Source organism: Centrocercus urophasianus, unplaced genomic scaffold, assembly GCF_019232065.1.
Source record: "Centrocercus urophasianus isolate 14NV4802_14NV808 unplaced genomic scaffold, USGS_Curo_1.0 seq_18, whole genome shotgun sequence".
NCBI classification, from domain to species: domain Eukaryota; kingdom Metazoa; phylum Chordata; class Aves; order Galliformes; family Phasianidae; genus Centrocercus; species Centrocercus urophasianus.
Window position 1 is genome coordinate 18,716,401 of NW_024884733.1, and position 144,179 is coordinate 18,860,579.

General features: G+C 38.2%; 1 protein-coding gene across 1 annotated transcript; it reads right to left on the minus strand.

Moving 5' to 3' along the window:
* Positions 1-4,420: 4,420 nt before the first annotated feature.
* On the minus strand, positions 4,421-120,215 carry ST6GALNAC3 (ST6 N-acetylgalactosaminide alpha-2,6-sialyltransferase 3; the record flags this gene model as incomplete). Its single annotated transcript, XM_042820106.1, has 4 exons — positions 4,421-11,855; positions 13,413-13,520; positions 76,667-77,076; positions 120,009-120,215. Coding segments are annotated over 4 exons (912 nt in total), but the record flags the coding sequence as incomplete, so codon positions are not given.
* Between the last annotated feature and the right edge of the window lie 23,964 nt (positions 120,216-144,179).

The window sequence follows — 144,179 nt, forward strand, 5'->3', positions numbered from 1 at the left end:
AAGGCAAAGTTGGTCACAGAATGCATGGCAATGTTTTATCACATCTATTAAACAGATAAGTCATCAAACCCCACAGCCAAGCATCTGCAGCCCAAACACTGTTGATACTGAGTTTACAAGGCATTTGTGATGAATGCTTTTGTTGTAATTAAAAAGCTGTGTAAGTCTACCCAGATGTGTTGTAACCAGTACCTTATCTGCTCTGCCAAGATGAGGACAGACCTCACCTGTCAAAGCCAATTACTTTGAGATAGCTCTTCCCTGGACAGGAGAAGAGTTAATCAGCAATTGCCTGGTAGAATGTTTTGCTTTTTCCAGTGAAAAATGCTAGTTGGTTGTCATTTAAATCTCCCATAGAAAGGCACAGAACTTGATCAATCTTCTGACAAAACAAGTTCGTTCTTAATGTTTCATTTTTTGACAGTTCCTCTGCTCACTTTATACACTAGCTGAGAGCTTAGACTCTATAGTTCACAAATTCTGCCAGAGGAGAGATGGAAGCTGCTAGCTCTGAGACTGGCATGGCCGTGGAACTCTGACTTTTCCATGCAGCAGTAAAAAGAAGTAACCAGGCAGGTATGTTAAAACAGCCTACATTTTCATCTGAATACAGGATAGCTGTCCCCTATTTCCCATTCTCCACCCCAAATTTTGGAATCATCCAAAGATGGAAGCTGCTTTTCATAAAAGGGTAGTTAATGATAACATGTAGCCAAACCAATTTGGGGAAAGACTGCTTTGTGAAGGAAAAATAGATGAAAGTACAGCATTCTTGCAGCCTGGATTCAAGGGAACCCTGCATGTTGTTAAAGAAGAAGAATGTCTGCAAAATCCTCTAGGATATTATCGTTGCCTGGCAAATAAAGGAAGACAGGATACAATGAAATAATTCTGAACATGGCACATCTGTCTTTTGTGGCAGGAGAAAGGATGGCGTAGTTTGGGTTGCCTCCTGTTCGGTGAAAAGGCAAACAGCCTGTGAGGGAAGAGGCTGAAAATGAGTGCTCACAGGAGAATTGAAGCAAAACAAAAAATCCTCATTCAGCATGAAACCAAGATAAAAGTAAAATTATTCAAGGATGAGTAGATCTTCTATAAAGCAATACTGAAGAGTCTGGGTAAAAAAAGGGAAAGGAATCAGAATTACCTAATTTTTAATTAAGTGTAGCTGGTATTATTGGAAACAGATGGGAAGAACTGCATAAGTGGAACTTAAGAATCAATGGTTGGTTATAACTTGTTTTGTTCAAGAAGGGAAAAGGGAAAGAAGTGCTGAACTCTACAGTAAAAAGATATAGTCTGTTTTCAGGACACTGACAGCTCAGAAGCAAATGATTTTGCATGCAATGGATCAGTATTCTTAACACATAAAAACCAAAATGGAATTGTAGCTGCTGTCTGCAAATCACCAAATCATAGAAGAGAGTAGGATGACTGGGTGCCTTAGCACCTTCTCTAATGTGTAGGAGCAAAAAGCTGTGCTATCATCTAAGATTTCAGTCTTCCTGACATATGCTTAAAGTTTCATGATGTTGGTACTTCTCTGTAGAATTTTTGAACATTATATATGAACATTTCTTAAACCAAAAGTGAAAATCTCCAAAAAGGTGGACTTATTGTGAGACCAGAGAGCTTGATAAAAGAACTATTAGCTGTCTCAATGATAGCTTCATTGCTCTTTACAAACAGGCACAGAGAATGAAACCCAACAGTAATATGGATGGTGTAGTCATTCTACCGAACTGAAAGTGATTATAAAGGAGAATAAGCTGGGAGAGAGAACTGGTCAATAATTGGAAAATACAAATATTTTATTAAGTATCTGAAAAAATTAGGAAAGAAAGCTGTATGCATTAAAAAAAAAAAAAGGTCTATCGCAAAAGGTTAATGAAAGTCTCTATGTAATTGTAAATCAATGCAATGAAGAAAGAAAGTTGTTAACACTGAACACAGAATAGAACTAGGGAACTGCATAAATAATTCCTCTGATAAGGATAGACAAGTTGTTAGAAGAAATTTATGGTCAGAGGATTAAGGACAATATTTTTCAAATACCTTAGGAATCCTGACAACAGTACCAGATCTTTATCAGATTAACTTGGAAGATTTGTTAAGAATAATGAAGGCAAGAAAATAGAGTTCAATAAGTATTTGTGTTTGGTATTTAAGGAAAAGACAGACAATTTGTAATGCTCTATGAGGATGATGATGAATTACCATGCAAAAAAATACATGGAAAAGCAAGGATGGAAGCTACTAAAATGAGATTTGCATAGGAAACTTCAGATTACTTTTAGCCAAGTGATTTTAAAGAGCTGACTGAAGAATCTGTGCTGTTATTACTGTCTTGGAGTAATTGGGAAAGTTCCAGAAAGGTGGAGAGAACTTATGTTGCATTAAAGTTTAAGGAGGATAAACTTACTGACGTAGATAATTACAGGCCTGTCGGGCTGAAATTGATCTGGAGTAAAGTAATAGCATGGCTGACAGGGGGCCGAATAACTAACTAATTAAAGAAGAGAAATATGTTAAGTGCCACTCTAGGTACAATATGGAAAATAGGTTCTGTCAGACACATTTGTTGTCTTTTGTTTTTTTTTTTTCCAGTTGTGACTACAAGCAAAACACAACACTATTGAGATATTTTGATTCTATATGACGTTTGATGTAGAATTCATTACAGTTGAGTTAAGAAACCATGATTATACAAAACACAGTAAGTGAGCTAAAAATAGGTTAACTGACATTTCAAAATGTATATTTAGAAGGGGAATGGTCACAGAATTGGTATCCAGTTGGAACAGCTTTCTGGGCATACTCTAGTTAGTATTTTTATCAACAATTAGGAAGAAAAATGAAATATTTGCAGAAGACTCAGTCATCAAGGGGATTGGTAAGGAATAGAAAAGAACACATCACTGACTCTGGTTGACAAAAGATTAGTGGGACATCTGGCATGAACAAATGAAGTAAGGTCCATGTGTGAATCCACAGGAACAAAAACTTCAGGCATACAGGCTGGCTGTTCCATAAGGATTTGAAAATATCTAATAGGAATAATTCAATTATTACACAATTCTTTACCTTAGTATCTGGTTTAGTGACAAACAATTCAATAAATTATTATTCTCATTCTATGCCACTACTGTTAGTTATGAATGCACTTCAAGAGCAACACACAAAACCATAACAGAACCATTTCGCAGTGAGCTGCGGATGCGCAGCTTATACTCATACTATTAGCGCACATCCGCAGCTCACTGCGAAATGGTTCTGTTATTTTCCAGATATACTGGAACATACGTATGTGTACATATGGATGTGCACTAACAGTATGAGGGATCCATTTCAACCTTTCCCTATGCAGGACAGTTGGTTTTGTGTATATATAATTCAATTATTTTCAAGATACATAGATACGTATATTCAGAATATACTGTAACAGTCCCTTCAGAAAATAACACACAAGTTCTTAATCAGCCCCGTGGCAGCGTATCAAATTTGAAGGACCCTCAAAGCTGAGCATGTGGATGGCATTTCTTCCCTTTATTTAATTTTAATCTTGCCACAAAAATTCTCTTTCCTTCCCCTCATTGTGGTGGCTTATGAAATAGCACAATTTCTAAAAGAAACAAATTTTTATGCCATATCTTCTATGTTAGGATGGAAATTGAGTACCAGAATCAAGCCTCAGATTAGATGGTCACAATTGCTGCATCAGATATGCCAGTGCTAGTAGAAGTGTGTTGAGCGCGTAGTGATTGTCCATCAAGGGTTTGAATGACTTGACTTCTCAAAGTGCTTCAGTCTGAGGAAGTGCTCGGAGGATATACTCTCTAGGAATGCACTTCTACACACAGAAGCAAAAACATAAGTTCTTACATTTCTAGGTTGTGTTTCCCAGAATTACTAGATTTTTTGGGGACAGATGTCAAAGGCATAATTCATGTTCGCATGCAGCAGATTATTTGGGAACTTCTCTAGAAGTATTGTGGATGTCAGCACAGCGAGGCAGTGAGTGTTGCATGTCAGCAGTGACAGAAGGCCACTTCCATAAGGATTTTTACAAGCACAGCATGCAGGCTCTTGCCCATCTCAGACAAAAATGCACAGCTAATGATGGTGACTAAGTTGAAGAGTAGTGTTTTGTACTGAGAATTTGCTCTATCAAATAATTATTCTCTCTTGTAGCTGTTGCAGTTTCCAAGGAAATAAATATGATGCAATACTTTTGGACCAAGCTACACAATACTTTCCAGAACAAAGATTTTGGCTTCTCTGAGTTCAGCGAACTGTCAGGTATGATTGCAATGGCACACAAATCAGTGAGAATAAAAGTGCTTAGCACAAAACTGTACAGACATTATGTCAGATAAAACATCAAAATATCCACCAGGAGGGATTGGAAAACTGTGTACATTTATTTGTATTTTAGAATATCCCAGGCACAATTTTCAAGTACATAGAAGCACATTCTCCAAATGGGAGCAAAAAACTAAGTGTCACATAGCAAAACAATTAGCAAAATATTTACAATGAGTATAAACAGTATGAAATCTTTCTAAGTTTACAGCGCTACCTACTATGAATGCTCTTGTTGGCACTACAAAAAGGCAACCAAAAACCACATGTGATAAGTAGCATAAAAAGAACCTCCTAGTCAGTTTGTTAGGAACTATAGTAGCAACTGTGTAACAACAGAAGAATGCTTGTATCCTGTATGTACATGCACACATACACACATATACTTACGTAACTGCAAGGCCACAAGAAAAAAAAAATCTGGGAAAATTTACGAAGGGAATTTGAGGGGATTGTAGTATATTAAAAAATAGAAAAGGATACTTACTAATGCATGGTAAAACCACATCAACAAGTGGAATCAGGACTGACTCTTCATCAAACTTTCCCTGTTGCATCCATACTGGGATACATAGTCCTATACTACGTTCCTGGCTTGGATGCTTTCTTGGGAGGAGTCAGGATCTCTCATCTCACATGATCTCATATATCAAAGGAAAATGCATATGAGTAGAGGTAATCCATGGAAAGCCTAAGGGGGCTGGAGGAGGTGGGAAGGGCTTTTAATTAGCTGAAAGATGGAATCATAGGACCTTCACTTTCCTGTGGGGCAGCACACTGCAGTGGCACCACTTTGTAAGGTTTGCTTTACGTCATGGAGTGGTCATCAGAATGTGGGTTTGATTTCCATTAAACTACAAGATGTGCTCCAGTCAAGTTGCATTCAGCCCATAGGCAAAACTGTATGATGTGGGCATCAAGTACTTAGCACTAGCAGTTTCAGGCTACAGAACTTATCCAGCTGAGCTCATTTCTCGCTAACGTAGACACAGGCTTTGAAAATAGACAAAGTAACATGAAACAACAAGTACTATAGCTTATATTTGCCATGTAAGAGATTAGTCTTCTTTGTTCTGTCTCACCACTGTCTGGAAAAAAGGCTTTCCCTGTAGACACTCTTCATGTTTGCAGATCTATGAGTGTCTGAGTGAGGAGGGAATAGATGAACAGTCAGAAGAACTGTGAGCACAACATTTTTCTCTCTGTGTGTCTCCTGAACTACTATTTTCAGCAGCGTTATGAAAGAACTACAGGTTTCTTAGTTACTCTTGTGCATGTAGAGTTACTTTAGAGAGATGCCGTAGATTCCCAAAACTTGTAATTGCTGCCCTGCCAACGCCTCAGTGCAAGCCATGTAAATAAAGTCATTTGGTTACACTTAGACATGAGGTTTTTCTTATAGCAGATCACAAAATTGTGGCAGTGAGCAGTGTAGTACATTCACAAAAGCAAGTTTAACTATTTCTGATATTTTAATAGTAAATATTTCCTGACTGGCTTCAGCAATTTGTATACTGCCAGCTGCTAATGGCACTCACAGAGCTCCAGCAAAGTGCTCTGGATGACACATGATGTGGAAAAAAAAAAAAACCCACAAAAAAAACCCAAAAAGAAACAAACAAAAAAAAAAACAACAAAAAAACCTACTTCTGCTGCTTAAACTAAGTCTACACACAACTTACATTATTTATTATAGTGCTGGAATAAAATACATAACATGCTGTCATGCATAATACATGGTAAGAACATGCATTAGTTCAACTTTACAGTACAGGGCCAGTAAATCAGGACAGCAGTGGCAGGTGCTGACAGCTGCATATCTGCCTGAATTCCCAGAAACAGCAGCAAGAAAGAAAAAAAAAAGTAAAATCAGCTGTTTAAAACACTCATGAAATGGTGACTCCTTTTGAGTTAACCTTGCAAAAAACTAACAATACCCAGTGATCTCTTTCCCACCTAGTTTAAAGAAACTGAGTTCAGCACCTGAGTTGAGACCGTGCCCCAAGCAAGGTGACACTGCTAACTTGACAGAGCCCGCTGCTCCTCAGACCTGGGTCAGCACCAGCACTCTGCCATTCCCACAGAAGGTGAGAACAGAGCAAACTTCATGCTGTGCAAATCAACTGGAGAGTGCACGTCATGCAGTGGGACTGGATGAGCCTACAAAAGCTGGGGGAGAGAAGCCAGGGATGCCACACAGATTATTATGTTTTCCACAGAAGCCTTATCTTTCGCTGGGGAAAAATGGTGTCTTTCTCCTTCACTTTGTTTCTGGAGGGTTTGCCTAGAGGCTCTAGCGCAGAACAAACACAAGAGACTTCTGTGGATTATGCAATACAAAACTTACAAAAAGCTTGTTTTTCTCTGTGTCATTAGCTATACACCGAAAATACGCAGAGTAATGTACATGAACCCGGTGGCTGACTATTCACCATATCATTATTCACTCCCCCATGGTTAAGTCACATTCCTCTGTACCCTCTTAGGAACGAAGGAACAGAATGAGACACATCTGCTGAAAATGAAACACTTTCTGCTCGAAAGAGCTAACTATGCCTAGTCAGGAAAAACAGTTCTTTTTTAGTAAATTCACCATTTCCTGATGCACGCTGCACATGGCAATGACCGCAGAGACTTCTCTGTAGTCCTTTGGCACTGACACCAGGGTTTCACTCTGTAGGGTACCCTCAGGTTCATCATAAACAAATCTCAGACTTGCTCAAGCCTAAACACAGAGCCTCTAAACACGTATGCTCTTTCTGAACCACATACTGAAAAAAAATTGTCAGCAACATTTAAGCATCAATATGCAAAGTGGTAAGGGCACCATCCAGTTATAACTCATGAGTGATGACTTCATAAATTTTACCTACCTGGACATTTCTTCTGTTTGAGAACTTGTGATCTGCTGGCTGGCTGCCTTTGTGTACGACCACACTTCTGTCTAAACCTCCAAGTGTTGGATGGTCTCCTCCTTAACATCACTATCTTCACAGAAAAACTGCTTACCAGAGTACTCAGAAGTGCAAAAATTGTACTGGGATTGGTGCACTACTCACTATCTGAACTTGCCAAAATGATTTCTGTTAGTTTTGAAGTCAGCCCTCAGAAATGCTTAAATCAGTGAGTCTTTAACTCACAATTCAAATAGTAACAGGCTGACTTCTTCATCTGTGGTGTTGCTCATACAGAAATTTTGACAACACACAACGTTCCTCTGCCTTTTCCTGCAAGGGCATTTTCTCCTTGGTGGTAATTACCATCAGAGAGAATGGAGCAAATCTAGAGCTAAAGGCATTCAGAGAAACAGAACATCTGGAAAAATACTTGCAGGAGAGATCAAGGGATACTCCTCTCTTGAAGAATTTTGGGGGCATTTTTTAGAAGTTGGAACATCATCTGCTCCTCAGTAGGACTTTTCCTCAATCCTTCCTGCTTACTGATGTACCTGATACAAGGACTCTGCAGATGGAGTTTCCCAGCCCAGATGGGAAGGGAATTTGGCTGGAAACTGCCATTTTCTTTCTGCTAAGAGGCCTTGATAGAAGCAGAGGGAAGTGATCTGGACATCTTCTGGGGATGAAAAGGTTGACGTTATTTTTGCTACATCGTTTTGGAAAAGAAATTCCAGATTTATTTTTTTTTTTCTTTATTCAGTTAATTAACTGTGAATTGGTAATCAGCTGATCAAAAAGATAGAAGAAAATTTCTGCTCCTATTCAAAACTTCTTTTTCTGAAAAATAAAATCAGAAGGTAATGCAACATGAAATGTATTAAAATCTAAACTTTTAGTAAGATGAAGGCTATGGCAAGCTGAGAAAAAATATTTTTTAAAAAGTATTTTGAACAGTCAACTAAATTATGGAAGAAACATCTGGTGACGACTTAGCTGACTAATGGAAAAAAAAATAAACACCAAATTATTTGTAAGTATTCCTCTAATAGCAACAAAGTGAAGATCTATTTTGAAAACTTAAGGTAAACTCCCTGCTTGTTCCATACTCATAACTAGTTCATTAAAACAGGACTGCTTGAATGAATAAGCAATTAGGAACTGATTACATTCAGGTAAATTGTAGTAGGCTTTACTTTAAAGAATTAATAAATGATTCTCAGCTGATGTCGTAACTGCTCTCAGAAGGTGAATCAAGATCTCTTATCATACAGCCACGCAGTGAAATTTTTTCTTCAGTACCACAGTGCTGATTTGTAACAAATTTCTACAAAGTCATTTCTTTGTAGAATCATCTTCAACACAGTGGTCACAGTTCCTTAATCATACAATAAAAATCATGCAAATACGTGTTTAGTTTATGCTAAAGACAGGCTCATTAAAATAATGGAACCGATGTTCATTTACTGTACTGTTAATGAAGTCTGACGCAGTGGTTCTAAAAGCAGATCTCTCACCACAAATCCAAGCCCCTCTACAAACAGGGAGCAACACTTTTACTTTTGGTCTGTGACAACCACACTCTAATGGTCTTCTCAATTTTGCTGTATGTTTTACTGTTCCTAGAGCTATAGTTTTCTTAGATACTCGTAGCACAAGATGTTACTTCATACTGCATGCAAGCATTCTACAAAGAGCTGCAGCACGAAACTCAGTTTACAATGCACTGACAAGCTGTAACTGCCTTAAAAATTTTCTCAGGCTTAAAAACTGCCTTGCATGTGAATGTAACTCAGGCAGAATTCTTACACTGTGTTTCCTGAAGAGAAAGTCTACACTTTGTGAGAATGCTTCCCATGTAAGTCTGTTCAGCCCAACTGCACTCCCTGTGCAGCACTTTCTTTGTATCATTCATTTTGCCCAAACACTTTCTAAACCCAAGTCCAGATCGACTTTTGAGCGCCTCTTCCCACAGGGGGGTTTAGATTGCTCCATGTTTCCCTGTACAAAATGTGGGACATTGTTCCTAATTCCACGTGCCCTGCTTTTTTCAAATCCTGCATTACAATTTCTTTATTAGATTTCTGTCTATCCAGCCATCCATCTGAACTGGAAAAATGAATATGTATATAACAATAAATCTAGCTCGCTGTCTTTTACTACTACAACCCTTCATGCATCCATGACCCTTTCACCACCGGATTTTATCCTGTGGTATATTAGACTATGATTGGTATAAAACTCCAGGGACAAGAAGCAGCCACTTTAAAAGTACTATTTTTATATTAGAGCATTGCCTGTAACCTTCAGATACGTTAGGCATCTCTTCTACAAGGCAGTATACAAATGCAATACATTGCAAATCTCAGTATCTGTCTCAAGAGCTTACAAGAAAGTCAGTCAGTCAGGGAGTAGGAAAACATCATTGTTCTCCTCTTCCAGGCAGGCAGATGAGACATCAAGTCACAGAGGTCTGGGACAGAGTCTGTATTTCGATATAGATATTTATCTGCTATTGTAACAATGGCCCCAGCCTTTGGCATCCAGCACGAACACTTACGGCACTAAACAGTGAAAGATAAGCTATATTAAAAATAAAATCAGTAAGTTACATTTACAAGAGAAAACACAAAGGGCAAGAGGCTTTATAGCTTAGCATCACCTGTCAACAGGAAGAAGAAACCAATGGTCAGAAGGAGGAAAACTGGTAAAGAGACTTTGTTCCCATCCTCAAAGAGTTGCAGCTGATGATGAGAATATACACATGTCATGAACATATAAAATATAGATTTATATGTACAAATATACAATAGGAAATAGTATACAAATACTTACATGTAAAAATATCTTTTTTGCTTTCCCCTTCTCATGATTTACAAAAGCATACAAAGTTTCCTATTGGTTAATGTTAAAGTAGTGAGTAAACCCTGTGTGTTGTGTTCCACACGTAATTCTTTCAAGTGTTCACAGTATTGGCTATTACAGTGTTGAATCTCACATTCCAGATGTTAAAATACTCTTAGGACACATTCTAAACTTAAAGCATTCATTTAAATACCATTTAAATAAAACTCATGGTCATATTACAAATGAATCTGCTGCAGTTGAAAACTTTCTGTGAGAGTAAGCTTGGAAATGCATGTTTCAACTAGAGATGAGTATATTTTAAAATTCTTGAACTGCTTCTCGATGTGTAGATAATACAAAGTGGAGAGTTCTTTCAACTCCATCTGAAGCAATGCAGCTAGGGGAGCTTAGTATTACAAATTATCCTCAGTAGGAAGAAGGACACACAGAGCAATCTGCCATCCAGACATGCCATCACTTTCTTCAAATACCCAACGGACAAGAATAAATGACAGGTACCATTGTTTTTGTGGTAAGAATGAATGCACCATAGCAATCTTTATCAGCAGTGTGCTTTATGGATTCGTATTAATCCTCACAACTCCCTTGTGAGGTAGATGGTATCATCCCCATTTTTTAAGATGGAGAAGCTCGAAACATAAATTATGGTGGCTAGAAGGGAAATACTGTCAATACTGCCTTTGGATGTTGGAGCAACTCAGAGGCATAACTGGAGAAAATGGAGATGCTCATGTGACAGCCTTACTCTAACCAGCTTGGATACTAACAGCAGGTTAGTTAAACCAACAAAAGGTTCAGTGTGGGCTATAAAAGAGAGCCCAGGTCCACACTGCTGGAGCAAAACTATTGGATAGCACTTTCAAAAAACATAAAACACATCATCCAAGATGGTACAGACTGATCAGGATGGAATGAAGCTGCATTTTAGAAGGTATGAATTAATCAAGAACCTTGAGCAAGTAATATTTTCTGATGAGAGAGCTGTGTGCAGTTCAAGAACCACGTTTAGCTCATCTCTAATTTTATCATACACCCAAGTGCTAGCACGTGAAAGTATTGAGATGTTTTTTAACATTTGCTCACTCACAGAAAAGACAACTAGACTTTGGAAGTCCGTATATTTCTTCATATTTCCTTTGTGGAAAATTCCAGCTAATACCACAGGTGAAACTATTTCTGCAGTACTTTTGGAACTGCGATTGAGCCGCAAATATTAATTTTGATTAACTAAGGTGATGGACAAGTTTTAAAGGACAATCAAGTCCCCTGTGTACATCTGCAAATACAGGAAATCTCATCTCTTTTTAACTACTGAAGAAAAATCCAGTTAAAGCATAAAGTGCATTGGATGCAGTAAAACCCTTAGAAATAACAAGCAATGTGTCTGCCTTCCACAGTTTGGTTAACTTTGCTTAACAGCTGAACCTGGTTTTAATTTACTGTTATCCAGGCTGAAAAAAGCCTGCCAGATGTAAGCAAAATTATTGTAAACGGATACAATTTTGTAATATTATGCTATTCAGGGGGAGTTAAGAAAACCAGTATCAAGATACCGTCCAGTTGGGGTGTGTAAATATTATTGTGTGTTTCTTGGCCCATTTAGCAAATACTTTCTTTTCTGTGATAAACCTATGGCCTCCATATGGAGCATTTTCATGCAGAAAGTATTCTTCACACTCATCTCTTCCTGGCTCATAATAATGGTAGGGAACTTTGCGAAAGCCTTCTGACCTAGGAAAAGAAAAGAGAGACTTAAGAATCATTTCCAAGAACATCATTAATATATACTGCACCTGAATTAACTGAAATCCTTTCCATTTATTGGCACTTCAGCTCCTTCTCTAAGGGCTTCAATTACGGCACAGTTTGTATGAATTGTACGTTAGAAACAGAAGCTAAGTGTACCTCTCAGCATACTGCTGGTGTTATCAGTCTGCAAGAAGCTGAGGGGACAGCTCTTCTGGGTGTTACATATTTAGTTCGGCCATGAGGAACTATAAGTCCACAAAGCTCCATTCCTGAAGTGTATTCATTGAGTAGTTCAAAATATTGAAACTAGTCCTTGGACTGGATGAATAAGGTAGTTAGAATCAACTACACTCCAAGTAGGTGATGCAGGCAGAACTGAAGCTTTGAGGAAACCCAACCTTATCTGCTGTCAATAGACTTAAGTGTTATCCACAGCATTAAGTGGTTTTACATCCTGGCAGTGGCAGCTCAGCTGAACTCAGCGAGGACAACTTCAGTTCTGTCACTCCTCATCTCAGGGCACCTAGTGTGTTTTCATAAACAAAGAGCAACATATGTTCATTCCATCTGGATGACTCAGTCAGTAGGATCTGCAAATTCTAAAAAGTCTCTCTCTGCACTTATGATATCCTAATTAAACAGCTGTGACTCAAATGCCTTTTCTGGGAGCTGGTCTACTGGAATGACTGCCACACTGGAGTGATGCAGAATACGAAGTGAGGGTCTGCATGACCTTACTCTAGGAGCTGGGGACCCTCTGCACTGATTATATGCAGGACACGAACCAGCCTGGGTACAGAAAAATAGGCTTAGATTAACATCGTTTATTGTTTATGACATTTCCTGCTTTTGAGAATGAGAAATTGTTTCATTTTATATTTGCTGCCATATACTGTAGGTTCAAGCATTTAACTTGGACTTTTAAAAATAGTGTTTATAGTTATACTTCTGACAATAGAATTAATCCATTGTCACTGTAAGGTCACTAACAGTAGTTGGTTGGAATTTATGTCAGTTTACTGTGATAAAGCCTGCAGGACTTGTTTTATTATCTAATTAGAAACCCCCTACTACTCCAAACAAGCCATATATAAACTAGAAAGTTCAAGTAGGTTGCTCAATGGTGTTAAAATGTAATTTCAGGTAACTATCCAGGGTAATCAGTATCTTTCATTTTCAGGTGCAGTTGGCATACTGAGAACTAGCACATTAGTATTTCTTCTTTAGCAGTAAAGTACATTTTATCAAAATAGCAAGATACTTTATTTCCAGCTAATTCAGAAACTGCAGAAGATCTTCGATTAAAAATAGTTCCTTACGACATCTGATATCGGGTTTTGTAAGTGTTTTTATTTTAATCAACAGCAAATGCCATATCAGTACTAAGTATGCTGACAATATAGCCTCACATCAATGCAAAACACTGGGAAATGGCTGCCTGATCCATTTTTGGGGGATTTATGATATTAAGATCAATTGTGAAATTTTGACAAGACATCAGCATTGTAGATGCATGAAAATAATTTCCTGTGATCTTACTTGCAGTAGGTGTCATTTATCATCCCATAGACGTGAATTCCATAGCAGGCATCCATAGCCAAAATTAAGGTAAACCAACCCGTACTGAGATATGAACCTGACTGGACTCTGTAAAAATACAACGTACAGAAAATAAATTGCAATGAGAAATTACCAACACTTTATCAAAGAAATGTAATCTATTACTTGGGACAAAAGACATTAAGCAACTTGACAGTCTGTCAAAACTACACAATTACTTTGAATTATTTATAGATACACTCTCATTCTTGCCAGCTTGAGGCCTCCAGCTATTGTCCACAGAATAAAAAAAAAAAACCTTCAAAGTTAAAATCTGAAGTCAAACAACGCATCTCCCATTAGACAGAAAATTATTTATTTGTACATCCAAAAGATAACAATTACTAGAGCTTGTAAAATAAGATTATGTTCATCAGAAAGCAAACTACTGGCAGAGCTTGAGTTGCATGTATGTGGGTATTCACCATTCTCTTCCACAAGCAGAGCTTTACATCCCCTGCCTGAAAATTTGCACAGAGATTAAAGCTTTAAAGCCATTTTGGTGGAAAGCCAAATGAATATATGGATAATATAATTAAGAAATATACAAGAAAGTTAGGCTAAACAGGTTATCATGCTAAAGCAGAATGGATGAAAAGCTCAACCTTGCCCTAGGCTTGCTGAGAAGACTCCAAGAGGAGCATCTCCAAAATAGATCCTTCCCCCCTGGCAATCAGCTCTTAAATGGGGTCTAGGAGAGGTGGAGCCAGGCTCCATCCCTTCCAATAGCACAGGTGAATTGCTTTCACCTGTGCCCCCAGGGCTGACTCATTTCTCGCTCAGGTGGTCAATCAGATGCTCAGGCCATGATTCAGCAGTTCCCATACAGCTTTACACAAGCTTGTGCTATCATTATGACAACAAAGCAAAGAGAAAGCACAAGACAGCAGTGCCCAAATTGATAACCTTTGCTGAAATAACCAGTTCCATTAAATCAGGCCAAAAGTATTACCTGCATGAGTGAGAACAAATGACACTCACGGAGTTGACTCACATATTGGCCATGTAAGCAAATGTGTCAAACAAAACATTGTTAATTACAGACCAAATCTTGTTCACTTTACTCACACAAATGTTACTAATGGTGGACAGGGAGTCAGCAAAACTACACATATAAATATATGTGTACATACAAATCTGAGCAAGCAATACATACTGCTTTACCTTGTAAATAAGAACTCAGCACTCAATGTTTACAAGCAGGTTGAAATTCTGCTTTGCACATGTATGGCTTTCAGTTTGTTTGAAATCAATGAAAATCATTATTTTGAAATTATAAATAACTTGTCCAATTTCCAAGAAGTCATAGCCCTAGCTTGAGTTAATAAGTGTGAGAGAACTTGCTATGAGTCAGAGGAGGGGATAATTTAACTTTATGCCATATCTTCCAGCTTTTAGCTCTGGGTACAGCGGGGAGCAGTCTGTTCTCCATCATAAGTTAAAGTAACCTAAGGTTTGCACTCAATTAAGTTTGGCTACAGAAGAACTCCCATGTAGGCCTACGTGCAAATCAGGTTTTCCCAGCAACAATATCTTCTGAAAACATTTTCACCCTGGTGTAGGAATAAAGCCTTCATTTGGAAAAAAAAACTAGATAGATAGATAGATAACATAAAGCAACACTTCCAGCCTATAAATTCTAGCTTTTCTGTGAGACAGATGAAACATCTTTGGGGGTTTCTTCCCAATTCAGAGCATGGATGTGCCTTGGTAACCTGCAGGTAAATCTGCCAGTCAGTAGCTTTTAGCTCAGATTCTCTGTTACTTCCTTGCAGTTTGACAAAATACTAAGAACATGGGTAAAAGTCTACATGTACAACCTTTATAATGACATTTACCTGACGCATATGAGACTGAGATTCAAAGTCCTGCCCTGGTGAATGCTTACTATTATGGAAATTAGACCCCAAGAACTTCACATTCCTAAAGAAACTCTAGCTCTTCAAACAGATATTGTTTCAGTAAAAAACAACTATCTTAACCCCCAGAGAGTTCTTCTTACACAGGAACACTCACACAACTCAAGGCTACATCTTCCATTCCTTGCACATGTCAAGCATTCCTCACAGCTTAGACAGAGTGAACTTCTATTCTTACTCTTTCCAAAAAGTCTTTTCCTTGGGGAAGCTCCTCTGTGGAACTGACTTTATTGAGTAAAGGGCCATTCTGGAAGCAAGAAATAAAGGGTTAACAGTGCTGAAAATGGCCAATGGGAATAGAAGGCAGGGTGTTAAATATTCATTTTTCCTTAGATGGAGACCAATTGTAATTACATTTTTTTAACTTGACATAGTATAGCCTCAAAACTGTACATTTGTTTGTCTGTTCCTTTAGGATCTCCATTTCTTCAAACAGAACGTTTCTCAAAGAGAATTCCCAACCCATTTCATGTTACTTCAGAGTAGCATCCTGCCATGATAAAAAGCTTCATTGCTTCTAACTTGCTTCCTGCTCTTGCACCAGAACACTACCCTTGAACTTTTAAAGCCATTTAAAATCATAATAATCATTTATAAAACACTATGAAGATCAGGATCCTTCCAATAATGGATATTTATTGGAGAATATTATATGACAATAACATCTAAAATTTGCTATACTCAGGAGAAAAACAGAATTTTAAAAAAGAATTAATCAATATTTCATGTCCTGCTTTAACATCATTGAACCTTAGTCCTCTCATCTATATACTACAGTGGCAGAATAAACAAAAACAGGAGAGTGAGTTTCTAGATACCTTCCCTGGGAGATGAAATACATGACAGAATATAGATTATGTGTTTTAAAACAAAGCACTTATATTCCTCTCTTTTTTTTTTTTTCCTCTGAAGACACACAGGAATATGAGGGAATACTCTTAAGCAGTGGGGACTCTGATGATTTGGTAACACCTTAGAATTCAATCTGATACTGTAAACGTACTTTCAAAATTCCAGTGAAAGCAATATTAGAAGTGTGAAAACAATTTTAGCTGTCCTTAAAAAGTCATAAATCTTGGAATACCTTTTAAAATATCATCCCATAAAACTGTACTGCAAAGCAATGTCTCAGCCCTTGCTATTATGCTAACACCATGCATGCAATTTCTTTCTCTACAGGAGAGGTTTTTTTGGCCAGGGCTTTTTGAGTACTATGTGAGAGTTCCTCTTGTTACTGTAATTGCTCTGAAATTTCAAATTTTACTTTTACATTAGAAGTAAAAGAATAGCATACATAGCATCTATGTTACTGCACAAATCTGAAGGTGAAAGAACATTCATCTCCAAATAGGGGAAATAAGAGTTCGCCAAGTGTCATCTGTAGAAGTACAAAAAAAAAAAAAAAAAAAAAAAAAAGCATAGGCAAATCTACTGTGATATATGTGCATGCAGCAAATCCAGAGTTGTTCCCTATGGCTCCGAGTGACTTTTTCTTATACGGTAAAATTAATGGGGCACCAGATCTAGGCAAGAAATTGTCTCAACAGCTGAAGAGAAACCAACGCACTATTTTTCAAGAAACGCATTTAAAAAAGGATGATTTTGCTTTCAAGAAGTGATTTACAGCTGGGTGCAGTAAGAAAAAAGCAATGCTCACAACAAGTTACTTTGTCGGTTTTTGTTGAAAAGGAAAGTTTACTTTGCATAACTCCTACATTACAAGGATTCTTAAAGAAATGTGTTATTGGGATGTAATTTGTTCTGCTAAATATCATCCAGCATATGCTTAACATTAAACAATTGAAAAGACCAATTAAATCAATTTAATTAAGATGCGTAAAACAAAGTATATGCTTGTCTATCTTGCTCTTAGTGAAAGTTTAACTGTTAAACATGTCATTATCTTATCTCATAATATAGAAGTGCCAAGATTACTTGTTATTTGCAAATGGCAAAACATATAGTTTGCACGTTATCTCTGGTTTCTCACAACATGCTAAGACTTTTCTTCTGTATTTTAGAAGAAAATGGTAAAAATATATCCACAATTATTAGATTTGTCATATGTGATACAAAAAATTTTAATTAAAAACAATTTTAAGTGCAGGCAATTAGACAAAGTTCTTTTGCCTCAGCTTTCTGATATTCTACAAAAAGCATATGAAATGGATATAAAGAAGATGGAGTACAGAATGCCTCATAAAAATACTGCAGACTGAAATTCATCTTGACACCTATAACCATGCTTTGATGTCGGATAAACGAAGGAAAATCTGGTTCTTTCTTTCATCAGAGGAAAATGAAGGTATATTTTTTTAATGCTCAAGTGCATGTGAGTTCAAATTGGGTAAAATTTTTGCTGTCACTTGAGTTCTGATTTTACCATAAGATTCCAGGAGGCTATTTTCTTTATTCGGTTGTCCCAGGCCTTTTATGCGGACAATCAATTCTAGCTCTATGGTTCAGTGGATTGTAATTTCCAGTGAGGAGTTTTGTGTTAAAATTTAAAATTGAAAAAAAAAAAAAAAGTTTGTTAAGGTGGAGACAATCAGTAGAAAATTTCATGTCAATCTGATTCCAGAAAATTATTTAGGAGCTTATTTTTTATTCTTTCCTCGGAGAAACCAAAGAGCACAGAAGGTCAGTAGAGAGTGTTAATTAAGGGGAAAATCTAAGAGATTTCGGACTTCAAGAAGCTATTAAGCAGCAGCCAAAAGTATCAACTAGACAAGTTTTTTCCTCGTTTCAAAATACTGCAGTAAAATGGAATTCAACAATGACAGATTGAAATGACAAGATTCTTCAGGCCAATTAGTTGACGAAAACACATCTTTTCATAAGTGCTGTTTAGAGACTCGGATCCTCAGTTGACCCGCCTACCAAAACTACTGAATCATCAGCAGTTTTACTTATAGCAGCTCGTCAGGCCCTGGATTAGTAAATAAATAAAGGTATTAGTTTAAGCAAAGAGACGTGTAATGCAATCAGTAGAGGCTTAATAGCTTGAGAGATCCTTCAACACTATAAAAGATTTGGAGAAAATGGTTTAAAACAAATAGAAATATTTTCAGTAATGGAGTCGATGTTTGTTTGAAAGCTGTTCAGGTAGATACGGCCACGGCACTTCTGGATTTCTTCCTGCAGGGCATCAAGATCCCGTTAAATTTCTGGGAGCAGTGCGTGTGCTCTGGCTTTGACTGGCACTGCCACTCAGGGTGAGTGACCCTCAGGAGTGAGGGGCAGAGTGCTTATCCTTCTGTCCTCCCCTGTTGAAGACTTCCAGCTCTCTTTCTCCTAAGTTAACAGTAGGTTTCTGAATAACAGTATTTCCTTACAACTCAAGACAACGGAAAATAATTATCTACTAGGACAAACTGATGATCCATTACTCAATCCTATGCTAACCAAATTAACGCTGCCATTGTACTTATCTTGATTGAGATTTCTGTTATTTTTGTTTGTTTGTTTTGTTGGTTTTGTTTGTTTGTTTTCTGAAGGAGCTCTGAATGAAACTGCTGAACAGCTCTTCTTTGCCAAATTAAACATTTGCACTCCCCATGTCAAAGATTTGGTCTTTGTCTTTGCAAGAGTGGATTTGCATCTATCTGAGGTAACAGACAGAATGCCCCCACCTCGGAGAGAATAGCAATGTTCATTTTCTATGCACCTCTTCTTTGAGAAGAATATATACTTCTCATGCCAGAAAGCTGTTAGAAAGGAAATAAATCTAGGACAGGAGAAGGCTAAGACTCTAAATGCTGAAAAGCATTAGCAATTGCCTAGATTTAATTCTGTTTTCTGTATGACTCGATGCTTTGTTGCTAATAATTTCATTATATACATTCTGCAGAAAAAATAGCACAAGAAGAGCAATGAGCCAGGCACCAGCACAGAGAATTGATTTCACTTGGTAAAAATGGTTGCTGTTTCTGCATTACAAAGATACCTGTTAGGCAGCCGTTTATCATAATTATTCATTCTTCTGCACGTGTGTGTGTGCACGCATGTGTTTGCTTTGCATTCCTAACGATGCAGGACATCTAATAATAAACAGCCATGCCCCTCAAGCAGTGAGCAGGCTGTCTCACACATTCAAAGGCTCACATGGTGCTTCGGGTCATTCTGAAAAGTGAAACATTTGTATGTGGACAGATGTTTTATTATCCATTGTGTATGGTTTCATGCAAAGCTTAAACAAGTGTAATGCATTATGAACAGCACAGACCACATTCCAGATTCAGAGAGTGACTATGCCCAACATGACGTATGTGGGAGTGGAAACGTGATGCCCACCTGCATGCCCAAAGTCTTGGCAGACCATCCTTACATCCTTACAGTGAATCCTGAAAATAAACTGCAGTCAGGTTGCATACTGTCCGACTGATCTACAGAAAATGTAGATCTTCTATCTATATTCATGTTATACTGACAGAACATAGAGGACGAGGGCAAGAGTCCATCTCAGTTGAATTTGCTATGAGTACACATGAAAAGGTGACTCCTGGGTCACAAACCAGCCCAGGAGAATTGAAAAAGAGATGTAAAAATTAATTCCAATGTCAAAATGGCCTTGAAAAAAGACAGAAGGGATGCTGCTGAATTAGAATTAGAATTAGGGAGGAATGTGTTACTGCAACAACTGAAATCCACACAGCATCTGCTTTGGTCAGTGACTTATGCATATAATTCCCATCTTTGTGCTGTGTGTAATATTTTTTTTCTTTCCTCTCTTTCTCTGCTCTACTCAATAAACACATGGAAACCTGGAACAAAGGAGGAAAAGAAAAAATCAGCATAAAGAAATTGACTTCTGCTGCTCAGGTTTCTGTATTTTCCTTATTTTTGATTTCTTGACCTGACTTTGATGCATCTCAGCTCAGCTGTGAACTCAAGCAGCAAAAGAAGGAAGTTATTTCACCCAGGCAGAAAGGACTCCTTCAGACACCTGTGCTGCTGAGCTGAAAGGAGAAAAGGACAATTCCTGTTTATCAGTAATAACTATGGAGGTCTAACTTGCTGCAAAGTGCACAGGGAAGGACCTAGACTAATGAACTAGTCTAGAAGCTAGATTAATGTCTTCCTTTCAATATATATGTACTATTTTCAAGCTGATTCTCTTACTGCAAAGCCTGTGCTAGTCTTTTCACGTTGAGTGGCACTCCCTGAAGAGAACAAGAATTGCTAACTAAATTTCTTACAGCTGTTGAGCTTCTGCAGCCCATACTTACTCTTCAGATACAAATTGCGATGTCGGTGCAGAGCACTTACAAAACAGTAAGCCATACTCTTAGAGCCAACAAGATACTATTTTTCTGTACAAACAGACCTCAAATTTCTTTTCTTCTCCACTCTCATCCCTCATCCCACCATTTCCAGAAAAACATATTACCTTGATTTCTTTTGAACACTTGTCTTCATTTCCATTTCATAAGTGGAACATAAGAAACTGTGGTCTGAGGCACAGCTGATGCCATTGCATGTGCTCAAGCTATTAGTAAAAGATGTCTTTTGAAAGTGCCCTGCTTGCAGCTGCCACCTGGGATCAGAAGTCAAGCTGTTCATGCATGATTACCAGTAACCTAAGCCCACAGGAGGTGTATGGTGCAGAAAGAGAACTTGAATTGCATGGCTCTGCATATCTCCATTAGCACTTGGATTTACTTGACAAGAAAGTAGATGATTAAATAGGAAGAGATCCATGTGTTTGATGTCACTGAAAAATTGATCAGTAATTTTTTCTTTAAGTTTTTTTTTTTTTTTTTAAATTATTATACTAATAAGTATCACAACTATACAACTATATTTATAAAGACAGGAAGCTGACAGGAAGCTAAATTCACATCAGCATATTTGAGAGCCAAGCTGTTGGCATCCTTATATGGTCATTTTTCTCTTTGGAAATCACCTGAGTAAAATTCACTCCACTCTGAACTCATCAGGAAAAGTAGCTATTCTGTTCTATGCCAGTTTACAGCTTGCTCTACAGTACAATTAGTTATGCTTGCAGGGACTGAAGCAAATGGGATGTAGTGCCAAATTCCCTTGACAATACTCAATCATGCAAGTTAGTTGTGGTACCAGAGTATCCTCCTGTCCCACTACTCTTCACTTTCCATTCATTTGGTCAAAGCCTTCATTCAAAACAGCTCATCTCTGATAACTGGTGACCTGGGAATTGATGGCTGCAGCCTTGGCACTGATTTCATGACTTCTGTAGGGCAGCTTTAGTCGTTCTTCTCTTCATCAGAAACCCGCAGCCAGTTTGGTGTGCGCTGGTTTAGCATTTTCCCATCACACTGAAGGGAGTGGAGAAGGATTTAAATTTTCATTCTTTGTAACTAAAAATGAATCAAACTCAGAAGTATGTCAAGTGGAAATAAAACAACCAGCCCACAACACTGGCTTTTTCCTGTATCGACATTTAAATCAACACTTGCTATCTTGAGTCTGCACATTATTCTCCAGGGAGGATGTAAACTAAACAGAGCTGCAGTTAATCCAGAATCCCCGAAGAGAATTAATTAGGCAGGCTTTCCCACCCTTTTCTTTTGGTAATAAGGGACACTTACTACTCCTAGCTGCATATTTTAGTGAAATCTGTTGTAGGTGAACACAGAAGAAATTTCTCAATAGCTCTTATCTTGTCAAGACAAGAAACCGAAGGGAGTTCCTCTAACCTTGGCTGAAAGCAGCATGCATTTTTCATAAAAACAACTTCTATTAGGTTCTCTATATTGAAAACAAAAAGTTAGAGACAACTTTCTAAAGGTGCACCTTGTAAGTCTGTGATATTGGAATGGGAACACAGGCTATTATGATGGTATTTTGTTTTATTCCTACAGTGAAAATAAAAGCTAGCACAAGACCGTACCCTAATTCTGTTCATCCAAGTGGGGAAGACACTGCACCCAGTGGTACCTAAGTATTAATTTAACATTCATGCTAAAGTCTCCCCACCAAGTATAGCAGGCAAAATGCAAGACCTTCTACTCCTGTTCCACAGGGACTCCCTACAATAGTGTATTACAAAGCCACATTTAATAAACTCAAATCAGGAACTACAAAGAATGAATTGTGTTCCCTACACTGCCTATTTGTACAAGCCAAAAGATCATTCTAGGTTATGGAACATCAATATTTTTAGCAAAAAATGAAATCTTCAATCCAGACAAATTATTCTGATGTAAAAAAAAGGAGTTAAAAATAGAACCTGTGTGGATCTGACTTATAATTCAAATGCAAGAGGCCATAATGTACCTCATCAGTCAAGCTTTGAAGATGAACTGCTAATTAACACAGATGTTACCTTCCCCTTTACTACTATAACTTTCTCCAGATTAACTTTTTCCTTAACATAGAAAAGGAAAATAGTATTTCTTTTGTCTTTCTTTTTAATGTAAACTTTAATAAAACACACCCATACATAGAAGTATCACACTACTCTTTAGTTATCAATGTTGGGATCTCATTTTATTCTGCTTTCTAACAAACTCACCTCTGTCCAATTACCTAGAAAGAAGCAAACAATCCTAGCCTCTGAGCTACTGAAGCATCTCCTTCCTTCTCCACAGCTCTGTCTGCAAAGCAGCTGATTTTCTGACGGGCACCTCTCCACAGTGCTCATTGTGATGGAAGATGTAGAGGTCTAATTAAAGGTTCATTTGAAATATAAGGTCCCAAACCCTCACAACGTGCAAGATTAGATTTTTGTCTCTTCCATTCTGTTCAAGAACCACTGTGTTTACGCAATAGGGTTGTCTGGAGACCAGATGCCTGCAGCCATTGAGGTGAGTATTTACCTTCAAAGCAGCATCTTGATGGCAGACAAGACAGATTAGGTAGAACAGATAAAGAACCATGCATTTTTTTCCTCAGACATTTATACTGCAGAAAGTATGACACAGCAAACTATTTAGAGAAGTAAAATAACGCCACAGAGAAGCCTATAGGAAAAGGACCTATGGATCAGGGTAGATTCCCATCTAGTCCACTTTGTTGTTCCCCCAATATCGAACAGAATATTTTCCCCCCATACTCACTGAATAGACTACAGGAAGGTAACTGAGCAACTGTACAAATGGAAGCTGGGACAAATGCTCTATAGGATTTTTACTGTTTCCCTGCGATTAACTGAAGTAGCAAACTTCTAGTTAGTTTTCTGAGTCTCACCAAATCTAGCTTTTTCATCATATAGGACTAACCATCTAGCCAGCTCACTGTCAGTAAAAGCTAATGCCAAATTATCAAATATAGTAAAGAGCTTAATTAGCTAGTGACTTGACATTTTCTTGTAAACAAAGTGATGAGGACAGTCACAAAGCCAGATAGTATCCTCTGCTTTATAAATAAATACTCTGATTACTGCACAGCACAATATACTGCTCTAAGTGACGTCCTATCTTTAGTGATTCTTGGTATAAAAAGTTAAGATTCAGATACATTGCCACTGTGCAGGCAAAAAGCTCTTCACAGTGCTGCACACCTGACAGCATACATTATAAGAGACTGATGCTGTTCTCTGGATATCAAAGCTCAGGACATCAAAGTTTACAGAATTCATATCTAGATGGTTTTCATTACAAACATTAGAAGAAGCTAATTCACTACAACTACAGACTACAGCCCAGTTACACATGAATCCAGACCATATTTATTTGGTATCAAATTGCAAAATTCAAAACTGCCAAAAATTGATTATGTAGTTATATTACAGAGAACCTCAGGTAATACTAATAGCTGCATTGCTGGCAGGAATACCAGCTTAAAAATTAACAGTTCAATCACACACAGTATAGAGATAGCATCACAATTAGCTTTACAAAACAACATCATTCTTTATGAGTCTTTTTCTTTTCCTCTTCATGCTATTTGCCTGATAAGCCCTTGCCAACAAAGACATTATACTAATTACAATTAGTTATACAAAGTGTGGGACAACTGAAATGATTTATTGATTTTTCCTCACAAAATAAACCTTATTAGGAATTCCAAGTGTACAGGAAGGAGAAGCCCCAGATGGCATGTTTACTCCAACATGTATGAATGTGAACAGGTGTATATAGAGGCACTCAATCCATTTAAAACTTTCATCTTAAAATAGTTGCCTGGAAAAATCTGTCTATGGTAGATTCTAAGCAATTAAACAGCGTCTATTGCAACTACTAGATACTTTGTCCTCAGTCTTGACAAGGGAAGGTAAGGTAGTTAGGCAAAATATATTTCTTCTTTTTCTTTTTTTTTCTGGTCTGCAAGTCAGCATTATCTGATTAGGTCTACTTCCTACGGCTTGTTCAGTCTCGCTTATCAGACATGCTGGAAAATATTTCCAATAATAAGCCACCAGAAATCTGCCTTCATATCTGGTATCGGGCTACATATAACAGAGATCTTTTCATTTTAGTTTTAAAGTATTGCTCCATTCAACAAGCCGACTGCTGGCTGACACACAATCTAACCTAAAGGCTATGGATCAGCAAGTAAATGCAGAAATTCTATTAGTTTTCAGACCTGAGTTTTACGCCTTTCATTTCAAATGAAATCAAAATCCTACACATGAATAGGTAAAGCACAAAGTAAAGATCCTTTCTTAAAACCATCCATTACTTATTACACGAGAGCGAGGAAGAAAGCAGTTTCTGCATCTTGTAGATACTGTATTTCTTGTGCTCAGTGACTCTAGCAAGGCTGCTAAATAGCAGACATAAAAGAGATCCATTCTGAAGTAAAATTAAAACCATGAAGAACGATATATTATGCAATATGAAATCTTGCAGAGGCACAAAGGCAGGCACATGCTTCCTATTAACAAAACCTCTCTAAGCTTGCACAGATAGGACCTCCTTACCCTACTCCTGAATTTAAAAGTCGTAAGAAAACTTCTCTATGCTTGAGGGGTTTGGGAAATAAGCACCTTCATTTAGACTAAAGAAATAGCCCAGAATGTTCATGAAAAAAAAAAAAAAATTTTAAACCCAAAGAAAAAACAGCAAAAAGGATTTTATTCTTTGGTTCCTTCAGTAAGCACATGTACTTTTGACATGTAGTCAGATTGCCTACTCAGCTTTAAAAATAACTACAAGACAGAGACTGATGAGTGACTGACATCTGCCTCCATTTTACTATTTGCTCTAAATAGATAAGTTCACTAGAAATTCTCCAAGCACAAGCATCAGCACTTTGGCACAGTATACAGCCAAAGATTAACAGCAGAGGGTACAACTCACTTCTGGTATGGTCTTGCAAAACTTCACTGAAGTCACTGGAACAACCTCTTCCAACCCAGCTTTGTGGCTTCTAAATCTCTAGATTTCTTTACTATATACACCATTCCTATGTAATTATGCCATACATTGTTTTCCACCAGAAAGGTCAATGATGATTGTCTTAGTGAATGAAAATCCATGGTGATTACCTTATCACAATTACCATCACACTGGCAGTTGGGTTTTTTGCTGTATGTCTCATTGTGCACATCCAGTTAAATAAATTGCTCCATGGTTTTGCTATTTATTCAAAAAACTCTTAAGAAAAGCATGACTTTTTCTACTTGGAAAAATTAGACGTAATGTCTGTCATTGAAGTATGGCATTAAACAGTAAAGAAATCATCTTGTTAGGCTCCTTCATTCTCATTATAGAAGCCTTTTTACATTTTTTATTTGTATTCTGTGCTTGTATTTCATCTGTTTTCCTTTGACAACAAGTTTGATAGCCTCTCGTTTCATTGTGCATGATGCTATTTTATGGCTTGATGATTACAAGTAAGCTGGTAATTCCTTACCACAGCTCATAGCTATTATGATACTAGTCCAATGTCTGGATTTTCCACCACAGTTCTCAGATTTTCCCCAAGAAAGGGAGAACTGCAGCTGTTACACAGAAAACCCTCTGCAGTATAAGAAAATTTCACTCTATGTGGTCAGTTGAGTCAAGAAATGTTACCCCAACTGGCTTCTGATAAAAGCAGACAGAAGCCTCAAGATGCCACAGCCAGGTCCAGCTCATTTAAGTTCAATATGCTAACTACATAACAGCTTACAAAATAATAATAATAATAATAAGCCATGATTTTCTTTTATCTTACAGAGGGTGATAGTGGAAAGGCTGGTTTTCTAGCCCTTTTGAAAGGTATATGCCAGTTATAATGCAGAAGAACTTTTGACAAGGAAACAGAGCTCTGTTCATCCAAAGGCTTCAAAACAGTGCTTCAAAACTGAGATGTTGGTGTATGTTAAAATCAGGGTTAAAGAACGCTAATACAAATATAAATAGTCTCTATTGCTTATGTAGTTCATTTTGCTCCGAAGGTTCTTGGTAGACAAACACACCCATACACATTCAGCCACTTGGGGTGTGCAGAAGCTGTATAATGGTGAAGCAGTGATTAAGGATGAATTAGGACAGGGATAAAGAACTATGGACCAAGAAAACTCCTCAACAAAATGGAAGATGCTTGTGCAATGCTGGCAAAAGAGGAACACTGATATAGAGCAGTATCCTAATGCACTCTTGAATTACCTTGCAAATCGCTCATCTAAGTATTGAACAAATCTGACTACGTTTAACTTTAGATCTGATGCGATCAGGTTGTATGGCTGTAGGTTTGTGATAAGAAGCCCAGGGTTAGAAAGAAACTGCACACCTCAGAAATGCAAAAAATAGAAAATCCACTACCCTAAACTATTCATATGGAAATTATTCAATATAAATAGCTAATTTCTACTTAAGCTGCTCCTATAATTATCTATAACCATCTATCATTATGAAAACTACATGGATACACAAATTATTACCATATTAAATAATGCAGGCATCTGACATCTTGTAGGTTTACTAGCATTGCTCAGGCCTTTGCTATTTTAGAGTAACATCATTATTCTTTATCCTTATGCTGTAGTATTGTCATTATTCTTCCATATTCAGCACACTTTGTCATGCACTACCTCTGCAGATGTATATGCAATACTCACAGATTAAGCTAACTGATTTACTGATACCATAGACACACATTGCAATGAGATCTGTCACACGTATTCCTTACACTTACAAGAAGCAGCAAATGAGTTATCTTTTATATACTTGAGGATCACACTTTGTAAATGTTGAATGATTTTAGTGGTGACATTATGATTTTGTTTTCCTTCAATTTGTTCCTAACAGGATGGAAGAAATAAAAATTTACTGGTAGGAGTGAGAATATAAATTAAACTGTTTTATGAAAGCCATTCCTTAAAATGATTCAGACAATAAATTTCAACAATCATTCATGTTCAAAAGCTCTTCTACCTGAGAACAATACAGGTGAAGAAAGAAGAGAGAACATCTTCAGCTGAGAAGATGCAAGCTTGCCATTGACTTTTGTAAGCACCACCAGAGGGCTGCTCTTCAAATGGGGAGCTGTCACTTCTCCTATGGGCCCCGAGTGACACTTTGTCTTGTTTTACCTGCACGCAAAGAATTAGAAACCAGGCTCATTTTCAAACACAATGGAATAAGTTGTCCATTTCTGCTTCACAAACTGTGAGGTAAACTAGACAGGCTCTATAACCTTTAAATTGGGTTTATAGAAGCTGTTAGAAGCACCTGGAGTGGAAGAGGTTTGTACAGCATAGTGTTTGAAAAGATGCTAGATATTATCTCACCTCGTCCTGAACTACCACAGAAAATGAACACATAAGGCAAACCTCATTTTCCCTAGGAAGGGGGCTTTTAGCTTTCTAGAGACTTTTGGTGTTTACCTTTAAGAAGAATCTCTGAACAAAGGCATAACAAATGCAAAATTATCTCCTTTCTGTAACTTATATCACTAGTGCATAAATTTCATGAAATGCAATTCTGTATTGCATGAGTGCATGAAAATTAAACATGGGGGAAAATGGATTTTACACTGTTGTCTGGAACTGAAACATACATTGCTTAAATGCTCTTTTTAAGCAGTTTAATAACGAACATAAGTGAGACCTCAGCATAACACAAGGTATTCAAGGGTAAAAACTACCATTTAAGAAGCCAAAGGGCTGAGACTCAGGTGAACAAAGTTAGGTCTATATGGCTCAATTAAATCTATGCTGGGCTTACTTAACATCTTCACTAAAGCTCAGCAGCATGTCACCCACTGCCTGAATGTTGCTATGTGCTGGATGATGTTACCTCTCCAACTGTTTGTCACCACCAAACGAGTGGAAGTTACTGAACCCACAGTTCAGTTCAGAAAAATACACTCAATCCAGGTCCTAATCATCTTCAAGCAAAATAAGTGAACTGGGCTAAGTCATATGTGCTGCAAGCACAACAGCAGGTAGCTACATTCACACCACCACAGGAACCTCCAGTGAACGGGCTGACAGAAGCAGTTAGGAAATGGCTGAGTCTTACAGCAGTCCAGCCAGGAGTCCATGTCTCAGCCCTTTGGGAATGTGCATTCTTGAGATGTGATAGAGCAGCTTCCAAGTATTTTAATAGGAAATTGGGAAAGTAAATGCACCCGAGGATGGAGAGCAAAATATCTGATATTTTGATTTTGGACAAGTAATTGATTTCAAAAATACTTTGTGACCATAAAGACAATTATCAGAATCACATCTTTTTCAAGTATGCATTGAAATATGCCTAGTATCATCATACAAAGATTATCATAGCAATGGTAACTGCTTTGCCACTCCAAAAATCCACTCCAGGAGCCTGAATAGCAGACCAAATATCATTCAGCTCATCTCTTTGTATCTTTTACCTGACAGCACACTGTTATTTACCTGAACAGTGCTCATAACCAACCACAATTCTAGTATTACACAATGTGACAGAATATTGCTAACTTGAGAGAAGACCACTAGGGAACTACTTGTCCTTAAGCAAACAATGGTGAGACCTTTGCAATATTGTGCCTTAGGTGCTTAGCTGTGTTCAAAAATAATCGTGAGGGGAGGCAGCAAATACACTTGACAGAGAGGTGAGGTGAAGGCTTTCATTAACAGCAGCTAGATGAATGCACGTTCTAAGTCATTTATCCTTTGACCTATTTGTTTAAAGAAAAAGATTCAATTTTATTTAGTTAGTTAATTAATTATTTAATTATTTATTTGCTATAAGAACAAAGGTGTGAGATTATTTATGTTCTTTGAGATCTTCCCTTGGGTTTGGTCTGGCATTACACTGTAGTGTGGTCATGTATAAATGATGCTGGCTTCAGCTGCCAATGTACTAAGAGTTGACATTTGCACAAAGAATTATGAAGTTACCTTAAACGTAGTACTATGAAAGGAGTAGAAGCCTTTCAGATTCTGTTCAGTTTACTGGGAGAATGAACACATGTAAATTCAGTATGCATTCTGACTTATTAAATGAAGGACACACAAGTTATCAGAGATACCCAAACAGCTTCCTCTTGCTCCCATTGAAATCAACTGCAGTGCTTATTGTCTTCACATTCATATGATCAGTCCCACAGGACCAGCAGCAAATCAGCTAAAGATAAATCTAACTCTCAATCATTTTAAATATGCACAGTAGACTATAGGACAACAGGAAGGCAATGTATTTGGTAAACACAATTTGCACAAAACAACAGCTAAATACAGCACACTCCACAGGGTGTAGGCAGGTATTTACAATATGACCAGCTGTGTACAATTTTGCCTTGCTTTTCTTGAATGTCACTCTTACAGGTGGGAAAAGTGCCAGTAATCACACGGTTGTGATGGAATAGCAATTGGAGATGCCTGTTTAGATAGAGAAAATCGCTGTCTGCTTCTTCCCTTGAACTTCAAGCAGACATGATGGACCTGATGACTCCCTAGGAGGGAGTGCAAATTTCATAGCTCATCAGAAATAATGAAGGGGATATATGCTCAGTTTTGGTACGAAAAGAAAACCTTCATCCTGGTCTTGGATGAATACAGAAATTTTTGAATTAAAGAATTTCCAATAAAATTAAACTCTGGTAAACCCTCTTTCATTGTGCTTCATTGTACAGACTATTCTTCCACTGAATGCATGCTTGAAATATGGAGGAACTGACTTTTCAGAGTGTGTTCTTCATCAGCTGAAATTCTTTCATGTTTGTTTTCTCAGCCAACCCTGCACATTTCTCTCACTAACGAGTGCACGTCTACTACAGAACAGACATCAGAATGACTACCATGGCACAGAATCCAGGTTTTTACAACCAAGAAATAGAAAAGAGAAGTATATTTTTAAACCCTGTCTTCCAAAATGATGCAGAATTTCCTTCAATGAATTGGCTTAATTTTTGTAGTGCTTTTACATTTCTTTTCCAAAATGTCCTACTCAATAAATTTTGAATAAATCTTCAAAAATGTAAATTACCTGCTCTGGAAAGGGCAAGCAATCAAAGCCAAAGGAAAATGACCTTTTTCATTACAGAATTTATATATCATTTGGAAGCAGTATCTTAATTTTAACCTATATGACACCCACAAATGAGTTTCAGCCTCACCTGCAACATGTAAATCTTGCTGAAAGGAAAAATACACTTGTATCCTATTTCCAAGTTCCAACAGAAGACATGAAATATTCAGGAGGAAAACAACCCCAATACTATAATACTGAAAATTATATTGAGAAACTGTGAAACCTATTTTTTTTCTTCCAAAGAGAAGGAAAAAATTTGTGAGTGTCTATAACTAATGTATTCTACAATAAGTATTAGATATTAGGCACAGAAATAAACTACACGAACAAAACAGTATGAAAAATTCTAGTCAAAACTTTTTAATAATGAATTTTTTTAATAATGATTTTTTTTTCCTGTAATAAAGATAAGTAAGTACATGAGTGATTTGAAGGAAGAAAAACAATGGTTAATTAATTTGCTTCCAAAAGCAAAAGAATAAAATCCTTAAAATCCTAGATGTATTCACTAAGGGTTTGCTCAGCTATTTTACACCTTCTGAGACATCTGCCAAGAAGAGGTCAGCTGAACTAATCCATGCTTACACCTTGGCATCTCCACTGAAACATCATCTCTCCACTGTAGAGAGTGGAGCAGTTATTACTTGCTGCTATGACACTAAGTCTCAGAAACAGCCTAGACTTTATCCTGAACTGATGTGTGACTGATGTGTCTTTTGTAAGCTAAAGAAATCTATACATTGGGTGGCTCAGAAGACCAATAGTTCAACTTCCTTTGGAGTATCTTCCTCCTCTCTCTGGCTTTCAGAGCACTCCTTTTCCTGATGCAGTAACTACAGAAGGAAAAAGGAATCATCGACTGAAATTCAACATCAAACAACTAACTTTGCAGACATAGCTCAGAGAAAAGTCAAATATTTTTGCCTATATTCATTTGCCTGAAAAACAGGACTTAAGTATTCACTGTTAGCTGTAAATTCACCTTCTCTCCCTGCAGAACCACAGCTTGCCTTGTTGGCCTCATAGTCTGTTTCCATACAAAATGCAAAGCCGTCCCTTCTTAAATAGGGAACCCTAAAATCTCATAGCGAATGCCTGGCAGCCAACAAACAAATGAAAAAGCACATCACAGAATAAAAGCATTCACAAAAAGCCCCTCGTGTATAAAAATTAGTTGTCAGATAGCTGACAACTCCATTCTGTCTTCCCACAGCTTGTAACACCTAGGAAACCACCCCTTCACATTTATCACTGTTTACCAGTACTGCTCAGGTCTCGGAGCTTGGACCAGTTACAACTGACACCCACTCCACATTCATGGAATCCATCTCTTTCTCATGACATCTGTTCTTTGTCCCAAACTAATCATGATATATAGGGTGATGTGACTGCTAACTGCTCTGAACACTGCTCCAGGTGTCTTGCCATGGGTTTCAGCAGAATCACAACCGTGAGGCTGCTCATGTAATCTCTAAAGCTGTGGCATAAAACCACTGGAGCAGAGAGGCAAGTTTTAGGACTAGCACTACTTCTTATATTATCATCGTTTCTTCTTCAGTGTCAGAAGAGAGATTCTCTCTGATTTCTTACCACTAGTATCCTTCAAAGCTACGTTTGGTGCAAATAAATCTGGTGATAATGGCCTCTGTTGGGTAACAAAGGGTCATGTTTCAAAATTGGACTTTGAGCGGACTCAAAGATTTACCTCTGAAAATTAGGCTTTGATGGTCTGTTTGGGAGAAAGGCTGGTTATCAATGATAACATGTGTATTTAGGCTCTTAAAGAAATCAGACATATGCCAGACATAAGGAATTGTCATTTTCCTCTGAGTCTGGCTCCATTACACTTGTGTTCCAATACCATTTTTGTTAGCCAAATCTCTGTTTAAAAATCATTTTACAAGTTTTAAGAAGCCCATAGTCTCCCCTTCAGATTTTTTCCTTTTTATTTCAGTCAGATTTTAATAGAACAGCAAAGAAAAATGTCCCGATGGTTTAAAGAACACATTTTTCTCCATATCTGCTTCTGCTTACATGAGAGGGAAAAAAGGCTCTGATTATCTACAGTACAAGCATGGAAGGTGTCAAGGGAAAACTTACTTTTTAAAATGCTTTCCTGCATTATTTCAGGCGAAACAGACAGTTAATATGCTAGAGGCTGTTTTTCTGTGTAGCCCAGAAACTGAAAAGCAGCAGTATGCTAAATACCATCTATAGAGCCCGCATCTAACAGATCAGCTGAGACACTACAGGAAAATCTGTGACAACCTGAGATGGATGTGCAGGGATAAAAGTTTAACCAGTTTTGAAATAAAAAGTTAAATACCAGAGGAAATGTTTCTTACTCTCTGCCCAATATTAACAACACTAAATAATTTTAAAAACTACAGCAATGGTAATATATGCAGCAAATCACACAAGACTTTATCCTTGCAAACAAAGTTTGAAAGCATTTTCACTCACAGGAAAAGCATCTTAGTTTGAATTTGTATGATAAGTAAATATTCCCACTTCTCTGCTGGTTTGGAAGAGAGGTTAATAGAGGTGAAACATTCAATGAACATCTCTAACATGCACATTTTTCAGTGCAAGAAATCATTATTATTCCTGCTTCAACATTTTATCAGCCTGGATATAAGATCTAGCAAAACGAAGGATTTCCAAAAGTGAAGATGACTTTTAGAGAAAAATAGAACTATGCATTTATGATTCTGGTCAGAAGGAAAGTTAGGGTCACCATTTCATCGAATAAACAAATCAAGTCATCACCTCTCTCTTTGCTGTGGTCAGTTCTGGATTTGCAGTTCCCATCCACTGAGACTTGGATGTTCAGACCTATCCAGGCTGGTGGCATTCAATCCAGCCAGTATTAATATTTAGGTGGATTCTATTTTTTGTTCTGCTTGAATTAGCTGTCTGAAAAATTCATTACTTACATAGTTCAAGGCTCTGTACAAATCCGAATTAGCTTCCATGGAGATTTAGTTCATACACAAGTTCAATTGGAACTTCATCAGTGACTTGGGCACAGAACAAAGAAAACATGAAACTTGAGGATGTCAAAATCTGATTTTCTTCACTCACATTAAAACCAAATGTGCATTGTATTGTAGTTTAAAAAATCTTGACGATTACAGCAGAAGTGATAAAATATGGGTCTAATCAAAATGACTCAGTATTGAACACCAAACCCCGCAGTACTCAATTATTCATTTCTGGTTCTGGTAAGGAATGTGATATTTAAAGGTGTAATCTAACCTACAGCCATAAATAACACATATATTAAAAAGAACAGCTTGATGGCAATGCCTCTAAATGCTGTTCTTTTACTGTGTGATATTAGCTTTCAATCCACCAGTAGCAGTAGTAGTAGTAGTACAGTAGTTACATGGTACAGTTTTATTTAAATGCAATCAGGTCCACAGACTCAGCAAAACCATAAAGTGGTGGTGCTCGTCAGGATGCAATGCTAACAAACCTGGGTTTGGTATTGGAATGATGTTCCCTTAGAAAAATGATTCACATGTTTGCTTTTGAACTTGTCATTTTGATTTGGCTGGGAGACTCTTCTTGATTCGCCCTGAAAAACCTTATGAGGGAAAAAGAGGGAACTTTTTGGGATGTCTTGTCACATCTTACTGTCCACCCAGTTTGCTAAATAAGTGACCTGCCATGCTCGTATTGGTTCACTCGGGCCAAGGCTGAAATTCATTTTGAAGCTCATATTTCACCATTTATCTTCTCGACTTTATTGAGTTTGTTTTGTACAAACACAAAGCTGTCTGTCAGAGAAAAGGAAAGCAACTCAAAAAAAAGGAAAAGAGGAAAAGCTCCTGTCATATGCTTTAGGTTGTTTCCCCTGCTCCATTTCAGTTCAAACAAATACCTGTTTTGTGCAGCAGAGATTGGTACAACACCTCATCCATTTCAAAAGAGACTGCTTTATGAACTCATGGAAAACGGTTATTTTATACAGCAACTTGCAGATATGATCCTCTGACAAGCAGCGCTCATTAAAAGAGCATCAGCTTGCTCAAGCAGTACTCTTGGCTGTTATTGAAGTAAGTCAGACCCTTGGGGATTTTAACACCATTTGCTCAACAAACAGTCTCATTCTGTCCAGCTATAAAAAATTTTCCAATTTAAAAATAAATCTTTTGTAATGGGCTCAAGGAAATCTATCGTATGGGAGGATTGTGAAGTTATCTATTACACAGGCATTCTGTTCAGATGAGGATGATTCTGCCTTGATAAACGAACAGTGACACTATTGGCAAACCTGGGATTTGAAGTAATGGTTCATTAATGCAACTGCACACTAAGTAATGTACTTGGGTGTCAGTTTCTGCCGGGTTTTCTACCTCATTGTAATGCTCTTTTTCCTCCTAGATATGCTTAAAAATATCCTGGCACTCCTGTCGATATATTAGTTTGAAAAATGTCACCACGGGCCTGGAACTGTTGTGTGTATATGTAACCATGCATCGACACATGCACAGGCTTGATGCATTCCAATGATGCGAGTTCAGTCTCCTGTAGAGATTCAAATTATGATACGATTGGGCTGAGCTCACAGACTTTTCTCATGCTGGGACTGAGATGGTGTGAGGAACTGAAATCACAAAACAAAGCAACATGCTCATACTGCATGGTTTGAATAGCTCTTACAGCTTCACACGGTGCTTTCTTTAGAGGAAGGAAATAGGGTAAAGCTGAGCTGGGGATGTGAGACATTTGTTTCTTTCCTTCTATTAAAGAGATATCTCTTCTTCTGACCTGAATTTCCACCATCCATTCCTTCCCTCTTCTTCTTTTTTTTTTTCAATCCCATTGAAACAGTTCCTATATCAACTTGCCAGGGACCAAATGTCTAATTCAACAGTTTGCGTAGCCCATGGCTGTGTTCCAACAGGGTGAGTGCTCAGATGCCCTGGCAACAATATTTCAGTGTGTCATTTAGGATTTAAGACTTATTTGAAACGGGCAATTGGAATTGCAACTGCTGGTAAGGTGAAGTTTTAAAGTGCATACACTACAGGAGAGGATCTAACAACAAGGGAATGACATCCAAAAGGGAAGGACTTAGCAATTTATTCCATCTGTCACCTATAGATGACAGAAAGTTGATTAAGCCATCTTTGTGCTATCAGAGGGGAAAAACACATTTTCAGCATAATTATGTAGCACCATGTTGTAACTGTTTTCGTGTTTGTCAGCAAGAATTGCTAGTCATAGGATAGCTCATGTAAATTTATTTCGTGGAGAGCTCTGAAAAGGTGTAATTGTTTCAAATATGTTTCATTAGATTTTAATTTGTACACTGATGTGTCTGGCACAGAATAAAGTGACCTCATGCTTCCCGCCCCAGGAAATTCTTGGAAATTAGGTATTTCCACTCAATGGGACTCACACCGCAATATATTTTAAATTACGAAGAACCAAGTATTTTGCTTGCAGTTGTCCATCTGTGTTATATTCTTTGATTTACTCCAATAAAGAGAATGTATGGATGACTTCTTATTTACATAGCTTAGCGCATCTTACTCAGAAAAATCGGGAAGGAAATCTCAAAGGCAATTACATTGGAATTAAACAGCTGCAAGGAATTGTCAAACGCATTCTAGGCAGAGCCAACAGGAGTGTTTGAAACAGCCTAGGTTCCTGTGGAAACTCACCTCACGTGGACTTTTTGAAGGAGCATACAAGTCCCTGGTTGGGATTTTTTGATATTTTAGAAAATTGCAAAGTTTTTCTAAGCCCTATGAAGACATTACTAGCAGTCAGCAGCTCTCCCTCCTCATGGCTACTGATTGTAATCCCTTTTCCTACCCCCACAGGTAGGGAACCTGAACAAATACCCACTGCAGTTAATGGGATCATCTTAAATCCTTCAGAAGCGACTATCCTATTTGATTAACCCACTGGGGACTGGTGGATTGTAACAGAATCCAGAGTGTGGTTTAATTTCTAACCTGCCTCAATTGCCACAATGTGTCTTTGGGCACCATTTTCCAGTGCATCTTTGCACACAAATGAGGCTGGATGCACTGAAGCAATGAGGATTACCTACTGCTCAAACTGTAAAGCACATCAAGGAGCATGCCTAACTAATTCCACCACTGGGCGAAGATCATGCTGTATTTCTGACAGTAAGCACAGTCTTTCCAGTTTGCCCAGGGGAACTTCCACTCTTCTCGTTCGGCTTTTGATCTGCAGCACCTATGAAATAAAAATACTTAGCAAGCTGCAAACATTAAGGGTGCATTGGAAAACTTGTTCCAAGCCCAGCTATCTAATATTGAATGCACCCATTGGCACACTGCAAGCAAGAGCAATTTAAAAATCTAAAATGAACGTACTATTATTGATCTGACTTTGTCTGCTGTGCAAGGTGCAGGCTGCTCCCCCGAGGTACCTCTGCAGTTCACTTGGTTGGCTGTAGTCCGAAGGCCACTGAATTAGAGAACAAGCTTATTGATTTCCTATTTGTGTCCAGCAGCATTTTGTGGCATTAAATATTATTTAATGGCTCTGATTACATTTTAATGAAATGGACCAAAAAAAAAAAAAAAAAAAAAGAGAGAGAAAAAAAACCCCAACAACTAAGAATAACAGAAACCACCTCTCCCCTATTCTATTTATGAAGCAGGAATGTTGTCCGGTTGCATTGGATGGTCACATCTTGATTAAACTGAGTGTCAAGGGTATTGATAGCATCTTTTCTGTATTCTGGAAAACAGCCATCAATAAAACCTTAACAGAGTACAATGGCTTTTACTTTTTTTTTATTAATCATGAAAATACATTTACAGTTGGAGCAGAAGTGCATTCTACAGAAGCATCAGTTTTCTCAGCTACAGCCACATTACAATTCCCTTGCATTTTATAGGAATTGAAGTCTAAAATGGGAGTCAGTTCTCATGAATCTTCCTGTTGCAAGCAATTATTGTTACTAGAAATCTTCAAGGAAAATCAAAACAAAGCTCACAGGCGAATCAAAATGACAAGTTCAAAACAAAAGCACATTAAAGCTTAAACATAAAAATAGATCCATTTCCTTTACCAATTCTAACTTAATAAAGATCATGACAAGCACAGTACTGTTATAAATATAGCTGCCTGAATACCCATTCCTGATCATTTTATATGAAACTGTGTCAAGAAACCACACTTTAAATGGTACTAAATGTGGAACATCTCAACTATACTGACTCTCAAGATCTAATGTAGGGGAGAACACTAGGTTACTTTCTTTTTTATGGTAAAATTTTCAATTCTGGACTGCAGCTGTCATTTGTTTGCAAATGGTTTGACTGTCCAGGGGAAGGAGAATGTGGGCAGAATCTTGAGATTTCAAGCAGAGCAGAGGGGACAAGCTTTCTCGTGCAGATTTGCAGCATGTGGTATGGGTCAGACAGACAAGTTGGCCTGTTTTTGGTTTGTTTTGTTATGTTTTTGGAAAGAATTTACTTCACCTGCTCGCTGTGGATCTACAGCCTCCAAGTTACTTGCTTTACCAATCCCAAGAGGTGCAAATCTCCTGGGACATGACCTGCTATGGTATGCATCTCCTCATGGGAAACACAGTGTCTCATGCAATTTGGTCTTAACACACAGAGGCAATGAAAGAAAAAGAATTAAACTAAACTAACATACCTGCATGGTTTCTGTGCGTGAAACAAGGAAGCCTTCTGATCACACACTGCAGAGGGTGAGAAGCCATAGAAATGGAGTTCCTAACTAGAAAAAGTTCTGTCTCCTATGTCAATCCCACAGCAAATATTTGCAAGGACAAAGTAAGCATACTTAATTGGCTACTCTTTTTGTAAGCAGAAGTCACAGAAGATGTTCATCTTCAAATCTGATTTCATACCTTAGCTGTCACTGAGGAAATTAAACATTCAGCAAGTCACTATCTCTGTCAAATATGGAGACGGTTGGCAAATGTAGGCCGTAATGGTAGAGATTAATTACCAGCTGCATGAATTGTTGCTGTTTTCCTGTCAGTTACATCATGCTTAATCGAGGAGTGAGCTCCTGAGAGTTTTGTATCTGTCATTCCTGCATTTTTATAAATAAAAAGCAAACATAACTAGAGGTCATTCTGAGCACTCTTTGTCTCTGGGCAGAAAAATTTCTGGGAGGCACAGCAGATCACTCCACCAACACAGATTTAAATGCTTCAATCAGCTTCGCAAGATGATTTAAAACTAGCAGATTAAGCCATGGCATAATTTATTTTATGAAGCTGAGTAATATTTAGATACACATTTCTTCTAGTAAAAGAATTTCTGGCCAGTTTTTTTCAGGTATTTCTTGCTCTTTGGGGCTCAGAATGGTTTAAATTGGGCTCTGTAAAACTTGTCAGTAATGGTACAGAGCAAAGAATGATACCAAAAAGAATGGAAGAAACGTATGGATTGTAGATCTATCTTCTTAGTCATAATTACTGAGCTAAGCCTTTCTCCCTCTGAGGCCAGGCTGTACTGGATTTCTACCAACAGAATCAGTCACAGCAGATAAAGGCTGAGTTTCATAAAAAGTCAGAAATGTGGCTTGTTATTAAACAACAACAATAAATCAACCCATGTAGGGCAGCCAGCAACACATCAATGTTACAAGCATTCCAGTTTGTCCCACAGTTTTAGAAAAAGCATTATTACAGACATCATTCATTAAATAAATGCAGATATCAGTGTTAGCCAATATCTCCAAAGAATTTCCCACGGTAGACAAAATAATACTGCAAAAATGTTGTTAAGGTACTGATAGCTGAGGGAATTAAATCCTCCCAAATACTGATGTAGGACATCAGAGGCCCAGATTTAAATTTGTCTTGAATTGCAAGAATGGTCCAATTTAACTCTTATATGAGTTAAGGAGTCTCCTTCTGTCAACTTTGAAACAGGACATGAGCAGATAGACAAGGAAATTATTCTTATCTGTTAGAATTAACCATCAGTTCTTTCCTTCCTACAGATAGTTACGGTCACATTCTAATTAGCACAGTGTCTATCAATACCCCAGAGAGGACTTTGCAAGAGCAAGCATTATTCTCACTCCTACATTATAGAGCCATAAATACCTTAATGGAATATTTTCTTCTTTTCATCTGACACTAAGGAATAGGAAGTTAAAAAGCCTGCTCTGGATCAAATGACAACTCTTGCTGACAGAACTGAAGAAAGACCTCAAGAATTTTAATTTCAGACATGAAAGAAAATGCTCTTCAATTAAAAAAAAATTAAGACTGCAAAAATTAAGAAAAAACATAGGAATATTTGCATCTAATGACACAATTGAAAGGATCTTTAAATTTTGCAGTTATTTATGTTTCGTACTTAACAGTAGTCAGTGATACAGTATGGGTATAAGAGCTGCCTTCGCTCACTTGTGTCAGAACAAGCCGTTTGTATCGTTTGAATCAACAAAGATAACAACACCTCAGTCTTAAACTAGAAAGATTGGCAACGCGTGAGATAAGCAAGACATGCTGCTGAGATAAAAAAATAAAACCTAGCAATTACTGAGGGTCTGTTGTTTGAATTTGCGAGAGATAAGCATCACCATCTTTCCTTCCTGCATCACGGAAGATGACTGGGGTAAGTTTTCTGTTGATTCTCGCCTATCGATACAAAGCACCGCATTGCCGAGCAGTTGTGGGAATGTAACAGAAGCTGGAAAATACTTTTGCCTTCACCTGGAAAGTGAACGTACTGAAATATGTTAAACAGGTTAAGCTGCTGCAGGGGTTATGGCAGTTTTGTTGTGAGGAAGGAGAGGTTACAGGAAAGAGGGGACTTTCTTTGTCTAAAGCATAAAACCTATGCTCTGGTTCAGCTCTTTATCATCTGGCTAGTGAGCTCTGCTGCCCTGCGAGGGACTCAGCAAGGTTACCATTTTGGCACTTCTTTTCACTGAAGTGTATCTTGATCTGAAATGAACCTCCTTTTCATGGCTATTTTCTTTATGCGATTGCAGTGAGATCTAAACCTCCCTGCAGGTGTTATAGAAGTTCAAACCTTAGCATAAACGTTCAAACCTGATACAAGCTGTAGACTGCAACCCCTGCCTACATACAGACTGATGACCTCAATTTATTAAAAAAACATTCTCAAGAAAATAATGCACTTAATTCTTCACTCAAATTACTGGTAACTAAACAAATACTGAGTGACAGAGAACTTGGAGTAAAGAGCCGCAAGGGCTGTCATGACATCCAGACACTTCTGTGAACCACACAACACCAGTTTGGCATGGCAGGAAGGAGGTGGTATTCAGGCTACAATCAAATGAAAACTGGAGTATTCCCATGTATGCTATTATGACTGTAAAAATAATTAATTGACTTATTAACCAACAATAAGTTTCTGCTAGTTGGGCATGTCCCCTTTGATTTCTTCTTCTGCTTACAGGGAATTAGGGACTATTGCTACCCACTGTATCAGCCATTATGAACACTCGCTGAAAAACACTGAAAATATGGGATATTTTCCCTTTTCCAATCTAATTATTATGGTTACATGGCTTTGCTTTTTTCATTATCTCAATAATACAATCACTATTACTGGTATAAGTATAATCTCTCTTTTTTTTTTTTTTTTTGCCTTGTCTTAACAATTAGGCAGCTTTCAGACTTGGCCATAGGGTTGTCAAAATTAATTGCAATATGACGATAGAGGTCACAGCTGGGATGAAAAGACCTAAAGCACAACACGTTAATATTAGGTAATGAAGATGAATTTTACAGTGGTAAATTTGTATTGTATACAATCTTGAAGTGAGGCATTTCAGCACATACCTGACTAGTTACTTCCCTGACAGGCATATGCATAACAAATTACGTTCAGTCTCCAGTGGAGAGAGGTTCATTGGTTATTTCTAATTCTTTTCTAGTTCTGAAATAGATCCATGCAATTATCTGAAATCTGCATCTGAAATTAGCTGATTGTTTCAGCTCCTACTTCTTATACAGAAAAAAAGTGAGGGGAAGAAAGAGAAAGAAACACCACAGAAGTGACAATTTGATTGGATTGCAAACTTACTCAGCCATCACTGAGATGCCTGAAAGGCCAGGCACTTAACTTTCCTTTGTACAGATTAATTAGCCAGCTGTGACTCCTAGATCTCTATTTTTAAATAACGACTTACATAAATCTCTGAAGACAAGAATCTACCACTGCTGCATTACACGCAACTGTGGCTGCAGTTATTACTGCCAGTGGAAATTCAAGTTTGCTGGAAACTGATGTAAAATTTTTCCACAGAGATTACAAAAATTAACCCTGACACCTATACAATTCCACTTGGTCTACCCCCATTTCTGATATAAGATTACAATAAATTGCATATCATACAACTGTGGCATTGGAAATATTCAAAAAATCTGGTATAGCGCCTGTGTTTTAGCTAGAATTAATACTTATTGAACGCAAAACCTGGGAAATGTTGCAGTAAGCAACGGCAGGTGAGTATGTCCCAAGGCTCATGAAAACTACATTACACACACACATGGATACTTACAACTTCAGTGAAGGTAAGTAGAACTATTTTTGCCATTTTTCAGATTGTTTTTGGATCCTTGTGTTTATTACCATTGAGCTCCCGGCTCTCCCCCATTCTGAGCAGATACGCTGAAGTAGATTTAACTATCTGCAGGTTTCAGATAAGAGTTGTTCCTTTTTCCACCTCAGGTTTGGATTCCTCCAATCCATGTAAAATTTCTGTTTGTAATCATGGTAAGACAAAGTGCAAGATGAAAGGAATAGCTGCCTGCTGAGTGAGCCTCGATAGCGCATACTGCAGGATGCTGTTGCCAGCTGGGATAGCATTCAGGATTCAGGTGTCATTTGTAAGCAGGATTTTTATCAAAATGATAATCAGTGGAATTGTCATAGCATTAAAGGGAGAAGGGGGACAAGATATGAAATGTTCTAGAGCTGAAGTGCTATGCTGCAGTATTAAGGAAATTACCAACATTTTGCAGCAGGTTTGCCTCAAGGAACACACAAATAACCCAGCTTTGAAACATCCTGGTAGTTATTCAGTTGGCACAAAGGATTACAGTGCATTTTGTTAATTACAGTGGATATGATTTATGGTATATTTTAATTACCACAGAGAGCCTAGCATGAAGGATGAATAGTTAAAAGTCAAGACAAATATACGAATAATTAATCCATAAAAATAAATCCATTAAGTAACATGTACTACATTGATATCTGCAAGAAACTGCAAAACTACAGAAGAATAGCCCTTCTCAATTTGTTCTGCAAACTACTGACATTTACAGGATGGTTTCACTATCTGCAGATTCTGTAGCACAGTTATGTTCCCCATCGTGAGCCTATAGCTTTAAGACATCCAAAGGAAAGAAAACACCCAGTGCTTCACTTTAAATAGGTGACATCAAATGCTATTTTCTTAGCATTATTTCAGCCTTATGCAAATGAATTCCAGCACTGTTGTAGGTGAGTCTCTCCTCAATTATGCAAACTTTGGTCTTCAGTATAGAGGTCATTATGTGACACACAAAAATTGTACAGTAATGAGGTTATTCACATTCAGTTACAGTGCATAAGAATTGAAAGCCAGAAGTGAAATTAACTTTCTTCCTGGTCTTTTTTGTCTTCATAGATTTTAAGATTATTGCACAGTGCTATAGCATGCTTGAGATGTGAATATTTTAGAACACAGCATCATACCAATATAACAGAAGCAAACACCATAGTGGGGAGCATTGCATTAACACCCCGATTCTGAGCTCTAGGAGATGAATTTCATATATAATGCAGCGTGATGTTTACCAATTCATTACAATGACCTGCCTTGCTACTTCCTTCCAAAACTGCAAAAATGAAAATGTCACACGTATTTGCATTCAGGGGGTTGCAGTGTATCAGTGCACACTTCTCATGCTGTCTAAACAAAAGTCTTTCTGCTGTCAGTCTAATGGCTCAGCTGCTAACCCCATCTGAACTGCCTTTGGGAGGCATCAAGAAACTGGTAGCTTGAGGCACGAGAAAGATGAAGCACTTTGTTCCCTAAAGAAAGAGAAAAGCTGCTGTCAGGTCAGTGTATATCCCACAGGATCTTCATCTGGAAGTTATTAGAAGAGGCTGGAAGTGCGACTACCAACAAGCAGAGCCATGGGAAGCTGGAACTACTCTGAGCACAGGAAAGGGATTGGCAGATTGGGAAACTGCCTTAGCTCAAGCTGGTTGAGAATGCATCTCCAAGGACAAAAGCTCACATTTGCTATGTGCATGGATAAGGACACCCACATGCTGGTGTCTCAGCTTAAATTCTGTTCCAACTCACTCTTTGTTGAATCCTTCTACACCCAAAACAGCTTTAGAAAAATGTGTATGATATGCGTGGTCCCAGTGTCCTTAAAATAAGTCTCCATATAAGCCACCATAGAAAATATCCCCAAACCATTAAACTAAGAATTTTTTTTCTTTAAATGATCATTATAAATCAGCTGAAAACCATAAAGCAAAGATTGTAACTTTACTTTGGAGTAAAGTACTTTGGACATGCCAGCGTGGACAGGATGAACTGCCCTGCACCTTAATTTTGTGGGACAACAGTGATGTGGAACACACGAGGTGTGTCATCAGACATTTTTTATCTTTAAATTTCCATTTGAAAATGAGTTTTGAATTTTCATTTATTATTTTTCCAGTAAAACAGCAGCAAAAAAAGAGATATCCAATGTTAGCTAAGGAATGAAGCACAATTCCATGTCTCCTCCCTGCACTGTAATAGTGCAAGAAATGCCTGTCCAAGTGGCCTCACCTTCTAAAGTAATGAATACCCAGCAGCTACCATTGAGAGTGCTGTACCACAGAATTCATTTAAACTAGAGCCATTTTTTTAAGGAGAAGATTTTTCACAAGAAAAACATGCAGTTATGGGAATAGAAATACGAGGCATACCCTACAAAATCTGCTCACTATAGAGCCCTGGAGTGAACATTTAACTTTTGGTACCTAAGTGTGTATGCCTTTGTTACATTTTTCCCTGTGTTTTATGAAATAAAACTATTTAAAAGGAATTTTTAATTTCTGGTGACACTTGGTGATTCCTTGAGGCAGCTGAGAAGTTAAAAGTCCTAATTTAGCTTTTATTTGCTTCCCAGCTCTTCCTCTTTTCCTCTTGCAGGAGATCCGTGGCCCTGTCAGCATGTTCGAAAAAAAAAGCATGACAGAATGCTGCTGCATAAAATGCTCTTTAAAATACAGGTCTTCCAAAATATTCTCTTCTGTGACTTTCTGGGGAGTCACATGAGGAAGAATCCCATCACGTCTTCACACACCTTCCTGAATATCTCAGCTTTTGGGAGATAATAGATGTTCTCTGACTCCTTTGTGTGAAACGCCAACATATTTGTGTTGAGATCTAGGGTCTGAGGTTGAAGCATTATTGCAAAAGCAGCAAAGTAGCAAGAAGTTCTAAATGCAATTTTCTGTGAGACAGAAGTACATTCTGTTCCACGTTTACGTTCAACAATCTTTTCGTGCTGAATGCAATACCATTATCACATCTATTTGAATTCTTTCTCTGCTAAAGCACAAAAGAAATAATTCTTAATCACACAGCCAACGTAGACTTGCAAGCCATTAGGAGAGCAAAATTTCTCTCTGTGCTGAAAGAGCTACACCACAAGAGATGCGGAGGTGAAGGAGAGCTATTGTTTAGCTGCAGGACAAATCCTGTGCCCTGCACACTGCATGCTGGCACAGTGCCCGGCGTTCTGTTCAGTACAGCTCCAATCTCAAAGAATTATTCTGTATCTGGAGAAACTTCTTGCTAAGACAGTGCCCATTGTTTAGCATCCTTCCACTGGTGCTCAGTGTTCCGCTACTGAGTTTTTGAGGTCTGGTGCAACAACCTATGGATGAGGGCACAAAATTAGTTAGCTCACTTGCCTGTATTCGGTACCTTTACTTGGCTCAGGCAGGCGAGAGACAGATTCTACCTGTCGTATTTGCAAGAAAAAATCTGATTCCATTAAGAAATTGTCTCTGAGATCAGTCAGCCTGTTTACTCAAGTGCAGACCAGCAGAAATCTGAAAATTAGAGAATGTGTAGCTATTGTATCTGACGAGGAGAGGGGGTCTCTCAGGGAAAAATCTGCCCATGTTCTTCCTGCCAGGGTGGGAAGCAGCAGAGATTATAGTCAGAGATTCTCCTTGCTCTCATCCCTGAGGATTTCTGAACAGCAGTGTGCGAAGGGATAGGGTCTTTGTTTCATAGAGAAGCAATACCTTCATGAAGACAAAATCCTGGTATAAACATGCTCTGCTGTAAAAAGTAACTTGGATCAATGTGGCTTTTTGTACTGTCAAATACCAGGACTACTGCATTGCACCATTTTCTCTGGAAGAAACAGCATAGAGCAGTCACTATTTCAGTACTACCAGAAGTAGAACTAAGGGTAATGTGCTATATTGGTCTGCTGCAGGGCAGTGAAAAAGTGGTGATGGGGAATTCCCATAATGGATGGTTTCAGAGCTTCTGGACTTGAATGAACCTTTCCCTGAATCCCTGGGACTGGGGGATGCCAAATTTATTTATTCAGAAACGAAGGCAATTTTTGTCACAGAGCTGTTTTACATATTATCCATTCTTGATGGTCTTCCATCAAGTAATTCCTGCTCTGTTCTGTGCTTAGTTCTAAAGCTTCAGAGTCATGTTTGCCTTAATATCTGTAAATTATATCCTTGGAGAATGCGATTAATAACCTCTGAGCTTAAAAAGTTCTTAATTCAAACTATGTCCCACACTTTCCTTTGTCATTCACTTTGTCATTCAAATACATAAAAACTTGCAATCTAAAATATTACTTCCGCAAATGACCACGATGACATTTCTAGTCTCTTTGTTACAGCTAAAGAACCTTTAATTCATTCCATCATACAAGAAGGAAAGAACAACACTCCAAACATACACTCTTTTCTCCAAGGTCAGCTTTCTAGGGAGGTGGTTTCCCTACATGATTATAAAACTGCAATCACGAACCTTTCAGGTTAACCCTTTCCTATTGGTTCTAAGTTTAACCCACTACTGGTATTAACATGCAAAAAATCTTCTAGAATGTGCAATTTTTATCATGATTGTTAATAAAATGCAACATCGTAAACAATGAAGTTTAATTAGTAACTAAAGTGTCTATGGCAATTAAATAAGAAGGAAGTGTTCTGGAACGCAGTAGGATGAATTATACTTTCAGTAATTTACATTTCAAATGAATTTTAAAGATGTTATTGATGGCAGTTTGGGGGAAATTGAGATTTTTAGAAAATAAGATATCGACTCTATGACATTCAAGTACGTAACTTGGCTGAACACAGTCTTGGTACTGGAAGTGCAGGTGGAGCTAATGGGAACAGCTAATAATAATAACTGTGCTGAAAAAAAACCCATAAAAATATAAAAGCTGGAGAGAACCTAGCGTAATGACAGGACTCATTAGTGTTAAGCCAAAATAGCACTTCAAATTAAAGAATACATCTTCAGTTATTTAGGAAAGAAAAAATGCTAATGTGTTGCATGCCTGAGTGTTTGAAACTGAACGCAGCTGCTTTCTACAGTCATAACTCTACCTGAAATACGATAATCACTTAAGATTCAGAGCAAAGGTCCTTTTTCAAGACAATCCAGGAATAACTTAAGTGGACAAGTAGTGGAACACTGTCTACTTGTTTCAACTCACAGTTCATTCCACCTGAATTATTCAACCTACAACGGCAAAGCCAGATAATCGTCTGGGTAGGAACAAAAATAGAGGAAAAGAACCAGGCTGCTGTGTCCTGAGGCCAAGATTTCTCTTCTATGACACAAAGGCAAAGAAAGCATTAGTGTTCGCTCTTTTGTGGAAAAAGTCAGTGAAAGATACATGGGGAAAGAGTTACCTGTGGCTGACTCACTTGGAAAGTAGGATTTCAGCTTTGCACAGGATGCTTTGAAAGCCACCAAAACTTGCTGGGTTTGTCTGTGGTGTCACCTCCAAACCAGGCTGGTCCTGGATAATACCGAGGCTGAACCATCTGGCTTGTGTATTATCCACAAAGATATGTTTAAGAAGACGCAAACTCTTTGTCTGTGGGTACAGCATTGCTCCCACTGACATTAGAGATTGCAGATTCATTTTCATGATACTGAGAACTGAAAGATACTGCTTTTGATTCTTGCATTTCACAGGTTTCTGTAAAGTCTTGTACTTTTTGGACCAACCTAATCTTTACAACAGTCTGCACTCCTAAGCTGCCCTCATGTTCAGGGCTTCTTCTTGCTGTTGTTTTCTCCTGTCTTCCCCACTGTCCCACGATTGGCATAGCAATATTAGTGAAATTTAAGACGCAAAATTCTGGGCTTTATTGCTACATTAGAATTTCCCGTGGTTACATACTGATCCTTGGGACTATCTACTTTCTCCTTAGGGGAAGAAGTCGAGTAAACAAACCAAAAGGCATTTGCCAATAGCTTCATAAACAAAAACCCTAAGCACTGCTCCTACTCACATTCCTCTTTGTTTGCATATTTACAAACATCCCAGCATCCAAAGATAGGATTTTCAGAAGCATTCAGATGTTTGTTTGCTTTGCTTCCCAGTATAATGAAAGGTAAAAGCACCCCTGACCTAATGGGACTCCTGATAAGGCTTTGCTTGTAGCAAATCCTATCTCCCAGGCTTTTCTTCCCAAGAATGTTTGCACAATTAACACCTCAAGAAGCTCATATCTCAGCCCAAGGGATGCTTGCTACATGGAGTATGCTCTCCCTGGAATATCCACTGCTAAGCCACAGGCAAGGGTTGTTCCTGCTACCAGGTGACAAACTTCTTTCTCACTGCTCCTCATTATTACAGGGAGACAGTGCCAGCAGCTTTCTTCTGTTCTAAGGTACAGTGGGCAGAGCAAATCGCCTCAGATCCTCACTTCTGAGAAGTGCTTTGTACTCTGCCATTCACATCTGTGCAACATAAAGGCAACATGAAGGCAGAGAAACCGTGAAAGCAAAAATCCAAATGTGTCATATAAAGGCTTGAAGTTTTCTACTTCATGCTCTTCTAATATTTCTGAAATGAAATAACACTAGATCTTTTTAAGTGCACACAGAAAATCTGATCTTGCAAGTGCTGGCTGCTCCCCTCCTGGTGCTGAGTGCCGCTCCCGATGATTTAGAGCTCTGGCACTCAATGCATTTGCTTAGTACCTGCAGGGCCAATCTTATCATTTCTATTTTTATTATCGCAAAGTGGAAGAAAAAAACTGAACTCCCAGAGTTTGTATTGTTAGTATATGAGTGGCCACACAGCTGACTTCTGGAGCAAAGCTTAGCAACTGGAGGGCACACACAAATGCCTGCATACAAAGTGGCTGAGAGCTCATTTTTCCTTGAACTCAAACTTCAGTCAGATGACATGACATATGGAAATGGCTGCTTCCGGACTGGCTCATTACAGCTCTTAAGATCTCTGATTCACCTGCTATTCTGAATGCATAAGATTCCAGAACTTTTGTAAATATTAAACAAAATAATGGTATGTGCACAAATGTTTTCAGACAGCTTGAAAAAAAAAGCACTTTATATCTGTTGCCACAAAAAAGCACGTTTTTTTCTTCTGTGAAGGTCAACACGTGATGGGTGGTGGTGAATTCTGACACGCATAGATCACTCTGCTCACTTAGCCTTGTGCAGATGAGGGATGATAGTGCCTTTCAAGATCAAAACCAGAAAAACATCTAAATTTTGCAAAGCGTTGTGGGTCTTTAAAATGAGCCAAATCTAAATCTCGTCTCTGAAAAACACTTGCCTTTGAGATGTTTTCCTACCAGCTAAGCACAGATCAGAGGTCTGGAGTTTGAATTTTTTGTTCCTTGATACCTGTTTCTTTCCTGTGCATAACAATGCAACAAAATAGGGAAGAAAGGCTGCCTTATAATTAGAGCAAAAGGCACAGCATGAGGAGAGGAGATATTCACACAGCTTAATTGAGACACTTTTCCCCAGGCTTTCTGCAGCCACTGAAGAGAGAGAACTTCAGAAGGCAACTTCTGGGCCACTAAGTAGGGCTCTATTTTTAAACACCTCTCTCTGATGACTCTCAAAAGGTCTTCAACAGCTATGAAGAGGCTTTCTCTCCAATGAATACAGTAGGAGAAAGAAAGCCAACCCTCTAATGCAGGTCTCTAATTAGGAGTTCAATCTTTTGTTGTTTTGGCTTATTCTGGAAGGTTGTGTGCCTGAGAAAAAGCAGGTGCCTCCATCATGTCATCTGCAAATTGGGACAGCTGCTCCCCCATCCATCCAGCTCCAGGGCTGCAAGGGTGGTGGTGAAGTCTGAAGCATTGCAGCTGTGCAGTGGGAATACACACACAGCACATAGGGTGTGGTGCTTGGCATCAAGGCACACTGCGTGCTAGCTTGAGCAGCAGATCTCCACAACCAAACTGGAGGGAAAGCTGCTTTACCAGTCCTTAGCTGCTATGACCAGAAGTTAGAATATGAAGAGAAGTACTGACATAAATGCTGTGCACTGTATGGAGAGGACGTTTTCCCTCCTGTAATGCTACCCTGGATGTAGAATAACTATTTTAAAAAGTTCTATGATTTTAGAGCATCCAAAAGGTCAAAGTTTAATAACTATGGTTTATAATTCCCTCTACCTTCAGCTCTGCCTCTAGAGTTATTAACTTATCTACAGTCTGGACATAATACGCAGCGCACAGTTCGAGCAGCGCTTTGCCGAGCTGACAAGATCCGCTTCTCAGGGGATGTAAGGGTAATTCAGCCTCCAACTTCATTGAATCCTCTTTGGACCAAAACCTGCTACTTGAACAAAAGTTGCCACAATGTGTCATATTCTACAGCACAGAAGAGATGTGAGATTCAGCGAACGTTTGTAATTGAAAACACACAGCTGAGCACAAAAGGAAGCTAGCAATATTTCAGAAAATGAGTGAGACAGTTCTACATGGGTAAATAGCAGTTTTCACTAATGCTAGCCAGAATAGAGAACAACAGGCTTGCTCTTGCTTCCACTGGAAGCAGTCTTGGGCTTTACATTGATTATGCTAGCCACTGTTCGTTTACCAAGTGAATCAAGGCCTGAGTCAATATGTCACTGTGGGGGAATCCACATTCTTCCAGCATCACCACAGTCAAATTCAAAATTCAGCTAAACTAAACAACGTTTTCCATGGAGATGGACCTCCTCAGCTACATCCATGAGGAGACGGATCTAAAACACAAGCCAATGAACGACCACTTTGGGCTTCAATAGCTTCAGTTCAGCACCTCCTTCAATGAATTTGGTCAGCCTTTCCTCTAAAATTGATCACAGATACTTACTAATAAGAATGTAAGCTGTACTGAATTTTTAAGTATTCCTGTAACAGTGGTTGGTGGTTTTTCACGTAGGTCAGAGACTTGCTCCTGGCCCAACACTGGATGAGCATTAGCATGCATATTTGCACATTCAAAAGGAAAGCCCTGATTCTACAAATCTCATATGTGAAATGTCAAAATTTACTTTCTGTAAACATTTCTACCAGATGTGATTGCTTGAATGTTTGCAGAGTTAATGTGAGAATCGAAAGTAAATTAATTTTAAGATTAAAGTGAATATTCATAGAAGTTTTTAACTCAAATTACTCATCCAGCTTTGTTTAATACAGAGGCCAAGGAACAAACATGCATGGAAGCAAGAGCTTAATTCCAGTCTCCTTTTCTGCTCCAATCTTTTATGCTTTCTGGGCATGGCATAGCCTGCGACTCTTCAGTGCTGGCAGTCAGAAAACCTTCATTAGTAATAACATTTATATCAAAAAAAAAAAAAAAAAGAAAATAATTTCATTTTTCTCATCTCAAGAAACAAATCTGGAAAGAAATGTGACATTTCTCAGCTGTAAATACCCTGTACCAGGGATTATCTCCCTTCCTGTGCTTGAGTTTATCTTCAGAATTAGTATTAATGCCATGACACCATGAAACAGACATATGGAAGTGTTACTTGTTTCTCATTTACCAAATAGATAAGAATATGGAAATAGTTTCAGTCCATTTGTTTGATGAGCTTCCTAAGCCAGTAATAAACAAATCAATACAATTAGTTTTAGCTCATCATCATTAGAAACCTTCACTACTGAGATGCAATTTAATTATACCTCTTGTTACACAGCAACAGAAAACCTTTGAAAATGGGCTACTTTGCCAACTATCGAACCAGGAGGGAGGAGCAAGAGGGTATATCAATGCTGGTAGAGTTATTTTCTAAGCAGGGTGTACAACATATAAAGCATATTGTGTGATACAATTTCCCTGATTGCAAATCTAGAATATTCCTTCCATTAAGTGCTTATGAGCAACCAATGTGAAATCCAGCTGTAAAATGACTGTGTGTATGACATGCTTCATGAGAATGTTGCAATTAATGTGGCATGCATCAATCACTCTTGGACTTGATTACAAACTGCACTAATCCTAATTGATTAATTAAGCTTCAAAGTTACATATAGCAACGTAGGTCAAAAATCTTCACCATATGTGCTTTAATGTCCCCAAATTCATTCTCACCGTGGAGACTGGTGCTGTTACTTTGCTCTCAGCTGTGCACATAGATTCTGACAAGTAGTCCTGGACTAAACGTGGATAAACCACAAATGGAAATTCTTTGGTATAGGAGCACAGCTACATCAATGAGAGACACAGGAAATTAGCATCCAAATGAAACCCTTCAGACAGGGTTTTGGGAGGAGAGAAGGAAAAGGCTGAAATCTTAACCCACCTATTCCGCAGAACTCACAAAGCCTACTTCCACTGTGGCCACAGAACAGCCCTCACCTTAAGGGGAGAGAAGAGAACCTCAGGTTTTGTTAACTGCATGCGCTTAGAATGACAGCTCTCCAGTGCTGCCCCTCAATGCTTCAAGACTTTAATTGCTGTTTGTGCAGCAACACTGCACCATAGGTACAGTCACTGCTCTCTAAATTGTATCTGTATTCATTTCTACAAATGAAGATTACTCCAGAGAGGGGCAGCTGAGGCAGAACAGTGCCAGCCTGCATAGGGAGAGGGGACCCGAGAACACATAGCTGGAGGTGACAGAGCCCTGCAGGGGAGGAGAGAAAGCTCCAGAGAGCTCCCCACTGGGGCTCCTTATCAAAGGCTGTGTTTGCCAGGTTTTATTTGCAATGGTTTCAGTCCTCCAGGAGAAATGTGTCAAAGGTGACTTGATACATAAATAACACTATTGGCATCAGTCAAAAGGCATTACATCCACTGCACATCCAGCACAAAGCTCCCTATTGTATTTTTAACAATGCATCTTTGGATGTCACATTTTAGATCGACTTGTAGGAACTTTTTAAAGAATCAATAACTGTTATCTCCAAATTAATTGCTTAGATGTTTAAAAGTGTATTTCTGCTTAGTACCCAGCACCAGACAGTAGTAATCAATGCATTCCATTGTATAATTATTGTCCTAATTATCATCTTATTTTTGAATGGTACCACAAAGAGAGAATAATTTTTAAAATACAGCAACTGCTGCATACGTACTCGGAAAAAACTGGGTTTATTTTAGGTTTCTATATACAGACTTAACATTCTAACCTCAGAGAGGCACGTACCTTGCTGTAACAAAACATAAACATTGCAGTGGGCTGTCCCAGCAGCATCCTGGTTCTGTCCCTCCTGTCCCCTTATGCCCCTCCAGCCCCCTAGTAGGAGTGTTCAAGAAGATGGAAAGCTGAAATGTCCCTGGCTTTGTGCAGTACTTCCAAGCTACAACTGAAACAACAGTGTTGATAACATGCTACTTTTTCCTCCTGAAGCCTAAACATTGCATCATAGCAGACAGCGTGAAGAAAATCAACTCTGTCCAAACTGACACCAGGCAAGCAGAAACTCATGATGTTGGAAGAATGACAACATGGGCACTGTAAGGCACCGAGATGCAGTCCATGAAAAGGCTCTGCTTTCAGAGTCTGTGAAGTTAGTTTTCACTTTCCACTGGACTCTATCATCACCAGAAAGAATAAGATCAAGAAAAACAACAGAAATAGCTATGAAAGGAAAATTACCCTAAGCTTCTCCAATAGTGCCAAAGTGACACTGCCAATGCAGTATCTCAGCCCTACAGTCCCAGAGTGAGCATCTGAAGATATCCAGAAAATAACAGGATTTTTTTTTTTTTTTTAAACAAGCCTCTTATATGGGACTTTACATTTTATTTGGCAAAATCTATGAAAAATAATGTGGTCTGCTTTCATGTTTGTTTATGGTTACTTTTGTCATTGGATTCAGTACAGTCTAAAATGTATTTTTGCCACAGCGTATGCATTTGCTCTTCTTAAGGTTTAACACTTTAGCTTCTCTTTCATCAGGTCTCTGGATCATAATTCAGAAGTAATGGACTAGCATTACTTAAATTGTCATCTGGGTACAAAGCTATCGAGTAAAGCTGAGCTGATAAAAAGAAATAAGCTACCACTGGTGAAATGTAATGATGGCTGAGCCCTGTTACAAATTTATCAGTCTATCCTATAATATTATCACTACTAACTGGTGTTGCAGAGTGAAGAGGGCACCATTTTGTCAGAGTTATTAAAAACACATATTTTTCAAAGGAAGTTTGCACTGTTTAGATTGAAGTGCTCAGGTGTGCTGTACTGTCTTTGCTGCACCTTCTTCAGCCTCACAGGACATGGTGCTGGCTGCAAGCCAATAAAGCAAATCCTACAGGAGGCTGCAGTTAAGATGAAAGGGATATGAGTTTGGAGGAGGAAATGCAAATTTATTAGCACAGCTGTGCTTGAGGAACATGAGAAGCCAGACCTTTGGCATAGGCAAAGTCTCTCTCAATAGACCTATGCCTGCCCCGCATGTTGCCACTGCTGAGTCCAGGGGGAAAAGTCAGCAGTAACCTTAACTCACACCTCCCCACAGTGATAAAGGAAAGCTACTGCTAAATATGTTAAATATGTTAAATATGTTAAATATGTGGCGAGGCCATTTTCTAGGACATCTCACCATCTACAGCACAGTAACCCATCCAAGAAAATGCATGAGATATTTGTCTCATTGAACCCTTGCAGCTCTTCTTGTCTGACAACTTGATGCATATGCCACCATCAATGGCAAGCAAGCCCCTGGGGCTGTCAGGTTTGAGCTTACTGGACAGATGACTAGATGGAAGGTGCCATTTTTGCTAAAGCAAGACAGTTTCTAGCCATCATGATTCCAGAGAACAGCCAGAAGACAAACTCAGAATACAAACGTATGGAATTCCATGCATTTCCTTCTAAAACCCCATATTTAGCTTTCCACACCTGGAAATGATGGCATTAGGAAAACTACTACTTCTGTTCCAAAATCCATACAGGGACTCAGAAAAGCCCCACATTATGTGTTGGTGTGGATGCGATGACAAACACTGGTGCCAATTCCAAAGAGACACCTTCCTGAAGCACCTGCTGTTTTCTTCCAACAGCACTGTTTCTCTGCATCAAATGAGTCAAAGTTCAAAAAGCAAGGAAACCAGCACACACTGGAAAATGAAGGTAAGACAGCTGTCTGACAGTTTGACCTTTTAATGCCAGTGAAAAATACAGGGCTTGTTACGACATGTATGGAAATCCTTTCTGAAGAGAAAATAGGAGCGCTTTTATTTCAGTGAACGTGCACTCAAAAGAGCACACACACTCTGTGCTTTTATCTGAACATCTGGTCATATATATGCAAAACTATTGATTCTTCTGTCATCACCTTGGTAATTCCGTTGTTTTACTGTTTCTTTTAAAACAGTTGATAGCTGCAACTACTGCAATATCGGGCTAAAAGCTTTAAATGTACACAAGCTTACACATGCATTTTCTGTGGTGCCTCACAGTCTGACAGCTCTTCACTGATCAGGTCACTCCAATCCACAGTTATAATGTCCATTAGAATCTTGCAGTGAAATCTGGTGTTTGATTGTTCCAACAGTTTTTCCTAGGAGAATAAAGCAATATGGCCAAATCCTCTATTTCTATAATGTAGTTATAATAATAGGCCTATAATTCCTATAGCAACCATTTAGCCCTATTCACATGCTGTAAAATACAGAAGCTGTGAAATTTAACAGTCATGAGACCCCTCACAATTGCCTCTGCTCTCCAAGATTTAGTTAAGCTTATCTGGGAAATTTATTCCAATGGAGATCATAGAAGTTCATCTGCAGTTGCTGGTTTGAAGGACAATCTTATGATTTTAGAATATAGCCTTCCATTTTAATTGAACCCAGGATGTTGAAATCATGCTGCTAAGCACAGTCCTTTACCACTGTCTTTTTATCCTTCAAAACTGAGTGGTGCGAGTGGATGATTGTTATGGAAATGAATAAAAAATGTCAAGAGATTCTGAATTTCAAGTGTTCTGCTGCTGATATTAGATCAGACAGCATTGTATTATGTAATTAATTGTGTATCTGCCCAGTGTACTCAATTAGAAAGCTTGTTTAAGCCAAAACAAACATTTCTTGAAAGTACACACCCAGATGGCCAACTTACATGTATGCCCTACAACTGTAACTTGTCCACACATGCAGTTAAAATCTCAAGGATCCTATTCCATCACCATACTTTCTAGAATTTCATATGATATAAATTCAGCAAGGCACCTAGAAAGCATTTTAGATGAGATAAAACAAACAGAACGTAAAAATTTCACCTAATCTAAAGATCCCGTAACAAGGGACGGCTCCAGTTTTATAGTATTGCTTCAGAAGAGAAAGTCCTTCACATAATCACTCAAAATTTTAATTTCTCTGCACAGAATGAAATGGTTTTGACAGTGGTAACTCTTATGCAAACCTATTTCATTTTTTCATTTTAGTAGCTGAACATCAATTCATACCGTAATGAAAAGCAAACCTTCAAAGTTATCTCTCACTTCCCTAGCATTTAATATAAATCAATGACACAACGTGACCGCTATCACAACATCTGTCCTTGCAGATTATTTTCTTAGTTAGCTTCACACATTTAATCAACGATGCTAAGATACTAAAATGACTTTGCTGCTTTTTTTTTTTTTTTTTCCCCAATTTATCAAGACTCAGTCTCCTTGTAACTTTCAGTCAGAGTGTGAGTTAAATAAAGCTGGTTGAACGTGGATTGATTTAGCGGTGATACTTATACTAGAAATAGCACATATTGTATTTAAATCTGGTGATCTAATTTAAACGGAGGAAATTTTGAGTGCATGCATCACAGACAGTGTAGTAGTTTATCTTTCAATAGGTCTCCTGTTATACACTGTAAAGTTCAATCAACAAGCTCAGAAAACATCTTATATATATAAACTGACTCCTAATTTTGTGCTGACATTTGTAATAGCACAACAATCCCACAGATCTTTCTATTTTATTTGGCAAAGCGCTCTTTACAATATCATTCCCTCTCTCTCTGGAGATATATAAAGGTTTAACTGGAGCTTTAGGACACACTGCACACGATTAGAGAATTCATCAACAGCCAGCCAACCTCTTTATTACTCCTTCATTCCCAGGTTTATGAAAAGGGCCGTTAATTCAGGAGGCAGCACATTTACCTCTGTCCCAGTGCTGCCAGAGTGATGGCCCGGATTCCTCCCACACTTGCACTGTTCTGTGTTTGCAATAACTCCAGTGAAACCATCAGTAAGACTGATGCAAAGCCCTTTATCTTTGGGAAAACAAGTGTTCTTTCTTACTGTAATGTAAGTGCCTTTTTCCTACATTGGAGCTATTAAAAATGTCAGAGTTCATCTTGCAAGGCAAGAGACATTTTACTTTTATAGCCAAATTCCACTTCGAATAATTATAAGAGCCAGTTAAAAATATGTTTTCAACAAAAATAGGGGCAACATTTTCATGAAAACATTTTCTTTCCATGATGCTTTTTCCGCTCTGTGCCAAACGCATGCTTGTTCTTTCCTTTTGTTCTTAAATGGCTATATGCTATTCAGCAACCATTGCATTTCATCCCAGAGGTAGCTGCATTTCACAGTGGATAAAAGAGACTCTTATAAATAGTAAAGTTAATTATTTCGTCTTATTTCTTCATTTCCACCAAGATTAGCTGTTATAAATAAATACATTTACAGTCATCAAATACTGCTGCCTAATTTCCCATTAGATTCATTCTCCACACTTCTTTCCCATAAACTCAGACTCAGCTTTTTTATACAAAGAGGGTACATGATTTTTAATTCCACCAGGGTTATGTCTTTGGGTCAAAGCATAATTGCCTACAGTAAATAGAAGCATAATAGAGTGACTTGGATATGGTGAGACAATATGCAGGCCTGCTCAAAAGACATCTGGTGCCCCAATTCACAGACAGCAATGCTGAAGGGCATTTGTTTTCCCCTGCTATGTGGAAATTCAATCTCCTTTGAATGAGGGGGAAATCATATTTTTATTGATTAAAGAGAAAGTAAAAGAGCAGACAGATACCCAGTTTTGGGTGTATCACTACTGCTTTAACTAAAGCATTGCTAGTCTTAATTTCTGTAGGTAGTGACCAGATCCAGGGAGCCAAGGATGTGTCTGTGGGAAGACCAGCAGAGAAACAATTCTAAATCTATATTTAGAGCTAGCTTTGGGTTCTACTATTCACTAGAGCAGCATGGCAGGAAGGCATATAATTCTTTGTAAATTAGGAAGAGGTCTCCACTCACCACACTGATGCCAGATGGAAGTGGTGAACTGCAATTAATATTTGTTCCATTCACAGATGAACGGGCAAACTACAAACTGCAAGGGACATAGCTCAGTACTGCTCTGGGAAGGAGATAGGAACAGGCATTTTCAACACCTGGTAGCCAGGAATCCTCAGCATTCTTCCCACCAGTTCAGCATTTTCTTTAGTTGCTGCAGCTACCTGCAGGACCCTAAAAGCCACTTAGATTTTCTCAATGTCATCATCTATGCCATGACTCCAGGACACGTCTTGTACACAATTCACTTCAACAGTTTAGACTTTGACCCCTCGACGTTATTTACTCAAAGGGAGTAAGTGCCGTTTCAATCAGCTTTAAAGAAGTTGTGAACAGCTGAAGCAATAAAAGGCAGCCTTCTAGATCTGGATCCTCTCAATCCAACCATCCTACCTCTACAGGAGCTCCCAAAAATATAAGAAGGTGATGGGCATTCAGCAACCCCAAATACTGGAGCAGCTGCCATCAACAGGGCTGCTACAAGCCAGCACTGGCTCTGCTGTGAGGGCTGTGGTGAGGAGCCATGGAAGCAACATCATCATGATTTACTGCACATGTCTGCTATGGCCCAGCCGGCCCAGTGGACACACTCTTGTTAGCAGCTCTAGTGCTCATGTGAGCAACAGGAAACGTGGAATAGTAACATCCAGTGCTGAATTGGTTCATGACAGATGGTAAACTTAATTCACTCCTGGACAGCAGATGCTGCATAAGGTTAGTCACAGAGACACAGGTCTGAGCAGGTAATGCAAATACAGTCTTGCACTAGCTGAAAGGTACCTGACTCCTCTGTGATGGAAGATTTTTCTCCATCTCACTTCCTCTGTGATTTTCAACTCTATACATGGCCTCACATCTCAAAGGGAACTAGCAGTGATCTTAAGCTTAGGGCAGATTCCCACTACAGCCCTCAGACAAGGCTGGCCCAGCTCTGTGGGTCCCACGGGGTGAGATTACAAGAGCAGGACAGTATGCTACAGGGAAAGGACAGACCTGTGAACACTTTCCTTGCTGAATTAAAGGAGAAATGGATTTCAGAAGAAAAGGCAGTCAACTAAAACCACCAACAGCATTCACATATTTAAGCCCACAGTATTGTTAACTTGAACATCCCAGCTAAGCACAGTCACTGCAGAACTGGAACAAAGCAATTCCTGAACTTTTCTGAACTCAGTTTTTATAATGGAAATATTTCAGGCAACTTTGGGCAGTAGTCTCCCAGCAGTGAGATATGTCAGTGTATTTCTCTATCAAAGTAAACTCTAATACACCTGGCGTGTTTGTGGAACTTCTGGATAACAGCTGAAGTTTAACACTGTTTCTTACAATAAATGTCATGAATACATATAGTTCCTACACTTGGAAAAGGCACTCCAGCTACCTGGCCAAACTTCTACAAATGGATTCTTTTTGTTCCTCCCACTTTTCCATGTCCTTTTTCCCCTGCATTCCAGGATGGAACTCATTTTCAGATCAGTTTTCTGCAGCCAGAAATAAATAGTTCTTCAGCACAACTGGAAGGCTACCAGAGAGAATAGTATGACATAGCAAACTGCCTTTCAGTTATACACCTGTCAGAAGATATAATGCACAGTCAGAAGGCATATAACTACAATTTAGCTCCTCATCTAACAAAGAGCTAAATATGAATATTTTTTTTCAGAAAGAAAAGCTGCCTGAAGGGAGAGGCAAGAGAACTATCCAGACCAAACTCCTTATCCCTACCCTCCACACTGCCAAATGGCCCACTGCAAGTCTACCTTAATTAGTGACTTTATGTCTCAACCTTAAGTCAGTTTCAAGCAAGTTCTCTACAGTTTATATATTAAATGATAAGTATAGAAATGCAGTCAGCTAACTAGGTTCAGTTTAAGCCTTTGGTTTTTACTGGCTTTGGAGCTCTTGCCTGCAGCAGCTCTCTCCTTTAACATTAACATTCTGTGTCAAGAAGCTGCACCCTATGACATTAAGGATCTAAAACTTTTATGACTGCATTCTGTAGCATTAAAATCATAGAAACCAACTCAGTGCTGTAGATCACAGGCTGCATCATTGGGAGTTTCTCACTATTAAAAAAACATTTCTCATCTGCGTTGTAAATACATAATCAATTTTTAAAACATATTTCTCTGAGTGCATAGTGATGGTAATGCGAATGGCAAGAATGTCACTGAGATGCTCTTTCCCAAATCTCTCCCCTGAGCGCAAGAAGTTTTATTGAACTGATCTGTGAAACTATCAAGACAGTCATTATAGACAGACACACAGTTTGTTAGTTATAGCCAGACTCTTTTGTACAACTGAAGGGTGAAGTTATAGCCATTAATAGTGCTAAAAATGGTTTCTGTAAAGCCAGTACTTTTATAGCCCCAGAAAGGGCAGATCTGATGATCAAATCAATTTTCCTTCAATGGATAAGCCAGTAATCCAGGAGAATCCTATTTGCCCCCCCCCAAAAGTATTCAGGTGATGACAAACAGGTTACTGTTTCACCCTTGATATTACATGGATAATTAAAGGTGTTTTATTAGGAATCAGACAAGAAAACTTTAAAACAACCAACCAACCAATGAGGCCAGTTTACAAATAAAAACAGACCACACTGTTCCAAATTGTTCTGCTGCCATGCTTTTGTTTCTTGCATTTCTGTGCATCTGTTAACTACAAGGTGAAAAATGCTGCTGACCGGGCTATTCAGCATCCAAAGAGCATGAAAGAATGAAAAGGGTCTACACTTACTGTGCACATCCACAAAGCACTTGGTCTCCCTGAGCACTAGGCTGGTATGACTTTACACTATAGCACTGTAAGGTACTTTGGAATTCAATTGTACTTTAAATAGTGATGTCTCCCCCAGGAAGTAGAAGAATCAATTACTGCTTATTAGACACAGCAAAGACAACTCTTGTGTGAGCCTCTAAATTGAAACCAATAGACTTGGTCCTCAGTAGAAAAGTATGCATATTGTAACTTAGGTTTTTAAACAGAATTTTCTCAGATGTTTTTCAGCTGAGACTCTGCAAGTTCTATTGTCTTTCTTCCCACTCCTTTCAACTCATTGCTTTTACACATCAGAGACTGAGTTACACTTTGGAGTGTTTCATCGTTAAAGCACTGAGTAAACTGCATGCAGTGGTACCACAGATCTGCCAAAAGAGTTTAAAAGTATTGCTAAGTAACAAATATCTACAATGGTTTCTGATATCCATTCTTTACTCCACATATTTAAGGCCAAATCTAGACTTCACAAAGCTGATAGTTCCACCAGTTCCTCATAGCAGTTAATGCTCAGTTTACTTGATTTGGACCAGTGATCTTCACCCAGAAAAAAAGCCAACGCCTTAGAGAACAGTCACAGTGAACCAGGACTGATGCAGACTCACATAACTGGAAAAGCTTTAGTAGGTTCTAGCATATGACATTATTCTGACTCTTTCAAGAGCACTCAAATTATTCAAGCTATTTACACATAAACTAAGATTATCAGAATGAAGGGTACAGACCAGTAGGTTAACTCCAGTTTACAGGGATGGAAAGTCATCACTACTAGATGGCTGATTGTGTGCAAGATGAATTGCTGTCTGTGGTTTTAGAGGGCAGGGAATGCTCACATCACAAAATTATTTCTCTCAAAGCATGTTTTGTGACAGCCTGAAAAGAAATGAATGGGAAGAGAGACCAAGAGCAGTGCATTACAAACAATGCATTCTACTCAAGATATAATGTTGATACATAAATGCATATTTCTTTGCTGCAATATTTGAGCAGAACACTTTTAGACATGGGTAAAATACATTGAAAACTCTCAACTATCAGTACATTCCCAGTATATCCATCTTTTATCTGCCTTTACTATCATTTCACAATACTAAGATGCCTGTAACACCAGCAGTCACACAGAACTCCATCATTCTTAGGAAAAACAGGACGAGATTTAGACCAAGGTTACTACAAAATCCCTTATTGTTCAATTAATGAAAAGTTCCACATTAGCATTCTGAATTCCATTTTCTTGACATTCCACTGAAACTCCAGATGCTTCAGTAGAATATATATATATATATATATATATATATATATGAAGATACTTAACTGCTAAGGAAACGATTTGGAGGTGCTGTATTTGTGCCACGTTCACTGCCTATAACCAGTAGACATTGATGACCAAGAAATGGAAAAACTCAGCTGCTAACTCAGATTTCCTAAAATTAATTAAAATGTCTTCACCACTTTGAAGAGAGAAACCAGCTCCTCCCACACAACAATCCCATTTGGGAACAGAAGAACAACATGAAGGCTGACCTCCTGACTCCAGTGAGGAACGTACATGTTGAAAACCAGAATAAAGATCTGCTCTTCCAACCAAACAAGGATTTACAGGGATTTGGTGGCAGTGGGAATAGGGGAAGAAGGAGATCATGTCTGGCTGAAAAAGCTGTAACACTGTTCAATTCATTGTGCAGGTAAAAGGATGTCTGCAGCACACAGCTTCTCCACATTTCTCAAAATGAAAGTTTGGATCTATTTCTATTGATGCTATCGAGGTACCACAACCAAAGCTCACACTTCGCCATACTGAGTAAAAGAAATAGCAGCCTATTGTAGGCTGTTTTCATTAGGATTTCTTTAGCTAACTTAATTCATCTCATGCTATAAGAACACTCATAACAATGCAGAAATGCCTAATGAAAAGAGAAATACTGCATCTGATTCCAGTCATGCTATTCTAAGGGAATTAATTGGAGTTGTCATTCCCTTAAACACTCCCATTCAGAGTGGTTTTTACGATGAGCTCTAGAAGAGTAAATGCTGTCTCAAATATGTACCTCTATATATTAAGTCAAATAAATGTATGATAAAGCACTGGCACTTCTTGGCTATAATCCTATTATTGCTTAAAGCCATTTCTAATGCAAATGAAGAATGAATGATGTAGCTGAGCCATTTAGCAATTTTCTTTGAAGGGCAGTACTGACTACCAGAAAGTGGCAGGAATGCAACTGTTCAGATGCTCAGATGTGGGAGTGCTCCAGCATGTCTTAGAAGGTTCCTGCCAGGTTTGAAGGATGCTTACCAGCATTTCTGCAACAATATTTTACTCAAACATTTCTACCTGAAGAATGACTTCAAAAAAGGAAAAGCACGGCGTGCTGAGATCCATATGTTACGGTGAGAAGGGATGTAACTCTGAGCTCTTCCACAACAGTGGGCAGGGCAATCTGTCCTCAAAGAGCATATTCACAGGAAATCATCAAAGATAAATTTGTGGTTTCCACTTTCCTGATTGGAGCGGATGATGCTGTATGATTGCTATTCCAAGTCCTCAGGTTTCCTGCTGTTTTCAATGCTTTGCACTTTAAAACTGTCTTGTAACTGACTTTGGTCTTTCAGTTCTGTTGTTTTGTTTTTTTTTTTTTCCTCATAAACTTCCATCCTTTTAACTAAAAAACGCTTTCACAGCCCTTAGAAATTTTAAAGCATCACAAATTTAGCAACTGTTGTTAATAATCATTTGGACAAATGGATCCAGAAAATTGCATATTGATGGAAGGAGTTTGTGTTCTTTGCAGTCAAATTCTTTCTTGTAAGTTTCATGCAAAATTACTTGGCCAAATAGATTATCCCAAGACTCTCTCAATAATTAATGTCACTTTCTTTTGTTTCTGGCTTTTCTCCGAACCCATCAGGAGAATGTAAGGCATAATGACACAGGTCTGCTGTCTCCTGTAACCTTCTGGGACTGTTTTCTGTAACATGCCTATTTGAAAATCAGCAATTTTCTGCCAGGAAGAAAAACAAGCCATTTTCCATCTAAATAACACTGATAAAAAAATCTGAATGTCACAGAGCCTGCTTACTCACGCAACATTAATTTTTAAAAGAATCAATTTTTTAATCTTTCAATTATATTTTATTATAATGATAATAATCACAGAGAAATCAGTTGTTTTTTTTTTTTTTGCTGCTGCTAGTGCTGGCGGCTGTCATCAAATCACATTCAGCAATGCTGAAAACACCTGGACTAATAAAGCAGGCATTATTTATTCATACTTTCGTTTTACTTATTTAGAAGCATATTAAACATCAATTCCCTTAGCAGTTGGTGATGTTACAAAAACTAAAAGCAAATAAATTATATCCGTAGCGCATAAAGACCCAGGAGTTACTGCAAGTCGAGCTCCCCTGTGTTGTCACAGTTCAAAAGTACTTACAAAATCTGAAGCAATCCAAACAAACCTTGCTCAGTGCTAACACTATGGAACATGTGAAGTAAGCCTCTTGATGAACACCTTCCATGCTCAAAGCTCACAGAAGGGCTGCAGTCAGGCAGCCGCATGCCAAATCCCTGACTGAAATCCTAGAGCTGAGTGCTTGGTATGCCTCAACATGGACATGAAGCACCTCCAATAGTTCATCTGACAGTGCTGTGGATGGGGGGAATGCAGTTAGTATGCTTCATAGTGCTGCAATTTATAGGTGGCAGGGTCAATATATCCACTGGGTCCAACAAATGCTTGAGGGTGCATTTATTTTACTGTAGTTCCTGGATGTTTTTAATCCTTCTTTGGGTGTTTCTCCAGCCTATAATCTCAGAAAATAGAATTTATCCCTAATGCATGTCACTTCAAATCTATACATGTGTATATCTAGTGAATGTGTACATACATTTATATACACACATGTATAAGAACTGCCGAATACCAGCAAGCTCCTACCACTGCTTGCATATACCTCATGAGAACAATACATGTTTCTGTTACATAGCAGGTCACACAAGAGTACTTAACAGCAGAAGCACATTGGGTTCATGTTTAAAAATAAAAAGTGTCCAGGAAATCACTTGGTTTCTGATCAAAATCTTAGCTCCCTGCTGCTTTAATTCATGTAGCCAACAGTCATCAATAAATAATCATGCACAGCTTCTACATCCCACTGTGATATTTTGTTTTTGTTTTATGTGCTGGACATATTGAGTTGGGATCTGCAATGCCAGAGCAGTCTTTCAGGAATTCTACTCCAGTATTCAGATGAAGGAGTCAGGGCAAGGGCATGGGCACATAAGGGAGAGCTGTTCCTCATCAGATACCTTGCAGGGCTTTGAGTTGCTTTTAAAAGATTGCGGAGAAAACAGGAGGCGTATTTGAGGCAATACATTTCACAATAAAAGGACAAAAGGCTGAAAGGCAAAAGCTATATAGATGACAGAGTTACAAACAATGAGGCAGAAAGTCAAAGAGGAAAAATGTGGAAAATATCTGTAAAGTAATGAGGAAGAAAGGAAGAAAGAAAGAGAGAGAGACAAAAAGAATATTTGAAAGAAAGCAAGAATTGTGCCAAATAGAAACAAGTATGCTACTGAAGAGAAACATGAACAAGAGTTTGACTGAAGTACAGTGGCAGCATGAGGGCCCACAGTTTCATTTAGATAACCCAAATGGAAGAGCCTGAGATGGTCAAGAAGAGAAGCAGGAACAAAAGCTGAAGCCCCTTGGAAATTAGTTAGAGCCAATGTAATTCCAACCTTGATGAGTTTGGCATTTAAAGGTAACATTCAGCCATGTCATTATGTATAGAAAATACTGCAAGTAGCACACAATGCGAAGGCCAACATCACTGCATTGTGGAAATCCAGTGTAGTCTGCTCTAGGCGTACAAAAACCAAAACTGCTTAATTCTCACGGATGCTCTTGCCCTTAAGATCACTGGGAGCTATGGCTCTACGTTCCTGAACCAAGCACATTTAACTCTGATTTCAGCATCTCACCATACAAAATGAGAAGCTTCTCTATCCATGTCAAAGCACGACCTAAAGAGAGAATTTATTCTACTGACTGACTTGATGTCAGGCTACCTTTGCTTTTGTAACACAACAAATCAAGATAACCTAAATGTTGTTGTTGTTGTTATTTTTTCCCCCCTCTTATTTCTGTTCAATATGGCCATGTTGCAAGACACACCTGCCTCAGGTAATCAAATTTCCAAAATGTTCAAAGTCTTAGCCTTTCTGAAGACTGTGTCGACCTTTTGAGAAAATAAATGTAGCTACTGTTCTAAAACTAGTCACACTTGAAGTACACAGAATGCACTCACAAACTTCAGAAAAGCATGCAAATCTACAAGCCCAAGCAAAATGTCATTTACAGGAAATGCAATGGCATTGTTAACTGTAATTAGATACAATCTTCCCTGTTTTCATTAGCTATCAACATTATGTAAAGATAAGCTAAAGCATAGTGACTCTTTTCATTATCACATAATTGTTATTTTAATGGTCACTTTATGAGCAATATGACACCATACAGATTTTTACCTCTCACATTCGTAGGCAATTATTTTGAAACTTTCTATTACAATCCACCCACAGAGATGAAAGTATTAATGCCACCATTTTAATATAATGAAGATCCTGGTTTTGAAATCAATGAAGCCTCAGGGAAAAATGTAAAGTAATAACGAAGAAAATATATTATATGCCAGTCTCTGTCCTGGTACATAACGAAAAGTTTAACTGAAATATACAGAGCTGCTCTTGCTAGTGCTACCCTGAAACTGGTCAAATGTCTATGAAAGCAGTGGCTACTGTTTAAAAAACAGGAGAATTTTGAGATCTAGAAGTAAAAGTTTGAAGGGTTACTAGAATAAGATTGCATTGGTGATATCATCCCCAAGTACCACACCATAAACCACATCTAGAAATATCATCTAAAATACTCTTTCCAACTGATAAACAATGAACTGGCCCTCAGTTATTAATTTGTTCATTACCTTCCTCCTAATCAGGTCAAGCAGCATAGAAGCCACTTATGCTTCAACAGGTCTAAGTAGTATCAAGCTGAGGATATCCTATATAAACATAAATGCCTTCTGTTTCTGCAGGGCACTTTCACGAGTGAGATCCGAAGTACTTTCAGGAGGGAGAATGCTCTGGGATGCCATTGCAGCTGAGATTCCCTGGGAGAATCTGTAATTCAGCTCCCTTGGATAGTCTGCCTTCTTGGGAGAGTAGGTAAGGGACATTTAAGACAATTGGATAAGCCCAGAGGAGGTAAGGACTACTGCTTTTTTCTACTAATAATACAAAATACATTTTATCAGAAAATACAAAAATCATAGCAGCCCACAAAGAGAGCTCCAACTAAGATACAATTCTCCCTTCATGAAAGAAAAAGTCAATTAACATAACAAATGTTAGTCACACTTCTAAATGCAGTGGAGGAAGATGTGGAGATGATGCAGAGAAGAATGGACATTTGATAGGACAACATAATGCTTGAAATGAAAGAATTGAGAGCAAGATGATTCTTATAGAAATACTGCTTTGCAAATACTCTTCAGATTATTTTCTCTCCTTAATATTTTGACTGATTGCAAAATGTCAAGAGATTACTGCTAATTTCATGTCGAAAGAAGTGCCGGAACATTACTGTGTTTGGCTGAAAACAGGTTATAGAGCAACAGAAAGTTGTTCTGTGCAGTTCCACCTGCACAGTTCCAGACTGTTCCAACTCATAATTAGCAACACAGAAGACTGAAACGCCTTCATGGTAAGTATACAAAATTCAAAAGTCCCTATGGCACAAATTTCTATACAACAATAGCTCCTACTTTCCCCAAGGAAAGTCTCTTTCTTAAGGAAATCAGCTTGTAAAAAGCAGATAAATATTCCTTGCCTCACAGAGGCATTTTGAAGCTTAAGCGATATCTGCTATATTTTAGGAAAAGCTGTCATTGGGAAAAGGTTTGGGATGCTCCTCAGAGACAAGAGGGCCAGTGTCTCTAAGATGTGTACTTGAAGGATAACTGAGCAACATATGGAGAGGCAACTGAACTCAGTGCATGTATTTCTGACAATATTTGTTAAGACAAAAACATGCTGTTTGCTCCTTAGGATTTCATCTGCTATCACTTCCTTTCTCTGTGTCTTATTCTACACTACTGACATCATCTGCAGTAATTTTTAGCTTTTGCAGCAAATCCTGTGCATTGGAAGTTTTAATGAGTCATGTAAAGCATGCATTAAGAAGTTCGTTTTTCCATTCTGTAACCAATACAAATATAGCAGAGAAGAATAATGGCCTCAGTTCACACCAGGAGAGGTTCAGCTTGGATATCAGGAACAATTTTTTCCTCCTACAGAGCAGTGATGCGCTGGCATAGGCTGCCAATGCTGGGCATAGTGGGGTAGGTTGGGCTGGGTAATCTGAGAGGTCTTTTCCAACCCTGAAGATTTCATGGTTGCTGATGCTTTAAAATAAAAGAAAAAGAAGTCTCCAAAGATCAGGATGGTATAGGAGCAGAAAACTTGCAAAGAATAAATATGAGCATTTGGAAACATTTAATCCTGCTGCATTTGCATATTTATTGAACCTTGGAATGGGCTGCTCAGATTCTGAGAAGAGTGCTATCTTTGGCACTCAGCGTCACTTGTACTGAATGCCACTACTAGCAAGAACTGCTAACGAAGTGCTGGAAACATTGTCTGAATCTTTGAATAACAGAATTGAAGAGTATTCCTTTCACACCCTTTACTTGGGTGTGGAAACACCCAAACTAAGTTACACACCAGTTATCAGTCATAACATCAGGTAAACTCTTTGAGGACAATCCTCAAGGTTTGTAACAGGTCCCTAGGTTGTGCTATAGCTTCCAACACCTACTGAAGATGTGAACACATGAATAAAATTGTACATGCAGCTCTTGTGCATGTGATTTTTTAAATGCACAGCTACCTCATCATTAGAAGCTCAGTGAATGTGAGCATTATCAGAACTTCATGAGGACTTACCCAGCGACTGTTTCCTAAATGCAGGTTGTAGTATATCCCAACAGCAACATCAGGTTCACTGATGTGTCTGTGAATCCTGAGTTACCCTCCAAGACATGCACTATAAATCCAAATGCACACACAGCAGCTTCACTGTTCTGAAACTGCAGCCCAACTTCTTTCCATGGAAAAGATCACTAGCAAATGAACTTAATGAGACCCTGGAATTTCACCACTTTCACCCCATTTTCCTCCCACCTGTAAGTATAGGAACTTGCAGAGTTCTTACTCCTTAATTTTTCATTGGAATATTTGTTTCTTAATCTTTCTATACATGTAAGATTAAACATTCCAAAAGCATTTCCCATTTTTATCCAGTTTTTCCTTCTATTGTGTTGCCTGCCTGTTCCAAGCTTTGAGAAGAAAATATTTTCTCTTTCTTATGTTCTCTTTCACTGAGATCCACTGAGAAATTAGTTTTGAGTCACTTTTATTCTCATACAACTTTTTCTTCTGAAAGTCTGTTCTTGTAAACTTTACTAGCTAGCAGGCAGAAAGACATACAGAAAGTCCTTCCTATAAGAACCAACAAATTACTGCAGTGTTTTATTGCTTGCCTCTGAAAGTTGCTACCCTCACTCAAGCAGCAACTCCATAACACAATCTCTCAGCACCTCTCATGTAGTTCATTCGCAGAACATGGTATTTTGCTAAATACTGTAAATATGAAGCAGTGCACATTAGGGAACTTCCATTAGGAAACCCATAGTAATCAGTAAACAATGGGTAACACACCAAAGCCATAGTGATACTGCATTTATTTCCTAATCTATTTAATACATCTTAGAAAAGCATTGTTAAATGACAACCAGGAATAAGCACAGACTTCAATGGTAATCACTGTTTTTAAAGAAAATTATTTCAACTGGCAGAAAGGTTGAGTTTAAAAACAGATTGAATTCTTGGTTTTATTTTAATTAGTTTTGTTCCTTTTAAAACTTAAACTTCTTTAGAAAAAAAAAAATCAAGGTCTATTTTAAATGCTGTGATCTGAAAAATCAAAAATGCTGCAGTGGAAGTGAAGCTTCTACGAACACCAAAGGCTTCACTGAAAATCTGCACCTCTTCACTTTTTCCTCCAAATCTTCTCCCTTTACAGCCACAAAATCCCTTGCACCACAAACAACAGAACAAGAGCAAAGTTGGATCCACAGCGCTACCAGCACTGCCAGCATACGGATCATTGGGTGACCTCATCCTTCAAAAGGATTCATGGGATGTGAGAAAAGTCCAGGAGGGATCTCATCTATATGTGCAATCAGAGGGTTGCTCATAAGAGATAAAACAATGTGATCGTGGCCATAAAAGCTGCAGAACATTCAAAGGACAGGATGAAAAATGTGTGCATGTAATTAGGTCAATATCAAACTTTGTGTAAAGATTTAGTATCTAGCTGGTCAGGAGCAGAAAGCATTCAGTGGCACCCAAAGATTCAGTAAATTAAAACAAATAAACCTCGGATGAATTCACACAACATATGAAAACACACGAAGACAAAGTAGATCCTGATCATGTACGCTTTCACTTACATCATTATTTAAAAAGAAGTACTTCCATGGCTAAAGTCAGCAATCAGCACAGCATCAATAGGTCTCTAAATTCATACTTACGCAGCCACAGTTTTCCACAAAATAACAGATAATATTGCTAATTTTTTAATAACGCATTATTTTACTACTCAATTACTGTAGTGCAGTGGGAGCTGCATTTCTTGTAAAAAGTGCTTGAGCTTTGAACAGCGTTTACTGCCACGTTAATAAAAAACAGACTTCGATTGAGTTCCATCTGCCTAATAGAGAAAAATGTTCATCTTAATTAGGAAAATCTTCATAAAGAAACATAAATGCAGATACTAATAGGCTGCAGGGAATAAATCTAGGATACTCAGGAACAACTGTTTTTTTAGCAGGGAAGAGTGAATGAGATACGTGTAAACCCCCAAATGGTTGTTAGCACTCTGGTAATTGACCACAAATAGCAGTAGAGGTTGAGATTTTAAGTGTTTTATAACGAAAAATCTATTTATTTCATTAAGGTTTCATGCTTTAGATCTTCACTTTTTTTTCCAGGTAATAAAGCAGTCTCAGTTGACAATGAAACTACTTAAGCGCTCTTTGAATTAAGACAGACAAATCCATTAATGTTTTCTGAAGGAATTCCTTTGCAAAAAGAAAGACTGGAAGTACCAAGCAGTGGTTTGAGAAAGATCTGTAGTCAAGCACTTGAGAAATGGTGACCAGGTCCAGCACAAATTCTGGGGCTTACTCTAATGTTTGCAGGCAATGGAGAACCTTTTGCTTTATCGGTGCAACAGCAGAGAATACATCAACATGACAAAGACCATATCAAACTGTAAACAAAAATTTTTATCCTTAAAATGTTTATGACACATTATGTTTCCCATGTCAGTCTGAATCCTTTTTCCATCATTTTCTTCCAAGAGTTCTATAATTTAAGCATGTAAATGTTCCATAACTCTGCTTGTTTTCCTTTCCAAGCAAAATGAACGGTTACTCACCTCCCAGTTTTTAGAAAACTCATGTTAATACAAAGTGCAGATGAGAGTATGCCCAACTCCCAAAAACTAACTCTGAGCCAAATTCATTGTCAGTGTTCACAACTTCCCAACGAAAAGCTTCATTCTGCAATTATTATCTAACACTGGGTAAGATTTTGTATTTTCTCCGATAAGGAAACTAGTATGACTATGAAAGTAAGCGCAAAAGAGATAACATTACTGCAATACTCTATTCAAGCCAAGAAATACAGCACAAAACTTGTGTGATCCAGCCACTGACAGGTTTACCATTTCTGTTCTGAGAGAACTTCCCCAAACAACAGAATTTGCACCCACCTGTATCTCAGAGAAGGTAATTTCACTTATTCAAGACATTTTTACTAGACTACAGTTTTGCGTGGATCAGTCAGACACATCAAAAACCACGTATTAGCTGAGGTGAAGCTGAGATGACTTAAGTTGCCTAACAGTGTCAATCTGAAATTCAGATGAATATAATTTGTACCTCTAAATGACAGAGATTTAATATAGATCTCACATATTGCCAAGTTTAGAAAAAAAAATAGTGTGCAGAACTGAGTAAAATAGCAGGTTGAGCACACCTCCAAGTTTTGAATCTTTATGTAGAAGTCAGCGATCAGAATGATCCATCTTTCTGCCTCAGATGATAAACCAGCTTTGTCACAACCCAACACATCGCACCATCTGGCCCAGAGGAAACTGAAAACTGGAGGAGAAGCACTAAACCAATTTAACTTCTTCAGAATCGTCCAAGACATTAGCAGAAATCCTTCAGAAACACCAATCTGATTGAAACACAGCTACCTCCAGTGAGCATGCTTGTATAGCTAATAATAGCCATAAAACGTTGAATTCATGGAATCCTTTGAGTTGGAAGGAACAAGTTGAACTGGATTGTTTAAACATGGAGTGGGTATTGTTAGAGTTAAGATAGCATGTAGTCAAACCTACACCCAAAGGGCTGGCTTTCAGAACATCGTCTCAAGGTCTCTTTACAGGAATTTTAGGGGATCAGAACGTATCTCCACATGAAAGTCTATCAGGCTCTTTTCAGGCAGTTATATATGAGACGACCTCAGACATTAAGTGAAGCCATGAATCAGGTGATATCAGCACGTGCATTACTGGCTGTCTGCTGGGGCTCAGTGTCCCCCGCAGGCAGTGTCTGATCACACTGCCAGCCTCAAGGGGGGACTGGAGCTACACCTGCTGAGTGGTCAGCCTGAAGTGTTTGTACAATAAATACAAATGTAGGCTGAAATCAGGATGATATTTGAGCGTCTCAGCAATATTAGCAAAGATTTATTTTATCATTGCATTGAAAAGTCACATTTAACACAGTCTGTTTTCTAAATGATCCTTAAAAGGCACTCCCTTCTTCCTCATCACCTTCACCTAAGGCAATGACATCCAGTAGCGCTGATCTATGTGCTGCTATTTTTCATTAATTTTACCCTCCCTAAGGGTGGTGCAGCTTTGGTGCCAGCTAATTAAAACCTATTTAGGGCTGTTCAGTGCACTTTATCAGACCAGAATTAGCTCTGCTGCTTTAATGAAGACTACAGTTTTCTCTGTTATTACCAATTAAATGTTGTTATATCATATTGCCTTACCACATAGCAAAGTTATAGATGTCTTTAGAACCACTTACCTGGATTGAAGGAGATACAAACATGCCACAGTTAGTGATTATCCAGTGTTTTTTTAAATGTTTCACTTGACTCAATACGTGCAATATAACCAAACATTAGTGAAGTATAAGAAGAAGCTGCCAGGTTTACATTCCCTCTAGGGAAGCACCAAGTAAAATGCTTTAATGAAAAACCATGAGCGTCTGGTAATGAATATTATTTATGTACAACAATTATTCAAAATGGATGAGTATTCACTACATTGAACTCAAATGCTTCACTAATGAAGACTCTCAGAAGAAACGTATGTCCTCCAGATTCATAACACTGCATACAAGGTTAATTCTCCAGCACTGATAACTCATATTTCAGAATACTGTTACAGAAAGAATTAAAAAATTTGCTTCCAACCTACCTGCTAGAAGTTCTTCAGGGACAATCCTTATTTCTTACATGAACTGATATACAATTAATGAATATACTGATGTTATGGTGCAGCAGCGTACAATTAATGAATATACAGATGTTATGGCATAGGAGTGCACAATTAATGAATATACAGATATTATGGTAAAGCAGTGCACAATTAACGAATATACAGATGTTACGGTATAACAGAGAGCTTGGCTATGATGTTGTTACACCAAAGCAGGAACCAGAAATGACAGTACACTCACCCATATCCTAGGCTTGCCTGGGAAACTCCAATGGAGTGGATCTCCAGAACAGATCCTTCCCTACTGGCGGTCAGCTCTTAAATGGGTCTAGGAGAGGTGCAGCCAGGCTGCCCCCCTTCCGGCAGCACAGCTGAATTGCCTTCACCTGTGCTCCTGTGGCAGACTCATGACTCGCCTCAGGGGATCAATCAGAGGTTCAGGCCGTGATTCAGCAGTCCCCATACAACTGATAATAAACTATGGATCAATAGCAAAGCTGTGGGGCTTGAACCTGTGCCCACTGAATTCAGTGATGAAGCTCCAGCGAGAGTGTAGGACTCTCACTGATTAAAGTCTCACTGATTACCTGAAAAGATAATATACCAAAAAGTAGAACTAGAAAGCTATTAAAGGCTTGACAGACTAGCAATCTGTTGTAATTTTACTATGCCTTAGTAGAATACACTGTACATAAGGACAGTATTTTAGGATTAAGCTAAAAAATGACGTGATTACAATCCACTTGGTACATTTTAAAATATGAGTTGAACTTGGTATCCTTCCAGATTTTTTTCTGGGAACATGCTGAAGCAGACCTCTGTTCTAACTAATACTGCAAGCAGGAGTTGATGTTTCTCTGAGGAATGGAAGGAGTATTTGGCTGAGGAACCTGATTCTGTCTCAGCATTGTAACAGTCTGGCATAATGTGCGAAACTATTTTCATCACTCCCAAATTTCTTGTGCTCTGCCTTTAGTGCTTCCACAACTGGCATATACCTCTAAGAGACTCATCACCCTCCCTAGAGAAAGCATAAAGATTCTGTGAATTGAAAATGATTTCGAAATGGAGACCCCCTGACTAGTAGAGAGCTGGTGTCATGTTGACTATTTCCTTCATTTCTAGCTGACAAGTGCACAAAATGATACCACTTGCATTTGATGTGGATAAGCAGAACTGAAAAAGAAAGTTACAGTAGATGCAAGGATGTGATCTGATTGCCACTGTGAGAAGCATTGGCTTACTTCGTAGCGTTAAAGTTATGTACACCACGTCACGTGGATCATGAAGTCCCTCTACAATTTGCCTCTGCTCACAGTGTGAAAATTTTAGTTGTAGTGGCAGATAAAGGAGAAAGACATTGGGCTACTGATGCCAGGATTCCTAAGAACTTTGTTTATAAGCTCTGAGAGAACAGAAGTTCAATCTGTCTTTGACATGGAAAGGATAATTTGTATTGTGTTAATAAGGAACTAATAAAACTTTGTGATGTATTAATTTGTTGAATAGGAACACATTAGGCTGGAGATTAAGACACTTGAATGATGATGTTTTTTGATAGGCTATGCTAAGGTATCTATTTGCACTGAGCTGCTCTCACAGTAAGGATTTTAATGCAACATTGTGAAGTCACTGTAACCTGACAACCATTATCAAGGAATATATACAAATTTAAATATAAACAAATTGAAGTTTACAAATGCAATGATATTCTCTCGATCATATTTAGCTTGATGAATAGGTAAACTGGATGCCTTTGATTATTAAAGGACATTTTTGAGAAATGCATCTCGTGCATTTTCTGTTAGCTTCAATTCATCAGCTTCAGTTTAAACCAAAAAAGCAATGACAACCTTGAGACATTTATGGAGAATGGAAGCCCCTTCCAACTCCAGAATTGCAGCAGCCATATATGCCCATGCTGAACAAGCCCCATATTTCAATTCATTTTCAAAAAGGCAAAATTGACTCTAACCAAGATTTGGCACTTCAGTAACAAAGGGAATCAAGGGAGACTGAGAGAACAAGCACTTCTACAGCAACAGCCAAGTCAAAAGTTTGGATAAGGTTAAACTATTAGTTAACATCTGTATTTTTATAATGTGGTCAGAATAGCTACTTTCCTTCATAACTGCAAAATCATGATGTGCAAACTGAAAAATAAATACTGAGACACAACAGTGGTCTGGAAACTCCTTCCTACTAAGTGTGTAGCAGAGGCTGCCTCAATGCCAAAACACAGAGGTCCCCTTCAATGCCAAAACAAATCCATTTTCACCAAGAAACACAAATAGCACACAACCCTGTGGTTTGTGCTTGAAGTAAAACTAAAGAGAATATCAATAGAGACAAAAATACAATATCCAGAGTTATCCTCAGGTTGTGCACTTGGAAATGTTGTTTGAGTAGGATTATCCCCTTCAAATAAAATATCAATTTAATCAATAGTAAATTGAGCTGAAAACAACACACAGCTTTCAAAACATTTCAGAAAGACATCCAATATTTTTTGGGACTCAAGCCAACAGAAATTGAAAGAACAGAAGGTAGCGTAGGTGGGGTAAATGGGGCCTAGCTGCTGCCTCATCAAGTGCTTGTAACAGTCAAAACCACAAAACAATCCATTAAAAACATATCTAGGGATTCATTTAGTAGCTGGCATCCAGCATGGTCTTCTCTCACGTCTTCTGTCAAACATAATTGCTCTTCACAAGTATAACTTACCGGTCTTTTCCTGTCTCCTTCTTAAACACTGCATCACAGTAGCTCATGCGCTTTTCCGTTGTCACATAGATTTTGGCAGTTGGGTAGCTGTCAACAGCTTTCTTCAGCATGTTGTATACAATGCCATTTCCATCCTTCCTCATGTTTCGAAAAGGTCCCCAGATCACATAAAGAGTGCTGTTGGTTTCCTTGAAAAAGTACTCAGGATTCTTGAGTAGGAGAGGCACACTTGTGTGAGAGACCACTCTGATGGTCGTCCTCTTCCCAACATCCTCCTCATAGCCCTTTGTGGGTGCATTGTTCATTCTCCATATGCAGGAGGACTTGTCTATCTCAGCTCCCACCTTCTGGCCTACCATCTGTCCGGAATTGGAAACGATGGCACAGAGGTCACAGTCCAGTTGTAGAGGCTGGAAGAGAGAAAACAAAAATACATGGCAGGTTCTTCTCTACAGAGCGTGAAGACTGAGAATTCAGTTAACAGAAAGACAAGGACAATCCAAAAAACTGACAGCGATACTTCTCTTTATAAAACAAGAAAATCAATCCCCTTGTGGTAGAGCTGATGGAAAAACCTACTGCTACACAGTTCTAAAAGCAACCCTTTTCAGTGCCTGCAGTCTTTTCCTTTGTTCACCTACTGAAGTCAACTAGAAAAATACTCATTTCTTTTTCTCTCTGGATGTTACTTTTTCCCCTAGAAAATGATAAAAGAAAGCAGCAACAGAAAATAATTTAGATCAAGGCCTGTTTTGAAAAGGTGTCTGCAACAGGGAAAACGTACAGAAAAAATAATGCTGAAAATTTAACTATACACTGATTCTGGTTATGTGTCTGAAGGAATAATTCCCAAATCCGTGACACAAGTCAAACATGAAGTGTACTTCTAACAACCAACCTGATAGCACTAAAACCCTGCAGCTGGAAAGAGGTGTAGATAGAGGAATGTGGTGTTCTCTCCAGAGAACTGTTAGAACCATGAAAAATGAGAGGCAGATGGAGTGGTGACATGTGACTCAGGAACTTAATCCTGGGCAAAGAGAAGTCAAAGACAGTATTTCCTGAGTGTGTTCTGGGGTACTATTTCTCCCTTATGTATTGAAAATAGGAATAGTTATCTCCTTAAAGAAATATATACGGACCCAGACAATATTTCATTTGTCTGAATATAAATTGTATATATATTGTCTGGTTCTTTTGCATCAGAGGGATGCATTACATTTAAGATGCATTTTATTAAAGTTTTACTAGAAATTTAAAACAAATGAAAACTAGATCCATCCAGAAAAACTTAGAGAATAGGGTCCTGGCCACACACCATTTGTAATTCTTTGTATGGCCACCGACTTGATCTTCTAACCCAGCTTTGACTGGGAGTGATTGACTTCATTTACATGTCTGTTAGTATTCATTTCTCTAATGTTTTGATGATTTTTAGCTAGATGCTTTTTTGAGTAGCCTTGTGGTTATTTCTCTTCAAAATCACACCTAATTTACCTGATGTGGATCACATCCTGGCTACATTTGACCACAATGGACCTGGTCTCTTAGATCAGATTTCTTTGATAATGGTGCACAGTATAAGGACAAGAGATAAACACCTCAAGACTATAATAGCCAAATTATAATTGCAAAAATATCAAATGTTTGGGGGACAATTATTATATTTGTATATCAAGTTTCTGCAGTAGGCATCACAACTGCAGCCTTTTCACTTCTCTGCTGTGATTGATTTGATCTCTCTATGTGAGTGGTACCTGAAAACATTCTTTCATCATTTCTTCAGGAGTTAAAGATGTATGACTGTATGCAACAGCACTGATGGCGTTTCCTTTACAGAACACCATGTATTTTTTATAGCTGTTGTAGTTTCAGAGAGTTGTCCTGCTTGGCTGTTTAACAGCAGGGATGAAATCCCAGGAGATACAGCTGAACACAACAGCCTTTCTGTTTACTGCTTAGTTACAGAAATTCTCTCTAAGATACATTATGAGGACATGGCTGTGTGACCTAAACAAATCCATGAGCATAACTCACATCCTAACATGAAGTGAATTGTTCAAGTCCCAGTAGATTAATTTATAGCTTTCAGGGTGAACTTTCAAGCTAACAAATACTGAATATGAAACTGCCAGACAGGAAAAAACAATTTGGTCAAGAATCTGGTCCCATTTAAATTTGTCTCAACATTGATGGGTGTTTTTTTCAGAATATTCTTCTGTCTCCATTGAAATGGAGCTGCTCTCTTAAATTTGGAATTGTTTGATTTTCTGACCTTAGTTAGAAATGCATTGAGCATTTTCTATTCACTGAGTGAAACTGTTCTGCTCGAATAAACTGAGTACACTCACTCCTGCAATTGTGTCCCCCAGTTTTCGAGCTCTTTTGTTGTGATTCATTTATCTTGTTCCAATTTGTAAAGTGCTTTCATAATATTGAATGCCTGCACTAGGTCAACATATAATCTGCTCTACTTCAGTAGAGGTGGAGGCTTAACCCCTTCCAATCCTATCTCAGAACAGACATTTTTACAACATAGAGAAATTTCAGACGCCCTAATTATGCTCATTTGCTAACAGAGATCCTGTGGAGAGTTAAAAGACTGACTGACACCCATGACAAACATTCAACTCATTCCAGCACCATCCACTGAACTCAGTATCTTTTTGCACCACATTTTCTGCAGTATGTGCAAAACCACGTATCAGTATTCATTTACTGAGCCCCCATATAGAGACAGCCTTGCTGCCTGTGGTCTTGGTTTATAACAGCTAAAGATAAGAGGGGCAGTTTCTATAATCCATACACAACAGCTTTCTTATTTTCCTCTCTTAGCTCGGCGTCCTGTTTGCTATGACACCACACCTCAGCTATGGCTATGGTGGTGAGGTCTCATTACAGACTCAGAAGATGCTCAAATGTAACTCCTCTGCCAGATGGCTCCTGCAGGAGCCACTCAAGCACGGGGATTTGGTTGCCAGAGGGGTCAGACCAGGGAATTATCAAGGCAGCTGTGGCTGCTATTTCTCTTACCAAACTGGGACAATCTTAATGGCTCCGAGATGACCCCTGAAGAGCTGGAGTAATCTTCTGTTATCTCTCATCACCCCAAATACTGACATCCCTATACCCTTCATAGATTTTTGGTTGGGATAGTTGTTGATTGAAGCCCTAATCTGCATGAGAAACTGTCACTTTTCCATTTAACTTGATGACTTATTTGCATTAAGGATGAACAGACACAGAGAGTCATTTCTTACACAAAGAAACCAGAGTTCAGAGAGATGAAAAACTGGAGAATTAGAGAAAACATGCATTGTTGGTGGACTATTCTGCAATTGTCAGTAACTGTTTATAGGTATCCATATCACAAACTCCAGGATAGCAATTAAATGCTCAGTCATCTGCAACCATATAAGAGAGGCAAAAATAGGCTGCAGGGAGGGCAGGCAGTCCTCCCATCCACAGAGAGCAGTCAGCAGCAGATCAGCAAGGGAATACGGAGACCTGTAATGCTGCTATTTGTGCTTTTTAGACAGACCATCACAAATTAAACATCTACCTTTTACGAGATTTTCATCCACTTGTATTGCAGATAAATCAGCCAAAGGGAAAAAAGACAACAGAAAACTTTTCTTCTCTTTTTACGCATTTAGACAGATATTTCACCTCCAGACACCATGGGATCTGACCTATTATCTTTGAAGAACTGCTTTTTGCTCCTCGAATATTATTCATTTTGTTGCTGACCAGGAGGACACAGAGCTCCTCAGCAGAGCATCTGGGCACGATTCTGACAAATTATTCCATCTTTTCCCTGAGTGATACATTGTAACTGTTGTGAAGCACTTATATTTTAATCAGTAAAGAAAATGAAATGTCTGACCTTTCCATTTCCTGTGCAAGCTTACAGACAATAGAAAAGATAATTAAAACTGTGAGTTAGGACTTGCAAAACAGTGCTGCTTCTCTAGCAGAGAGAAATAGCTGTGCAATAAAGGTCACTTATCAAACAGTTCTAGTTATTAAATCTTTGCATTTAGCTCTGAAGTAGCTTCACAGAATCAAAGGTCAAATCATTAAATAACAAAAACAGACAGAATTAGAAAAGGTCACAAGCAAATCTAACTAGAAGAAAGTCACAAAACATGATGCTTTTCCACAGAGGATTTCGATATTTGGAAATTTTGTTGCTCTCCAATTTGAAACACTCCCCCCCTTCATTTCATAAGTCTCTAGCAAGAGAATGGCTGCAGAAGACCAAGGTAACATGACGCAGGCTGGGACTTCTTAATATCTTTGCAAAACTTCAGCACAACCCTTCTGATTTCCCGATGTCACTGGAGCCCAACAACACAACATCTTGATGGGCCATTCCCACTCCAAGCTGCCTTCCTAGCCAGGATTGCCAGATTCAGTTTTCCAAGGCTAGCTCAGGACCTAAGCAGATGTAATTTACGCTAATGAAAAGCTCAGTTTCTCCCGAGAGTTCTCAGAGCTGAAGGCCCATGGTGTGCTGCAGAGCTCACTCCAACGCACCAACCCCACTTCGTTCTGCGAATCCCACAATTAATCATACAGATAGTCGGGAAATTCAGATTAAACTTTCCCAATTGTTACTTTAACAATATGATAGCAATTTTATAAATTGGACGCATTGCCCATTCACTACATAATGAGGCAATTATTAGCAGCTAGCCACATATTAATTTGCTCCTTTAATGTTGAAACAAATGAGATCTTTTCTTGTAATCATCCTATTTGAGTGAATTCTAACAAAGCCGATTGAACAAAGCTCCAGAGAGACTTTCTTTATTTCAATGCCATTTATTCTCCTACTCTTCTTGGATGTCTTTAGAGTTTTAGAGGATACAACATTTATAATGATGCCAGTGGGGAATAGATTTTGCCTTTATTCTTCTTGATGTTCTTCTGAGGTCTTTCAAATGAAAGGTACAAGAGAGGCATTAACCGTCTGGCATTGTTTTTTATTACTTTTCTCTACTTTACAGTAAAAAAATGTATTTTAATTTTTCCTGTGTTTCAGTAACAATTAACTAAGCTGCTCTTAGCAACACTTAGTCCTTTTCTTCAGACCTCTTACTGATGGAATGACTTACCAGGTTTCTCTGAGTAAAAATTTAACACATTTAAGGAAAAAAAAAAATTTTGTATGGCCACCCAGCAAGAGTTACCAATTAAGCAATAAAAATAAAAATTATATATAAAAAAAAATCCACAGGTCTGATTACCCTAAGTTTGTGGTTGTTCCCTTTTTTTTTCCCATCTTCAGCTCTTACTTCTGGTCTTAGCCCCTGGCATCCCAGTAAATACCCGTCTCCATACAATTTAATGCTAAGATTTCATAAAGATTTTAACATTTTGACATTATTTTGAAATAAGCCCTATGTCAACACACATTCCATTTTCAAATAAATAGAATATGATTTGCCTCTTCATAAGACTGAGATTGAAGTGCCAGGTCTATTTTATTTAGATGATTGTCACTGATATGTACATAAGTGCTAGCAGGAAGTTTTTATTTAAATTGAATGAATTGGAAGGGAACACATAATAAGACTGATCTGGTAGTAACAGATAGAATAACTAAATGTCACTGAAATTCTTTCTATATGCACTGACCCAGTTTGACTTGCAGCTCGTGTTGAACCTCTCTGAAAGGTCTGGTATCAGTCCTTTTTTTGAACGGGTATCCTGTGCGTTCCTGATGTCAGTGGTAAAAAGACAGAAAAGGGAAGGATGCTCAGACCTGGGGCAGAGCTTGAAATTTGACGTCTCCAGCACCATCTAAACTTTCCTTCAGCAAGTGTCTTTTTGAAACACTTCAGCTTCCTTTCCCACAGAATGAAAAAAAAAAAAACCCACAAATCTTTCAAACATGAACCATGGTGCAAAGTGATGCAGTGTCATCTTTCTCACTTTGAAGACAGCCCCAGTGACTCTATGCCAGCTAGTACATTTTTCAATGCATAGCAGAGCAAACACTCATCAGAATGCCATTGATTTTGCTGCTGCTATTGGGAAGAATAGAGGCAGCTTTGAAACAAGGCAAGTACAACTTGTATATCTGAGAATAGAAAAAATAAACACTTAAAATATATGTGAGGAAAAAAGAGTCTCGATATCTCAATTATCAAGGCTGAAAAATGGAGACTTGGCAGAGTAATTCAAGAACAGTAGAATGTGTTTTGCCTCTACACATAGGGTTAATGGCAGAAGGAATCTTCCAAATTCAGTGTTTCAAGTACAAGGAACAGACCCAGAAAAGGTTGATGGCCAGGAGATCCGGGATTTGGGGCACTGAGAGACTGGCAGGTGAAGAAAGTTCTGGCCTAAGGCATTGCCTGAAGGATGTGTAAGAACTGGTCCCACAGGTGCTGGCTGGGAAAACAGAAGCCACAGTTTAGTTTGCTTCTCGGGTGGTTGGTAAACTCCTCTCCACACGTACAGTGGTAGTGAAAATGTGCTCTTATTAACAGAAATGAATAGACTGAAAAAAGGAAAGAAATAATTGGAACTGGGATACCAAAAGAGAAGACAAAAAAGGAATACAGAGAAGCGCAACAGACTATGGAAATGCAGAATGTAAGTAAGTTTTTGAAAAAGAGACATGTTTGGACATAGAGGATTTGGGAAAAAATAAAATAATGTTGCTATCACCATTGAGCCAGCCCACAGTGTTTGGGAATGAAAACTAGCACAAGAGAAGATCCAAAAACCCCTAAAGATATTTGTTAACTTCTGCAAAGGAAGCTTTAACAGACGTGTCAACTAAACAGCTCAGCATTAGGCAGAGAGAATAGCTTTTTTTCCTCAAACTGTAACTGCCCAGGCAGAAAACAAATAAGAAACATAGAGAATCATTTCAGCACATAGTACTACAGGTTGCAGTTAACCAGAAACCCTGACATCAATAGACATATACATGTCTACAGTCCCAGGTCCACCCAATTAACATCTCTGAATCAGGGGAGAAAAAGAGCAGCAAAGTCTTTTTTGGTATACAAAATATCACAACAAAAATATAAATATACTCAAGAACATATGGAAATATTCACGTCAAACAACTGAAGATTGAATGCCTAATTGTAAAGGGGAAGCAAATTCCTTCCCGCACAGTCTGTGCAGTGATTTCACAAGACAGGCACTGAAATAACATTCACTCTCAAAAACATCCTATGGGGAGAAAGAAGAAAAAAAAAAGACAAGTTTCTCAAATATCCAGGAAAAACAAACTACACCCTTCTAGAGTACCCCTAATTTCATTCCAGTGGTCTAGCTGATGACCATAAATAACCACATTGTTTGTCACACTCCATCTATCACTCATTTGCAAATACACAGCCTTTGAACTGCCATGGCTTTGTAATAGTTCAGAAGCTGGGAATTCTTCCAACCGAGCACTGTTTGCTGAACGTTACATCGAATAAGTCATTTATCTTAACACCTGCCACGTTGCTCACTTGCTCTCATTAGCACTTCATGACTCTCAAATTTTGTGCATGGAAAACATTACTGGAAACATATTATTAAAACCAAGAACCATCCAATGAACTTCATAAACAACTCCAAACGCAACCAACAAGTTTAGTTGTGGCACTTTTGCCACTCCATTCTAAAGCTGCATTTGCAGCAGTATGTTCAAAGAATACTTGCTTCCTGCAAGTTATCAGAACTGTCATTTTTAGGCTTACTTTTACCTTCAGCAATTCTCCATTTATATCGCATATCTTTTGCGGAAACTGTATGTAACAATAAGGGAGATAAGAATTTGTTTCTTCTCTATACAGACATATTTGCTCCACAAACAAAACAAAATAAACAAGGAAATAAAATGTCATTTACACCACAAGGAGACATAGAAGTGGGGAATGTACTCTTAGCTGAACAGACTGAATAGCAAATGAATTGCAGTACAAAGGACAACAGCCGGTACATCCAGTTCTGTGCATGGCAGTAGAGTGCAGGGAACACATAATCCATATGAAATGCAATCCTTCCTCTCGAGTGGACTACAGAATTATGACCTTGAAAGCAATGCAGGCCAAAAGGACTCTCTTCACGTAGGCTGCTTTTTTCTTTCTGTGTAATACTAAATATCTGTGCAAAAACCTGACAATTCTTCATTCTGATTTTGCTCAATATAAGACTGTATCTAAGGAATTCTTGTTCACATATGTAAGATATTGGAGAGGAAAAGTTACATAATTACTCTATAATCACTAACTTTAATTCGTATTTATTATAAATGCCCACAGATGGCGGTAAAGTATATAATGTATACAGCGCGTTTGTTCCAAATTTGCTTTCTCTAATAACTTCCTTCTATCAGCACTCACCATTAATCACAGGCCATTATCTAGGAACTTATTTGGCTGAATTACAGATGCAGGACTGACTGCTAGGCCTCCAGTCTCAATACATTTGAAAAATTTATATCCAAATAAATTATGAGTCTTCTAATAAGAAGTGCACATCTTACCTCAGGTCAATAGGTCAATTTATTTGGGGAAACTATATCGAAGTAAGCAGAAAAAAAAACTGTCAGAAAAACTAGCTTGGATTCCTTTTTTTTTTTTTTTTTTTGTAAATGAAAATCCATCTAACAGAGAGGAAGCCTAACCTCTAATTTACTTTAGTTCCATGCTGTCTAGACCTATTATTTAATTTTGTCTCTCCTGGTGGTCTATCTATCAAATTATTTGTATGCATGCAGGAAAAGTGATAAGCTAAAATGCTAATTATCCATTTTTCTGAAATTAAAAAAAAAAGTCCATGCCAGGAATAACAATAAGGTTTATTACAATAGCATTAAAAGCAGTTGCATTTTTCATTTGCCAAAATAAGTCTTAAGAAGCTGAGTCCAGTGTTTTTAATTGCAGGATGTCTTATCTAAAAGAAAATACATGCTTGCTTCTGGCCGATTTCATTTATTTTCCCCTTATTGGCATACTGGAAGTATTTGTTCTACAGCACTATGATTGTCAGCTTTTGCCCCCAAATTAAATTCTCTTAAATAGCTTTTAAGATTTTTAAAACACTTTAGTTGCAGAAAGATATAAACTTAAATTACCATTTTTCACCCATCTGAACTTTCAAACACTATAGCATCTTGCGTTAGGGCAGAAATTTATACTGGATAGGAGGATTCTGCTTAAAGAATTAGGAAGACTTATTTTAAACTTTATTTATTTAAAGTCTTATAAGTCATTAATAGAAACTGTGGGAACATAGCTGCAAATTTAAGAACTGTGATGCTAAAGATCTATCTCAAATGGAAAATCCGTTGCACATATATTCTCTTCTGATTGCTTTTACAACCCAGTGCATATGTCCACTAACCAGATTTTAATCAGTGCAGAGTTTATTGCAGGCACTAGTTGGTATCATGTCCTAAAATTATCCACAATAACTTTGTAAGCACTCTCAGTTGGGAGCTACTGGGTTAAATGATTTGTAAATAATTCAGAAATCATTCTTTATTGGTCCTCCTTCTCACGGAGCTCAGCAGCGTAGTTTCTGCTATGACCACATTCTGTACCAACTCCCTCACTTTGAAAGACTTCACTAAAGAAAGGACCCTGTACACAGTGCCATCCAACGGCATGCTGCAGTCGCCAGGGCCTTGTGTCGATTACTGCCTCATCACGGAGCTTGGAGGAGCAAGGCCTGAAAGTGCTGAATTGCACAAACGCAAATGAGGTGGTAAGTTATGAAGTAAAGTATGCTATGAGCAATTGCAAGATAAAAGCTAACTAACAAATGAAAATAATAACCCAATCAATCTTTTCTTCGCTATATTGTCTGGCCTTCCAACGATATAGCTGCTAGAATTAAACAACATTATCACCAAAATGGGTAGTCTAAATTTTATAACTATCCTACCTATAACTTAAAAGTTTTTTCTAATTTAAATTTAAATTAATTTCTAGTCCTTCATATGTCTTAAGGACAAAATTACTCATTACCACTGTCTTGCACCTATGCACTGGCTTCAAGAAAAATCTACAGCTCATTCATAGCCTCCTTTGCAGTCAAAAGCAAAAACTCCCACTGACACCACTGGAGCCATTATATCACCTAATCTCTGTATTCTTGAATCATATATTTGGGTTCTCAGTTCCTAGGTGTAAAAGCTTTCTGTTTCTAAACAGAGAAACAGCAAGGAAACTTCTTATATGATAAATCTGGCTTGCAGTGAGAATCCATACAAAGTGGATGGATTAACAAGAACTTCTCTACCCCAAGGAATAAATTTATGCGTAGGACCACAATGAAAGACCTCAGAAAAGCATACTCTGTGCCATTACAAAGAATATAGCACTATTCTGTATCCCGGGCAGTAGCAGAAGCCTCTCAGATAAGGTTTTGCTTCCATGTGTGAAAAGGACAAATGGTGTTCTCCAATATAAACTAAGTGTTCACAAAGCCAGATGACAGCCTTTCCTTCTTTGCATCCATACAAACGTTACCTACAGGATAGGCTTATTTTGTCTCAGTGTCCATTCCTGAGATATGAGTCACATTATCTTCCTGTTCCCGGTATCACATGGGTTAAGGCAGATCCTATGTTCCAACTTAATTCTGAATACACAAAGTTTGGGTTTTGCTTTGTTGTCTTTTTTAAAAAATCTGTTGACCTTAAGGAAGCTTCTGATTCCTAAACCTTGCAAGGACTGTAACCACAGCAGAATATTTGTTGTTTGACAACTTGAAAAGCAACTTTAAGAGTCAACATCAACACTCATCAGTTCCTCTGTAGCTCCAACTAGTGTAGCAAGAACTAGTAGTGTTGACTACTACCTAGGAAGGTACTTGGAGATAGTAATAACAAGGAAAATTTAGTGCCCCCTGATAATATCCACGTGTTGACCAGTTTGGCTTGTTGGCACCATGAGAATGATGATATATGTGTGCAAGTCAACTGAGGCCTTTGCATTCTAGATGGCAAGGGGAAGACTGACAAATACCTTCTATAGCAAACAGGATATGCCTTCCCTTCTCTCCCTCAATGTTGCTCTGTGCTACAGGCTCTGCTATACCTCAAGCTGCCAGCAGCTCACAACGACACACTGGGAACCAGTGATGCTAAGGTCCACTTCACAGCCTCACTGTATGTTTGGGGGATTGTATTAGATGGCTAAGCAAAAAAATCCATCCTGCGGGAGTTATCAAACGATTGTAAAATAATCATCCAAAATAAATACTCTTAAAATTACAGGTGGTTTTGATCAAAAAGCATGGAAATTAACCTTTGCTTGCATAGAAACAACAACTCTTTATTTCCATGAACATTATATATCAGCGGACCTTTATCTTATGTTAGTCTTATGTTCTCTTGTCTCTGTTGTTTCTTAAAAAAATAAAAATGTGTATTTATATATGTGTAGATTCACACATATACAAACAACTAAAAGCAGTGACAGAGGTGTATGTGTGGAGGGTTTAACGATGTATTACGTTCAATATTAGAAAATATTTTCAAAGCAAATGTGAAAGCTTTGGCATCTCTTCGCTGTGAGTCACATCAGTGTACAGTTATAGATGCAATACGAAGGAAGAAGTGTGTGTGTTCAATTAGCCCAATATTTGTGGTCTCAGATGTGCACAGTGTTACTGCTAAAAGGACTAAGGGAGATGAGATGAGGAGGGAATACAGGTGGGCTATGCATTTCAGCCGAGATCCATTTTTTAGGGAATATATCTTCATAATACAGAACAAACTTTGGAGCAGGTGCTCAGAAAGACTGTGGAATTTCCACCTCTAGAGATTTATAAAATCTGCTGAGGCAAAAGTCTGACCTAACCTTGGCGTTAGTCACCATGTTAGACACAGTAAACTCCAGAGGTCCTTTCCAATCCCTTTTTCTTTTTCAATAATTCTGTAATTCTACCATTTTAAGAATCAGGTGGAACCTGTGTGAATTTCTATGAAAATGAAGATGTTTATAATAGTGAGAACTATTCATCATTGAGGGGGTAACAATAAAATATAATTAGCAAAAATAATCATCTTCTTTGTTATCTGTCCTTGGTTGCTTCTACTGCCTCTCACACACACAATTATATAAAATGTAGCAGGAGAGAGAAATATTCCTAATGTGAAAATAGGATGATAAGGTTTGGTCTGCATAACATTTCATGATTCTGCACAGAACCTAAATCTTGCTCCTAAGAAAACATTACTAGCCATGCTTACAGTGTTGGAATCCAGATTGATCAAAGATCGTAACAAATACACTCCAGACAGCAGAGCACAGTTCATGGGTGGGCAACATGATGCAGCTTCCTTCCTGGCATAAATAAACTGGCTCCCAGATCTGCTAACTTGGGTTGTTCAAAGAGTACAGGTAGGTTCGTTTCTCCATGGATACTTGTAGAGACTAAATTTTATTCGAATCCTCCTCATAGATCTTCTTTCTAAGTCCTGTTAGCAATGAATATAAGGTGATACAAATCACTTCATACCTGGAGACAAAGGCTATGTGTCTTTGTCATTGCTTCCAGCTTTTCTAGCGGTGGTGCAACCCCTACAAATGGAACAGGGCTGAGATGCAGAAGTGGTAGCTCAATGAACTCTGAGATTGGGTGAGGAAAAAGAAAAGGAAAAAGAAAAAAAAGAAAAAAAAATCCAGATTGGATAAATCTTTCCCAAAACAGAAGCCAAAAGTGCTGTCATGTGCCAGTGATCAATAAGCAGTAAGCTGTAGATTTGCAGCTGGAGGACGGTAATTGTAAGATACAGGCTGACAGAGGGGAAGGAGGAGAGGAAGTATGTTGCAAGAAATCAAATGCCCATTGCATTCTAGAAAAATGGGAAAAACTCCCATACAATCAGACCGGCAAAGCTGCAACTATAATACACCAGACTTATTGCAGCTATGAAATGTAGGATGATGAAAATCAATTCTAAAGAATTATATCACAAGTAAATACTGTACTTATCCCCTCCCCTTGGAATAACCTCACTGTAGTAGCAAAAACATAGCCTGTTCTATCATACAATCCTTGCAAAAATTCTGCAGACCCTGTATTTCAAAAGAGTAATAATGAAAATATAAAGTCCTGTTGTGCTTTTCCTCCATCAGCCCTGTTTATGAATTCATAGCGCAGCATGAAGGTTATTAAAATCCCATATGTGAGCACCACACACAGCACAAGGAGATATGAATTGGCATTCCACAGAGATAATGCTATCTAATGGGCAAAACAAGTAGCATGGTTTCATCCTTATTCAAAGTACATTTGGAAAGGGTAAAGCATCTGTCTGCCGCTCATGGATAGCTGACCAGATACAATCCATTGCTTCTTCTTACCTGTTGATTAGTAAGTTAAATGTAAGGAGCGTGGCTGTTATCTTGCTGGGCCTTGATGTTCCCAGGACACCTTTTTACTCATGAACCATTTATTCTGGAGTGGATTAAATGCTATTTGGACTATCCTGATACAGCAACTATTAAACCCATTGCTGTTTACTACCACTTAGTCACATTTCAAATAAAAATGTAATTAAGTGTGGAGGTAACCAATACACCTCACAAATTAACTAATTAACACCAGACTCCTGTCCATCTGGTAATTAAATTATTTTCCAGAATTATTCATTTAATTCCCATTTTATTGCTGAAATAAAACAGTTAGTGTTGTCTTTTATTTTGCTGCCAAATGTGATTTGGTCTCAAGCAGCACAGAACTATATTGAACACCATCACTATCCGGAAGAACTCTGGGGCTGGGGGGAAGAAAATCTATTTGGGAACAAAGATTTGTGGGAAAACATAAAACCAAAACATAGACATGCACTAAAAGTTTCCCCAGATTTGAAATGCTCTGAAAACTTTCTAACAGAAAGAGAAATGATTCTACAAACCATGGCAAGAGTCAGATGTAATATCTAGAACATATTTAGTTCAGGACAATGGTCAAAGGTTTGTAAGGCTGTTTCTCTGCCTCTCACCTATGATCAATCATCATGGTGAAACCACAGGTGTCTGATGGCAGTCATCACTAACGACAGAGATGGAAAGCACTCCAAAATAGGCAAGACAGGATCTGCCACGAAGCAACATGAGACACAGCCATCTTCTGGCACAGTTAAAATCCATGTTGTTGCTTGGTACCACTGCTACATTGCTCTCTATCCATGCTGCTGTGAGCACACGCTGCTGCTTAGCCTCCCCCACTTGAAATTCAGAAGTGGGATGATGCTGTGAAGTTTGTGTTCAGATCTGATCTTTTCTTAAATTTTTGGAGCTTTCAGACTCAAGATTCTCATTTCTACCAAATTACACATTCTTTCAGCTACACCTTTCAACCTTGTCACTATGTGATAGGCCCCATCACAATATTACACCATCTGTTTCAGCTGTTGGATATTACTTACATGCTACAATCAACGTCACTGTCAGAAATTATAATCCTTATCAATATTTTACAGAGGTAAGGGAGTGAAGACAGTGAAAAGAAATTAAGTTTCAAAACTACAATGAAAAATCCTTTCCTCTAATGACTCCTGCCTTTTACACTGTCTGCCTTTATGCATGAGATAATGTGACTTAGAATTTCCTACCCCATTAGGATTAACAACAGGCTTTGGAACAGGAACCACTCAACAAGAAACACAAAAAGCATAACAATAATTTTCTGCAGCATGCCATCCCAAACAAAGACAGCTACCCTTTCTATCACCCTTGCAAATAGAGCTACAGTTGGGTATTTAATACTATTCCACAAATAATTGCTCTTCGCTTGCATTCAGGATGCAAACGTGAGACTAATAGCTGAGAACTCCAGGTTCTTTGTGAGCAGCCAATTGCCTTGCTCATTTTGTTCAAAGAAGAAGGAATATAGATCTCAAAGGGCAAGAGTTGGGTGATGTTTGGGTTTACAATTCAATGTCAAGATGAGCTGTGGAGATACCTCCACGATCTTATGAGCACTGCCTCACCCCATCACAAGTGTTTATAAATCTAAGGCCATATCTGAAAAGAAATTTAGGTAATAACTAATCCAAAATTGCAAACTCTGACAAACCACACTACTTAGCACATGTTTAGCTCCAGACTTGCAAGGTGCATTCCATTCCAGATTAAAACATTAATTTCTGTTATTTTAAGTTCCACATACCACTCAGGCTACAGTTTTCTTACTGCACTGATCTCATATCTCTAATCCATCAGCATCCAATAACAAGACTTGAAAACAAAACCAAAAAATCCACCTGAATCTGGCAGATGACATGAGAGATGGTCTGTCACAGACCTTTAGCTCTCATTTCTCCCTTCCCATCAACTCAAGAAAAACTTCCCTGTGATGCTGCTACAGTTTATTTTCTTCAGAATCTTCAGAATTCTTAAACAAAAATCTTTGAAACGCAGGGTTTTTTTTTATTTTAAATTTTTCAGTTTAATTTAGATGTCACCTGTTATTGTTTTCTTTGGGAGGTTATGGGCACATCTGTTTGTTTTCATTGTTGTTTTTTTTTTAACAGATTATGGCTGTTCTGAGTCTCTGATATGGGTACAGACTGGTATCAACACTGTCCAGAAAGCAACAGCTGAAATATACAGAAGGAGCCGACCTGCTGATACAAAATTTGACAACACAGTTCCATGGGCATTTCCAAATTATACAGACGCATTCATGGTTCAAAGTAGATTTTGCAGTGCATCATCTAATGAATGCCAGAACTTTTGACCTTGGTGTCAAGGGAAAGCATGTTTATGTCTGTTTATATCTGTAAGTATGTCAAGACTGAAATTCAGGTTGCTGCATTTTTAATGTGGACTCCAACACAGTCCACATGGACTGCTCAACAGAACACTTCTGCACACCTGCACCTTCAGGTGACATTTCTTTACTTTCTTATTTATACTATTCCCACCTTAAAACAGACTGATTGCTTTTCTCACCATGAAGTTTTCTGTGTTTCTTCAGTGATGACTCATCAGCTATGATACAGAGGGATTCAGAGTCCAAACATGGGGACTTTGCATTCTTGCAAAATGGTCAGAAACGCAGAACTAAGTCTTCAGTTGCCTCAAAGGGAAAATCAACTTCTCATAATCCTGGCTGCAGATAAAGAATGCTCCAGCTTTACCTGGAAATTGGAACAGCCCTGCAGCAACTTAATTTTTGAAGATTTGTGGTGAGCAAGCCAGGAGAGTATAAACAGAGTGCACTTATTTCACAGGGATGCCAAGATTTCATTGCTTGAACTTGAAACAGAAAGTTGGTATGTATATGTAATTTTTTTCCAGACACATGAAATAATGATTTGTTGTTTTGAAAAGGCGTTTCTACAGGGTTATTGCATTGTGTAATTACAGTCTTTGCACTTTAGAAGAAGCGGAAGGTTAGGTCACCTGCCAGAACAAAGCAAATGACCCTTCTTAAAGAAGTAGATGAAGAAATGTGTTTTCCAGGGCTGTGGAGAGTTCCTGTTTGCAATTACCTTCAGTGGGAGTTCAGCTCTCTCTGAGGATATTCTTTCTGCATCATACTTTTTGGGTGATGCTACGTTTAACATTCTGAGGCTGCAAAATAGCTGTCAGCTTTTCCTCTTTATATAGTGTTGGATTATTTTTACTTCAATCACAAATTTACTACACTTTGCTCTATGCTGAAGAGCCCACCCCCTTCTCACTAACGTTACAAAATGTGAGAGAAACAACTCCATGCTGCTGTTTCCTGAGCTGCTCAAAAGAAGCCTTTCTGCATATCTGTCAAATCTGGGGAGCCCACCCTTCTTTCCCCCCAAAAAAAGAGGAAAAAATCTGACTTCTGTTCTCCTGACCTTGGGAAAAAAAAATTCGCCAGAGTTTCCCTTCATCTTTGCACTTCATTTCTGCCAAGTCACAGAACAAAATAAACACCCAAGGAAAAAAAGAAAACTTCTAACAGCCTTTTGAATACTTTTGGGACAGAAATCACTTAGAAGTGATGTGTCAGGGCACCTTGTCTGTTCCTTCGTCTCACTTTCTCAGTCTAAGGATGGTATTGAAAAAGCAAAAGCACTTACAAGTGCTGTTTGGGGCATAAAATCCCCTGCCATCCATCTCTCACTAGGGCAAATTCTGAAAAGAAAAGCACTCAGAAGTCTCTTTTTGTCTCTACATTTTTTTCTTTTTTTCTCAGATGTGTTTTGAAATAAAATAGCAATGAAATGCTATTTTCACTGTTTTGATGTTCAAATCAGGCATGCCTCTCCTCTAATTTCCTCCTTTTCCATTTGCTTTGTAGCAAATATCGGTTTTGGTCTGTTCTTGATTCCATTATGTCCTCTTTTTAATCTCACCCCTCCACCACCACTATTGAAATAATGAGATTACGACATTATAATCTTATTCTGTTCATGACCTTTGGTTTCTATGGGTTTCTATTAAAAAAAAAAAAAAAAAAAAAAATCTATCTGTTCTGCTGGCCAGATGACAGCAATGTGAACACTTAGCTAATTTAATTGATGTTTTAACTTTTTACAGTGTCAGTTGTAAACGTGCGCTCAGTGGCAACAAAATCGTCACTACAGTTTCAGTAATGAAAAAGGCAAGTATAATTGTAGGCATGCGCAAAGGGTCATGAAATGATCTTTTCTGTCTATTCAGCAACTGTGACCATTACTTCAGTCTGGCCATTTGGCTTCAGCACAGATTTGGATCAGCTCCTGAAAGGATAGAAAAAGCAAAAAGAAAAATTCCTGACCTAGAAAACTTGACCAGCAATGGAAGAACTGGGTTAGCGCAGAGGAGAGAAAAAAGAGATGTGATAAGCATTTCCAAATACGTAAAACATGCTGCAAAGGATTCTCCCTGCCTGTTCTACATGAGGAGGGTGGTAAAATGCAAGATTTGGGTTAGACCTTCAGCTACTTTCTAGCAAGTGATGCACTAAAACACAATAACAAACAATCTTGCTGGGGGCACACGAACTAACTAGATAACATTCTTATCCTATTTGCTATGATTCAATGGTTTTAGTCAGCTGATATGCATGCAGCTCTTCATAACTCAGCCTTCCTGGAAACCACCAAAGGAAGCAGGTGACATTCCATGCAGAGAAGCAGTGACTGCTACTAGCTCAGCACCGCACCTGCAGCATGTGGAAAGGTAGATATCCAGGTACTCATCAGAGAAACAGGCAGTGGGGCAGCCACAACAGAAGAGTTGCAGTCAACACTTTTTATGCTGCTGCTACCTGAAATGCTTCTAACAAACTCCTGCTTTTCTACAACAGATGACAAAGTTGTCTTCGAATAAAAGCTGTGAGTCTTCTTAGGTCATGATAACTCCAGGCTTGCAGTCCTTTTTTAATTCTTCAGTGGAAAGAATGGGAGTAATTGTGGAATGAAGTACCACTCATCATGAGCAAGCAGATCAAATTCTGGTATAGTGTAAGCTCTGTAAAATGATAAGCAATTAGACTCTGCTTTCAAGGTTGCCTTAATAAATAATATATTGTACGAGTTATTCTTCAAAAACTGCCTAATGTACGGATCACAGTCTGGAATAGCAATGTCTACACTGATTGTGCTAAGTGCATTTTCAAATATTTCTCTCTTTGCAAAAAGAAATGTTTTTAAAACCAGTCTGAGGATGTGCGTTTTTACATTTCTGATCAGCTCTTCACTTCTGCTTTTCCAAAATCTTTGCCACATTGTCAGTGTTATCCTTCATATAGAGCTATCACTGGAAAATGGAACAGACATTGCAAATTGCTCAAGGGCAATGAAGTCTGGAAGTGCCTTTTTGCAGAAAGCTTCTGAACACACAGCCTGAGCCTGTGTTACTCTATGTGTCCTTGGTGGGATTCTGCAGTGATGGCAAACATACGCTTGTTTACTGTGGAGGCAGCATGCATGTCCTACAGTGAAAGAATGCAGTTCATGGCTAATACATTTGATAATTTATTCACCAAAAAATTATGAGTTCTTTAAAAAACATTGCTTCATGACTGAGCCTACTGACCTACAAAACACAGACCTAATCTGCTTTTCACATGCTGCTGGATTCTAAGCTCTTGCAAGCCTACATACTAACCAAGCCAGTATTTCACATGAAAAAACAAAAAAAATAAAATAAATGAAGATGTTCCAATAGCAACAACCCTTGATAAAACACAGGCATGTTGTGTTTAACCTGGGATGCCTACAGGAGTAGAGTGGTAGTGTGAATCAGACACTCAGTTTGCCAACAAAGAAAACCCATCATCACTAGTGGAAATGCCCTTCCAGAGATTCTACTGCAATAGATTCCCACATCCCTCTCTCAGCTGAACTTGCTCAGTGAACTACAGGCTGGCTTGAATACATGCAAATCAGTGTAAGTACTGAACTTTGGCAAAGATCAATCTGTCTACTCTGTTTCCCATATGGAAGCAAATGATGCACAGAGCCCTCTGGAAACAGAACCACTGGCATACAGTTACACAGAGGAGGGGCTCTGCAGCTACAGGGACAAGAAGACAGCAGGACAACAGACTTATGAGATTGAAAAACTGGTCTGCTTTCTGGGCTGCCACCAGAATGCAAGTGCCAGTTTCCTAAAATGTCTTTTATTGTGCTTTGACTTTACCCTTGTAAATAATAAATGTAATAGCACAACAAGGTAACTCTATTCAGGACAGCAACGCTGAGATTTCCTCTAAGATGCCACCTTTTGACTACTATTGACTACTATTCAGCTTATTCCTTTCAGACAGAAAGACCTGGATTTATACACGGGTAATTTAAAAATACATATATCCCAGCAGTGTGTGAGTCTGCTAATGCACACAATTTCATCGCAAGGAAAAGAAACCTCATTGTCCTTTCACACTAATGTAAACTTGAAATCTTCAGTAAGTCATTTATGCCAGTGGCAGAAGAAAGAAAGCTGCCCTGTGAATTGTAAACCCCTAGAGAGAAATCTAAACAAAAGATTGCATGAGTTTCTGATGGGAAACCACTGTGCTGAGGGAAGATATTGCTTCTAGTTTATAATTGTGCTTTTTTACCTTTTGTCACTGTTGCTGAGCATGGAAAATTCCAGTTCTGTTCACCAAATGCTGATACATGTGAGAAAATAATGAAAACAGGTATTTTTTGGACCAAGACCATTTGTTTCAAAGTCTTCTGTTTATGTAGGTAGCATTGCTTGAGGTGTATTTAAGAGTACAAAGGAAAGGTAATTTTTCAAGGAGGAGAGTAAGAGCAACAACCCCTGCAAAGAAAAAAACTGCAGAAATTGAGATGGTCTGTGCATGCATGTTCAAATTTTGGAGTCTGCAGTTTGGCAGCCATATCCATTTCTGAATTTCCAAATGGGTAGAGTGGCCAACAGGGCTACTTTTGATATCAAACTATTTCTCAAAGAAATATAAATCTTTTCAGTCTTGAAGCAAATGCATAATAAATGGTATATATAACTCACAATCCCTTAGAGTGCAGGTTTGGTAGCATCACCTTAAGCAGCACTTCCTTCTGAGTAAGTCTTCTATAATCAATAGAGCGAGCCATTGCCTATGTGCAGTAGACCTCAGTTTGATGCAGTATTCATTTTTGTGCATTTTTTTCTGTGCTGTGTAACATTTGCCCCCACCTGTGGGGAAAATCCACAGGCAGTTGCAAGGAGGAAGAAACGGGAATAGGTGTTTAGTAAGGCAGAAGGCAGACAAGAACAGGAGGGCTCACATCTAAAAGCCAGTTAACAACATATGCCTCGAGGCATATATGTTCTGGTGCCAGGGCAAATCTGAATAGAGAACTCTGAATGGTGAGACCAAGACTTTAGTCTGTTCAGTGACCTGGCAAAAATACCTGATTGGGGTGGATGGGAGTTATAAAAGCAGAACCAATGCTTTTAGTCTCAGTGGTGCCCAGTGATGGGACAAGATATGACAGACACCAAAAGAAATACAGGAAATTCTGTTTAAACATAGGAAAAAACAATACACTGTGAGGGTGACCAAATAGTGTCACTGCCCAGAGAGGCTGTGGAGTCTCCATCAGTGGAGATTTTCAAACCCAACTGGACTGACTCCTGGCCAACCTACTCCAGCTAAGCCCTCCTTGAAGAGTGAATAGACCACGCAATCTCCAAAGTTTCCAAAGCCAGAGACAGATAACTTGAACAACACCAACCAAGCTACATTTACAGTAGAGATCAGTCACCATAGGTTTGTAGTTCTGTGTGAAAAAGCTGTTTGCGATCCTCTCGTTATTCAGCAAAGAAAAAGGTGTAAGGGCAGACGTAATTTTTCTGGATCTCAGAAAAATGATTTGATACTGCTTCATCCAACAGATTGATTTCTAAAGCAGGAAAACATGGCATTGAGAAAGACAGAAAACTGAGCAGGTTGTAAATCTTTCCAGAGAGAAGAAAACAGGGATGTCTATAAAAGGAACATTTCAAGGTTTTAGCACAGGGAATGTGTGGTGCCATACAGATTCCTACTAGAACTACTTTGGCTTTTTTTTGTACCAGTTGTAGCCATTAGAAATAAAATGATTCAGAGCATCTAACATGAGTCAAACATAAAAATAGAAAAGCATAGTAAATTTCTGCAAAAGAGAAACAAATGAACTGCAACCTGCTGTGCTAGCCAGTGAGCCTTAGACTTAGTGGGGTAATTTCCAGTCTAACAAGTAGTTTTTATCAATGGTCTCTAATACATATGTTTGATATGCAAACTGCACATAGATTTAAATATGTATGTATAACTTCACTACATATTACAGTCGCTGCTAAATGCATTTTATTGCTTTTTACTCCCTGTGTAGAGCTAGCAATAAGCTGGTCTTTACAGAAAGCTGCAGAGGAATAAATAGGCCCACATGTTCTGATCCAGTCTGGCTGTTTTAAATGCAAGACTACAGAAAGCTGAAATCAAAGTTTTGGGGCAAAACATCAGCAAACTCTATCAGCTTTGTCTTGTCATTCCATAAAGGTATTACAGTGTCAAGATGCAAATGTTGTCATCTTCTCTGCATCCACAGTGTAGGTAATTACTCCCAAACAATGAAGAATGAGGGGCAACAATTTATAAAGATTGATTTCTACTATGTGTTGAAATTATTTGTTGAAATTTTACAGTTGCTTGTAGGTAGCAGGCTGTATTGGAGAGCTATCCCATAAATCAAAATACATTCTCCCTTTCTCAGGTTCATTCTTATAGACAAAACCCATGTTTTACAAAGGAGTTCAGGAAGGATGCCATGACAAAGTGCGAATTGCTGCAATTGAATAGTAGTAAAAGTCATATAGACTAAATCATGAAAGGAAGAAATGAATAGCACAACCACTAGAACAAGGAAAGGATTTGAAAATAATGAAAAATTAAACATTATGCCATCTGTGCAGTATATTTTCAATAGATGTTACTTTCTGAATCTGTCAGAGAATAGAACCACATCAGTAAGTAGCTTCAGTCTTGTTACTTGCAGGTTTACTGTGGATGAAAAATAGAGCATAAAATCAACCAAAATCATGCATGTCTATGATAGAAGAAAGTTGTTAAAGAAAAAAAAAAAAATCAAGCAAAACCGATAGAATTGAGGGAATATTGCTTCAGTGTACGCTCACTGACTACCTCCCTAAAGGGAGAAATTTTATCTATTACAAATTGGAGGCAATTCAACCAATATAGAATTTAGCATGTGCTTAAATGCTTTGGGAGCCATTCCAAAACACATGAAAAATCAATGTCTTTATCTGGTTTTGGATGAAACCACTGTTAAATACATTTGGTGCTAAGCACAAGCTGAAGTGCTTAGCTAAGCAAGTACCAGAGAAAAAGAAGGGTCTCACAGAGGTAATTTCTGCACATGTATAGGCACTTCATGCTGCTAACCTGTCTGAGATACCAAGTTTTAAACAATGTAGGATAAAAATACTTGGACAGATTTTTGAATAATCCTAAATGAAGCAGCAGAAGATACCATAAGTTTTGGATGAGTACAGAGCTGTGCGTGTCCTTCGGCTTGACTTTCCATCTGCATTTGCTATCATCTGATCATCTCTGCGCAGTTATCCGTGTTTCTAATTCTAATTCACATGAACAGTGTGTTACAGCGACTTTACAAATCGTTAACTGTAAAAGTCACGACATTCAGATATGAAGTTTGAAGACAGTACTGTTGTATATCAAAATAACAAAAGGATTGTCAGAGCTTCCGCAGCTTATGTATACTCTAAGGCTGTCAGAACTTGTATCAACCTAAGTTTAAAAAAAAAAACTACAAAGGATTGCAAAACATAAGACAAAACAATAATTTTAGGCATAATTCATTGCCAAATGATTTCCATGCACTTTTAAAAAGGGAGTTTTATGAGAACAGAAAGCTTTATAAAAGTCTGATAAAACTGACATGAAAATTACAATAAAGAAGTCAGTATAATTTCAGAGTTAGCCATCTCTTTTCAGTCTTACTACAGGTAATTTGTGAAAGGGTTTCAGGGTCTTACAGACTTTTTAATGAGTCATTCCTGAATGCTAAACAATCAAAAGAAATAAAATGCAAAAACCATTCCAGTGGAAAACTGAAATACATGTTAATACTAAGTACAAATAAAAGGGCACTCACAACTTGTTTTCTGTCATTTGAAAGTTACATTATGCTTATTTCCTTCAATTATTTTACTAAAACTCATTTCTTTGTAGGAGGAAAGACAAATATCCCTTCATTCCTGTGCATCAGAGTTTCATTACAGATGCAAACTCTTAGGTAAGGACCATGGAAGTGGATATGCACTGGAGCAAAGGATGTGCCTTCAGAAATGCACAGTGGCAAAGGCGGGTCTAAACGTGCATCCTGCAATTTAAATATCTCTTTTCAACCTATTGCTCTGGCAAGCTGAGAAGGGGATCTGGCCTCTGACAAAGGCCTCTCTCCTCACCAGAGAAGTGCAGGAAACAAAGATTCCTGGTCAACCAAGGACATTTTTTCAGAATGATAGCATCCTACCTTCAATTTCAAGTAGGCCACTTCCTAAATAGGTACACAATCCCACCTTATTGCAGGAGCAAAGCACAGGAGACCACCATCACCAAAGCTCTGAAACAATTTATTTGCATGCACAAAACAAAAAGTCTGGATAAACCTTCTTTACTTTCCTGTCCATCCTTTTCCTGCCCCAGTCTCTACATTTTTCCAGTTTTCTATTTATTGTTCTTCACTGATATTCTCAAAAGTTCCAAATCATACAAGCAAATAATGCCAATTAGAAAGCAGCAGAACTAAAATCATCTAGTTCCAGCTAATATTTTTCCTAAAGGAGTAATGGATGAGATAAAATTATTTTCTTAAATGAGGGCCATAGCTAAAGACTGCTCAGACTCCAGGGAGAAGAGTGTAAGAAACATAATTCTCATTAAAAATATGTTTCATCCATACCATCATCAATAAGCCGTGAAGAATAGATGTAGAAGCAGAACTAGAAATAATTTAACAGTTTAAGAAAAGAGACTGGAATGATTATGCACCAGAAGCATTACTAACTTAAAAATAATTAAGCAAAGAAAACAAATTCATCACCACTGATGTAAAGCCTTCAGAGTTCTGACAGCCAGAAACTTCCTGCTCTGCAGCATGCTGGCCAAGGTTCATTGCAAACCGCTGTTTATCCAACAAGCAGCATTTCTCAGTGGTTCTACCTAATTAACAACATGGCAATGCAGGAGGCTATGGGGAGCATATATATGTAAATACACCCAAAATATGCTAGAGAACATTAAATGTGTAAAATCAAGCATTGAAAACTTAGGCTAGTGTCAGAATTAAGGTTGCCATGCAGCCCTAATTGGGCAACCTTGTGTGCACACATTATGATGCTATCTTTAATTACCCAACCACCCACTATTTTTTCCACCGGACCCCTGCCTGCACTGACTGACATAATGAGTAGCTCCTCAGTGCCTTTGTTTTCCTGTTATTATTCCACATGTCCCTACGCCTCATTTATTGAGCACCATTCACACAGTGCTCTGAGACTTATTAATTTCTGCCTGGGCTGTCATATGGTACTTATACTCCGCCAGCTCCTCACTTCTCAGAAACCGTTCTAAAGAGAGAGAAGATTGTGTTAACCCTCTTGAGTAGAAGGGGTCTTAATAATTAACGTAAAGCTTAGAAGTATACACTCTACAAAATGCAGGATCTCAAGCAATTAGAATTCTTTGCTATTTTGTACATTCAAATAATTTTCATTGACTTGATCCATCTCTGAGAAAGATTGGATCTGATTTATGAAGCACTAAGGGTCTCAAACTATGTATTCAGAAAGTAAACAACATGCAATTATTAAAAACATGGCCTGATTAGATGAGAATGATACAGAAATTCCCTAACAGAGGCAAGAAGAGAATCTAGCAGCACTAATGCTTAACTCTCACAACCCTGCCTTACATTACTGTAATATCCTGTGCCCTTTATAAGTTGCCACATCTTCAGCAAATAAAGCAGCAGTCCTAGCAACCATCTTTATACGCTTCCAGCTGATAAGAGAAATGGGGAAATCGGGACAACGAATGATGCCAAAGTTGTTCCACTATACAAAGCCACAAATGCATTCAGAAAGTTCTGAATCAAAAGTGGACAGGTGATTTTGCTTACAGCATTTCCCAGTTCCTGAATCTCAGTTTTTAAACTCTTTTAGCATTATGACAGCTTCAAAGGTACATAAGCATAATGATAAATCCAGGAAATCTGCCCACAAACAGGAATGATGTTTCAGTTGCCTTTGGCAGGGCCAGAACCTTCTTCCCCACCACCCAGATTTACGCCCTTTCAGCTAACTCCACAGTAGCAGCAGTAACAAGATAACATCCTCAACTTTAGGAGACAATCCATTTTTCTTCTTTAACCATAACCTTATAGTTCTTTTTAGGAATTTTTTTTTCAACCATCTCTATTTAAAACAATTAAACTTCTCCAATCAACAAGTATATGATTAAGAAAAAAAAAAAAATTTCTACTAAGGAAGCATCTGAACTTGAGTTTAGCATAGAATCATAGAATCACCAAAGTTGGAAGGGATCTACAGGCTCATCCAGTCCAAACGTCCACCTATCACCAATAGTTTTCACTAAACCATGTCCTTCTATACAACGTCTAAACCTTCCTTGAACACCTCCAGGGTCAGTGACTCAGCCACAGAATCACAGAATGGCCAGGGTTGGAAGGGACCTCAAGGATCATGAATCTCCAACCCCCTGCCACATGCAGGGCCACCAACCTCCACGTTTAATGCTAAACCACCTTCCTGGGCAGCCCATTCCAGCACCTGACCACTCTTTCAGAAACTAGTATTTCCTAACATCCAACCTGAATCTCCCCTGGCACAGCTTGAGGCCATTCCCTCTAGTCATATCACTAGTTACATGAGAGAAGAGGCCAACCTCTAGTTCACTACAACCTCCCTTCAAGGTATTTATAGAGAGCAATAACCTCTTCTCCTCCAGACTGAACAATCCGAGCTCCCTCAGCATGCACTTGTCTTCCAAAACTCAATAAGTTCATTAATATGATGTACTTAGTAAGACTATGACCTAGATTGTCTTTTATGCCTTCTTCTCACCAGGTTTTTATTCAGGAGGAGAATCATAGAATGCTTTGGGGTGGAAGGAACCTTTAAGATCACCTTGTTCCAACCTCAGAGCCCCATTCAACCTGGCCTTGAATACCTCAGGGTGGAAGCATCCACAATTACACTGGGCAACCTGTTCCAGTGTCTTACCACTCTCACAGTAGGGAATTTCTTACTAGTATCTAGTCCAAATGTACCCTCTTCCAGTTTAAAACCATTTCCCCTTTTCCTGTCACTACATAGCCTTATCAAAAGTCCCTCCTCAGCTATCCCTAGGCTCCCATTAGATATTGGAAGGAATACAAGCTATTTGCTGGACACAAACACCTTCCCCACAGACATAGTAAAACAAAGGTCTGGAGGTCAGAAAAAAGCCCTTGGATTCAGGAAGTCAGAGCAGCAGTCTGGTCTGGTGCCAATAAGCTGTGTGGTCTCAGATGCACAGCAACCTCAAGGTCTCATTTTCCCAGCCCTCAAAAACAGGGTTGATACTTAATCTCAGAAAGAACTTGTTATACTGACAACATTGGCAAAGAGCCTCCCTGCCTCAAAGACCTGCGCACATAAAACTGCATGCGATGGCAAAGTGTTAGCACAGCCCACGTACTCAGAGCATTATCATGCATCCCACAAAACAGCCGTCTTTGCTCCCTGTGCACAGACATGAGCATAGTGATGCCATGCACCTCCCTGCAAGAAGCAGAGCACAGAGCGGTACGTCAGCCCTAAGACTTACAGCAGGGGAATATAGGGCACTGACACAAGCTCCCAGAGTCAAACGTATAAGGAATAAAAAGTGGTTTGCAAAGTTCTTCTAATTTGATGTGGATTTGGCTACTGGTCATCTCTAGACATAACAAAAAAAGAACCATGGGAATCCTACGACAAAAGGACTGATAAAGCACACTCTGTGCTCAGTTTCTCTGCACAACAGACACAGGAATAGTACAGTTAGTAATTTAATATAGTAAAACCTAAACATCTATGTAAATATATTTGAAAGTATGAAGAAGTCATCTCACTGCTCATAAAATATAGCAAGCAAAGCAACACAGCTTTTCATTATTAATATTCCTTTTGTATGAACACTACAGGAGCTGCAGTGAAAAAACAAAACCAGAAAAAGCAAAATCCAATAATCAGCCAAAATCTTTTCTGTAGACAGGTTTTACTCCTATTTGCTCTGCAAAACATATTAATCCTGAAAGAGTGATATTGCCTTTCTGTTTTGCATAGCAGCATGTACAAATAAAAACGTTAACTGCCTGGACATAATTTTCAGTCTGTTTGTCTTACTTCAGATGTGTGTTTTCTGCTTGGAGCACAGCTGTTCATATTTCCAACATGAGCTTCAGTGCCGTAAATATCTCCTCTACTGAGGGCTACATTCCCTAAGTACTGTACAGGGGCCATGTGTCCAAATTGCATTAGTGCTGATGTGAGCTGTGTGCATGCAAATCCATGCCTGGCCTGTTGAAAATGCAGAGCATGGACCCTGACCCCACCACTTTGCCACTGAACCAGAATTGCTTTATTTAATGCTGTGGCTGTGACATACATCAGGATTTTCAAGAGGCTTTTGTTCAGCTAAGAGAACACTTTCTGGGGTAAAATTTAAACAGATCATGATGCAGAACTGCATTAATGAAGCAAATTACTCTCAGCAACCTGGAAAACAAAATTGTTTGTAAGCTGAAGATAAAATTGTCTGGGGTTTATTGCCACTTGCGATTTTCACAACAGCAGAGATCTGTGTGCATGTGTGTTTAGCTCAATTTCTTTGCTTCTAGATATCAAAAGGGAGTCCTTTCCCTGTCAGCATATCACAGCTGGCAGCACTATTGCCTCTGTGCTGGAAGGTCAGAGATGCACATCTCTGGCTGAGACACAGGCTTGCATCCAGTGCTGACACTGCAGCAGCACGTCTGGGGGATGGTGTTGCACAGTGAGAACTGTCTGCCTTCAGATGAGACATTAAATCAAGGTCATTTCTGCCCATCAGTGGGGACCACCTGGGTGAAAGGTAACAATCCCATGGCAATTTTCACCACAGTAGGACATAAGTATGACAGTCTACACAATATTTGCTCCTAACAAATAGCTTCTGGTATCCAAGGTTCTTTGGAAGCAATTGTTAAAGGAAATAATAGAAATCCATGGGACTACCCAAACTATGGCAATGATATTGCCCTCCTCCCTTTGCAAAGCTCCCTGTGTTTGGGAGGAAGGGTAGCATGCTTCTAATGAGAGAAGTAAGTATAGATGCAAACTATTTTGTTCCTAAAAGCACACTTGAAGCAGTATTTATCAAATTACATTAGAATTATTCATTCAGTCTGTTTCTTTAGGAAGAGGCCAAAATGCAAGAAACACAGGAGTACGGCAAATTAAATAAAAGCTATTTCTACACCATTCTCTTCTAAGCCCAGCAGTTGCATTCAGTCTACGGCTGGTGACAAAGGTGGCAGTTGGTGGCCATTTACCCCCTCTGTGCACCAGCACTGTGACTGCAGGAAAAGAAGCTGATGAACAGACAGGAGCGCTTTTTAGCTTTCATAGGATAAAGATATATTGTAAGATCAAGAGCAGGAAAAGAATAGTGCAGCTAATGATGGATGTGAGGATGCCTTTCTGAAATCAGTGAGCTATCGCATCATGTCCTTAATAAGAGCTAGAACAATACAGAGATAATGTAACAGGAGGGCATGAAAGCATGGTGCACAGCACTCAGGGAACACAGGCAATCCCCCATTCTGATCAAAGGTTCTACCTCTTCTTCATGGACTACAATCCAGATAGCTCTCTTTCCTCATTTCCTTTTTTTTAATTCCAACACTGTCTGAAAAAAAACGAAGGATAATCACACTCCAAGAAGCTTTTGGTTACAGCAAAAGATTCGATGAAAATAAATAGTAGAAGTCTGAATTGATTTGTAGGCAAAAAAATATATAAAGTGTCTTTTTTTTTCTGAAGAAATTCTCAAAAGGAAATTGAGAGGGTTTGCATCATTTCAGTTATTGATAAATAAGGCTTCTCTTTGTGTTAATTTGATGGACCCTAAGCAGGCCTCAGGACAAGAAATATGTTACTTTATTCTTTCACAAGACAAGTAAAATAAGAATGGAAGAATATCAGATAAAAAGAAAAATGGACTCGGGTCATCTTTCACCACAACTGAAAATTAGAAGTCAAACTTAATATATATATATTGCAGAAAGTGAAATAAAATTAAGCATACAAACAAAAATGTTGCTTCTGTAAAAATAAAAAATATCCATACACTTAATACCCAGCATGGGAGAAATTCCAGCGAAGTTACAATTAGATTTTGAGAGTAATTTCAGTAGCAACCTATTTCACTTCTCTAATGGTATAATGATTTCATCAGTAACAAATTCTCTAGGTAGTTTCACACTAAGTTGTAAGGATGGCAGCATTAAATAGCATCAGTTAACTGTTACAATCAACTGCATATTACAGAAGAAGAAAAGGGAGCATTTGTGGATGAGTTGAATTTTTCCGATTAGCATTTTGCTGAAAGCAAATCTGGGTGCCTTCAAGAATCTATTACCTATAGACCAAAGCTCGTGCCAAGTTCATTTTCTGCGGCAAATGAGACTGAGCATCTTTTCACAGTAGAAGTTACACTACAGCTACAAACATTGCTGACTACCATAAACACTATAGAGTTTAGTTATGATGGGGCAAAACTTGCTTATTTTAAAGGCATTGATTGTGGAGCACAGGGCTGAGAGCTGAGATTAAGAGCTGTTGATATATGGTGTTTCTTCAACATATTTCACACACCTCTGTGACCAGTGCTTTGCTAAGAGCAACAGCATTTGTATATGAACCTGAAAAAACAAAATCTGTTATACAGTAAGAGCATCTCATAGATACACACTGGTTCCACAAAGCACGTAAATGAACTTGATTTTTCATTTACAGCAGTACTGGGGGTGAAACTAAACAAGCCATTGAGAAATACATTTGCTTTACCAAAGCCTATAGATCATTAAAAGATAGCACTAACTCTGCGTACAGCTTGGATTTTAAAGATTGTCTGGTCTCAAGTGCACAGGAAGTATTAGAAATCCAAGACATCCTCAGGTAGATGAATACCTTACAGCATCCAGAAATAACTATGGGTTTTGTGCTGAGTTACTCATAATGGAAAGAAATGAAAAGGCAATATTCTTAAATCCTCCTGAAATTTCAACATTTAAAGAGATTCCAAGTGTTATTACACAATATCTACTCAGTCACGTGTAACATAGAAATGCCTGTCAGTTTCTAAAGCTGTATTTACGTTTATAAAGAAGTCGCCAGACAAACTATATTTTTCAAAGAAAAAAAAGGATGTATTTTGCGAATGAAGAGAAAATACAGATGTGCTCTGGTACAGCTTAACAAAAATACTGATTTTTCAGGAATTCAGAAAGCAACTTCCTTTGTAACTGCACAATTAATCCTAAGGTACAAGAACAAGATTTATGCAGAGATGGGTGTTTTTTGAACATAAAATGAACAGCTAATTTCTTAACAGATCTGGCACACTCCATTGTGAAAACTATTTCTCTAATGAACAGAAAGACTGAATGGATAAAATGAGGGCCCCAAATCCTCTAAGAACAACTCAAATCTTTCACATGGAATGAAATAAACAAAAAATCACTTTATCTTTTAGCTCTAAATTTCTTTTAATTGACCCATACAACTCAAAGCTCTCTAATCTTTTCCTAGTTACATCAGTCTTATTTTTCCTAACGATCTTCAGGAGAAAATATATTTGGTATTTGCAAAAAGAGTGGAAAAGCATGAGGAAATACCCAGCTGGGCAACATCCTGGGAACCTGTGAAGTAATTCATCTCATGAGAAAGCATCAAAGGATTTTATGAAACATAAATCACAGGTAATTTGATGTCTAGAAGCACAAGTAGCTTTATGTTGTCTGCTTCTTCATTGCAGATGAGTCCCATGCAGAGTTCTGGGAAGCTGAGACAGGCAAGAAGTGAGAAGCAGGGGGACTGGGGCTATTCACAAAATAGGGAAAAATAAGGAAGAGATTTGCTTGATAACTTCAGTGATAAAGATGAAACTGGAAGTGTCTATTTACAGTGAAAGAAAGTAGAGAATAAGAAGTACAAATATTTAATATGCTTAAAGAAGACAGACAGACAAACATAAAACAGGAGTAATACATTCAATTTCTCAGTATGTAAGGAAAAACTGAAGTGGTGAAGTGTTAATTCACCGCATGACATTTCTAAAGGATGCAGTCAAAGGCCCAAAAATAGGAAGTATAAAAGCAGACAGGTTAAAACCTGGAACGGGGGTTAATTCATATCCTAGCAGGGAGATGAGCAACCAGTTACATTTTTTTCAGCTCTAGATTTTATTTTTTCATATATGCAACTACATAGTGCACAAACTAGCAGAGAAGTACATGCATTATTCATGTTATCCATGGTAGACATGCACTGCAGTTTTAGTGAACAGGACTGGAAGTAATACCAGAGGAAATAGAGGCCTTAAAGGAATACACTAATCTCAGAAACCTCAGTGTCACGATAATTTTATTTTTTATTTTTTTAAAAGGATTCTGTTATGATAATAGTACAGTTTGCAGAAAATGATTTCTGCAGTATTCAGATAAATGACCTCAGAAAAGGCCATTTCTTCCCCAGGAAATGAGCAGTAGTTAACATCCAGCAGAATGGGAGAAAACCATTTAATGGCAAGTGCAAGGAGTCCCACAATGTTCATTCCTATGTGATTACCAACAGCCTGAACATCGCAAATGTTTTAGATTTCATGACAGAATTATATCACATTGTGCCCAGCAGAGGCAACTCCTCATTTTAAACAGGAAACAATATCGCTCTCATCCACTCCTTGAAAATGACTCCTCATCTACAATTATCTGTCAATTCTGCCTTCTCATTTTCAGCTATCACCACTCTCCGTATTTACAAAAGTCCATTTCTCCTTGATTCTTGTGCTCAGCTCCAAAATAATTTATTAGGAGCTACACATGCTTATCAAAGACAGACAGAAATTATGCAGAAACTAATGGCAGGTTATGAAAGTCATTATACAATTTATGCCAAAGCTGCTGTTACAGTCCTGGATTGCCTTGTCCTTTGTTAGCCAGAATAGAGCATTAGGATAGTGCAAAGACTATTTTAGTTGTTCTTCCAGTGGCATACTGGCAAGAAGGGATAAGATGTCACAGATCTCAGATCCACCAGCATTTTGTGAAGAGAGTCTCAGTGTGACTGATCCTACTCTGCCTCTTTAACTTGACCAGAAGTTACTTGATCCAGAAATGTCACCTGCTCCTACAAACACGAAGATGCTAAAGTGGTAAAGAGAGGAACTACTTTGATCCAGGCCAATAGAAGGACAGAATCTGAGACTAGTTCTTAAATATTCCACCTTGCTCCTCTGCCCATTCTCTTCTGAGTAGCAGGTCAATATTACCAGTTGCATTATGGTAATGCTACCACCTCCACCAGCTGTCACCGATGAAGGTGATAACAAAGCATATGTAAATCAAGGACTAGCTGGAACAGAAAAGAATAGGACAGCTCCAAGACTCATCTGAGTGGGGGATCCCACAGGACTAACGCTCTACCAAGACATTCTCCTGTGGAATTCCCTATTAGTAGGAAGATGCTTGGACCTGATGATCATGTAGGTCCTTTCCAACCTTGTGGTTGATTGCTCTGTCATTGAAAGGATTAATGAAGAAACACCATCTACTACATGTTCGAGAAATTATACTACTCTGCCCTCTATTCTGAGACCTTGTTTAGCCTCAAAAACATTGAAAAGTGCACACTATAAACTTTTGGAGATTCTGATATGGCTGCAAATAAACTTTTTAGATTAATCCCATTTGATAAAGAAGTAATGTTTGTAAAGACATCTGAAATAAAAACATAAGTGAGATATGAGCTATGACAATTCTGCCAAAGGTTCTCCTGGTTTGAAATCTATGCCTGGTTGTTCTCCAGAACCTGTTACCCAAAGACTGGATCAATATAATGTACTCATCTTGGGGCTACATCTTGAATCCATTCAGGAACTAAACCTTGCACAAAATGCAACTGTAGCTGGCTTTTTAAGAACAGCCTGTCCCAAAATCGCAAAGCAATGTCTTAGAAACTGTCCTAAACAATGGTATATGTGCTGGGAAAAGGTAATCTGATGATTTAATGAAAGACATTTTGGGCAGTGAAAGGATAGTCAAATTGGGGAGGACGTAGGCTGAAGGAAATAATCAGCAGTTTTAGACAGTCTGCTGTGAATCCAAAACTGAAGAGTGATAAAGAAATAGAATCACTGAATCACCCAAATGCTAGAAATGAGATGTGTTAAGCTATAGGACATTAATAAATCGATGAAATTAATTACACAATAACACCAGAGAACAAAATTTTCAGTCATGGATAAATTTTATAATATCCTGTATTTTATCAAATATGGAGCTATTGTTTTTACCTAAAGTTACCCATAACTTTGTCCTTCACCTCTGTGGTTAATTTCTGTCATGGGATATTTGTCAGTGCTGCATTGAGCTTTTCAGTGTACCAGCCTGCCAGCGCTTCGGAGCAAGTCTTGTGCACACAGTTGGGCATTTTTAATAGGAATCCGAACAGAATATACCTGAGAAAAAACTTTAATGAGATCACTCAAAAAATACGTGTTCTTTAGAACATGGATCCCAGGCACAAGCATTCAAAAAGGCAGAAGGTTTGGAGGATGGTATCATTGAACTAGAACCAACCCAAACCAACCTGCACTTCAGCAGGTGTAACGTTAATAAAAAGATCTTGAGAATTCTCTGCAGACTCTGAGTGGAACAAGCAGGCTTACCCCCCAGAGAAATATTGATCCAAGACCTGTGGCATTTTCATCACTTTCAAATTCAAAACTCTAGGTCTTGACTACAAGAGACGCTTAAAGACAAGTTCAAGAAGCTGAGCTTCAACAAAAGATGCTATTACTTGTGGAAAAGAGTACTAGACTACTATGAACAAGGTGAAGGCAGTAATGTGCACCCCTCGAGTGGGTGAAAAAAATGGAGGATAAATTGTTGTTATTAAGTAGACAATTCCAAAATCACTCTAGTAATGTCTTTGCACTGGTTTGGGAAATTTCATTTAAAACTGTGTTTATTCATCTAACGACAACTCAAGAGTTCTCCTGCATGACAGGAAGAAACAGATTACTGTAATCTCTGACTGGCTGAATATGACAAATATATCAAGGGGGAAGATATAGATGGGAGAAAGAAATACTATGAATAAATGGAGAACTTCATTTTCTTTCCATTCCTTCCCAGACTGAATTGCTTTTTCTTTTAGGGTGCAGCCACATGGACACAATTTCCCATGAACTTTTCAGTGTTAGTGGTAATAACCCTTATTGGTATAGAGGTGGTAAAAAATGATTGATGATGAACAGACAGACAAAATTTACAGCCATAACTACGTTTACAGAAAACTTAAGTTACACTGTCTGTAACAAGAGGCTACCAAGTAGAGCACTACTAATTATACTCTGTCAGCATACTTAAAACAGTTAGTAACATGACGTTTTTTTATATGGTTCATACAGGATATCTTAAGGGCCAAATGATACATATTTGGTAGTAGGAATGGCTGTATTTAACCAGACAAAGTAACCAGACAAAGGAGACTATTCAAAGAGCAGAAATTGTTGCTGATACAGTCAGCATCAGATCTAAGATGGTCTCCAAACTCTTTCTTTCTATGCAAGTGACACCAGGCCACTTGTTCCAGACCAGGCTGAGTCAGACAGCACAGATTAGCAACCGAAAATGCAGTCAAGGTTCAAATTTTAACCTACTAAAAAGCTTAAGACAAAAGGCCCATGTGTTGCAAACTTTAAATCAACTCAGAGAACAATAGGAGGGACAAAACTATCCATTCAATCTGCAGAATGCAGCAGAACCTGAAGCTGCCAAACACTGCTATGACAGATGGCCAAGGGAATAAACTTGGAAGGCAAAGGCTTAAGGAAGATGGCTGTGGCTTTAAAACTAGCCAGTAAATGGAATGGCTGTCCCTCTAAAAAGTCTGTCTCCTGAGCAAGTTCTAGCTGCCGTGTTTACATGCACATCCATGCGTGTACGTGTGCCTGTGGCTGGCACTCAGCTTCCCTGCAGGGAGGTATTAACAGTCTCAGGTCAGCTCAGTGTGGCACAGCTCTGCCAAAATAGCTGTGCTGGGCAAGAGCTCAAAGAGCTCAAATTCCTGACTGCCACAGCCAGCAGAAACCTCTTGCATAGAAATAATTATGTGAGCAAAACTCCATTTTCACTGGCTCTTTTTACTTCATATTTTACCCACCAAAATAAAGCAATCATCAGTCCATCCAGAACTAGGAACACTTTGCTGCAAGGCTTACCTGGAATGTCTACAAGAAACTAGATTTAAAACAGAGAAAGCTGACTGGACTGGCTATGCTGAAGGCATCTTAATTTTTAAACAGCATCATTGGAAAGAAATTGCATGAACAGTAGGACAGCACTCTCAGCCGATGTAATGAAACACTAAGAAAGCATGCTTAATGCAAACCAGCCCACCTGCCTTTTGCCTTATTGACAAAAGCTGAAATCATAGCATGGCAACAAAACTCATGAGCACATGCAAGAGCACATCGAGATATAATGAATTTCTTTTCTTTCCCTTTAATAGTAAGCCTTGTTCTTGTTTGTTTATTGCACTGGTCAGCCTGTCTTTCCCACCTTCTCGTCATTCAAGAAGCCATTTTTACAGTAGAGCTCCCTGTTCTATTCCTACCTGTCCATAGGACGCTTTATTCACCTCATCTGGTCTGTCTGCTTTTTAGCTAAAAACAACAAAAGAAAAAAAAAAAAAAAAAAAAAAAAAAAAAAAAGAATAATATATATGTCTTTACATTACATAAACCTTTCCCACTCACTAGCAGGAAAAATTTTTTTAAAAAATCCTCAAGAAGGTGGAAGAAATCTCTAGAAATTACACACAAAGCAAATCTGTAAAACTAGGCAACTCTTCTGGTATAACCTGTAAACTCTGATCAACAGAGCTGTCCAGCCCACCACTCTATGCCTTGTACACATTTATTTCTACCAGTCTAGGCTCCTTACGGATTGACTTTTGACCATCACTGGCTGATAGTAATCTCTTCCAATTTTTTTTATTTTATCTTTTTATTTTTTATTTTTTTCCTGAAAAGGCAGAGCAGCCACACAGGCAGCACTGCTTGGCTCATCACATTCAGGCACTGTGTGAAGCAGATTTAATTCCTTTGTATAGAATACTTGATGTATTTACCCTGGCACTTGACTTTTTCCTCATGAGGCACTATCAGAGTTGTGGCAGCCTTAAAAACCTAAGCCAATTCCATATATAGAGAAGGAGGAAGGCTGAACTGGCAGGATTACTTTACAGAGGACACACATCATCTGTGTTCCCGTCCCTCTTGTAGGTTCATAACAGCCTGAGTGGTGTCAAGTGGACCTTGCAGATTGTTCCAAAGGTTCGCTCTCCTCTAAGGCAAAAGGTGCTGCAAAATAAGGAAGAAAGCAGCAGGGCCTCCAGCAGTATTTTCTTTAGTAAAATCTGTAACTCTAACTTATGATGTGCTTCCACTGATTAAAGATTTTGGCAGGAATTTTAACTTTGTGCCTTTAGCTCTCAGAGCCAGGAATGGGAGCTCCAATACAGTCAGAAAACATAGAAAAAAAAAATATATAATTTATCTACTCTCTCTATATACAACTATTACATACACAGATACAGATCTATATCAGAAGTGTAACAAGCAGTATGTTGTCACTGAAATGTTATGTAGCTAATCCATAACATTTCCAGCAAAAATTGTCCCTGCAAATTAGTATGGTGGAAGCATAAAAATAACCAGAATATGTAGCATGTTTAGCTTTACGTCCATGATGAGGATTACGAGATTGCTAAAGCTGAAATGATGTGACTAACTAACAGACATAAAACTGTCCCTCATAAGGGTTGTCAGTGATAAATGACTGTGAAACCAATGACCTTTTCTTAACAAAGTATCATATGAATTCTTAAACCATAGCAGTGAATAAAATCCCAAAGGAAGAGATGGAAGACATGAATGTGTCAAAAATTAAAGACTAAAGCAACTTTTTGTCACACTGAACTCTGGCTGATGCTGCTTCTTCAGTCTACCAAGGACTCAGTTCTTCCCTGCAAGGATATAAAATGCACACCTCTGAAGTTAACTGAACACACCAATGCAAGCTCACAGTTTGTTACCGCCTGTTTTGACGTGAAGCCCAGTGCTATTATCCAAGTTTCTCTTCATTGTAAATGTGATTCTGCATCCACCACAAAGTAAAACTTAAACCTTCCTAGGCTGATCACTAGCTTTGCTTATTCTTAGCATTTCATTTTAAATTAATGCTGATTTCCCATATCTAGAAAGAAACTAACATTAAAATATCCATCATATTCTTTGTGCATTTTTTAATTTAGCTATTAAAGTTTTATAAGAACATATCACTATTTCTACGTCCCCTTCCTATGAATACTCCTAAAGTGCTTGGCAGCTATGCTTTTGCTATTGCTGAAGTTGTATATGCCTTATTTCATGAGCTGATAGCAGCTCACATAGCCTGTATTTTCGAGTTACATTAGTTCTCCCCTACACTTCAAGGTGCTGTTGTTCTTTTAGTTTATGTTTGTTTTCTTTTTTTCTCCAAGTAACTTCATTGCTAATAGTAAAAACAGATTATGCAACTAAATTATATGGTCTGCAGCCTCCTCCCATATTTATTAACATCTGGGATATTTCATCTAAATAGAACTTAATGGATGACTCCACCTCAAGTGCATTTGAGTTCTACTGGAGAACTTCTAGTGAAAGGAATTGAAAGAATTAGATTTAGACATACACACAGCTCCATGTGCTACACATAGAAAGCAGCTTATTGCTTGTACACTGATTTATCCAGCCCATGTGACCAAAGCATATGTGCTAAGATAATTCAAATTTATTTATTCAACATCAGCAGTATTGATGCTTTTTTTCAGTTACAAAGAGATTTTAAAAATCCTGACGGTTACAAAGCATGTTCATTTTGTCTAGTGCTCATCACAATACTATGAGATTCTTCAATGTTCGTGACACAAATCCTTTTCTCTCCCTCAGAACTCATTTTAGATTAAGCCATTAGATCTCACAGCTGCAGCTTAATGTAAGGATTTTAGGTCACATCAGAACTTATCCTTTTCCAAGAACGGTTTTAATCTTTGTGTAGTACTTGAATATGCTTCCTATAATTATGTATCAAGTGTTATTGCAGCTGTATTTCAGATTTTACATACGTAAGAAAATGCTATATTATTTCAATACTGATGGCAGAATAAAAATCTATTCAAAATTCACCTTTCAGGGAGCACAATCAAATATCCAAGAACCCTATTAGACTTGCTCAGCAGAAAGTTTCAAACTGTTAATGGGCTTTAAATTGGTGCCATAATGCTGCAATTTAAATACATGATGTTCATTAATTTTGCTTGAACTCTTTGTAGAGAACTAGCAGCAGGAAAGAGGGAGGAAGATTATATTTTCCATACCTGCTCCTTTTTAGCTGCTTGCCTCGATACACAAGAATTATTGCATACCTTGGGGCAGGTAGATGAAGTTTACTCAAAAGACAATAGGCTTACATTTGCTAACCACTCCGGAGCTATATCACAATAAAAATTTCTATTAAAATATACCAGGAGCAGGAAGAAGATAAAAAGAAGTAACACGATAGACATGGCATTTATTGAAGATGATGTCCTTTTTTCAGCTGGGACAGAACTGTTCTCTTCAGAGTGTCTGGCACTGTGATATGCTTTGGTTCGAAGAATAAAACGGTATTGATAACACACTGATTGTTATAGTTGCTGCTAAGCAGTGTTGTATACAACCAAGGCCACTCCAGTTTCTCAGCAAAGGGCTGGGCGGAGGCCCAAGTAGCTGGGAGGGGACAGAATTAGGACAGCTAACTTAAACTGGCCAAAGGGATTCTCCATGCTGTATGAAATCATGCAGAAAGAGAGTATTGAAGTGGGTGGGAGGTTATCTTCCTTCTACTGCTAAGGGGCTGGCTGAGCATTGGTCAGGGGATAGTGAGCAATTGCTTGTGCAGCACATGTTCCATACATAGAGAGAGAGAGAGAGAAAGTCATTGCTATTATCATTTTCCTTTTCTCTGTCTTATTAAATAGTATGCATCTCAATCCATGAGTTCTACTTTGTGCTTTTGGTGTTTTGTTTTTTTGGTTTTTTTTTTTTTGTTTGTTTGTTTGTTTCTGATTCTCTTCCTCATTCCACTGGGAAGAGGGGGAGTGAGAAAATGACGGTGTGGTGCTGAGCCACCTGCAGGGTTAAACCACAAAAAAATAGATTAAATCATTTCAGAATCAATCACCACAATCCAAAAGGTGCAAAAGAGACAAAACAAGGGACAGAAAAGATAGCAAAGGTCATCTTACCCATATACAGATAGATATAGATATACATCTATATCCATATTCATGTACTTGAATGAGAGAGCAACACTGCATATCAGGCAGCCATCCTCTCAAATCTCAAGGAATTCTCTCAAATGGGGGCACTGAAAAGGGAGAAAAGATCTCATCGTGGAGGGCTAAACTAAAGAATCCTCTGTACTTAAGGAGAGGAAAGGGACTGGATGTAAGATTTCTGTGAGGAATCATCTATTTCAGAAATATCTCAAAATCCAAATTTAAATGTGTCTAGACATGATGGGTCGGTATAGCACAACACTTCACGTCTATTTATACTTCAAATATACTATGTTTACTGTACATAAACTCCATTTTTCTAAAGCTGTTTCTATAGATACAAATCAAGGGAACCATAGCAACAATATTGTATTATGCACAGCCTTAATTAGGGATTAAGTTATGTCTCTCTTCACAGTTTATATTAAATATTTCTGTATAATCCAGTTATAGTAATCTTAAAATGTTTTCAGAATTTTTTATAACAAAAATTTCATACAATTATACTGTCAAGTCAAATACACAGCATACTTGAAATGTGTCTTTACCACATTATTCTGATCATAACTAATAATATACAGGTTGCTTGCTTTCCCTTGAGGTGCAAATGTTCATATTACCACTTTTTCAGAGCTTGTTTAATACAAGGCAATGACCTCCTTAGCCCTAACCACCAAGAAACTGATGAGCCATCATCTTATAAGGTTTCCAATCTCATTCTATTCAGCCTTACCCTGAAAGAAGTAAACTTCTCCTAACTTTGCCTTCTTTTACCCAGGGGTTAAAGATGATTGTTATGTTTTCCTTTTCCCTTTTTCCTCAGAGAATAATTATACGAGGTAGGAATGGGAAAGGAATAATAGAAATTGACCGGGCTGGTGCTCAGTGCTTTGATTGCTGTGTTTTGTTGACTAAGTGTGTGTACCATTTTAAAACACAGAGAAGTTGGGGTGTTGCATGCAGCCAGGCATGCTGCCACAGTGTGGAGCCTGAGAGGAGCAGGTAAAGAAGAACAGAGAAACAGTAAAGAAAGAAAAAAGATGTTGGAATTGGCTGAGGAACAGCAGGCAGCATTATCAGACAGCAGGATACATGTAGGACCTGGTAGGGTGGCAGGCTTCAAAAGACACCCTAGAAGGCGATCAACATATGCAGTGAGTGTGCACACATTCTCTCAACAAGAGAGGAAAGGTAATTCATATTCTTAAAATTATTTTCTCTGTTATCTTCCCTTCTATTGTGCAATTTTCTAATAACACATTATGCTACAGTTCCCCCACCTTTTGGTCCTTACCTACCGATGAAATGACATGAGTCCTTTTTTATAAAAACCTTAGCTACGTTTGCTTTGGGCATTAGCAGCACTCACAGAATGGACCTTATATAATCTAGCAGCACAAAAAGACCAGAAAAGAATATATGAACCCAATGAAATGAACAGAAATTGAGAAAGAAATGAGAAGTATGTGTCCAAACTGAACTACTGAGAATTTCCAGCCATCTTAATACAAATAATGTAAATGCATATTTACATCCTTCTATAAAGCAATCTGCATTATAAAAATTGTACTCCCAGAAAAGGTCTGAGCACGGGTTAGGAACATGAGATGCGTAAAATCTTTTCACATGGGCAGCATGATAAAACTTTCCCCACACAGGGAATAATTAAGACAGAAGATAGTGCATTCACAATTAGTAGGGCATGTTCTGTTTCTTCATTATCATTTTAATTAGAAAATATTAACGTAATCTACAAATACAAGGGGGAAAACAACTAAAATTACTGAGTTTAAGGGGCCCTTCAAGACCTAAGCTAAATTGAGACAAATGTCTTACTAATCCATATTGGACACCAAATTTCAAGACATTCATTTCCATTTAACATCAGAACTTCCAAGAGTATTATCAAATTTAAGAATGAATTAAGGGTCCCATAAGATATAAGTAACCTCTGATGAAGGCAGTGGTGAATAAAAATGGATTAGATGCTCCTCTCCTCTCCTCTCCAGTTATCAGTTCAGACTGATAGTGATCAATTGGCCCTGGCAGCTCTATCTCATTCAGATTCCACACCTGCAGCCTTGACATTCACATAACACAGCGGCACACTGAACTGCCCTCTCATTTCAAGTGGGTACCAAGTCCTTTCATATTTGAGATATGCTGGATGAGGCCTTACGCTCTTTGAACTCAGCAGCAGAGCTCCCATTCACTTCACTGAGAATAGGATTCTCCCTGGCTCGAACAAATTTCCTTTCTGGCACTTGTCCTTTTTCTGCTCTGTAGATTGTCATCCAATGCACTCAAAGCTGCATCTTATGCAGACAACAATTAGAAGCTACCTCCTAAAGACAACAGTTCTTCCTCATTCTGATTTTCATTTTTAACATACTGACAGCAAAATAATAAATGATTTGTCCAGTGTACTTGTAGGATTGAATATTGTGAAGCAGTAAAGTCTTATAAACTATTATAAATAGTACAAAAACAGAGAGGGGAAAATTTTCCAGAAGAAGCACCACCACCACAGGGAACTAGTAATTTTATTAGGTATTTGCCAACTAAGATAGTTCAAAGCTGAAGTCCCTGTAACATACCTTTTTATCAAACTGCTAAGTATGTATTTTGCAAGGCAGCTACGGGTCAACATACTTCAGAAATATGGACAAGAGATAGCAAGTTTTAAGTAGCAAATTTCAGAAAAATCCAGTCTAGCTCTGCTCCTTCTCTATGCTCACAAATGTTTGTTTCACAAATCACTCTGTTTTCTTCTTCTACGCACACAGAAACATAGATAACTACTTCTTCCTTTGGTGTCTTAAGAAAAATTGTTTTCTTTTGTTTTTAGAATTTCTATTAAAAAATGCACAGGAAGAGTTCATGCATATGGACTGAAGTCTTGGAAATTCATTAGAAAACTTCTCTTTCTTGTGTAAAAGCCAGTCTTAATCATACCCAAGCACAATTTTTGAGACCAGATCACTTTTTGATCCACTTCAGATATTGCAAAAATTCAAATCATTCAGTAGTCATCTAAATGGTAGCACAGTTTTAAGAGATACTTAGCTCAGAAACATTGCCAACTTCTTTTTGTTTTCCCACTGGGCAGTGGAAAGCAGTAATGAGGGATCAAAGAGAGATCTACTGGTCCACTTTGCTGCTTTTTTAATACCAAAACTTACCTCTTGTGTTTTCACATTTACATATCCATAGTGAGTTCTCAGAAGCTGCCTTTGGCCATTAGAAAATGGTATCCACTTGACACTGGTTTGTCCAAAGCAGTTTAGAATCAAAGGGAAAGTGACTTCATTTGTGAGACGAACAATGATCAGACAGAGGAATGCTGCAATGAAACTCACGGCAACAACAGACTTTCTCTGTAATGAAAAGAAAATAAATCATTAAAATAAGATTTTTTTTTTTAATTTACAAAAAAAGTATCTCCTATTGGACGATAGGGAAAAATCCTACAGAAAACTTTATGTAAAATTATTTTGTATGACTGTCACCTTGCTGCAGGAGCACAAAGAGACAGGTGTACTGGGTCATTTTGCTTCAGTGAATACACAAAGAGAAAACACCATTTGTACCCATATCACATAAAGCTTATTTGGAAGAGGAAGATGACTGCAGGTTTTGTTCTTGTGCAAAAGAATTTACACTCTAACCTTAAATATTTTAAAACAAATGGTTGGTGAAGTTATCACAGTATTCTGTTTATTACAGAATCACAGATTTACAAAGGAAGGCATTGGTATCTTGGACAAGATGTTCTTTGTTGCTAATAATATAACAAATCTGAAGTCTGTATCTTAATTAACCTTTGCTTTCCACCTTTAACCTATCCAGCTGGTTGGACTGGTTAATGTAACTCAAAAAACACACAAACTTTTTTCCCTGGGTAAGTCCTCAATCTGCTGGAGAAAAACTTAAAGAAAGCTAAAAATGAGGGAAAAATTTTACTGTTTAAAATATTGCAGCCATTTTTTCCTAGCTACTGAAAAAAAAAAAAAAGCAAGAATCACAGAAAATCTGAAGGAACATTAGCAAAATAATACATTACAATGGATGTCAACAGCATGGCTCTGTGTGTTGTGAAGTGTTAGGAGGCTGCAATTAGTACCAAAGTAGAAAAAAAAGGCTGAGATAGGAAACCTGGATGAATGAGGTCACCACAAGGAGAAAAGGAAGAGGATGATGAAGGGCAGCGGCCTGGCAATGGGAATCAGTGAGGAATCTGAGTCAGCTAATGTCTGTTTAATGTGAAATTAAACCCAGCAAATCTTCAGAGGTCACTGTAACCACCACAACCCAATCATGGCTCTCAGCATCCACGGAAGACACTGCACTTTCATCAGCTGCATTACAACAGATTTATATTAAATTGCAATAAACTGGCTAGGGAGCACTTCTGTGTCACTTCTCTTTGTGCCAGATGGAGACAGAAACATTTAGCTATATATCAGGGCCTCGTAAGTGTTAAGAGCAGCTGATACGTGAAGCACAAGTGATAATCATAAAGCAGCAAAAAAGCATAGATTAGTCATATTATTTATTGCAAGTATTTAAAAGGGAATCTAGGTATTTATTCCACTACAATGAGATGCTTCAATCAAAATCTCCACAATAGGAAGAAGTGATTCTGCCCTACAGGATGCCACTGATTTCCACATATTCTATGCTTTTGGTTTGTCAAATGCCACTCTTTACTTATTTTGTGCAGATATGTTCCAAACTTGAAAACATTGCGATCAGCTCTGTGTGCTTCATGAAAGCAGCTTTTCTCAATAACCTCTGCCCCAAGAAGAATGCGGGTGGGGTATCTAAACCTTTTGGCCTTCATTAGGATGCCATGTGGTTTTTATATTCCCTCTCTTTGAAAACACTGCAACAGGGAAGAGGGAAAGCACAGATTTCTTTAGTTTTGTCATAAGAAAATGTTGTTCAAAGAAGAAAAATGCAAAGAAAGTTCTATAGGGTGCTTAGCCACAAAGAACCTGCAGTGATCGGAACTGCATGATGAAAGGAATGGATTTGTTTTTGCAACAGACAGAAATCAAGGCATGTGTTTCAAGGGTTTCAAAGAAATCTTGGCATATGTGAACAGAATGCCTGCTCAACAACTTGTACAAAGGGCAACTGTGTTCAAGAGTCACTTCCACTGCAATTTTTATGGAAGGTAAGAGATCAAGCAATTTGCATTCTCTAAAGGAAAGATTATTACAAATCAGAATTTCACTGACTTTATAAATTTCACAGTAAAAATATTACCATACAAACAATCATCTACTTAAAAATTTCAGCCTTCTTAAAGATCAAGAAAGGCAGCCTGCTCTCTGGCCAAGTCTGCTAATGGGCACCTCCATAAAACATTGGTTCCCCTTAAGTTCCTCCCTCTTTTATCTGCTGAAGGAAAAATAAAAGAAATCGGCATTATTTGTCGGTAAGCACAGCCCGAAGGATCTCCTTTCCTGCAGATAAAGGCTTTTTCCAGATGACTGCCAGAGATCCCAGGAATTGTTCAGACACAACAGAGATGTGTGTGGATGCATATCAGTCTCTAATGCATCTCCAACTTTTCCCTAACACTGAAATATCTTGTGCGTAAATCTCGATCTTTACGTTTTCTAATACAGTATAGATGTTTTTGTGCTGCTAATATTGTAATTAAAATGCATATTTAGTTATAAGCATTTTTGAGACATATTCAGTGATGAATAAACTAAGAAATTTTTAATGAAATGGATCGCTGATGACTCTCCGCATATTGGCTTTTATAGCATTCTATTTCATTCCCTGAAGTTACACACTGGACCAGTATAAATGACAGTTGCAAGAAAAAAAAAAATACCTATGAATAGAGAATCCTTTTGGAAGAGTGGGGGGCTTTGTTGCTTAATTATATTGAGTCAAAGTAGATGGGCATTAACGTGTGTTCTGATCTGTACTGCACCCATGCAGTACAATACCTGAGACCCCACTGGGTAGAAAACAACATTAGAGTTATTTCTTTTCAACTCTTTTTGTTCAATATCTGCAGTAATAGAAACCTTTTTTCAGTTTTGGTTTTTTTCCTTAGACACCAGGCTAACTGTCAAGAGCATATATCAAAATCAATAAGCAATAGGCATGATTCACTCTTCTAAAGCTTGAACTTACATATTGTTCAAGAGATGAAATGAAAACAGGGCTGCCATTCTGGTTAGCATTTCATGAAAATTTGGTGGCAATTATCCCCAGTACTTTCCTGTGTATGTGTGTATATGTGTATTATATAATATTATGTATATAATATATGTACATATATGAGTAACATGGTGCCTATTGCTATTTTATAACCTTCACATCTGTTTTTGACTGTTTACCAGTGCAGGGGAGATTCATTAACTTCAGTTTGGCAAGAAATTTACAGCTGAGCAAGTCTGTCATTTTTCTTTCTTAATCTTTTAAGAAGCACAGAGAAGACAAGGCCATTTTTTATAGTTCAATAATATCTGATGGAAGAATGAGACAATTTTTTGTGTTGTATACAGTTGTGTAGCTGGGAGGAAGAAGGGAAGTACTTGCAGGATAAGCAGAGAATTTGCTCAAGTTATAAATTTTACAGAGGTATCTAGTAAAATCTTTATTATGCTTTCTAGACCAACAGCAACACTCTGCCATTTCTAACATATAATATGGCAAAGATTGTCAAAACACTTTACAAACAATAATAAGCTCTCACCCTAGTGAGACAAATAGCTAAAAACAAAGCAAAACAAACAAAAAAAAAACCAACACTTCCTTAAGATCACAAAGAAATCACAGAATCTACTTCTAAACTTTCTTTCTAGAAAACGTTACCTCTCTGGATTGTTATTTCTATTATTTCTGCCTGAATTTATTACATGCCAGAACAGAATATAGCAGTATGGACGACTCCAGTAAAGAAACACTGGAACTGCTAAGGCTCTGTTCTACAAACAGTAATTGAATATAAATATTTTTTCCAGAAATTGATTTTTTTAAAGCATTCATTTCATTCATTCTCTTCATGGATACATAATGACACTGTGCTTGGAAGGACAAATGAAAGGTAAAGAGTTACACAAGGTTTTATGTATCTTAGATGACAATATGTAGTAAAAATTACAGGTATATTGAATAACTCAGTCACTTTAATATCTCCGCACATCCAGCTACCACTACTGAGGGACTGATGGAGGGTTTCAGGCTTTTTATTCAAGTGTAACACCAATTGAAAACAATAATGGCTACACTTACTGAATTTGTTTCGTTTTGTAGACCACTATATGGAAAAACTAGCTTTATTTAATTTTCTCTTTTATAGTCTTCAGTATCCTCTTCAAATACTGCTTTCTGTTACAGCAGAGCATAAAATGGAATTCTTTCAACACACCACTTCAGAATACCTTATGATTTCACCAGTTCTGGAAATAAATACACCTTCCAGCTATTCCTTTAGTCCAAACCACCCTCTAACAGGACTGCTGGAGGGATGCTCAGGCAGGGGTCCTGAAACTTTTCAGAGAGGAGCAAGACTACACAGTAAAGATCCATTTAGAAAGAGACATGTATCCAACACTATTTGCATAAAATCGGTAGCTGAGGATTTACTTTTCTCTCCTCCAGAAGTGAAAGTTAATATGAATAGGTTCAAAGGCAGCACTGGAGAGAGCTGTCAATGTTTTCGCTCTCAGGAGAACAAGCTGAGCAGGTAGGGGGTTATGTGAGAAGGATGTATTTTGAGTTAAAAAAAAAAAAAAAAGAGTAAAACTAAAATTAAAGTTGTCTTTTTTTTTTTTTTTCTGGAAAAGGGGACCTTTACTGACCTGAAATTTAAGCAGCCAGGAAACAGTGTGTCTGAATTAATCTTTGAAACTAACATTTAGACAAAGAAGTAAAAATGTTCACATGGCATACAACCCTTCAAGGCAGCAAACTTGTGAGAAACTGGAGATATGTGAAAGAGTTTGTATTTGCTGGACAGTTGCACCATGGTTCAATCTACCTGATGAGCTAATTTTCCAGTACATGAGCAGTATGCTTTCTGCTGGACATACAGCAAATTCATTTCTAGGATGCTTCTATTTGGGTTTGTTTTTGGATAAAGGTATGAGGAACTCATAAAGATACTTTTTATAGTATATATTACCACAGTATTGTAGTATAGAGCATTTCATGTAGGATGCAGATCAACTGTGTTAAATGCCATACACACAAAGGCAGACTCAAGTTTACGATCCAAGAGCAAAATGGTAGTGAGGCCCACATTTTACACATCTCACATTCTAGATGGGGCTGCACTGAAGACTGCAGTAGATATACTAACCTGGACAGGCAAATAGCCCATACATGTTAGGCAGAGATTCCCATTTTAAGTACTGGCATGGTCTGACCTTACTTATTTCTCTTAACAAAGTTACAGGAATATATTTCAGAATATCTTGCCCATTGAGTACAATTGTATTCCTTATATGTGCAGGAGTCTGTTCACTATTCATCCTTGAAAAACATGAAGAGGAAAATATCAGAAGCCACCACAAGAGAGAGATTCCAAATAGCAATGTATATGCAGTTAATTAACGTAATGACCACTCAGATACTGCTTAAGAAGTTGATGACATATTTATCAGTTGACTAGTCCTTAAATCAGGACACTCAAACTGCATAAAAGCACAGATCAAAGTAGTGGCCTCAATTAAATTACAAGCTTTATCAGTTGTTTAAAAAGGCAGTGAGCTTGCAGCGAGGCCTGGTGGGACACTGCAGAACGGGCTTCTTGGTGGCTCTGAAACCCAGGGACAAATCCCAGTGCATAACCTTTGCCTTCTGTGCTGGTCTCTCACTCCCAGGTGTTAGGAAAACAATGTGTGAACTAGTTCTCATCAGAAGGAAGCAAAACACAATTTCACATTTACAATAAAATCTGTGATCTGAGACATATTCTGTGAATACACACAGTTTAATAGTATACTAGCAGTGCAATAGCACCCAAAAGCCACAATCAGGAGCCAATCTCCATTGTGCTAAAAGCTATAAATCCTTTGGATTCATTATTTCTGCAGTGTATCTCAATAGGACCTAAAGGAAGTCATAAAAATTGATAGTTTCCAAAAGAAATTCCTCCAAGCAGTAAAGTTTAATCTCTCACTGATCTGTTATCCAGATAGAATAATACAGGGACAGTAACATATATATCCTACCCAAACACACATTCTATCACCACATCATACTCTTCTCATGCTGGGTGAGCTAACTGAATTGAACTTGACCTTCAAAGCCCTTGGAATGCAACAAAATATCTCTATTTTCTGACATTTATGGGTAGCTTTTCTGCATGGCTGCTTTTATTGCCTGGAAAATAATGGTGAAAGCTCTGTGTACAAACCTACTATAAACACTGACAAATCACATGAAAGGAAGACAGATTTATTTGGTGTGGATTACTCCAGAACTAATCTAATCAAATCCAAGATTTACATTTTTAAAGCATATCAAAAATTCGCTGAGTTCACATTTTGATACAATAGATATATATTACTGTTACTCTAATCTGCAAGTATAATTGAACTGATCTTGATTTTCAGTGCTTTTATTTTTTGCTTTAAAAAAGGCCTTATGTATTTCACATGCAAATGCAGCTTAGAGCTAGCACATACACTAGGAATACCCTCTAGAAAATGCATTTGGAAGAATATCAATCTAATAAAGCTTAGATAAGAAATGCACTTGAATGAATGTATATTAAAAAATGGAGGGCTAGGTACGAAGAGGCAAACATTTCCCATTCACAGTTTCCATTAAAGAAACCACATCTGGTCAGCATAACAGAGGTGATCATGAATACTTATCTGACAGACTGCGTCCGCTTTGTTGGAACAAACATGACACAGACAGGCACATCACAGTTTTTCATCCCTTAGCCCATGGAACATGGAAGGACTATCAAGTGTCAGAAATTATTCCAAACTCTTCTTCTGCCTCTGTGCACATTTTCCATATTTGCATGCAAAAGGCAAACAAAGTAATGAACATTCAGACTGTCTATTTGTAAATAAAACTGGCTGTGGCACACTGCCCAGTACAACTTGTGGGCTGTTCTCTAGAATTAGAGTCACAGAATTGCAGGAGTTGGAAAGGACCTCAATAGATTGAGTTCAATCCACCTGCTAAAGCAGGTTCCCTATAATAGGTTGCATAGGCAGATGTCCAGATGGGTCTTGAATATCTCTAGATATTCACAATCCCTCTGGGCATTTTGTTCCAGTGCTCCATCACCCTTACTGTAAAGAAGTTCTTCAGCATATTGGTATGGAACTTCCTCTGTTCAAGTTTTAGGGCAGTGCCCCCTGTCCTAAAAGATGAGGTGGGCCCATGATACAAACAATGCAGCTCCACCATGGGAAGGACACAGACTGCTCCTGTTATGTGGCCTGACCCTGGACAAGTCCTCTCTATTTTGTTTCTTAATTTGACTGTAAAAGTACCCTAACAGCTTCTAGGGAACATTGTTCTAATCTCAGGCAGTAGTTAGCAATTTAAACCTCTACCTTTACCTCAGTGTTTCTTAAACAGGGACTACCAACAAAACAATAAGTCTGGACAGGACAGAGTGCCCCACTCTCCTGCAGCTACGGGCTGCCATTCACGCCACAGGTTGGCAGCAGCATTCACTGTACCCGCATCCTCTATCTGAGTGTTTGGGTTTGCAGCACTTCATGCAGTCACTGCAAGTTATGAAAGTATTTTATGATCTACTCCAATCACTACAAGTCAGGAAAATAGTTCCGCAGTGCTCAGCAAAAGAAATAGCAAGGATTTCCTCAGTGAGCCTCCAAGACTTTCAGCCATAAATCTCAACAAATAAAGTCTTTTTTTTTTTTTTTTTAATTTTAAGAGTACTATACAGATTAATGAGACAAGTTGTCCATAAGTCAGGGGAAGAACACAATGATCCATCTTAACTTGTTTCATTTCCAAATTTATTCATTGTAAATGTTATATAATGTGACATTCACACATTAGAGGAGAAGTTAAGGAACAAAATGCACATCACTAATAAGTTGATCATTTTTCATTTGGCTTTAGATGCCAAAATTAATGATGCCCTTCATTTTTCATTAGTTTTTTTTTAATATATACTTTGCTTCACTAAATCAGAAACAGAACAGGTGAGCAATCAAAATATTTCCAATTTCCCTGTATTTCCACAGGTATCCGACCCCACTGCACTAGAAAATAGATTTAATGAGTTTAAATCCTAGGTCTGTTGGGACTCTGACATTTTTCGCTAGGAGATACAAATTCAGATTTTAATGTTCCAAGACTTCTGATACTTTCTGACTGATACTTTCTATTTTGCATTCTTTGTCACTCAGCACTCACCACAAATGTCACCATCTAAAATAATAGGAGCTGTTGTGTTTAGGTTTTCGAAAAATGTTCTTCCCCATATGACAGATAAGTCACAGAAACATATCTTGAGAACAGCATCTCAATCTATTCTTTGGTCTTCAGACAAGTTGAAAGATAGTTCACAATGGCCTTAAGCCACATTACTTGGGAAATATCCCAAGGAAACATGGTGTGTGTGGGCAGTACCATGGCAGGAAAGCTACCACAGCCACGTTATGTTACAGAATATATATACTTTACTTTTGAACAAAGTGAAATTCTCACACTAAGTGATTTAGCCTCTCAAATTTTGACCAATACCAAGGATAACATACGTTGTCCACTGAAGGGTAAAAGTGTACATAGCATTAAAAATTGCAGTATATCATGGTTAGAGACATTTTATTCCATCCTTCCTCCTTTCCCCCCTATTTTTTATTGAGCACCAGAGCTATCATCTCCTAAAAGCCATACATTGCCGCCTCAAAGAGACAGCAGCTGCCATGTCTCTCGAAAGTGAAAGGAAAAGAGGTTTTGTGACACAATGAAACTGGAGGTGACAAAAGTCAACCTAAACACCAATAAGTACAGAAATATGCTTGTGGCCTGTCTTCCACTTTTGTCTATTATTTCCATTATATGCTCAAAGAAATAGAAAAGTAATGTAGCTTCCCCTCATATACCCAGTGTATTTCTTTCTAGCAATCCAGTGACTACTGAAAACAAGAAGAAATCTCTTCAACAATTAAAAATCTCAGTTATTTCCGTCTTTCCTGCCCGTGGAATAGATTCCCATTTCATATTTATATAGAGATAAATTAACATGCTATTTTATTGCACAACAGCCTTGGAGAAAGAAGAATCAGAAGATCATCAAAGATAACCTTTGCCACCTGCAGCCAAAGCTGCTGACTACAGTGAAACAAATCTATAATATTATGTAGGGGCAAATGATTTGATTTTTTGTTAAGTACATCAAGGCCAAGCACAGCTCTTCATAGGAATCAGGAAGGTCAATAAGCCAGACTAAAAGCCTATTAAAAACTGTATCAGATAGAAATAAGTGACACAATAATAGTCCACAGTGGTTAAAAAATGTTCTGATCAAAATCCAAACAAGTTCAAAACTTCTCTGTTGCTTACTCTATGTAAGATTCAAACCAGGTGAGATGAGCACATCACCAGCAGCAAAATTTGATTTTTTAATTATGCTATTGTCTAGTAATGAATAAATTAGGTTTGATTCATTTTATTCTCCCCTCCCATGCAGCACAATTACAATGGTACTGGAATAAGATTAAGAAATATACCATTTAATCAAAGCTTTTTAATTCCCATATATGATTTAATTTGATCACCGAATTTGATCTATAATGGTATTAATAGGTAGAAAAATCCATAGTAGAGTCCATTATTGTTGAACTTTATCATCTTTTTAGAAAGTACAATAGTAAAATTATCTATTAATTAGATTAATTTCAAAGAAGTGTAAATCATCCTGACCCATGATACTTGCTTGCAAAGCTATTGTGAGGGAATAATTAATAGGCAATAGTCCAGAAGTGTTATTCAGAGCAGAAGCGAGCCTTGAACTTCCAGTCACTAGACTCAAATTCTTACCAAGAATACATCATATTACAGAACCTCCAGCATCACAGGGCGCTGCAAGAAGAAGGAAACTAAGTGGATTGTTACTGTTACGTATATTCTGTGTTACTGCTCTGCATGACCTTGAATTAAAACTGGATATAAGTCAAAATCTCAAGGTGAGAAGGACCACGCCACTCAAATAACAGCTCCCCATATAAAAAAACATGTCTTACAAGTCATTTCATTTGTAACCTATTCTGACAGAAAACTGTATGGCCTTGGGCAAGTATTTAACCCTACAGAGTATTTGGCAGTAAATACATACAGAAAGGAAGATGGATGAAACGTAAGAATAGGTTTGTGATGGAAAGGTGAGAAAAATTACATGAAATCAATTTGATTCATCAATAGATTAGACCCATCCCAAACACTTAGCTACTCTCAGGTCCTACATTTAACAATTATATTGTAAGATCTTTCTGGCAGCAATAGCATCTGCTAAAAATGAATGGGAAGTAATCAAGACCAGAATCTTATATTCACATGTAAATTTTCAGTGGAAATTAGTTCCTATGTTTTCTGATGAGCTGTATGTCACACTGCACTATCTTTCTAATAAATAGCACTACGTCTTCAGTTGTGATGGATGACGTACTTATCTATGAAACCTCTTTATAATATACTGAGAGACAATCAAAATACTCTACTTAGAAGCTGAAGAGAGGACAGAATTGGTTTTGCGCGCACACAGACTCCCAGGAACGTGGAACTGGAACACTGATTGACAGAGAGCGTTGCGCCTCTCTACTATGACATTCCCCATGTGACAACTCCAGTTTCAAGTTTTATAACATCAAAGCTTTTAACACAGGGTAGCTAAGATGGCTGTACAGAACAAAAGCAGATCAGTGACCTGAAAACCTCAGACAGAAAAGATTCCCAGTTGGTTTTTACCTCTAAGTGTCACACTGTACTGGAGTAACAGAATGTGATAAATAGAATTGCTTAGCTATAATTCTAAGAAAGTGCTAAGCTTGATGGTACTAAGGAAGAATACTTTTGCTTGGGGAAAATATAGCGTTTTTCTGACAGACGGTTTAGCAGATGCTAACTGCTAAATTCAGCAGAATTTCAAAGAATGTCTTAAGTATAGACAATGGGAGAAGTGCCTCACAGTGCAACCCTTAATTCCAAGTCAGAAGCACTTGGTTCGACACTCACTAACATCTGAAGTTCTTTTATAACCAAGCTTCAAGCAAAAACTCCACCAAAAACATCACCTGTACTTCTACTATCTCTCTGGAAAACTGAGGCAAAAAGATATTTTTTTAAATTTATTTTTTAATTAGCAAGGCCATTAAGCACTAGGCACCAAGATATATGAATGGAGAACAAGCCACATAAAGAAACAGAAGCATCTGAAAGCAGCTTTGGTTTGTTGCACAGAGACTTTTTCAGCAGAAATCCCTACATGTGGAAGATCAACCTCTGCCCAGACTGCAGCAGCAGCACCATCAGCCGCCCCAGGAACCCTCATGTAGGCAGAGGCCCACACATGCTGTCAAGTGCCACCTCCAGAAATCCAAGCCTAAATTTGTCATAAGAACAGGTACCTTTCTCCCAGCTACTGAGACATCCTAGCACATTAGAGACGGTTTCACTGAGAGCCACATACTGTGAATGGCCCACTTGGCCCATGCAGTACTAAGAAATTCAAATCAGGGATTTGCACATGAGGTGAAAGAACTCATTATCCTCCCCATTCCCATCCTTTTCTTTTAAACCCATGCTCTCATTTCTTGTTCTTTGATTTTATTTTCTCCTGCTTTGATCATCCAGAGCTGACCATGAGGATTTGTTCCATCTAGTCATCTTGCAGCGGAAGCAGGAGCTGGAAGTCAAGCTGAGAGGTGCTGGACAGCAATATACCCTTGCTTTAGCAAGGAGTCTGATTCTAATCTTATTTATCTGAAAGACCTGCCAGGAAATCAGGAACAGTGTGATACAAATACTATACGTACAATTTTTCATTTTCTGATACTAGAACAGATCAGCACACAGTGACAAAGAGAACAAAGCAGAACTGCTCCCACCCCCATTGCACACATGGTTTCAAATGCACAGATGGTCCTATGAGAGCAGAATGAATTCTTACATGCAGAATTATCGGATACCTTATTCTTTAATATCTGAAAGTGGCAGGAGTAAAAGAAAAATGGAACTTGAAGTGTCTTACTTCAAACAAAAGGGAGGTATTTAAATAGGGGACTCTCATGGGAAAGATATCATATCACTACAAACAGCACACTGGTTCAGAATATAATAGTTACAATAACATTACTAATGGAAGTGAGACATCCTCAATTTCCCTATGGATTGTAAATTAGAGAACCAAGCACTAGAGCCGAGTTACCTATAGCACGTGCATGCACACACACCCCCACACACCCCACTCACCCTTCACAGTCACTCAATTGCCATGTCAGATCAAAGACAGTCAGAGCACAGATGGAAAGTTCCTCATCTGCACCTACCTGCAGACTTTGTTTGCCCCTGGACCCAGACTATAGCATGAAGCAATATTATATGCATTAGTCCCTGGAGGTTTCTACAGTTCATGATAAAACAGAGATGAGTTTTCCATCTTCCTCCTACTGCTTGTGTATCATTTAGCATTACAAGATGTTCTATGAATAATGGAAATAATGAAACCATGTCCTCTAAGAGGCTCTCCCCAGGCCAGAGACACACACGCTGTAGTTATTAAGGAATTACACATGGCTTGATTAGCTGGCAATTTCTCCAAAGTAGTGCACGTGTTACAGCTCAGTTTTGCCTACCTTTCCTTTAGTTGGGACATTATTGTGGGACTTGCTCTTCAAAACAAACACTAACATTCACAAAACGTTAGGAATAAAAGTAGCTCTGAAGTGATCAGGAAATGTAGAAGTTATTTGGACAAGAGGGCTTGACAGACAGATAGATAGGTGGATAAACGGTGGTGAAAGCATTATTTCCAACAAAAGATGGCAACTATTCTTCTGCTTGTTTCCTTTTTGGTTATTGGACACTGCAATTTGAAAATAAATGATAAGATAAGACATAACTTATAAGGTGTGTTGGTTTTTTTTCCTCATTTATATACAAACTTAATGACCAGAAAGAAAGACCACACTCTGTCTGTTCTTAACAAACCTTCACAATCATACAAGTCATCCAAGGATTCAGGTCTGAGGAGCAGCAAGACAGGATTCAATTTACTGTCTACAGAATAATTTTTTGTAGTACTTAAGTACACTGTAACAGCAAAATTCTTCCGGGACTTATTTAGTAAAATAGGATACAATACTCTAATTCTGGCTCCATGCTGGCTTTAGTACACTGTACAACAAATCCAGGGCCATGCAGGAATTCATGGTTGTAACTGGTTAGCATAGCCAGAAAAAAACACTTTAAAGCAACTACGATGGAATTGAATCTTGCCAAGGCAAAAAGTCTTTTTTTTCCCCTTGAATTGTTGCCAAAGAGGACATATCACACAGTTTTAGTTCTGTTTGTTAGAAGCTCACTATTAGTTGAAGAGCAAGACCTACAGGAAGCAAGCATAATTACATGATTCCACAATCTTAAACAGAAGAACTCATTGCTAAAAATATGCTAATGTTAGATCTGAGGCATGCATGGCTTGGTTGTATTTTTCTGATTTTTTTCCCCCTTTTACTTTGCTTAGAACTTTGATGTGACTCATCTGTCTGCTATTCATCCTTTCTAACTCTTGTAACTTAAGTAGACTTCTGGAAATCCCAATGAAATCAGAAAAGCACTAGGCTAGTGTCTTATCTCAGAGATAACTAAATTCCCAGCAGAGAAATCACAGCTGATCACATCAACAACCAAAATTGAGGTCAGGTAGGCACAACTCAGCTATTCAGCATTTTGCTTGACGTTTTGCTGGCCAACCACTGTATATGCATAGTGCCTGACTTGACAGATCATTTGCCATCTTGCATGCCAAGAGAACAGCAAGGGAGAGCAGGTAAGCAGGAGTGTATAAGAAGGATAAAGGACACATTAGATGACCACTCACGAAGAAAAACCCGTATATGCAAATGTCACTGATCCTGTAAAGAAACTCTAACAGTATCTCAGCAGACATAACTATCCAAAATTAAAAGAACCCTATGCTGTCCTATACATAGGTACCTCAAATTTACTTCTGAAGATGCTTTAGTGCAACAAGCTAAAAAATACAAGCGTTTGTCTCACATGAGACAAATAGCTCCACAGTCACACCACACTGAGTCTGATTTTTCTCCTCATGTACACAAGCTAATGCTATGCATTACAAGTTTACTGAACTCCTGATTTTTATCAGTGTGAAAAGAATTAAGTTTAAGATTAATAGACAATTAAAGTGGTATTTTAAACACCACAGGCTAAATGAAAAATGTGTATATGAGAATTCTGGTAGTCACTGATCTCTATCAGATTGTTGTGGTTTTGTTTTCTTTTTATTGTTCTGTATCAATGGTAAAGTTACAAACTGATAAACAAAGGCACAAGGCTAGACAGCCATGCTATTGTAGCATCTCACTGAAGATGAAAGGAAAAAGTACATTACATCAGATTTGAGCGCATGGCAGGCTTATTTAAAAAAAGCCAGTGAGAGGGTGAGAGAGAACAAAAGAAAAAATCCTGAATTTAGGGAATATACAGTGCATGTGGCTAGAACTATATTTTCCATTCCCAGGGATGTGCTTAAATACTTCCTCAAGCCAGCAACGTGATTACAATGAATTGGTGCATTGAAATGTTCTGAGAATGGAAGCTAATCCAGTTTAAACAAGTGAGAAATGAGGATGCTACAATGTTGAATATTTAATTAACGAAAGAAAAACAGAGAAGATTCACTAGAGACAACTGTTCTGTGTTCCCAGGCTTTGGCTAGCTGGCTTGAGAAACATTTCCACTGCTAAACTCAATTTAAAGAAAGGAAAAGAGGCAGAGGCATGCAAGATCCTGATATCGTTCAATTAACATTTTACCAAAAGATTTTGACACTAGCATCACAAAACAGCCCATTTAATCTGTAGGAAAATGCCTGCTCCGGATTGGTTCAGCATGTTCTGGAAATGCTGTCTGATCATTCCTCAACCCAGAAGATTGAGAAAACTGTCTTAAAGGATTACAACTTACAGACTTACATTTCAGAGTTGTACAATTGCTGGAGGGCGTTGCTGAGAAAAGGCATTTCAGGAGAGTATTGCACAGAATGTTCATCTCAAGTGTTCTCTACCTGTGAATTCAGCATATCTGCCTTCCTGGACAGCGGCAAATGAAGGACCCAGACAGGTCAGAAAGGAAGAAGAGAGAGCAAAACATCATTTTCCTCTATCCCATCTTGTGAACACACTCTTGATAGTGCACAGGTCCATTTGATAAAGCATTTTGATTGATAACAACTGTGCCGTTCTTCTGAAGAGTCCACATGAGTATCACAGATGGTGAGATAACTCACTGTAATTTTCTCACCAAAGAACACGGAATCAGGCTTTCAGCCCACATACCAGTCAATAGTTTCCAATAAAATTAACTATAAGAAGTGGAGATTGCTATCGTTTGATTGAGTTTTTCTGAGGTAGAGAAATTTTTTGCTAGCACTTCCGAGCTTTAGATTTTCCCAACACCTGTGGCTCTGTTGCAATGCTGGAATCTATTTTGCACTCAGCATGTTAAAAGTTTCTGCCCTGGTGACTCTGAATGCACAGTATCAGTTTTTGACAGTAAGAATTGAAAATATGGGAAAGCAAAATAGGGAAAATAAGAATAATAGTGAACTACAAGTGACTTAACTGAGATGCCAGGATGGTAGTAGGACGTATGGCAGTAGTGGGGTCTGGTAAACGTTTTGTAACATCTTTGCCTTATTCTGTAGTAGCGGGGTAATGAGACTCACTGTGTCCTGCTACTCACAACCTATGTAAAATAATTTAACTCAATTACATTTAGAGTGGATTCATGGGGTGAGGGAATCTAAATCTGAAAACAGACCAACTATTTTGTTGTACCAAAAGTTTATATAAATTGAAAAAACAAATATATCAGTGTGTACTGTAAAGCCATAAGTAACTTTCTCACATGCTTTCCACATGAAGAGGCAATGCCCAACCATTCTGATTTGCCAAAACAAAATTTCATTCACACCGCAGAGGTCTTATTCTTTTCAGCTGGTGGGTTGCAGCATTTTCTTTTGCAGATGTGATGAATATCTGAATTATTACTGTGTGTAATTGCAACGGTTACAAAAATCAGATCATTATGCGTAATTTCAAAGTTGGAAACTTTGCCTTCCTGAATGAAGGTCACATTTCCTCGCAGTGAGGGCAACGTTCTTCACTACGGCCACAGACCCTCAGCTGACTTTCCCAGAATTATGATCAGAGCTCATCCTTTCTTCAACTGCCAGCATACAGGCTCAAAATTTAAAAAAAATAAAAAGAGTCAGCAGAGATTGGCATTAAGAGACAACAGACAACCCAACTCTAGCACGTTTTTGGATTTTTCAGTCAGAGTGACTAGATGGGTAATAGCTAACTCTAAAAAGCCAGTTCAGACACATCTTCTCTTCCTCCCTCCCCTGATCACTACAGTTCTTTCATTTCAGGCTTTCATATATTCTCAGTGGCATCAGATTTTTTATTAAGTGTTCACTAGTTCACTAAGTGTTCTCTAGTTTCTCTACTAGACCATAAACAGTTAAGATCTCAGGCACATCTGGAGTCTCCAGCAAAGATAAAGAAACAATATCTGGAGGCAGTTTAGATTAATCCTTTTTTTCTATATCTATTTTACTGGTCTTCTTGCTTCCTCCACATTCAAGCTACAGCACTGTGCCGTGCCAGGATCACATCCAGGAATGAAGTGCTCACCAGAGGCATCTTTCACCTGCTGCCGAATGGCACCATAGGTTTTGCTAAACTTGGTGCTCCAGGCAACTCTCACACCAACTTTGTATTCCATAACAAAGCCACTGAGGTGACAGCAGCATCTACCAAGAAATCCTGCCAGCAGTGCTTAAGGTTTCTGAGCTGCACTTCAGCTGTTCTTCTTGTTTCAGAAGCTGAGGAACTATCCTTGCTACTTATGCTTATGAAATTCATGGTGGCCTCTGCTATTGCCATTCCCCCATGAGTACGTAGAAGAACTATTGCTAATGAGGTGAACTACTGGCTTCCCACTGTAGGATGTTACTGCACTTGTGTACTTGCACAAAGGCAGCACACAGCAGTGTTCATGTCATAGTGTAAAGTGTTTGGTAGAGGAACAGACAAGATGATGCCTTTGCCTCACTGAAACGGGACTGTGGAATATTCCTGGGTAGGGATTTTAATTGTTTCAAACCAGCCTTCCATTTCCAGAGGCTCTTCACACTCTCTAAAGCACAGACAGCAGAAATTACCATCTAGCCACTGACAGAAGGAGCAGCACACTTGGATTCTAACATCTCCCTGGACCTGCGCACCCGTTCTGGTGAAGAAATGCTGTACCAACACAGCAAATGTCTGAGTCTGAGCTTGTTACTTAAGAAGTAAATGAGAAACATAACTCTCTCCTTACAGCTCCTGTAGTAATGTTGTTCCCATGAATCTTGCATTTTCCCTGAATAGCACCAAACTTTGGAGAGCTGGTTTCCCTGCCAGTGTTTGTCATGCAGGTATCACCCCTGCAGTCTCACCAGGCTGCCCACATGCTCCCTGCCTGCAGAGAAGCCCTAACAGCATTTCTGCTGTGAGCTTTCTTGGAATATGCACAGTACTGGCTATTTGCCTCCAAGCCTCCTCCTCTGTCACTGCTTTCAGTGATCTGTCTGAACAGCTTGCTTTATTTTCAACCCTCACGCCTTTCATTTACTGGCATTTAGTTCTGCGCTCAGCATCTTGCCTCTGGAGAGTTCTTTCCTTTGGGAAGAAGTGCCGTAGCTCCATTGATCGGCCCGAGCTCTGTATGTAGCAATTTCACAGGAGCACACTATACTGCTTGAACTCTGTGCCACAATTTCTACTGTTTTGCAACAGCTTCAAAGCTCTCAAAATGGTCTCATCAGCAACACGATTATCTTTTTAAAAAGCTGCACTGCTCCTTGAGTGCTGTCATTCAGTAACCCTGCCTGCACTGAATGGAATAGCATCTGTGCCACAAGTCTAGAGCATACATTGTGCCTTGAAAAAACAAACACTACTTCAACTCAGAAACAGAGCTCCATCTAAACTGCCAAAGGTGCCTTGATTTGCCCTTGCTCCTTTTTATTGCAGCTGATAAAATTGCAATTAAATCTCTTTCTTTGCAATAAAACCTCAGAATTCGCTTCTGTTTTGAAAAGTTCACAACAGTATCTGCTACAACCAGCTCCCGCACAGAGAACATGACTAGCTTTTCTTGCCTATTTCCATGCAAATCTCACTTTCAATTTTACGAACCAAATTTAAAGAAAATTGTTCTTCGAATAAAGAATCTATGATTTTAAAATCCTTAAAGACTCTGTTCCCAGAGCAGGAATATAAAAATTTTCATAGAAATCTGACTTTTAATTTCCTTTCTACAGTTGCATTTTACAGTTATTTTTTCATAACACTGTTTCTGAATTGTCTGTTTTCCAGTCATGCGAAGTGAATCTACTCTTGTTACATCAGCACTGTTGAACAGAAGACATTTTTAACTCCAGCAATACCTAACCTCATCAACTTCCTCAACTGAAAAAGGATATGTACACATACATACACACACTTCAATTATTTCAGTCAAGTAATACATATATATATATTTTTTTTTTTCCTGTGGAGTGCCCAGTACTTTTCCCTCAACTTTTCCAACGTTATCACTCTTCAGACAGAACAGAGGTCTTCCTCCGAGGAGACAGGATGAAAGCTACAAGTCCATTCCTAGCCAAAGCTCTTGCAAATCTGAATCTTCCATTGCAGTTGCAGTCAGCCATTGCCTACAGGGGAGTTTTTGGAAAGGTCAAGTCGTGCATTTCGTCTTTCTTTCCTGTTTCTTTTTGCTTTGTGTAACACTATCACGTTCCCATGCCATGAAAAAAAGTTATTAAGTGTGGTATCAAAAGCAACCAAACAGCAATAAAAACTGTTTTCAAAGAAATCCACAGAGGCAGATGACTTTGTGTTTCAATAGAAATCTGATACATCAACTTACCTAATGAGCAACACTCAATGGGCCAATCCGAGCATTTCTGTTGTTTCAGCTACAACACGTTTCAATGACAGAAAAAAACAAACTATAGAAACACACATTTCCCAAAGGACCTGAGTAATTCCATATGTCTCATGCTACCGGCATGGGAGAAGGATCTCCTTCCTATGGAGTATCAATAAAATGAAAGAATAGACTTCAACAGCAATGTCGGCATGAAAGGAGTGAGTTACAGATTTCAGTGAGCACTTTGTTTATTCTGCAGAGCAGGCAGATTCTTGCTCAGCACTCTGGAATTTTGGGGAACTTTAAGAGAGAACAGAACTGACACACATCAATACACTATTTTTTGGTTCCAGAGCACAGTTTATTTCACGTCAGTCTGGGAAGGCAAGGGACACCATCCAGCAACTTCATTTTGGCTAATAAAGCAGTCTTGTATTACATCTGAGTGTTCTTGCTTCTAAGACAAAATATTATCCATAAGATTTAGCAACCATGCATACAACTGCATTAAGCAGGCAGTTAACTGGGGATATTCAAATATCCCCGACTCCAAGGAAGGCATGACTGTGGTATTCCTGCTAAAGTCCTGCAGAGAAGTACAAAGCTTTTCCAGAGGCCTGTCCACAAGGTGGGGAGAGGAAAAAAAGCCTTCTCTCTCAAGAAGGGCAATAACCAGACTCAGATGCTGAGTAATAGATGTCTAACTCCTAAATTCCAATGAGCACCGATCTCCTGATGCTGTATAAGCAATAAGACAATTTTTTTTTTATAACATCCCAGCCAATAGTTTTACCTCTGCAGACATGAGAAATATTCTTACTAAAAAAATAATCACAGAATCATTTGAGTTGGAAGGGCCTTTTGAAGGCCATCTAATCCAACTCCTCTGCAATGAACAGGGATACCTACAGACAGATAGGTTGCACAGAGCATTGTCCAGCAGAAATTGCTGCCAAAATCTGTGTATTCATGAGTGTAGTAATGTTGCCCAATATGCAAGCTCAAGTTTTTCCCAGATTATTCATTAGGAGCACAAAATAACTCAACTCCGTATTTCTCCATAAGAAGGCTCCATACACTGAGCCCAGTTAGGATGTTATAATAGCTTCATTAGAAAGCAGACCCAGAAGGATACAGAGTTAAAGGTTTCACAGTTCACTTCAATGCTGTCACTATTCACAGTTTTGGCTTTTGAATTCCTTTCTCTGCATCTTCTTTTTAACATTTTTATAGCACTTTCAAGCTGGACAGCTTACTAAAGCAGCTGTGTCATTGCTAGATAAAATTCTAATCTGGGAGTCCTCTAAAACAAAACAAATAAATGCAAAGAGTATGTAGTTCCAGCCTTGCACTACTGATTTCAAATCCAACAGGAGTTTCACTACTGTGTTATCATTTACACGATAACTCAGGATAGAATTTGTTAAGTGAAATGTATTGAAGTTTACCCTTGCACTTGACCGCAGTAGGGTTCCAGCCTCCTGCATTTTTATTTTGCCTTCAAGTTGAGCATCCATTTTCAAACTGCATCAAAACATACATATGGCTCATGATAAAATTCTCAAGAGGAGGGCCACCAGTTTCTACAGTGGAAGGAACACAAACTTAGCCGTATGAGAAGAAATCTCAGCAAGGCTCTGCCTGATTGAAGTCTTTTTTGCATTCAGCGTTTGAATTTTCTACACTATTTATTGCCACCATCAGAAGTTCAATCCTTAAGGTACCATTCTGCATGCAGTTTTCTTATAAGCATATGAAGGTAGCTTAATGCCAATACACTTACATAAATTATTAACCTCATCTCCAAATACGATGTGCATTTCATCTAAGGAATTGTCTGAAATCCAAAACTTGTGTGGAAACCAAATTTGTTTTCAAGAACTCTTAAGTGATCTTCCAACTGAAGACTCTTTCAGATGCATTTTGTTAACTGCAAGCAAAACTAAGAAAAAAATACTCAATTCCAAGTAATTCATCTAATGGAAACATGCATCCAGCCTACATTTCTGAATTGCTCCCTCCAGCTGGCCAGACCAACATTTAAAATGCTCTTTTTTTTTTCTTTTAGCCTGAACTCTTCAAACAGGTTAATCTATAAGTATGCAATTGTAAGGCATCTTGACGTAACTCTGTACTTTGAGTGCACCATGCAACTCGGGATGAGACAAATCTCACCAGAGAAAACTCTGCAAGCATCACTTCTATTATTCATTCCTTATTGTCACCCTGAGTGTTCTCAGAAGAGCTCTCCAAATGTCACCTTCCTGCTAACTCTTGCATTGCTACATACATGAGGCTACAAATACTGTTTCAAGTACATCCCAGTGTAAATGTTCAGTGTCCAGATACATGGAAAATGCATTAGTTTCTTGTAAAGTAAAAAGGCAAGAAAAAGGAGGAAAAAATAAAAAGTTATGTCCACGAAGCCAGCACATTCTTCTATCTTTGCCTTATTTTAGTTTTGAGGATAAGTGAATAAGTCAGCTTTAACATCACTACAGCACTAAAGAGACCAAGGTCACTGAAGTACACAAAGACCAATGTTTATTTCCTTCTGCAACAGTCCTGACTACATATTGGGCCCATAACTGCCAGCTCAGTTCACCTGTATTTGTTTCTCAATTATTACTTCTGATGTCATCCTCTAAAATTTACAGCTCAAAAATGTTAACACTGGGCAAAATCTGTATCTTCTATATGAGGAAGTACGTTTATTCTTTGTTAATAGTAGTTTTTTCCTCTTAATTGAGAGGGTTGAGCCATCTAAGGAAAAGAAACAAACTCAAGTAAGCAGTTCTAATATACAACGCTTTTCACCTGGCAAAGGACTGTTTGGATAAACCACTGGTAAGTACTGCCAATAATTCAGCACAGATCAGTAGAGTTCACTGCTTGCCCAAAACAGAAGGAAATGCTTTGTGTTTTGTACTATGAAATGAAAGCAAGTAAAATGTATAAGCATCTTCTGTAAATATTTTCAGATCTTTTATGTGGAATAAATCAAAGATGCAAGAATGAAAATATTGTCTCAGCTGAACCCATTTAACATTTGACCTGAAGCTCAGTTAAGAAATGACAGACACAGTGGGTTTCTACAGAACATTAAACTTGTTTACATAGGCAAGTATGAACATCACTGCTACCAAGAAGTGCTTGTGAAGCAGGCATCACACATTTAGAAACTGCATTGCTAAAACACACACTTTATTTTTTAGTGTATAATAAATAGTCTTCAGACACAGAAAACTTTGAGAATCCCAATATAACAAATATTTCAAGTGGACTTCTGAATTGTCCAGTCTAACCTATTAAAATAGCAGTATTTTTCCTCAATTAATAGCTCCCTCAGAGTCGATATTCTGCATGAGTAAAATAAACATGAAACTAGAGAAACACATGCAGATCGGTGCAGAAACTTGCTTCAGGGTGGAAATCGCAGCACACCAGATTCATCGCACGAAAACCAGGTCCATGGCAGCCCATTGATGTGCCTGCTCTCAGCACTCCCTTAGCTATAACACTGTCTTGTTAAAGTAATGCAAACACTGCTATTTCCCTTGCACGCTTTCTTACCTGAAAAAAAAATTTTAAAGTATACTTTTTCTTTGAATATGAAAGAACTGTGCTTCTTACAGTGTACTTTTCATTAGAAATAAGGAGTAGTATCAACTTTTCTCCAAAAATTACCTACAAGGCCTCATGTGGTTTAATTCTTCAAAGATTGCCCTGCGCCATCTCTTTGGCTCTTTATTCTTTGTCATACATTGGCTCGTTTTATGTCTGACAGTTCCTTTATTACCAGATTTCATTTCAAATCCGATTTCCCCCGTCTCATTACTCTGTCTTGCTCTCTGTTTGTTCTCTTCTTCTTTTTCTGTCTGACAGTTCTCCTGTTAGTGGATTTGGTTTGGCTTTTGTTTCATACTTTCTGGTTTTTTATTCTCCTGTGTCTTTTTCTTGCTCTTTTACTTAATTTTCTTCTGCCAAGGCCTCCTTTTCTTCCTGCCTATTCTCTCTGCATATACTGAGCTTTTGTTTAAAGCTACAAGATTTCAGCACATTGTGACACTTGTTCATTGCTAGAAATTGTTAGACCCATTTTAGAGTCTTAGTTGCTTCAGCTGCTTTGGCGTAAGAGCACAGTCACTAATCTAAGAACCAACACTTCTATATAGCCATCAGCTCTGCTTCTCAGCTCCTAGAACATGCCCTAGATCTAAGCTTACTCAATTACGAATGAGGACGCTGCTTTTAAATTCATTACTTTCTTGCAGCATCATTCATAAGCCATTTAGGTGCCTTCCAGTTAGAAGGAAAATGTGACTGACGCACAAGTCATGTTTTCACTCCGCTCCTTGCAGGTTCTTATAACATTATCACTGTAGTAATTGAATGCTGTCCTGGAGCACATTAACAGGCACAATGAACATTACTTGCAGTTTCTTGCATTTCAGCTCCCCCCCAGGGAAACAAACATTTGCGTGTGCAGATCACACAAGTCTTGCTGTAAGACATTTCAAAGCAGAAAAGAGAGGTTTTCTGTGGATTTCATTTGGGAAAAGGTGAAAGGGTTTCTATTAGAAGCATCCAATTGGTCTCCTAATCCTTTAAAGAACCCCGTGAAAACCATCAGGATTGCACAAATCCATTGAAAGAGGGCAAACATTTTCAAAGCACTCAGGGTGCTGAGAAAAAGTCAGCAATACCTCACTTATTTGCCACCTGCACTGTGTACCAAAATATGAGCAAGACCAAGCAAGCACTGCTGGCCTGTTAATGGAGTTGGTGGTTCGAGTAGGTGATCTTAGGGGTCTTTTCTAATCTTATTGATTCTACAGTTCTATATCCGAGTGCACTTGCTGCTGTTGACTGCAAGGAGAAGGAGCAGAATGTTGTCTCCCTGACATACTCTCTCCCTTCATATTGTTGTCATGTTTTTCAAATTAGAAAAAAAAAATGATAGAGAATTTTCTGCTTATAGAAGAAAGGAGCTTTACTAGATTTCTAGGTGGGAGCTCAAACTGATTTATTATTTGTCAAGAGACACATTAAATAAACTTGGCCTTTTTTGCTGTCATCAGCTGTCTCAAAGACAAGTTACAAGCACCAGAATTTCTTTTAATGCCACAGCACTTACGTGAGGGAAAGCAGAG